The sequence below is a fragment of the Ochotona curzoniae genome, unplaced genomic scaffold (genome assembly GCF_017591425.1).
Source record: "Ochotona curzoniae isolate NIBS_2020 unplaced genomic scaffold, NIBS_Ocur_1.0 scaffold_2587, whole genome shotgun sequence".
Lineage (NCBI taxonomy): Eukaryota > Metazoa > Chordata > Mammalia > Lagomorpha > Ochotonidae > Ochotona > Ochotona curzoniae.
This window is the reverse complement of record NW_024467096.1, coordinates 18446401-18590579: the sequence shown is the minus strand read 5'-3', so window position 1 is coordinate 18590579 and position 144179 is coordinate 18446401. Positions and strand designations below refer to the sequence as shown.

Sequence of the window (144179 nt, the reverse complement as noted above, 5' to 3'; positions counted from 1 at the left end):
GTTTTTTCCTTCACTTAATCTGCTAGGCCTTTTTTTTTAAACTAATAAAGAAATGAGAAGAAATTTATTTGAAGAAATATAAAATAGGACTAAAACTAGATTTATTTTACTCTAAAATTTCTTTGGAACTGTCCAATATTTTTTTCTGGCTAGATCATATTTTAAGAAAACATTTACTACCTATCACATGGTATTTTCTTTCCGATGAAACATGTTGTGGTATTTTTTATTTACTAATTGAAACATTAGATTTTGACCATAGTTTTAGATGATAAAGAAAACAGAGAATTCTATTTTAGATGGGGCCAACCCAAGCAGTAGCTAACTAGGTAGGTAATGGTGAAATATCACAAGGAAGGTCTTCAATTATTCTAGAAGGTGCAGAACACTTGCTATAGGAAGGAGAAATCCTTTGATTAGGGTGTGATCAAATGATTTTAGCAGTAGGATCAGATCATGCTGGAATGGAGTTCTGAGTCCACGTTCTGGCTGAACCGGCTTGGTTCCATAACTGACCCAGTTGGGGACATGCAAAATTTTGCATTTGTTTCAAGTGGTAATGTGAAGTAATGCGATTATGGTGCATAGAATAAATTTTCATTTGTAGTATGATAAAGAAATGATACATATTGGTGAATAAAATCTGAACTTCTGACCTTTATTTACTCAATAAATAAAAATCTATTGGGATGATATTGTAATGGTGAGATGCCAAGGAAAATCAGAGTAATCCAGTGTGTTGCAGATTCAGAACAATTGTACTAGCATTCTCTCTCTGGGTCCTTGCTGAGAGCAAACTGTATTGCTGAGTTGTAGTTTGGGGTCCCGGATAGGAAAATCAGTATAGGAAGAAGGCATTTGAGTCCTGTGGGCTTTGCCAGGAAAGTTAGCCTATCTAGAAATGTAAATAGTGCCTTCCACTGTAAGTGAATTGCTGATTTCCTGGTTACAGGTGTGTTCTGGGAAAGTCTTTAGAAAAGTTGTTACTGCAAGGTGTCAACTGAGTTCATTTTGGTTGGAGAAATTTGCATATCAGTGCTAGCAGTGGAAAGAGGACCAATGAATAAGTCAAAGTTGAAAAACCATAATGTGTTATGGAATTTTGAGGATTTGCCCAGAATGCTTTGTGTTCTTTGAATATCCAGTTAGGATATCAGTGTTTCCATTGTGTGAATGTGTCCCTTAAGTTTGTGTGTTGGGAACATAACCTTCACAATTGGTGTTGATGGCATATGGAGACAGAGGTTTTAGGAGGTGCTAGGGGTTAGATGAGGTCATGAAGGTAGGGCCTCAGGATAGGATTAGTGAGCGTCTAAAAAGGAGAGTCTTGAGTTGGTTCACTCACCATGTGATGTCCTATATCAGATGCCAGCTCCTTGATACTGGACTTTTTGGTTTCCAGAAATGTGAGAAACTTTTCTTTTAAAAATAAATTATCCAGGATTCTCTTATAGCAGTGGTAAACACAGCAGGACTTTGAGAAATGCAGATGGATGCAGATGACAAAATTAGCACAGACCAAGTTAGATGAAAAGAAAAAAAGAAAGAAAGAAAAAGAAAGAAAGAAAGAAAGAAAAGGAATTCCACAGACAGAAAAATAGTAAAAAACTCAAATCTCAGAAGAAAGTCACATGTTCTGAAGAACGCCATACATTTTGTCTATGAAACTTTTCCTGTTATGATAGTAGATCCTTATACATAGGACTTACCACAAACCAGGTCAATGAGAGCCTTAACATACAGTAAATCCCAAATGGGTGTACACAAACTAGATGTACAGGTGTACAAGTTCAACTTTCCAGCTTTATGTTTTTCCAATGGACTCAGTTTTAGGTATGGGTTCAAAGCACTGTTCAGGTGTTGTTCAGAAAGGAAAAGAATCGGTCTTCAGAAATCAATGAATATTTAGTTACCAAATTGGTGCCCAGAGAGACATAGTCAGGTAAGCATTTTTTTTCCAGGCAAAAACAGCCAAATTTCCATGCATTCCTTTGACCACTAGCACTATTCAGAAATGGTTAAATCTTTGCTGAGTCTTCAAAGTTACAGGGTCACCAACATGAATAGTATTGATCAAGATCCTGTGTCATGAAAAGAAATTTAAAATTTAAAATTTGTAAACATTTGATCAGAAATGGGTTACTACGGAGTTTGCAACCCCCGTGGCCTGGTTACCTGGTTACTTGGTTACACAAAGTCTGTGTGTTCCTGTATATGCATGTGTGCTCATATGTGTACCAATGTGTACCAGTTCACATGTGGTTAATGACTGTATCAAGAGTACAAAGGTGAGGACATTGCCGGGTGGTCTTACAATAATTCAGAAAACTTGGTTGTTGGTTTATTGATGGAACGCTAAGAAGAAAGCTATTTTCCTGGGACATGGAAAAATATACCAAGTCTACATGTGGGAATCACCAAGTCACAGGTGTGGGACAAGAAGGACAGAGAACAGAAAGCAAGAAAGCTGTGACACTTTGAGTGTTAGCAGTGGGCCGCAGGGATTGGCACAGTGTCTGGGAGGTGAGAGGGCAGCCTTGAACAAGGAACGAAGCAGAGGATGGTGATGAAGACGGCCTTCTCTTGAGCCACCTTTGACTCCATTCAATTCTTTCTCTGGTCAGGGCTTGGCCAGGTGGCCACTAGCCCAGGAAACTCTATTAGCTCTAGTGCGCAGGTTTTGAGATCAAGCTTTGCAAGCAGAGCTTGAACAGCCTTGCTAGTAAATGTTCACTGAACACTGAATTGAAGGTTGGGACCATATTTTTGATGTGTTATAATTAATCCCATTCTTGAGCTACACACACACACACACACACTCCCTCCGCCCCTTTGCTCTCATGGATTTTTTTAAAATACATTCTTCTGGATGTTGAAAACTGAGTTCTTTAGAAAAATGCAAGTTTATAGATTCATTTATTAGTTTAATAAGTGTTTTGTCAGGTGCAAATATTTGCTGGGCACAGGGAGACAGGCGTGAGTGAGTTGAAGAGCCCACTTGGTCAAGTTTACAGTCTGGTGGGGAGAGTTAACTTTGCATTGCTCTCTTGCATCGGTCACACTGAGTCAGCCAGCTGAATCAAGCCGACCTGTTTGAGAGCCAAGCATCACCATGTGGAACGCTCAACTGGGAGTACCAGAGGAGAGCCCAGATTTGCTTCTGGCGGATGTCAGTCACAGACTTGCCAAATGTGTTGTCTTTCTAACGATAGGCTGGGTTTTCAGAAGCAGATGTCAGCGTTGATGAGCCCAGAGACTGTGGCTTGTTTATAGGAAAACATAAAAGTGACTTTATTCCTACATATTTCCCACATTCCATGCAATGATGTAGTCTTTTAATAACTAAAACATGAAATTATTTCCCTGCATACCTCACCTCACATAATAATAATAAAAAAAGGTTTGTTTAAACTTTTTTTCCCCTCTATTTTCATCTACTTTAAAGTCAGAGTAGGAAAGAAAGAGAAAGCTATATAACGAAAATGACGTTCCATTTGCTCTGCGTATTCCAGATGCCCGTGACGGCTCGTTACAGGCTGGGCTGAAGCCAGGAACTGGGAACTCCACCCAGGTCTCCCATGTAGATGGAAAGGACCCACGCATGTGAACTTTTATTCACTGCCTCCCAGCCTGTATAAGCAGGAAGCTGAATCAGAACCGGAGCAGCTGAGACCTGAACCCGCATGTGATGTGGGATGTGGGTATTGCAAGTAGTGGCTTAAAGTGCCGTGCCACAATGCCAACCATGTCACAAAAATTTCTAAGTCACTTTTATCACACTTCAACATTGCTTAGTGATAATGAGAATAATGTATTGAAAATTTAGTTTTTGAATAGAGTCATAAAAAATATATTGCAGTTTCTGTATCAAAAGAGATTTTTCTATTTCCAGCTCTAAAGCCACCCAATCCCTTAAAATATATACAGGCAGACCAGCCTATGCCCAGCTTTGTGTGAGTTAGAAAAAAGCTTACTTGCATCTGTACTCAGTTAAAAATCTATGCACTATTGTCATAATGACTTAGAATCATAAAGCAAATTTCAGTTCGGGTATGTTTAAGAAACAGATAACTTTCCAGCACCAGGGAGCCCTTGTTAGAAGGGATTTTAATTTAAAAGACCAACCTACTTTACCCTAATTGCTCCAGATTTTCCCTTTTTGTCCAGATCTGATTTATCTTCAAGGCCTCTAAATTTAGCATGCATTCTGGTGATCCTTTCTTTGCAATTTGAGCCATGTGAGCTTTTTGCATTCCTTGTGCTACTAATGGTTAACTGATGATATAACCTTAGCTTCTCCTTTAAATAGTTCTAAAGATAAAACAGAGGACCTCCTAGTACTACTACTATACATTTGTGACTAGCACGTCTATTTGTAAAACTTTTTTTTTCCCAAACTTATTTGTTTGAAAGAGGGGGAGAGAGAGAGAAAGTTGATATAAATCTGTTGGATCACATCCCATATGCTTGCAATATCCAGGGCAGGGCCTGACTGAAGCCAAGCGATGGTAACTCCCTTCAGGTCTTCTATTTAGTAGTCCATCACCTCTCAGGCACAATGGTAGGATGCTGGACTGGAAGCCAAGTTGGGACTCCAGCCCAGGCACTCTAGCACTCAATGCAGACACATCACATGATGGTTTAACCCACTGAAGAAGCATTTCTGATGATAGAAATGTATGGTAAGTGTTGGTAGACCAAATACTACATGAGGGGTTGAGGCAAATAGGTCTGCTGATTCTGTGTCCTATTTGTGCCACAGCCCGGGTGACCAGGTGTGGGTATGCTTCACTGCTTGGTGTTAACGCTGTTTTTTGGCACTGTAGGTTTGTAAATTGGGCCCCATCCATGGTTGTTAGTGTGTTTTAAGGATTGGCTTTTGGGGTAAGAAGAGTAATCAACTCCACCTAAGCAGAATGCATAATTCTGAGCCTCATTGAAAAGCCTCATTCCCCACCCCCCCAGGTCTATAACTTTATTCAGATATCTTTGGTCATCAGAAGAACATTTCTAGAGCATACAGAAGTCTTTTTAGTGGTAACATTATGTGGCCTTGAGATATTTCTTCATTTATGTGCATGTTTTATTTTTAATTTTTTTAAAAAAAGATTTATTTAATCTGAAAGACAGATTACACAGAGAAGAAACTGGGACATCTTCCACTGGTTCACTCTCCAGATGGCAATGATGCTTAGAGCTGTGCCACGCCAAGGCCGAGAGCTTCCTCTGGGTCTCCCATGTAGGTGTGAATCCCAAGGACCCAGGCCATCCTCTGATGTTTTCCTAACCCATAAGCAGGGAACTAGATCGGAAGTGGAGCAGCTAGGACATGAACTGATGCCCATATGAGATGCCAGCAACAGGTGAAGGATTAGCAGCCTATGTCACCATTTCAGTTTCATGCGCAAGATTCTGACCAAGTATTTTAACAACATACCCTAGATGTTGTTTAGTGGAAGGCCAAAAGCTCAGGAGACTTTTCTGGAAACCTCAGCTACACGTAATTAACGTGCACACACATACATGTTTACACACAATACACATACAGTTATGTATATATGTGCATGTGCTTGTACACAAATGCCAGACTACTATATACAATGACATTTAAAGACAACCCCAACAGTATGAAGATTTTTATAGATAGTTATCATGCCAGCATTTAACCTGGCAAAGCTTGGTTCAGCCTTGATAATAAACAAAGATGTGTTTTCAACCCCTAAGTATCACTTTGTTTTTAATGAGCACCTTGTAAATAATGCATTTCCCGATTCTCTCCTTCCAATTTGTTAACTTCCCTATTTCAACTAGTTAGTTTAATCTATTATATCTATTATAATTGTAGACTTATTGTTACTTTAGATGCCATTTTATTGTGCATTTTATTTTCTCCAGTTTTGGCTTCTATTGCATTGACTACATTTTCTTATTAATTGACAAAACACTTTAGATTATATTCTAGTATTTTAGAACTTAAAACCTTTTTTAAAAAATTAATTTATTATTGCAAAGGCAGAGTTACAGAGAGAGGAGAGACATGGAGAGATCTTCCATCCCTTGGTTCACTCCTCCAATGTCACCAGGAAATTCATCCCAGTCTGTGCGTGAGAGCAGAGACACAAGGTCACAGGCTCTCTGCTGCTTTTCCAGGCGTGTTAGCAGCCAGCTGGATTGGGCGTGAAGCAGCCAGGTCTCAAATCAAAGTCTATGTAGCATGCCAGCACCACAATACCCACTGTACTATAGTACTGATCCCATCTTAAACTTTCAAAGGATGTAATTATGGGCCTGGCATGATGGCTTAGTGGCAAAATACTTACCTTGCATGCACTGGGATCCCATATGGATGCCAGTTCATGTCCTAGATGCTCCACTTACTACCCAGCTCCCTGCTTGTGGCCTGGGAAAACAATAGAGGATGGCCAAAAGCCTTGGGACCCTGCACCTGCTTAGAAGACCTGAGAGAAGCTCCTGGCTTCAGATCATCTCAGCCTTTTAAATCTGCCTTTTATTAGAAAGGCAGAATTGCAGAGAGAAGGAGAGACACAGACAGGGAGAGGGAGAAAGATCTTCCATGTGTTCTCCCCCAAATGGCCGCAACGGCCGGAGCTGAACTTACCCAAATCCAGGAAGCAAAGCGCATCTTCTGTGTATCCCACATGGGTGCAAGGCCCCAGAGACTTGGGCCGTCTTCCACTCCTCCTTTCCCAGGCCATAAGTAGGGATCTGGATTAGAACCAGAGAAACTAGGGCACTAACTAGTGCCCATAAGAGATGCTGGCAATGCAGATGGAGGCATCAGCCTTCCACTTCAAAACTTTTATTCTATTTTACTCAATTTTATTTTACTTAGAGATTAATTTATTTCTATTGGAAAGGTAGATTTACAGAGAGGAGAAACAGTGAGAAAGATCTCCCATCAAAGTACTAACCAGGCCCAACCCTGCTTAGCTTCCAAGATCAGATGACATCAGGCGTGTTCAAGGTGGTATGGCCATAGACAAGAAAGATCTTCCATCCACTGGTTCACTCCTCAAGGAGCTGCAATGGCTGGAGCTGAGCTGTTCTGAAGCCAGAAGCTGGGAGCTGGGAGCTTCTTCTGGGTCTCCCAAGAACGTGCAGGGTCCCAAAGCTTATGCCCCCCTATGCTGCTTTCCCAGGCCATAAGCAGGGAGCTATAAGGGAAGTGAAGCAGCTGGGACATGAGCCAGAGCTCATATATGATCCTGGTACATGCTAGGCTGGGATTTAATCACTAGGCTGTTGTCCTGGGCACCATCCAAAACTTTTAACAGCAATAAAATTCATTTGTTTTTAAAATTCAAAAAGATAAATATTTTACTTGAAAGGCAAATAGAGAAGAGACAGAGAGCTATGGAGGCACAGATAGAGATCTGCAGAGCACGGGTTCACTCCCCAAATGGCTACAACAGCCAGAGCTCAGTGGATTCAGAGTCAGGAACCAGCAGCCTTTTCTGGGTCTCCCAAGTAGGTGCAGGGATCCAATCACATCTGCTGTCTTTTGTTGCTTTCCTAGGCGTGTTTGCAGGGAGTTGGATTGAAAGTGGAACATTGGACCCAGCATGGTAACCTGGCAGCTCACGTCCTCGCCTTGCGCGTGCCGGGATCCAATATGTGCACTGGTTCTAATCCTGGCAGCCCTGCTTCCCATCCAGCTCCCTGCTTATGGCCTGGAAAAGCAGTCGAGGACGGCCCAAAGTCTTGGGACCTCATGCCCATGTAGGAGACCAGGTACAGCTTCGGATCGGTGCAGCTCCAGCCATTGTGCTCACTTGGGGAGTGAATCATCTGACAGAGGATCTTCTCTATCCCTTGTCCTCTCTGTATATCTGCCTTTCCAATAAAAATAAATAAATGCATATATTTTTAAAGAAACTGAAGCATCTGGGACTTGAACTAGTGCCTGTATAGGATGGTTGATAGGACAGGCAAAGGTTTAACCTAACATGCTGGAGCACTGGCTCCCTAATTTACATTTTGAATCCTACTTGTTTCAACTGTAATATTTTCCTCTCATTTCCAGTAATCATTTCAATTCTATTAGCGTTTTTCAGTGATGATTTGTGAGTATTGTGATCGGAGTCCTTACCTGTCTTTCATTCTTGAATGATAGTTCAGTTGGCTATGGAGTTCTGCGATGACAGCTGTTTTCCCTTGTTACTTTGAACATAGTATTTAATGGGTTTCTGATATCTTTTGCTGCTGGTGTAGAGTCTGTGTATTTCTTTGTACGTAATATATTTATTTTCCCTGAGTACTTGAGATGTTTAATCTTTTGCAGATACCCTGCATTTAGACTTTGAACTGTTTTGGATGTAAATTTGGTTATGTATGAGAGATTCCCTGAAATTTCATAGAAAATGCATATTAGGAAAATAGCTTGTGTCAATTTCAATTTTTTTTTGCACCAAAATAAACTTATCTTTTGATTACATTTCCATGAAATTTTGAAATAATAGTTCAAATGTAAGTTTTTATTTAAAAGTGGTGAGCCAGAGAGAGAGAGAAAGATCTTCTACCTGCTGGTTCACTTCCCAAATGACCGTAATAGGTGGAGTGAGGGCTGAGCCAGGAGAAATTCAGAAGCCAGAAATTCCATTATGATTTCCCACACAGGCGGCCAAGGCCCAGGTACTTGGGCTATCCTCTGCCACCTTCTCAGGTGAAATATCAGGGAACTGGAACGGAAGCAGAGCAGTCAGGATTTCAACGGTCACTCCGATACGGATTGTCTGCATCTAAGACTGCCATTGTTGTTGTTGTTGCTGTTTTTAAGATTTATTTATTTTTATTGGAAAGGCGGATATACAGAGAGGAGGAGAGACAGAGAAGATCTTCCATCCAGTGGTTCACTCCCCATGTGGCCGCAATGGCTGGAGTTGAGCCAATCCGAAGCAAGGAGCCAGGAGCTCTTCCGGATCTGCCACACAGGTTACAGGATCCCAAGGCTTTGGGCGGTCCTCAACTGCTTTCCCAGGCCACTAGCAGGGATCTGGATGGGAAGTGGAACTGCCAGGATTAGAACCGGCACCCTTATGGGATCCCGGCATGGTCAAGCTGAGGACTTTAACCACTATGCTATAGCGCCAGGCCCCTAAGGCTGCAGTTCAACCCATTCTGTTATGACACTAATCTCTCAGTTTCTTTTTTTTTAAGGAACATATTCTCCAGACTTTAAAATGTAAGGCACATATTTTAGAAAAAAAACACGCTTGACTAGGGTAGAAGAAGAATTACACATTTAGGGCCAGGCATGGTAGCCTAGTGGCTAAAGTCCTTACCTTGCATGCACCAGAATCCCATATGGGTGCCGGTTCATATCCCAGAAGACCTGCTTCCCATCCAGCTCCCTGCTTGCGGCCTGGGAAAGCAGTTAAGGACGGCCCAAAGCCTTGGGACCCTGCACCCGTGTGGGAGACCTGGAAAGAAACTCCTGGATTTGGATCTGGTCAGCTCCAGCCATTGAGGCCGCTTGGGGAGTGAGTCAATGGACGGAAGATCTTGCTTTCTGTCTCTCCTCCTCTCTTTATATCTGACTTTCCGGTAAAAATAAAATAATCTTTTTTAAAAAAGTGGCCAGAGGAAAAGGACACATTGTTTATGAGAGAATGATGATAAACATAATAAAGTAATTATCTGAATTGCAAGGCTAGAGTTTCAGGCTGGATATTAAAACAAGGTCCACTTGCACAGAGTTTATATCACAAGTACTCTCGGAAAGTTTTCTTAAGATTTATTTTTATTAGAAAGTCAGACACACTCCCGAAGCAACCACAATGACCGGAGCTGTGCTTATCTGAATCCAGGAGCCAGGAGAGTCTAATTGTTCTCCCATGCAGGTGAAAGGTTCAAGGCCTTGAGTCATCCTCGACTGCTTTCCCAGGCAGCAAGCAGTGAGCTGCATGGCAAGCAGGGCACTGTGATTAGAACCGGTGCCCATATTGGATCTCAGCATGTGCAAGGCAGGGCTTTTACTCTGCCTCGCCCATCCATGAGCTTTTGAAGATCCTTTGGCATGTTCACCAGAGTTTCAGGGAAGTCTAGGTTGTAAGGGAAAGTTACTAAGAACAGATGCCAGGTGTACAGAGATAAGAGAGACCTGGGATAATAGACTTTAATGATTGTGATGGCAATTAATATAGAATGCTACAAGGTTCTAAATTTAGGCTGAGTGTCAAGGGGTTTAAGAGAGTCTTGTAGCTAATGTGAGCTTCAGCTTTCTTGGCACTAAAAATACTTTGCAGAATTGTCATGCGGATTATAAAAGTGTAAAAGACTTCCCAGGTTTTGATACTTAGAATGCATTTAGTAACTGGTGCTCACGAATATGATCATTATTGCCAGTTTTGGAGGCAGAGCCTGTGTGGACCCTGCGTGATCCCCAGGAGGTGGGTACTAGTTCACAATATCACATTGTCTTGATGAAGCCTGCACTGAGTACCGGACTATAAGATTTTCTGAAATGGGTTTCTATAAGGTGTGAATCTTAGGACATATCTTGCAGGTAAATGTGTTTCAAGTTTTGAGATTAGATACTGCAATTGGTGGAGACCAGCTTAGGGTTATGTGGCCATCTGCAAAAACAAATAGGGATCGAATAGTCCTGGATTTTTGAAAGTGGGTGAATGTTGTAGTTGGTGCAGTAGTGCAAAGTCCCACTGGGTCTTGAGGGCTCTGCTCACCCTAGTCTCCTCATAAACTCCACTGCTACGCATGTGGAATTGTGCAGTAAGTAAGGTTCTTCTCAGTTACACATTTATAGTATAAGAGCAGAAATGCCTGCCGGTGGGACGTAGGCAGGTAGATTAAAATTATATTCATTTGGTTCTTTACTCTCAAAATAGTTCCATGAATTACATGCATCTCGGAACAAACACTGATAGAAAGGAGTAGAGAATGTTTGATCTAGTCTTTACACTTATTAGCTGTGAATTATAGACTACATTGTGTCTCCTCCAAAATTTGCAGGCCCAATCCCCAATCTGCCTGCATTTGGGGACAGGGTTTGAATGTGTAATAAAAGTAAGTGAGGCCACTGAGATGCATCCTATTCCAAAATGACTGATCTTGAAGTGTTTGTGGCACAGCCAGTAAAGCCAGATTAAGCTGCTGCCTGCAATGACACCACCCAATATGAGTGCTGGTTTGAATCCCAGATACTCAACTGGTTTGAATCCAGCTCCCTGCTAGTGTACCTTGGAGATCAGCAGAAAATGGCTTAAGTACTTGGGCCCCTCACCCACATGGGAGATCCAGACAGAGTTTGAGACTCTTGGTTTCATGCTGTGCATCCCAACTGTTGGCAGCCATTTGGGAAGTGAACCAGAAGATAGTTAGAAGGCTCTCTGCTTTGCACTTCCTCTCCCTCTCCAACTCTGTGTTTCAAACATATAAAATCTTGGGAAATTACATTTACATAGATTCTCACTAGAATTGATGAGACACAACTGACGTAGTTGTGCAGATACATCACACGGTCTTTTGCTGATGGTTATATGACCTGAAAATTTTGCCTGCTCTACACCCATCTCTGCTGTCAGCTGCTAACTTCCCTTCTTCAGCCTCCACTTTATGGTGGCCTGCTAAAATACACATCAAAATTTCAGATGGCAGTCTGTGGAACTGACACAGGGTATGTGGGGATACTCTGCACCCCTCGTTGCTTCTTTTTATGCCTTAAATGATGAACCCTCTCAGTCATCACCTTGTTATACTCCTAACATCCACTTGTGGCCAAGACCTGTATTGTATCCTCTCCTCCCCACTCTGAAATCGGCCTTCTGGGAGGAATTTGGACCTTTCCTCTATCATCTTTTCCCCATCTTTACTGCCTTTCCTTTCCCCCTCCTCCTTATTCACCACCCAAGTAAGATTGGAAAATGTCTCTGACATCCCTGGTTTGAAACCACATTTAGTCATGTTTCATCAGCCTAAGCAATACGTACTGTATCTTCAGCTCTGCCCCTCTCTGCTCCCATCATCAGATGATGTAGCTATTTTTGTTTATTTATTTATTTTATCTTAGCTCAGATTTTATGAAGAGAAAAGAGCCATCACCAGAGTTCTTCAGATCTGCCAGCTCTCAAAGTTCTCTGTGGTTAAACTTGGACAGAGGCCATGTGAAGACACCGGTAGGCGTGCATGTGTGATCCCTCTGGATGGGCTTCTTTTCCTGTAGTTGTTTCTGCTTTTTAAAATTGAAGAAAGTTTAAGTAGGGACTCTCATTTGGTCAATCTTGCAATTCACTGGGGTCTGTCTAGTTTGGAATCTAATGACTGGATCAAAGAGAGTCTTAAAATCAGTGAGATATTGGTTGTAGAGCTGTCACTTCTCAGAGTCCACAGCAGAGATTAAGAACAAACTAGGTGAACAAGACAGATCCTGAAATTGGTGGCTCTCCATGATTTGGCTTCTTGAAAATTACTGTTTTTTTTTTTTCTTTGTTTGTTTGTTTTCACCTTCTGTTCACCACTGCTGCATGCAGATGTGTGGATGCACATTGAGGTGTAGAAACAACTTATGTTCTAAAAAGGAAAGAAAAGATAACAAAGGAGGCACATGGCAAGAAGCAGATCAAGACACAAGCAAAAGAGGATGTTTTCCTTGGGGTTGCCATAACAAATCCTATGGATTGTTGACTTTAAAAGAAAACAAACTTTGTGGTTCTGGAGGAACCAATCTCTGCAATCTCTGCAAGACTGAGATTAGTGTGCCAGCATAGTCTGGTTCTTGGTGAGGTCCTTAAGTGACCTTTCCTTGGTGAATGCATGAAGGGAGAGGGAAAGAAAAGTCTCTTGTATAAACATACACATGCATCTTTAAAAAGAAAGATTTTTCATTTGCTGGTTCACTGCTCAAGTGGTTGCAATGGCCAGGACTAGGCCAGGCTGAAGCTATAGAAGCTTGCAACTCCGTTTGGATATTCCATATGAACAGGGACTGAAGTATTTGGGCCATCTTTCATTGAGGCACCTTAGCAGGAAAGTGGAGCAGCAGTGGGGAGCTATGTCAGCAGATGTCAATCCTGTTGACATTGTAATCTCAGACTTGCAATCTCTAGCACTCAGAGAAAAAGGCTTTCTGTATTTTCAGCCTATGGTACTTCACCCTGAAAGACTTAGAAAATGAAAGCATTGTGTGAGCATGGGTATTTATTCCTCTCTGAATTTTCAATGTTTTAAATCTATAAAATGGGTATGATAATACATAAATGGTACTGTGATATAAAAATAAGAAAATTACTGATTTTGAATTAGGGAAGTAGGTGACAAAACAAATACTGAATCATGATGGTCTTTTGATTTTATTTACCTTTTCTAAAAGCCTGAGAGAAAAATATAGGTACATTCTAATTTAAAAAGACCAAAGACTCCAGTAAAAATTAACTGAATAAGAATTATTTATGGGAAGAATCCCAATAGTGTAATACCATCCCATGGAAAGATCTAAGGGAATTTGAAACATAACTGGATCCCTTCTTTCCAAATTTGAATTTGCATCAACTTTCTAGAGGCAAGTTATTGCATAAATTAGGACATACTGTATTCATTTAAACCTTAAGTTTTGATTTAATAAGAGATTTCAGGATGCTGAGAGCAGCCTAGTCCTACCATTGTTATTGTAATGCATGCATAGACGGCAGTTGATAATCAGAGCTGTGTTGGGCATTCCACTTTGCACCTCCTAGGGCACCAATTTTCAGAAACTGTTAGAATCCAATAGAAAAATCTCACCTAAGATTCGTCTGTGAGTTAAATTACAGGAGAAGCCATTATCATTCATTTTACTGGCACTATTGGTTCAGGTTATCAGCCAAGCACCTCTGGATGACAGGGAAGGATTTCACTGGCTTTGAGAATCAGCTGAAATGGTCAACCAGTGTATTCCATTGTCTTTCTAATCAAGAAATACTTCTTAACTGAACCAAAAGGATATGTTGAGCCCCTATTTGAAGTCCAGATTTTGTTTGCTACCTGTGGTCTCATGTGGAGACAGAAGAGTTGCAACGTAAAATCTAGTTAGGAAATATCAAATGCATTCCAACAATTAGAAATCAGTTAGATGTTAAGATAAATTAGATTAAATGAGAAGATAGTTTAGGGATTGGCAAGATATGAGTTTGAGAAAGTTGGTGAGGAGGAGGCCAGACTTGAACCAGGTATTAGAAGTGAGTAGCTTAAAGTCAAAGATACATAGGAGATGATATTGGGGTGGGTACAGGTTGAAGGGGAAAGTGTGTGTTTTCCTGTATGCACATGCCCAGGCACCACTTCCTTGGATTGCTGAGGGCAGAGAGCATGAATAAAGATAGTAAATTGAATAATGCACATGACCCTCGGGCTAAAGGGAGAAAAAATATTTCTTTTCAGTGCAAGGACTTGGAATCGGTTCTTTTCCTTTCTTTTTTGTGTTTTTCTTTTCTTTGGATTTATCTTATTTTTATTTGAAAGAGTTACAGAAAGGAGAGAGATGGGGAGCTTCAATCTGCTGGTTCACTCCCCAAATGGCCACAATAGCTGGAGCAGAGCTGATCCGAAGTCAAGAGCCAGTACCTCCTTCCAGGTCCCCCAAGTGAGAGCAGGTGCCCAAGAACTTGAGCCATCCCTTGCTGCCTTTCCAGGCTTTAAGCAGGGAGCTGGAGCAGAAGAGGAACAGCAGTGACAAAAAATAGTACCCAGATGAGATGCTGATGATGCAGATAGGGGCTTAGTTTAATGTACCACAGTGCTGACTCTAAGGAGCTGGTTATTTCTAACTTGTGAAAACAATGTAGAGTCAGTATCATGGCCACCATTCGGGAAATAAAGGAAGAAAGGTTTGGAGAACATGACTTCCACACTTTCCATTAACTGCAGATGCCTCTAAAATCTTCCCTTGACTGACCTGAACTGACCTGTCATGCTTTTATTGCAAATGAATGGAGCTCCTTGACTACTGCTGGAGCTAATGTCCCAGATGTGTTTTGTACTCCAGAGCTTCTCCAAGAGTTGGGCAGGAGTTAGAGATCATAGCACATATGCAGAGAGGAGATAGAATACTGCCTGTGTGCATGATGTCTGAGCAGATACCAGGTCCGCTCCACTGAGTGCCAGACCTCACCCTTCGACTCTTCACGTGAATCACATGACAGTCAGGAGGGCTGCAATGCTTCTCTGATGTCTTCTGCTTGGGCAAAGGGAGCAGAGACTAGAGAGCCTATCCAAAGCCACATCATTATGAAATAACATATCCAGGATTTGAACCCAGGCCTGGATAACGCCACAGCTTGGATCCTTTTCATTGAACATTGCAAATAATTCAAAATCACAAGTTTGTGTCTGCTCTCAAGTCTGAGCTCTGTTTGATTAGCCTGTGTTCAGAAACCAATTTCCACTGCTCCATAGTTAGAGGGCCTCCCCATAATTTCCTTGACTACATTTTACCTCTGCCCTCATCTATCTGACCTGAAGCATTAGATTCAGTGAGTGTATATGGAAATGGAACGTCACAGTGGTTTGGTTGCAATGTGCATCCCTCATCTTGTAGCTCTAACATCACCACAGGTGAATCTCAGGGTTTAATCTGAGAATGACCTTCCAGATTGGGCCTTCCTTTCCACCCACATTGTTACATTCTTTTGAATACCTTCACATGTGATCCTGCCATCCTACATGAATCTGGTCCTGACTCACACTTCCAACCTCTTTTTCTGGAGAAAGAAGCGACCAATAGCCAAGTGCTCTGGGAATGTGGCTGCCTGTCCATACGTCTGTACCACTGTGTCTAGAATATTGTTCCTTGGGCAACCTCTGCCTATATCCATTCTCCTTTGATTCGAATGCCATACTGGTGAAGTCCCTGGTAGCTAAGGGGAGCAGACCTTCCAGCTTTGCCTGGGTTACCACCCTCCTGGTGTGCTGCAGTTCCCTATTTGCACATCTGCCTCCTCCCACTGGACTTGGAAGACAGACATGGCTCCTTCTCACTGGTGCCTTCCCAGAGCCTCACACAAGGTTGTTGTGCAGTACTGGCTAGACCAACCGGTGACTAGAAGATTCTTTTCCAGGTATAAAATGCTTCTCTGCCTCTGTGGTTTAGTACAAAATGGTTAAAGTTCAAAGGGGGAAAAACTTTCGTAACCTGTTGGAATGTTCGGAGAAAAATTTTATAGCTTATAGCTTATTTCTGTTTTTTTTTTTTTTTATCTGCCATATGGCTTTCCATTCACGAACTGCTCTAGTGAGAATTACTTTTGCAGGTAATTTTCTAATGATTGTCTTGGGATAAACAAATTTATCAGACTTGTTTGGTTAATGTATTCAAGGAGGTTCACAGGGGAAAAGATTAATCATCTCAGAAGCAAGCTTGTGTCTGTCATTAGGCAGGAGGGTCGGAAGATGATCAGAGCTGAGCCAGGGGTTGCTATGACTGCGGATACCTTTCTCTCCCTTGGTGAGGTCAACAGCAGCTCCCAAGCTGATTGGCTAAAATTAAATTATCCTGCTGACCAACCGTGGGGAGTTAATTTCATCAGAAAGAGAAAAGTGGTGGGAAATCCCGCCGTGATGCTACAAAGGAATTTTCTTTAGAAACTGGCAGAGTCCACAGTTGCTTTCATTAGAATTAATATGTTCCATCTAATAAAATAATTTAAGGGAAGCAGACAATAGCATTCTTCTATTATTTTACATATTCATATCAGCTTTTTTTTTTATCAGTTTATCCTAAAGTCAACTTTCAGAGTTACAGTGGCCTTTATTTTCCTGTAATCTCTCCATTGCCAAAGACTGTCATCATGTGTTTACACAATTGGAGAGAGGCTTACTGTCAGCAATAAACATGGAGCTGGCGCAATGAGAGGTGTCTGCACACAGGGGATCGATGAGCACAGCAGCTTGACACCACATCTTTCTACCTTTGGATTGGGAGTGTAGGTGTAATTGAATTTGAATGGAATCCTGCCTTCCAAAGGATTCTTTTCCAGAGGTCCTATTTCGTCTACTCGCTGGCTGCCCACCTCACCTATGCTTTGTTCCAGGAATTAATCGCTGCTGACCTCGCTTATTACATTGATTCCTGTCCAGAAAAGATACAGAATTAGTTCATCTCAGAAACAAGAATGTCTCTTTGCAGGTTCTGCTGAGCTGTGAAACTAAATGGATGTGAAACACAAGCTGAAGGAAATCAGTCCAGGACTTGTTTGTGTCTTTGCGCTGCTATCTGGCCATGATAACCTAATGTGATTTTAAAAGACAAAAAGCAAAGCAAGCAAACAACAACAACAAACAGAAAAAGAGCAAGCAGTGATTGGGTTCTGTACCTATTCCTGTTTGTGTGAGTCCCAGACCAACATATTTAAAAATCAAATTAACCTATTAAGGAGCGTCAGGCTGAGTATTGGAAGAGCCCACGAGGAAGAACCCTATATATTGTTGTTTCCAAAAGACACATTGCAAGTTGAAGGAACAGCATGAACGTGTAACAGGCAGCAATGAACTCCGGGTAGTGTGCTGGGATGTAGCAGTAGCACAGCCCTCAAGATGTGGGAAGCAAAATCACTGTGGTTCCATCCACCTCACCTCAGCAAAGCCGCAACACTCTTTTATGCCACATAACACTCCCCTGATGTTAGTTATTATTCTTGTTATCACGTTGCAATTAATATGAGCAAATTGAGCCACAGAGGTTAACCCATCTAATTTTTGTCACTTAGAAACCCAGGACCAGAATTCAAAGCTATTTCTTCGAATAGCATTTTTTTTTTTGCATCAGTCTTTTCATACTTTACAGATTATCACTTGCAAATATTTCATATTTTGCTAATTTTTCACTCATTACATGTATTTTTTTAAAGGATTCATTTATTTATTTGAAAGAGTTACAGAGAGAAAGAAAGAGAAAATGGAAGGGAGATATGGAGATCTTCCATCCACTAATTCCCTCTCCAAATGGTCTCAATGGCGAGACCTGGGCTGATCTGAAGCCAGAAGCCTGGGGATTTGTTCAGGGCTCCCTTGTGGGTGCCAGGGCTCCAGTGCTTGTGCCAACTTCTGCTGTTTTCTGAAGTACATTAGCAAGGAGCGGGATTAGGAGTGGAACAGCTGGGAGTAGAACTGGTACCCATATGGGATGCTGGTGCCACAGGCAGTGGCTTTATCCAGTATGCCACAGTGCCAGTCACCTATTATATGTATTCAATAATGACTTTTGATAGCTGTATTATTTCACTATGTTATTGACCACCATTCCCTTAATATTCTATTATTGTTGAACTTAAATATTGTTTTTTAAAAATATAATTTTTATTTGAAATGCAGAATTACAGAGAGAAGTAAACAAAAAACTGTCTCCCACCTGTTTTTTAACTCCCCAAATGGCCACAACACCAGAGCTGAGCAGATCGGAGGCCAGGAGCCAGGAACTTCCTCTGGTTCTCTCACCTGGGTGCAGGGGTCCAAGGACTTCAGCAAGCTTTCACTGCTTTCCCAGGCTGTAAGCAGGGAATTGGATTGAAAGTAGAGCATCCAGGACACAAATGGGGGCCCATAAGGGATGCTGAAACCAGAGATGAAAGATTAGCCTGGAATATCAGGGCACAGACCCCTCTTGAATTTTGGAAACATTTTCCATGAAATTTTTTTTTCTGCCATACTTAGGCTATTTTTGTAGGGTTAATTTCTGTGAGTTGAAGATTGTTTGAAAAATTATCTTTTCAAATTTTTTTTCCAAGAATGAGGATATGCAGTTTACCATATTCCTCTCAGCACTGGGAAGACTCATCATGGTGCTAAATGACAAAACAACAAATCATTTAAATGATTCATAGGAACAGTGAACTTCCTATTTTATGTTTCCTTGAACCCTAGTTAAAATTGTTTCATTTATTTGTTAAAAATATACTTATTGAACAACTCTTGACCTTCGGATTTATTAGTGACAAAATAGGTAAGTGATGACATCTGCTTATTCTATTTAAAAAATTTTTTTTACTAAAAATATGTCTGAGTTGGAAGACACTTCAAAATATTCATGGAAATTAAGAGATAAGTTTATAATTTTAATAAAAGCATTTTTGAAGCCTACATATGTCTTTTCTGTAATAGGTACTTTTCAGGAACTTTATGAAGACCCTCCATCTACTTGTAGAGTTGTATAAATGTACAAGCAAATGTGCCTTCTATGGACAAAATTGATATGTGGAAGAACGTCCAGAGAGGAAAAAGATTGTAGGGAAGGAGACAGGTTTGGGAAACATTTCAATGGAAAAGCTGGATAAGTATCCACAACCTAACTATTGTAAGCAGTGACAATGAGTTACACAGAGCGTGTGATATTAGAGTGTTGAGTTTCGAGTGGAAGTTCCTTATAATGATGTTCAGAAGAGCTCCCATCCCAGGCCATTAAATTTGATGAAAAAAAAAAGTTTTGTAGGTTAGAAGGTAAAATACTCTCCTCCTCACATATTTCTTTTCCTGACTCTTAATCCTTTGCTGTTGAAGGGGTAGTGTTATAGTTCTTCACACTTACATGGGGTTTTCAAGGTAAATTGACATGGTTGTTATGGGAAATGTAGAATTGGAAATTTGATGGCGGAAGAATGCAGCTGAGACATCTTTGTTTTGTGGTCCCCGGGATGCTTGGGGAGGTCATCGTCCTCCCACTGGTGGTCACAGCACAAGCATGGCTGTCGCACAGACAAGAACGTTGGCTCCATCGAGACACAGTGTAACGGTGTCGCCTATGCTCCCACAGACTGCTATTCAAGACAAAAACAGTTTGCAAAACAGATGATTTGTTTATTTGGAAGTCGTACATGCTCAATGTTTAATTCAGCACCAGACTGTCACAAAGTGTGTTTTGGTTATTTATATGATTACTATTGTATTATCAAAATTTATTATCAAATGTGCTGAGGTTCGAGGTTTTTTTTTCCCCCTCATGTTCCAAAGGCACCTGAAGAGAAAAAGCAATAGCATCACCATGAAAGAGAAGGCAAGATCAAGGGGGAGCTATTTTTAGGAAGAGGCTGCTGTTCTGAAAGTGCAGAGGAGGAAGCAAGCAGTAAAACGAGGCTGATGTTGAGGGCAGAGGGGAGATCAGCAGTTAACTGTGTGTGAAGGAGCAGGTGGAAGGTCTTACACAGGGGCGAAGAGTTCGGTGGAAAAACTAAAGGCATGGAAGCAAGCCAGGTTACGTCAAGAAATGCAAGCCCGCCTCAATCTGATCCCCGTCCTGCTTTTAAAGGTATGAAAGGTGTGGAAGCCATGCTGACTGCCTACTGTGTGCCAGGCTGTGTGAGGACTTGCCAATGAGAACGAAGTTGCTCAATTGCTGCTGGGCAACAGAGAGCTGAAATCAACCTGATGGGTATGATGGGTTCATAGGCCTTGCCTTAACTTCCTTGTAAGTGATGGTTAGTAACTGGATTCCTGAACTCAGTTTGTTAACCTGCCCAAGGGGGTTATACCATTTTTGTTACGAGAAAAATAAATGAAACTGAAGGATTCCAAGAGTAGGGTCCTGGCCTGAAGACAAGGCAAGGTCTAAATAAGTTCTGTCTGTGCTGGGCACATTCCAGAAGGGAGAGTGTTATTCTTCCAGGTTCCTTTGAGACGCATGGCCTAGTTTTGTTACAACTGAGCAGGCATGGGCTGTGCTTGATGGGTTTGTGGGTATGCGAGTTAGTAAGGACCTGCAGAGAGGACTGGCAAGTGGTTTACACAGTGAATTTTGTCATGGTAAGTCCCGGGTCCTCCAGAGTGGCTGAGAGTGTGGGAATGTCAGCATTGTCACAGAGTCAGGACTGACAGCCACGCATGGTGCCCAAGGTCTGTTCTTTAGCCTGGTGCCTGGGCTGCTGCTCCCACAGCCAAAAACCAAGCCCCTTGTATGTGAGGTGTCATGATCTAAACACACCTGCAGCTTGCAGATCTTGACCACAGCTGATTCCACAGAAGCGTTAGCTGAAAATCGGAGGAATTAGGTAACTCTTCCCCCGCCGGCTCAGAGAAAGGTTGTTCTCTACTTCCTTATTTCTGTGTGTTATAGCCCATTCGATATTTCTAAATCTGCTTTGTTTTAGGCTCATTGGTCATCTGTTTGGATTATGACCTGTTCAAGAACAGGAACATAATTTTTGTTTTAATTGTCTTAGTGTTGAGTTGATCACGTATTTGTATGATTCCATAGGTACCGAAGAGAACATAGCTGAGTCTCTCCTGCTGTTACTCCTTCCCATTGGCATTCAAACGTCATTGTCTTCAGAAAGCCTGAGGGAAATGAAATTAAGAGATAAGCTTAGTGCAGTGGAAAAATTAAAATCTATACATGGCTTCCATATACATTTTCCATGAACTTTTTGAAGAGCTGGCATATACCTGAAGAGCTAACTTACACATGTGTTGTTTTCAACCTACATTGCAGACACATACTAGTACAGTATACGAACTGTCCAACAGTTTCTGTATTCCACTTAGCTATTATACACTGAGGATCTTTTTACACAGGATACTCTTTTATTTATTTATTTATTTATTTATTTTTTATTGGAAAGGCGGATATACAGAGAGGAGAGACAGAGAGGAAGATCTTCCGTCCGATGATTCACTCCCCAAGTGAGCGCAACGGGCCGATACTATGCCAATCCGAAGCCAGGAGCCTCTTCCGGGTCTCCCACGTGGGTGCAGGGTCCCAAAGCCTTGGGCCGTCCTCGACTGCTTTTCCGGGCCACAGGCAGGGAGCTGGAAGGGAAGCGGGGCTGCCGGGATAGAACCGGCGCCCATATGGGATCCCGGGCGTGCAAGGCGAGGACCTTTAACCACTTGTGCCACCGCGCCAGGCCCACACAGGATACTCTTATAATGAGAGTTCCCTTGGTCTTTTTTCATCGATCCATATTATTCCATTATGTTTAAGTCATAATTTTATTTGAACCGTCCTAAATTGATAAATATTTAGGCTGTTTTCAGTTTTGTGATAAATAACACCCAAAAGAATAATTCTTACGTATGCATGACTCTGCAGGTGTGTGTGTTAAAATTCCCAGAAGTAAACTTTTTGCACCAGGTGAATGTACACTTGCAATGTTGATAGACATTGTTACATTGCCTTCCATGCAGTGATAACTACACCAATAAAAATGACAGTGACTGTTGCCTTCTTCAAGAACCAAGTTGTGTCCTTCAATGGACACAGTTAGGAGGTAATTCTCTGTGAGTGAATATATCTGCTAAATCTGTTCCCTAGGGATTACCATGTGTGCTCCAGCACTGTTAGGGCGCATGCCTGATATGCCTGGCTTCCACTGTCCTATCTCCTCTGCAAGAAAGTAGAGACAGAGAGAGAAAGGAGAGAGCTTAGCGTCTTAAATGAGATTATCCTTCAGCTCAGGGATGAATTAGTAGTCAACTAATTAAAACATGCATATTGAGTAGAGAAAATTAAATATGTAATACACAGATTACTACCTGAATTAGTAAATACTGAATATTCTAAATATGCCTGTATATTAAAAGTATGTACTGAATGTAATCCATAGGGTCAGGAATTTCCCCTTCCACCCTCCTCAACTCCCCTCTTTCCATCAGTTTCTTCTATATTATTGCAATAGTATAGTCTTTCAAAAACAGTCACAAGTCCCACTATTTAAGTATATCTTGACATTGTAGGTATAGACAACAGCAGAAAGTCCTATTGTCAAGATATATTTAACAGTTTCATTGAGAATCCAGCTTTGATTTGGGAGTAGAGATGCATGCTGCAATGTATCTTCACTTCTTAATATGATAGTCTGTATTATACAGTTCTAGATGATCATATGTACATGCATGTTTACATATATATCTTTTGATCTTATATTTTGCATGAAGGTTATCTTATGTCAAAGAAAATGTATGATATTTGTCCTTTTGGGATTGATGTATTTCACTGAGCATAATGATCTCTAGTTGGGACAGTTTTGTTACAAATGGTAGAATTTCATTCTTTTTAATGGCTAAGTAATATTCCATAGAGTAGCTGTACCAGTTTCTTTATTCACTCCTCTTGTGATGGGCATTTGGCTTGTTTACATGTCTTTACTATTGTGGATTGCACTGCTGCAAATACAGGACTTCAGGCTACTTTCTTATATGCAGATTTAATTTCCTTTGGATATATTCCCAATAGTAGAATAACAGAGTCATATGGTAGATCAATTTTCACTTGTGTTAGTACTCTCCATACTAACTTCCGTAGTTGTACTAGCCTACACTCCCACCAACAGTGAAGGAGGGTATCTTTCTCCCCATATCCACACCGGCAGTTGTCATTAGTAGAGTTCTGAATGTAGGCCAATCTCACTGGAGTTAGGTAGAATCCCCATGTGGATTTGGGTTGTATTCCCCCGACAGATAGGCAGCCTGAGCATTGGGAATCCCTACCTATCTCTGGTTATTTAGTCATGGGGACAAACTTTGGGTTTTGAACCTTTTCATCTTTTTTGTGCCAGGTATGTGGCTCAGTGTGGATGCCATCATTTTGATTCATATTAGTGCTAATGAAGATGTAGAGGCAGTCTGATCTTTTTCCCCCATGTGGTCAATTGGGCAGTGAAAAGGGAACAGAGAAAACATGGGCCTGCTTCATCTGGCAGGACAAAGATGCCACTGCATGAGTCACCCTGGTCTCTAGGGTATTTGGCTTTGAGCTCTGCAGGTGAATTGGGCAGATTTATTTTATAGACCAAGGCCATAGCAATGGAATGCACAAGTAGTTGTATTTGAGTTGTGGTGGAGTTGATGATATGCTTGTGCTGATAGGGTAGTGATGAATCGCTTCCTTGGAGTGAGAGTGGCAGAAGTAACAGCTTCCAGGTAGGGCTGTGAGACTATTCCATACCACCTTGAAACAACTCTCCAGCCATGTTTTTTTTTTTTTTTTTTTTTTTTTTTTTTTTTTTTAGATAATTTGCTTTTGTGTAAAAATGAAATTGATTTTCAAAAGTCTTGTTTATTTGAAGTGCAGAGTTGAGAGAGAAAGAGGAATAAGAGAGTGCCTTCATCTGTTGCTTCACTTTCTAAATGTCTCCAGTGGCTAGCATTAAGTCAGGCTGAAACCAAGAGCCTCAAACTCCATCCAGGTCTCCCACATGGACAGCAGTGATCCAAACACCTGAGCCATTTTCTGCTGCTTTCCCAGGCATGTTAGCAGGAAGCTGATTCAGAAGCAGAGCAGCTGGGAAAAACCGGTGCCCAGGTGGAATGCCAAGATGCACAACTCCAGCCCAAGACATCTTTGCAAAAGTATTTTTTTTCCTTGATTCTTTAAAAGTTGATGAATGTTTCCCCAGACTGTGATGTAATTTGCTTGGATTTCAGTTGTGACTAGGCAAGTTGAGTTACCAAATATTTTCTTTTTTTTTCTTATTGTTAATAACATTGTATTATGTGATACAGTTTTATAGGTCCTGGGATTCCACCCACAACCCTCCCCCCCACCAAATATTTTCAATTAGAAATGTAACTGTTTCTATAAACTCTACATGACCTCATGCAATTTTGGTAATAGGATGATGAGTTTTCCTTGATATCATATAATAATAACCAAATTTCTCTCTATAGTGGTTTAAGTACATGTGAATGTATATACACACGTGGATATGTGTGTTTTATGTGACTTAACTGGTAGCTAGAATCTTTGCTGAAGTTGACAGCAGTGCCAGGGTAGGATTGAGTTGACTTATAGTTCAGATAGCCTGATTCTGAGTCCTGGCTTTTTACTATCTTTGACAAGTTATCAAGTTATCTAATGTTTCTGTCACTTGGCTGCTAAGTAGAAAGTTGGCTGATAGTGATGCTTTCAGTGGATTTTTTTTGAGGATGAACAAGTTAGCACATATTAAGTGCTCTAATCAGTATTTGGCATATAGTAGATACTTAATACATTATTAGTGATTTCCAGTGCTATTATCAGGTTACTGAATATGATATTGTGAATGCCTAAGAGATGAGAAATGCTGGTGTTTGTGACTCCTGAGTTGGGATTTTGTGTTGAGAATATGTGCAAACTCTTGCATGTGTCTTGAATTTTCCTAGGGGAACCTGTGGAGGGAGTTGACTGAGGGCACTACAGTTGTCAGCCAAAGGGGCTAAACCTGGCTCATGAAAATGACCATGCCCAGGAAGCCAAGTAGGTGTCCGCAGAGTGTGGCATGGAGGGGTCCACACTGGCGTGGACCGGGTCTCAGTGGGGCTGAGATTCTCAGTGAAACCTGCCTTGAGATGGCAGTTCTCAGGCCTGGAGAAACTCTGTAACTCACATTTCAGACAAAGGGCTGCTATCCATGTCTACAAGGACACTGTTTGCATTTACAGGAGAAAAAATTTACATAGCTACTTAAAACAAGATTTGTTTTATTTTTATTGGGACGTCAGATATACAGAGAGGTGGAAAGACAGAGAAGAAGATCTTTTGTGTGATGATTCACTCCCTGAGTGGTTGCAATGGCTGGAACTGCACTGATCTGAAGCCAGGAACCAGAAACCTCTTCCAGGTCTCCCACATGGGGAAAGGGTCCCAAGACTCTGGGCCGTCCTCGACTGCTTTCCCAGGCCACAAGCAAGGAGCTGGATGGGAAGTGGGGCTGCCAGGATTAGAACTGGTGTTCACATGGGATCCTGGCACTTGCAAGGCGATGACTTTAGCCACTAGGCTACCATGCCCGGTCCTATAGGTACTTCTAATTGTATGGTTACACATATATGCATATATAAACAATACATTATTTGCCTGTAAAGACGAAAACAAAGGCATAGGCAAAGATAATTGAAGCTTTCTACTTTATACCATTGTATAGTGTTTGAATTTTTAAAAATTATTTGAGGCCACTGAACTTATCTGGACAATAAGACGCTGGACTTTATGCTAGGTATGTGCTTGCAAGGAAGGAATCTCAACTGAACTTGAACTGTGGTTATGCAGCAAGGTGGAGGAATCCACCATGGGGGGAGGGGTATAGGAGGGGTGGGGGGAAACCCCAGTGCCTATAAAACTGTATCACATAATACAATGTTAATAACAATAAAAAAATTATTTATTCAGCTTTTCAAAAATGTAAAAGCTGAATTCTACACCATGGTTCTAGCCATTGAATTTACTAGAAAATGTGTGTTTGGGGGCCCAGTGCGGCAGCCTAGTAGCTAAAGTCTTCACCTTACATGCGCCAGGATCCCATGTGCTTGCCGGTTCTAATCCTGTCAGCTGTGCTTCCCATCCAGCTTGCTGCTTGTGGCCTGGGAAAGCGGTAGAGGACAGACCAAAGCCTTGGGACCCTGCACTTACTTGGAAGACCTGAAAAAGGCTCCTGGCTCCTGGCTTCAGATCATCTCAGCTTCAGCTGTTGCAGCCACTTGGGGAGTGAATCACTGGACAGAGGATCTTCCTCTCTGTCTCTCCTCTGCTCTGTATATCTGACTTTCCAATAAAAAAAAAAAATAAGTCTTTAAAAAAATGTGCATTTTGAAATATGTGTTAATGCAATTACTTAATTTCACACCACCTCCTGTTCCTTTTAACCTAAATTTTAATAAATTCAATGCATCAGGAAAGGATCTATACGCTTACTCCTTTTTTATTTCTTAGCAGAAATGTGCCTTTGAGAAGAAACCCTGTGTATATCTGCTTTATTTTTTGAAGATTTATTTATTTATTTATTTATTTATTTATTTATTTATCAAAGATTTATTTATTTTAATTGCAAAGGCATACTTACAGAGAGGAGAGACAGAGAGAAAGATCTTCCATTCACTGGTTCATTCTCCAAGTGGCCACTATGGCTGGAGCGGAGATAATTCAAAGCCAGGAACCAGGAGCTTCTATTGGGTCTCCTATGCAGGTGCCCAAGTCCCAAAATTTAAGCTGTCCTTGAGTGTTTTCCCAGATGTGAAGTGGGACAGTAGGGACACGGACCGGTACCTATGAGTGATCCCGGCAGATACAAGGTGAGGAATTAGCCACTAGGTTGCCGTGCCGGGACCTATGTGCTTAGCTCGCTCCCTCCCTAGTGTCCAGAGCCAGATGATGCTAGGAATGCTTCCCCTGCAGTAATAGATGGTTTCAGTGGCAAGAAGTAGGCTTCAGTGGAGACAGTGGTGAACTTGAATACTGTCTCTATTCCTTATGGGTGCCATTAATTTGGCTGCATTGAATATCTTTCTCTAAATTTTGGGAGTTTGTTTTGTGTTTTTTGTTTTAAAGCCTTGCTTATTTCTTTGAAGATCGGAGTTTAGAGAAAGAGAGCGAGAGAGAGAGAGATGTTTCATTTGCTGTTTCACTCCCCAAATGGTTGCAACAGCCAAGGCTGGTCCAGCTAAAGCCAGGAGATTGGGACTCCATCTAGTTTTGTCATGGATGGCAAAGATACGAGCACTTGGACCATTTGTGGTTATTTCCCCAGGTGAACTAACAGGAAACTGGATATAGAAGTGAGCAGCCAGGCCTTCAATTGGCTGTCATTTGAGAAGTGGGCACCGTAGGCAGTGGCTTAACCTGATATACTACAACATTTCTTGATGAAACTGACTTGGCTATTATGTACCTTGTGATTTCAAGTATTCAAATATCAAACTCTTGGATAACACAGCTTTCCTGTGACCTATCCCATTGGTGTCCCAGCTGGGTTCTGCTAGTGTCATGGTAGAGGTTGTCCATGCCTACCTGAGTCCTTTGTCTTACTATAATATTCAGGAATAATCCAGTCTTCTGCTTACTTGTTCCTGTTATATACTCAAAGTTGGTCTCTGTTCATTTCTTCAGCAGATTCTCTCTCTAAGGTACACTCAGCAGAATACGAAGAGTGTTCCTTGATCTTCATGTCAAAGTCTTTAGTGGCCACTGATTTTGAAAAGAGCTGTGTTCTCCTGGATTTTAGAGTCAGGACATGGTGACCAGGCTTTGGAGTTTGTATCTCCATGAGCCTGGGCTCAAGCTCACTCATCCAGGGGGCTGTAGCAGGTGCATGAGGGTAGGTCAATCTGTTCTGTTCTCTCTTCTTCCTACCCCAGTGCCCACTTACCTGGAGCAGATTTCTGCCCCCTTTGCAGTTCCTAGGATTTGGGTTTGATGTGATATACAACCAAGTGACACAAAATGTGTCTGTGCCTCACTGTTTACTTAGGCAACCCTGAGGACCTGTAACCGGGTGACATCTAAAGCTCTGGACCAACCTAAGACAAGGTAGAAGGTTCAGGTTCATGTGTGTGCCCTGATTTTAACGTGAGAAAATTTGTATATGGTTAATGGCTTAGTTGCTATGAAGAGACCAACTGTTTTTCAAAAAAGTTTTTCTCTAAAGATGAATCACATTCAAGGTGGAGGGAAGGCACAAACAGGGAGGGAAAAAAAAAAACCCAGACTCTCGTGGGCTAGATTTCCTCCAGATATTATTGCCACTTCTGTCTCCAGAGTGAATGTAACAGCTGGCAAGTATGGAGAAACTGGAGAAAGACCCTTTTTTTTTTTTGCCTTTAATCCGGTTTGCTGTGTTCCTGTGCCCATTTTACTGTAATTCTCAGTGGCCCCGGCGACAAAGGCTGTTGACTGATACATGCAATTACCTCCTCTAATATTGCTCTCAACTGTCAGCCCTTGACTGACGAAAGTGGATGAAGTTTAGTGAAGGTCTGGGAAAACAATCCTTCAGTAAAAGCCATTCCCATCTCCAGATCACTCCCTCCCTCAGACCTTTTTATGTGTTTTCTGGAAAGACAAGGTCTGGTGCCAGAAAGTTAAAAGTGCTGAACATGAGCGACACCACCATTCACCTCACAGAAAGTCTTCCAGGAGTGTGTGTGTGTGTGTGTGTGTGTGTGTGTGTGTGTGTTTAATTTGTGTTAGAAGTGAGGAAACTCAGTGTGGGTTTTTGGACAGGCTTCTCTCAAGAACAGGAAGAGCTGTTTGAGAAAGTTCAACCAGATTCTTGTTGGTTGCTCTCTCAGTTGACTTTTCTTTTCTCTTTCTTTCCCTCTTTCCCTCCTTCCCTCTTTCCCTCCTTCCTTCTTTCTTCCTTTCCTTTCCCTTCCTTCCTTCCTTCCTTCTTTCCTTCCTTCCTTCCTTCCTTGCTTCCTTCCCCTCTTTCTCTCTCTCTCTCTCTTTCTCTCTCCCCCTCGGCAAAAGAATAGTCTTGAATAAGTTCCACCTTCCAGATTCTTCCAGGGGTTGCTCCTCTCTGATGCCCAGATTCCTCAGGCAGACATGTACAGCAAGACTGGAATGAGTGAGCCATAGCTGGAAACTGTCTCCTATCCCCCAAGGAAGGGCTGCCCAGGGCACCCTGGCACCCAGGGAAGCTGGTAGGGAGAGTTGAAGCTACAGTATGACCCTGGCTATCACCAGGTGTCTAGATAGAGACCGTACCCAGCAACCCCTTCCCCACAGTCCAACACTTTAAAACACACGGTCCACACGGAATGAGGACCAGTGAGATCTGGAAGGTAATAATGGAAACTGGGGGGAAGATGTTTTTATATGGAATCAAGAGCTGTGTGGACTGGCCGTGTTCCCACAGCCCTGGAATACTACTAGTCATTTCGATTGTGAACTGCTGGCTGTGGTGCAGATGGAAGATGGTTCTTTATGAAGTCTGGGCAGCCCTTGGTCAAATGTTCTCACAGAGTCATTTAAGATGTGTGTGTGTGGGTGGGGGAGGAAGGAGGAATGGAGGGAGAGAGGGAGGCAATGATTGAGCTGATGGGGTTTGCAGTTTAATTTCCAAGCCTGCAGGGAGCTAGCTTAGGTGAGAAGGAAGTCTACTTCCTTATCAACAGGTAGGTAGCTTTTGCCTATCAGTTTTCCCCTGTGTTGGCATTCAATTTTCATAATACAATCTGCAATGCGATAAGACCTACACATTATTAACAGTAGCAATAGTGTGGCAAGGTTATTCCTCTGCAGTCGTATTAGAGAACAAAGGGCTGAGCTACTGATGGAGTGAAATTATCTAGGATTTCAGAACCAGGACACAGCACCTTCTTCCCTTTAAGTATCTGCAGACTCTTGATTGAAAAAAAAAAGCCTCCTCTCAGAGATAAGCTGTGTCCACCTCCACTCCACCCTTTTGATATGGGGACCATACGTCAGGTTCATACCTGTTTGTTTTCTGTAGGGACCACAGAGAATGTCAACTGAGGTCAGATAGGAACTGAGATCTGACTTAACATTTACTGCACGACTACCCCAGGCCAAGAAAGGCCCCGAAATCTGGCAGTGTGTAATACAAAAGAGGAAAAAACTCTTGGGCAATGACTCCCCCACTTAAGAAGACAGATCAAATTTTAGCATAAGGAATGAGGTGAGTGACGGCAGTCCATGGCAGAGGTATTCTAGTCTGCACAGGCCAGGAATGGCTTTATGAAAGGAGCAGGAGCTCCAGCTGAAATGGAAGATCTGTGTTTTCAACTCGGAAAATGGAATACAGATCCACTGGTTTTTAACTCTGGAAGGGAAAAAGGGCAGAAGAGTGTGTGTGTGTTTATATACCCACTCAGGATGTCAGAAGCGCTTAGTAAACCACAAACGTTTAGCTCTTTATGCATTTCCAAGGGACATGCTAGCATGCTCTAGATAGAGGGAGACAGACAAAGCAGTGGAAACTGGAGAAAATGAGAGTAGTGGTCTCAACCAAAACTGGTGTCTTCAACCTTAATCCTCTTTTCAACTATGTGATTTACAGGAAAACCCAAAGCCTACTGGACACTGTGCAAAAGACAATAGAAAAATAGAATGAGATGCAGTGCTTGCTTCAGGAAATAATGCTCTGATAATGTAGCCAGCCCCACAAATCAGGAATGGTGGGACTCATGATTACATGGCAGAGGACCAAGCAGAGGGTGGAGCTGAAAGACAGAGCCGATGGAGGCAGACTGCTTACAAGTAAGAAAGGCGACAACTGTCCTAACATACATTGAATCCAGAAGAGCTAAGAGAGGGCAGACAATTGGTACAGCAATTTAGATCCTATTTGGAGCAGTTATATCCCCTAGCAGAGTACCTGGCTTTGAATCCTGCTCCAGTTTAGATTCCAGCTTCCTGCGAATGCACACCCTGGGGCTGCGTAGCAGGTGAAAGCTCAAATATTTGGGTCTCTGTCACCCATTTGAGAGATTTACTTATTTACTTATTTGGAAAACAAAGTAGGGGCAAGAGAGACAGAGATTTTCCTTCTGTTATTTTATTACTCCAATGGCCAAAACAGTCAGGTCTGGTCCAGGCCCAAACTAGGAATCAGGAACTCTTTCTGGGACTCTTATGTGGGTAACTGAGGTTCATATACTTTGCCACCTTCTGCTGCCTTCTCTGGCACATTTATCAGGTGTGGTGTTAGAAGTAGAGCAACTGCGACTCGAACCAGCACTCTGATATAGGATGCAGGCATCACAGGCAGTGGCTTACTTTGCTATGTTACCATGCCTCATCTCTATCTTCCAATTACATTTTGAAAAATTGAAACAAACCGAAGTGTACAGGAAGTAGTCAGAATTAAGTGGAGACTGGTAAGGAAATGTTTTCCAGAGGAGACTTTGTTTCCAAAAACGAGACAAAGCATATTCTGGGAGGAAAGGAAGGCATGGCATTTCCTTTGGTCCTTTGGGAGGCCGTTGGTACAATGTCAAGAGCATGCATACTATTATCAGGCTGCTGTGGTTTGGAAGGTGGAACACATGGCAGGTGTGGTGACGGTCACATGGGAGTCTCTGGGAGTGGGAAAAAAGGCATGGGAAATGCGACCTTTTGTACAGCCTCTGAGAAGACAGGCCAGCAGAAATGAAGAATGTTGTCTTCAAGATAGAGATGAGTACATGGCGTAAGGCAACCATGGAGGAGCTCTGGAAACTTGGGGAGTGTAAGAGCTAAAGCAGTCTTAAAATAAAATGTGTGTTTGGTCACTGGACACTAGAAGAGGGGAAACCAATGTGACAAACTGTCACAAACTCAATTTGAAGACATCTAAAGTTTTGTTAGCTTTGAAAAATACTTATATTTCTGCGATCTGTTTGTTTTTCTAGAATCTCCTGAGGTGCACAGGGAGTGAACTGGCACATCTACATACCTGAATTTGACAAACACTTATCTACAGAGTTCAGGCTAAGACTGAGTTAAGAATCAAAAGCTTGCTTGAGTTTTATTGCCTTTAGGACTTAGAAATGATTTTCAATCTTGCTGCAATGTATGCATATTTAAAAAAAAGAACGATGTATTATGTCTAAATCCATTCTTTTTTTTAAAAATAGACTAGAAAAAATACTGTCATGTGAATCCAGAGTTTACCTATTAGGTTCTACAACTTTTACTTTTCTTGCTCTTGTTGGGGGAGGGTTGGTCATTTTTCAGTAAGAAGACCTGTGAATCATTTTTATGTTTTTAACTACAAGAATTTTGGATGGACACTATTTTTTTTAATTTTTCCATTCCTATTATGTATCAAGTGAAGTTGCCAGTTTCATGTCTTTTCAGGGGCATGGCAAGTGAGGGATTGTGTTTTCATTTCCTTTTTATAGATGAGGGAAATTAAAGAGCTTAAAAATTCAGTGTCTTACTTAAGGTTTAACATTTCTGAGTGGTAAACTGGTGTTTGAACTTGAGTGATTTTCACATGAAGATCAAGCATCACATTTTACAGATGAACCACCTGAAGTCTTGAGATTATTATCTCACTGTTTGCAGATCTTAGAGCCAAGGGTTTCTGCAATGGGGATTAGCACGCTTTATATAACGCTGGGTTGTCTCTGAGGATGGAGTAGTCTCTGATTTTTCTTTTCCTTTCCCAAGGCATCCTGCAATACAGTCCCAGCTCCATTTTCCAAGACACAAACACCTATCTGTGGTTCTCCATGAGCTGCAGACAATCATTTCAGACTCTGTTCATTTGCATCTCTAAAATCTCTTTGGCATGAACCAAACACCCCAGCCAAATGGAAAACCTACTATTCCTTGTCATGCACAAGGTGCATGCTTTTCTATTTATATTGTTGTTTACCATTTCTCACTTATGGGCATCTCCTCTTCCTGCCAGACTCAGGTGTTGAAATACTACTTGTTTTGCAGATCCATTGCAAAAGCTACTTTATGAAGTTTGTGCAGTCCCAGAGTTGTGTAGGTTGTGTCAGTTGTACCAAGGGATAAAGGATAGGGTGGAGCAAGAAAGGAGGGAAGAAAGTGGGTGGACCCAAGGCAGCTGATTTGAAACTAGGAGACGGGGGTAGTCGTAGGTGACCCCAAAGTTGACCATTAGTCCCAGGAGTCGTGGCTTATTGGAATGCTTACCATGTCTTGGAATGGTACAGTTCTGTTGTATCCTTAAGCCTCACAGTAAATCCTCAGATTGCTGCAGTGGGGACTTGAGCACAGCTCGAAGTCAAAAAGCGTGTGCTTTCCTTCACTGTTATGGTGTCTCAAAAAAAAAGCCTTCTTCAAAATGAGGAACCAAGAAGATGAAGTGAACTGGGGTCACTGGCTGAGACAGTGCAGCGAGGGATCCTGGAGCTGGAAGAGTTGAGAGGCACAACCCGAGTGAGGATGCCTGGAGGCTGTGGCCTTTGTCCCTGGAACCTTGAGTACAACCAGAAGCAGCTCAGGACACTCAGCCTCCATGTGGACAACAAGAATGATGCTGTCTTGATGCTTCTCTCACAGTTTGCATTGACATTCTTTGGGTCATAGGGCGATGGGTTGTTGCAAGCTCCCTGGAGGAGCTAATCATGAAAGCAGACACTGTGCGTGTTTTTAAAGTAAGAGACACGAGGTATTTTTGCCAAACCATCACATACGTGGTATAAACAGATGAATGCCTCAGTCTACTGATGTATTAGTGTCCAGACAGAGGAGAGGAGCAAGGTGGGGGAAGCTTTTGACACATAAGGCTGTGTATACATTTGGGGAACAAAGCCTGGAAGGGCATGGGTGGACTGTTTGGAGCCATGCCCCTAACTGAGTCAAGAGCAGGTGGTGAGAGGAAGTTACAGTGGAGAGGCTGCTTGAAGCCGGGCACAGCTGGGCAAGCCACCTGCTTGGCTGCTCTGGCTCCAGCCAGGCTGGCCCCTGCACTCTGCTGCTGGAGCGCTAGGCAGGTGCTTGTTTCTGGCACCCCGGTCCAGAGTCAGGATGCTCCTCCTTACTCAAGTGGTGGATTTTCTTATCTGCCAGGGCGTGTTAGGTGGAGGTTCTGTGAGCCCTCAAGAGCTGTGGGGAAGAACCCAGCATCAACTCAGCAGTGTCTTTCTTTGCTGCTGTGTCTGCCCTGTGCTGATGGGCCTTCCTCTGAGAAGAATGAGGTGGAGTAGCATTGGTGTAGCATCCATAGTCAGGCAGTGCTGATGGACAGTAAGGGTTCCAGACTAACTTGGGTAGGGAGAAGAGGGTCATTTCTTTATTTGCTTTCAAATGATGATCAGGGCTGCTTATTTCCCTGGCAGCCAGCATGCTGCCTCCTCTCTGGTTGCTGGGATGTGCCTACCAGGCTATGCAATTTCTCTGCATGTTTCCCTTTTTCCACTTACTTATTTGTTTTTTAGCTCCATATTAACCCTTCAGGATTTTGTCTCACAAGATGAGTAGGATGTTTGAATTATGCTATTTAAATGAGTCCTCTCAAGCCCTCGTGTAATTATTCATCCCCTGTCATATTAACGTGGTCTACATTTCCAAAAGTGTGTCTTGGGCCTAAAAGGGGAGTTGCTGAAAGGACTGAATTCTCAGTGGTTTGGCATTTTCATCACAGGGTGTGTTCTTTTCTGCACAGCTGGGCAGATGTGGACTTTTACTCTGCCACTCACCAAGGCTACCAGAAGAAGCTACATGTATTTGCAGAAGGAAGTTGAGCTGCTTTTCTCTCTCTCTCTCTCTCTCTCTGTGTGTGTGTGTGTGTGTGTGTGTGTGTGTGTGTGTGTGTGTGTGTGTGTGTTTTCTGTGTATGGGAAGCAGGAAGTGTGGTGCAAGAGAGCTATAGTCTGGTAGTGGCTCCACAACTTCATAGTATGGTAGCTGCAGCTGAAATGATTCAGATTTTGAATCTGCTGTTGGAAATCTCTGTGTTTCACTTCTTTGGGTGGGGAGGGAATGGGGGGTTGAGTTGTGATTGTTCTGAACACTAAGCCACCACTGCTGTTCTTGGCCTGTGCCTCAGTATTTCTTCCTGTTGGAGCTAGACTGAAGGATGGGAATCTGCCACTACTACGAATGTGGGGCTTATTTTCTTTCATTGTTTATTGAGTACCATTTGGTTGTCAGACACAAACCATCTACAAAGTCACTTATCCAAGACCACAAAGGTCTTGGTGGTTGTTTATTTTGATTCAGACTGCTAATTTATTTTTTTTAAAGATTTATTTATTTTTATTGCAAAGTCAGATATACAGAGAGGAGGAGAGACAGAGAGGAAGATCTTCCATCCATTGGTTCACTCCCCAAGTGATCGCAAATGCCTGTGCTGCACTAACCCAAAGTCAGGAGCCAGGAACTTCCTCCGGGTCTCCCACATAGGTGCATGGTCCCAAGGCTTTGGGGTGTCCTTGACTTCTTTCCCAGGCCACAAGCAGGAAGTTGGATGGGAAGTGGAGCTGCTGGGATTAGAACCAGTGCCCATATGGGATGCTGGCACTTTCAAAGCAAGGACTTTAGCCACTAGACAACTGCACTGGACCTCAGACTGCTAATTTAGACTGGGAATTTCAGTCATTGTCCACTGGGCAAGGTTTACATTGAGATGAACAGGAATGCAACTTTCCCAGTTAAGGGTGAACAGCATCTCCAATGTGGAAGATAATATCAGGTGCCGTGTCATCCAGCAGATATTGATTGTGTGCCCATGGTATATGTGTAAGGGTTCCAACTGGACAAGAACAGGCCACTGGGGCTCTTGCTCAGAGGTTCAGTCCAAGGATGTTCAGTCCAAGGTGGTTGACAGGCCTGTAGATGGTTACAATAGAAAGGCATGCAGGAAAAGCTGTGGAAAATTAGAACAGTAGAGCTTGCCTAAGGAGGTAGGGCATGGTTTTAAAGCAGAAGAAGTGGAGTTTCTGCAACCTTAAGGATGAATAGTGTTTTTCAAGGTGGCCATTTGGATGCAAGCAAAGACTATGGAGGCAAGAGCCCTGCATGTGGCTGCAGTCATGGAGGCGAGGTGGTTGGTTCTTTTCATACAGTAAATGTGCTAGTTATGTACCCAGCCACAAAGAACAGAAACCTGCAGCTCAGCCAGCTTCAACATGGCCCACATGATGATCTGTGCTCAAAGATGTGGCATGTCCAAGATAACTAAATTTAATGGCTCAATTCTAACATTCTAGATATGGGTTCTTTTCCACTTCTCTGCTCTTTCATCCTGATGAAGAGTTCTTGGAGTTTTTTTTTTCTAGTAAATATTTAATTGGCTCCATCAACATCTTCCAGGACTTGTTTTCCTGGAAAGGAGGCAGAATTGAAATACCCAGTAGGGTGGGGGAAGGGGAGGATCATGAGGTTTGGGAGGGGTCACTGAGGAAGGTCCCAGAGTTCTTTATCCAACTCCACTCACTAATGTCCATGTAAAAATAAGGGCTGGGCTGTCGGAATGTCACGTGGAGCACAGGAGCCCAGGTGGAGGGGACAGGAGGCCCTGGCCTGTACTTGTGCCTGCCGAGAGGACAGAGGGCTGATAAAGGGCGGGGAATGGCAAAGTCAAGTTTTTAAATCCATGACATGGGAAGAAATGGATGAGTCCCTCTCTGTATCTTTCTAGTAGTTAGCAATCTCTCCCCAAGTGGTCTTCTCGCACTTCCTATCTTCCTCATCGTGTGGTTCACACCCAAGGACTGAATTCTGAAGTTCTGGCTTCTGGGATTACCTTCTGTCCCCTTGTCCCATTGCCCCTGCCCCTCTGGGTGCTCTGATTTGAGGGGTTTTGGCAGTTTCCAGCTTTTCCACAACAGGAGAAACTTGGCTCAGATTGTCCAAGAAGTGTGTGACCCAAAGTAGAGACCAGGTAAGTCCTGCAGATATTGTCTGGTTGTGTAAACTAAAGGTGTCTGAGATGACCACTGGGGATTGACACAAGCCGTGAGAAAAGGAAATGTGGGAGGAAATGTGCGAATCCATGACAGGAACTGTTCTTCAGGGAAATTTCAAACTACTTCAGGGGATGAGGAGGAGCTAGGTGGGAAAGACTCTGTGCAGACAGAGCTGGAGTCATCAGAACCCCATCAACCTTTAGCTTTAATTAGGAAGGAAGGGAGGGAGGAAGGAAAGAGGAAGAGGAGGAAGGAAGGAAGGAAGGAAGGAAGGAAGGAAGGAAGGAAGGAAGGAAGGAAGGAAGGAAGGAAAATCTCTTACCCCTTTGTTGTCTTGGAATCAGGAGAAGAAAAGGTCCAAGAACTCTTCCTTCCTTCCTTCCTTCCTTCCTTCCTTCCTTCCTTCCTTCCTTCCTTCCTTCCTTCCTTCCTTCCCTCCCTCCCTCCCTCCCTCCTCTATTTGCATTTTTTCTTTTTGTCTGTTGTGTTTTTTTTTTTATCTGCAAGGAAATCAATTGAAGCAGTCTTCCATTGAGTTAATTTCCACACCTCAGTGGTCAATCACATGCCCAACCTTAAATCATTCACTGGCAAGGGGAATGCAACCACTATGTCTGGCTCAGACCAATCTTGATCCCCTTGCAGAATGGTGGGTCCAATCCTTCTGAAGTACAAGGCCAGGTAGGGGAAATGTGTACAAAACAGGAAGTGGGAGAAGTAGGACTAACAGTGGTTGACTTGGCAAACAACATCGTTTGCTACAGTAGGTGATGGAAAATTATTGCAGACTACTGAGCAGGTGTTGGCATGATTCATCTTTTGTGTTAAAGAAAAGAAATGTGAGCATGGTAAAGTTCAATTTTGCAGATAGTCAAATTGAGAACAAATGGAATAGTACTATGAGAAGATAGGTAATCACTATTTATAAGGAATGCAGTTAAAATTATCCGAGTTGTATTTCTCTGCTTTATGGGAAGGAACAGAATTTGAAGGGCAGGATGGTGGATAGTGTGAAGTAGAGACTTTCTATTTATGTTTGCCAAGAACTCCTTTTACACAGTTATGGCAAGCAGCCTCTTGGAAAAGTACAGATGATGCACTCCACTCAGAGGGGCTAGTGCAGAATCTTAGCATGTTGGAATTGAAAGTGGCCTCTAAGTCATCTAGTTCAAGATTTCTATTTTACAATAGTGGAAACTGGGACACAGACAAGCAAAGTGACATGCTACTCTGAGCTGGAACCCTACCCTTAGATTTTTTTTCCTTAGTCTTAGCTCATCCTTGTTCATTATGGGTTTCTCAGGCCAGTTTTTGTGCGTAGAATTAGAAGTGCTAAAAAATATCCATTAGCTTTGGTCCTATGCTTCTCTTATCCTAGGCAACAATACTAATTTTTTTTTAATTAAGGCTTTGGTTGCTATAAAAATGCAAACAACACTAGTAAGTGTAATGTTTTAGAGTCTTATAAATTATTTGGGTCTTAACTATGTTTTTTTTTTTTTGTTTGTTTTGCTTCAAGTAGGTTTTGGTGGGAAACGATGGTGACACACACCCTTAGGGCATTTAGAACACAGAGGAAGCTCTTTTTTGTTGCTTTTTTTTTTTTTCAAGAGATTTTGAAAATAAGTAGTTATTTGCTTTTTATTTTAAATTTTATGCTACAATTCTATAGAGTCTGGGATGTCCCTAACACCTCCCCAAATCCCCTCCAACCAACCAGTTTACCCCATATGACCTTCATAAGCAGTCATAACTCCATCATTCAGCTATTAAGTGTGTCCTGACATTGCTTGTACAGACAACAGCAAACAGTCCAGCATCCTATTGTCAAGATATATCCAACAGTTTCATTGGGAGTGAATCTTCAATTTGGAAGTAGAGATACCTACTGCATTGTATCTTCACGTCTGGATATGATAGTCTCTATTATGCCATCACTATACTTCCCATTAAATGAGAAACCATGAAAAAAAATCAACAACAGGAATGAAGTTAAACCAAAAAAATTTACAGCACCACGGAATTAAGTAACTGAACAACCAATGTGTTGATGAAGAAATGAAAAAGAAAACACAAAAGCTTCTTGGGCAAAATGATGCTACTGTGTGATCTGAGAGTCAATGAAGAATTTGATCAAAGAAACTATTTGGAAGATATGAAAATAAAAACAAAAATATCAAAGCCCATGGATTGCAGCAAAAACAGTATGGATAAGGCTATTGAGCTTACAGTTTTCATGAAGGTTGCCTTATATCAGAGAGAACATTTGAAATTTATCCTCTTGGGACTGACTTATTTCACTGAGCATAATGGTTTCTATTTGGGACCCAGTTGCAAATGGTATAATTTCATTCTTTTTAATGGCTGAGTGGTAATCCATGGAGTAGATGTACTATGCTTTCTTTATCCACTCCTCTCTTGATGAGCATCTGGGTTGTTTCCATGTTTTTACTATTGTAGATTGTTCAGCTGCAAATATAGGATTACAGATCCTTTTCTCATATGCAGATTTCATTTCCTTTGGTTATATTCCCAGAAGTGGGATAGTGGTTAGATAGCAGGTTTATTTGCAGTTCTCTAAGCATTCTCCATACTGATTTCCACAGTGGTTATACTAGCTTACACTCCACCCAGAAGAGAAAGAGGGTACCTTTCTCCCCACATCCATGCCAGCAGATGTTGTTAGTAGAGTTCTGAATGTAGAACTACTTCACTGGAGGTAGGTGGAACCTCAATTTGATTTTCATTTGTATTTCCCTGATGGTTAGGAGCATCTTTTCATATGTCTATTAGCCATTTGAATCTGTTCTTTTGAAAAATGTTCATTTCCTTTGCTTATTTCTTCACAGGTAGGTTGGGTGGTTTGTCTGTCTGTCTGCCTGACTATCTATCTATCTATCTATCTATCTATCTATCTATCTATCTATCTATCTATCTATCCATCTATCTATTTCTGTCCCTGGGTTTCTGAAGCTCTTTGTATATACTGGATATTAGTTCCCTTGTAGTAGTTATCCATTGTTTAGTGTGCAAAGATTTTCTCCCATTCCATTGGTTGCTTCTTTACTTTGTTAATTGTTTTTTTCTGCTGTACAGAAGCTTTTTAATTTGATGTAGTTCCATTTGTTTATTTTGGCTTTTATTGCCTGTGCTTTTAGTATCTTTTCCCAGAAGCTGTTTCCAGTTTTTATAACTTGGAAAGTGCTTCCTATGTTTTCCATTAATAGTTTGATGGTTTCTAGGTATAGATTTAGATCCTTGGTCAATTTAGAGCTAATTTTTTTGTGACAGGTGCAAGTCTTGCTTCTTACCTCTGCAGGCTACTATCCAATTATCCCAACAGCATTTGTTGAAGAGTCCACATTTTTTCCCTGGGTTATTTTCAGTTTTCTTGTCAAAGATTAGTTTGTCATACGTATGTGGGCTCCCTTCTGGTGTTTCTATTCTGTTCCATTGATCTTCTCTGTTTCTTTACCAGTACCAGACTGTTTCTGATTACCTGTAGTATGTCTTGAGGTCTGGAATTGTGATTGCTCCAGCTTGATATTCTTCATGATAGCTTTGGCTGTTCATGGTTTCTAGTGTTTCCATATGAACTTTCATGTCTTCTATATCTGAGAAGAATGTTGTTGGAATTTTGATTGGAATGTGTTGAATCTGTATATTACTTTTGGTAATATGGACATTTTGGTGATGTCAATCCTGCCAATCCAGGAACATGGTAAGTTTCTCTATTTTTCAATGTCTTCAAATTTTAAAATGTTTTATAGTTTTTATCACAGAAGTATTCTACATATTTAGTTTGTTTAATTCTTAGATATTTAAGATTCCTCTCCACGATTTTAAAAGGGATTGTACTTACAAACTATTTCTCAGCCATGAAATTATTTGTGTGCACTAGCACCATAAATTTGTGTTAATTAATTTTGTATCCTGCTGCCCTGCCACAGTCTCCTTTGAGTTCCAACAATCTCGTGACTGAGTCTTTTGGTTCTCCTAAGTGGAAAATCATGTCATCTGCAACTAGGGATAATTTCAATTTCTTATGTCCAATTTGAATTCCTTTAATTGTTTCTTGCCTAATAGCTCTGGCTAGGACTTCCAATACTCTATTGAAGAGTAGTGGTGACAGTGGACATTCTTGTCTAATTCCAGATTTTAGTGGAAAATCTCCCAATATTTCCCAACTTACTATAATGCTGGCTTTGGATTTTTCATATATTTGCTTTAATTGTATTATAGAATGTTCCTTCTATTCCTATTTTGCTTAAGGTTTTCAACATGGAGTGATGTTGGATTTTATCAAATGCCTTCTCTACACTTATTGAGATGGTCATATGGTTTTTATTTTTCAATTTGTTGCTGTGATATATCACATTTATTGATTTGTGTATGTTGAACCATCTTCGCATGCCTGGGACGAATCTCACCTTGTCTGAGTGAATGATCTGCCTGATACACTGTTGGATCCTGTTGTTTTGTTGAGGATCTTTGTGCCTATGTTCATCAAGGGTATTGATCTGTAGTTCTCTTTTCCTGTTGTGTCTCTAGCTGGCTTTGGTATTAAGGCAATAATAGCTAAATAGAAAGAGTTTGGACTGATTATCTCCCTTTCTATTGTTTGTAAAAGCTTGTGGAATTGGGGTAAATTCCTCCTGAAGTGCTTGGTAGAATTCAGCAGTGATGCCATCTGGTCCAGGGCTTTTCCTTGTTGTGAGGGCTTTAATTACCAATTCAATCTCAGTCCATATTATGGCCTATTTAGATTATTAATTGCTTCGTGATTCAATTTTGGTGGATTGTATGTGTTTAAAAATCTATCCATTTCTTCTTGGTCTTTGGATTTTTTGGTATATAGCTGCTTGTAATGGTTCCCAAGAGATCTCTGTATGTCCAAGATATCTGTTGTTATATTTCTTTTGTCATCTCTGATCTCTAATGCTATTGATGTATATCTTCTCCTTTTTTTATTAGATGGGCTAGTATTCCTTTCTTTGTATGTAGTCTCTTGTGCTACTCTATCTGGTATCAGGCCTGGGATCTAGAGCTAAGTTGCCACCATAGACTCCCTCTGCAGCCCTAGCCACTGACTCACCACCCTCTACCTCTTGTGATCCATTGCTGTGGCACCAGTGATGTCTATGCAACCTTTCTGTCACCTCCAGTTTGACCAGTGCCTTGGATTAGAAAGATATCAGCTGTCTTAAATAACTGGGTTGTCAGTGGCACTGACCTTGCTGACACACCTGCTGGCAGTTAGGTCTGAGGGTTACCCAAAACCTGTTTTTGGTTGAGCCTATAGAATGTCACATTGGAACTGTTTTCTCTGGGAGACCAGTGCAATGCACTAAGCTGGAAGTGATTTTTACTCCCAGTTTAGCACTCGTACAGCTTGTTGTTGTCCCTCCAGTCCCACAGTATCTGGTTCTGTAAAAATGCATCTGATCACTCCTGTTTTAGCACATGTGTAGCTCACCATTGCTCCTCCAACCCCCTTGCCCCACTGTGCAAAATGGCACCTGACAGGACACTGATGATCTAAGGCTGTTGGCTGTCAGATCTGGGGACCACACAGACCCACCATGTGTGGAACCTATAGGACATGAAGTTGGTGCTGCTTTCCCTGTGGGATCAACACAGTGCACTGAGCTAGAAACAAGCTCGTTCTATGCTGTCCCTTCAATTCCACACTCTCTGTTCCACTACACAAAATGGCACCCTATCTGGCCCTAGTCAGAGCCTGGGCTGTGAGATCCACCCTGGGTTCCTGCACTGCTTCTTGGAGTCTGCAGCTTCTTCTCTGCTTGTGGTTGAGTCAAACAAATCAGCAGGACAGGAAGTTCTTTGCCTGTATTTGCCTCTCGAGCTCCCAGTGAACTCCTGTTCTCACCTGTCTGCCGTGGGTGCTCTGGTTGCTGCTGGATTTCTGGCTTCCACAGAAACTTGAATCACTGGAGTTTGGATCACTGTTCGCAGGGTGCTGCTGGGTTATCTGGTCACTGTAACACTGCTCCAATGTCGCCACTGCTTCCCTGTGTCCAGGGGTCTCCAGGTACCCCGCTGCTGACTATCTGAGCTCTATCTTTTCTGGAAATCTGTTCCTTGTGCTTCACCCTGTATAATGATTCTCTGTCATCTCAAACCTGTCTGCATGCTGTACCACCATTTTTGCCTCTATCCGCAGAGGATGTTTGGAGATGAGATGTGGCAGAGTGGCAGACTGAAGGCTAGTAACTTTAATGAGGACTTCTTGTGAAACCCAGCCAAATAAGACACCAAAGAAGAGCTGTGGTGACTGAGACACTAATGAGTGACAATTGCTGTGCAAAGTGAGGTAGAGCTTGAGATTCATTTTCCTTAGCAATCTAAACATCAACTCGGACTAACCCATCATACTCTAACCTCCACTCATTCAATGTGCCTGTGCCTGTCATTTTCCTGCCTCCTCCCAAAACATATTTCTTGCCTAAAGGTGTTATTTATCAATATTGGAAATTCACCTTTGGAGATATATCAGTATCTTTGACAGCACCAAATTTAAAATAAAACAGATTTAGTTGAAATAATGAATTATTTTGAAAATTAAGCTCTTACTAATAAAGTATTATGGGCAAATCACTAGGTTTACCTAATGGCTGACATTTAAATTCCATTTTCTAGTTTCCTTTGAAAATATCACTAAAGTATATTAGTTTGTTCTTTCAGTGCTATGCCAAGTTTTATAAGCTGTTAGTTTTAGCCAAAAAAGGTTGAAAAAGATTGAAACAAATATGCAACATGAGGGCAACCTTGGATATTGTGAAAGTTAATCTGTTTTATAAAATACATAACAAAAGGAGAAAACTAGATATTGTCTCAGTGTCTATACATCTATGTATTTCATGCTTTTTATACTTGGAGATATCTATAGTAGAGTTCATAGGAAGTTGTTCACATGGGCTACTGTGTTGGTCAGTGCTGATGTGGGTGGAAGAGACAAGTTGGGGAAAGCTCATACAGCTGCAAGGAAAAGGAGAGCGAGATGAACAGGTTTGTGTATGATGACATGTAAATTTACCGCTATGCGTTTATATACACTCGCACACACACAGATGATTGAATAAAAACACTTCACAAAAGTGATCTAAGAAATAAGAGAATGAAAGTGACTTTAATCCTTGTCTACATACAAAATTATAATGTTGGCTAGATTGGATGATCCATAAGAGTCCTTAGGCTGAAATTTTGCAATTTACTATATTGAAAGTGCTAAACTGTGACTGGGAAAGCTGCTGTACTTGAGTTTATAGTTTGTCTTTATTTGCTTGTTATTTAGTTTTTCATATCTGGCATTGTTTCACCATCTTTCTAAAAATCAGTAACAGATGAATTATAATTGAAGATATTTCTTTTTTTGTAACTTTATTTTATTTTCACTTTTTTTAATTATGTAAGTTTTATTTTTCATAATTTTTACTTATTTGATTTGGATGCCAAGGGTCAAGGGTTGGAGGAAAGTGGGTGAGATCACTGTTTTGACATTCTCTCTTTTCCTGCCTGTGTCGGGCAAGTGGGTAGAGACAACGGGAGAAGCCATACCTAGCCTCCCAACCATCCCAGGGTCCCTGATGTGGGGCATGCTCCAAGGGTTTTGATAGTTCAACAGTTCTGTATTGCTGTTGATCCTGCCAGTCCAATTACGATGAAATCTCTCCAGACTCCACTGGCTGACATAGTCCACCTTGGAGTCTCCAATTGCCCAGGTATTCACTGGCTAATGCTTGGCTGGGGGTAGTGGATTGATTTGTTCTGTCCCCCATCATCTGTTATGGTACCAAGTATCCTCTGCAAACTCCAGTGTACTGCCAAATCCTCCATGTGCATCTGGATATGCAGTCCCCTGCTCCATCTGAGCCACTGAGGAGGTTCAACTCTGACACATGCCTTCCAAGTCAGACCATGAAATCTGCAATTTCCTCCATGGAGTTCTGAGTTCAGTGGTTCAGTAAGGGGGATTCCCAAAGACACTTCATCTGAGGTGATCCCAGATCTCATTCTTGTGTTTGCTTGCCAATACAGGGTCTGGTACAGTCCATTGTACAAATTGGCCTACGCGCACAATGTTAGTTGCAATTACTGGGTCACTGTTTGCAGCCCTGTCTTCTATGCAAACAAATGAGTGCTGGAGTCCAGCCCAATCCTGCTCACCATACACTCAGCCCCCATGCAAACCAGTGGGAGCTGAAGCCTGGTTGGAGCAACCTGCAATAACCCCCACTATGCCCTCCCTATGACCTGGTTCCCCTGCAGCATCTGTTAGCTGAAGCTGTGGCAAAGCCCAACCAATTCTCACTCCCTCTGGCTTATGCATGACCAGTAGGTATACTCCACCTGGCCTGGCTTGTTGCTGATTTAGCTTACATGCAGGCCAACAAGTATTGTAGCCTTGCCTGGCCTGGTTTGTCCCTAGTCCCAGCTCTCACGCTGACCGGTGGGAATACTGGTTCAGCAGGGGAGATCCCTGCAGCTCCTCTACCAGGTTCTACACCCTCTCCCCCAGGTCTCATGTATGCTGGTTGGGTGCTGCAGCCCAGTCTGGCATGGCCCATATCACCTTGGCATTTGTCAGTCAGTGCGGTAGCCTGGCTGGGCCCAGTCTATTCCCAGTTCCAGTTCAGGCTGGTGGGTACTATAGCCTAGCCCAACCCAGCCAACACCCAATCCGAGCCCTAATGTGCACTGGCTGGTATTGTGGTCCAACCTGGCATGATTCATACACCATACTGACTTTAAGATTTGCCAGCAGGTGATATGAACTGGCCCAGCCTGGCTTGCACCAGACCTGAGCCAAAGGTAAACCCAGGGGTACCTCATCTTGGCCTGGTCTTGGCTGCTCCGTTTCTTGGTTCTTGTGCTCACCTGTAGGGACTGTGTCTTGACAGAGGAGTTCCGCAAGCTCCTCCAGCAGAACCTCTCCAAATGCCAAATCTCGCACACACTGATAGATCCTTGGGCTAGCCCTACTTAGTCTACCTCCTGTTCTACCACGAACAGTGGCCTTTCCTGACTGGCCTTCAACCCATTCTGGTTCTTACTGTTGTGTGCTACAGCCCAGCCAAGACTGGTCCATACCCAGACACAGCTCACACATGACTCAGCAAGTTCAGAGACCTAGCCTGCCCATCCTACACCCATCCTGGTTCTTAGGAGCTCCAATGGGTGCTGGAGTCTAGCTCAGTCCAGTGCGCCCCAGATTTAGTCCACACCTGTGCCAAGGGAGACTATATCCATGTCCACCAGACCACAGCCCCCATTCTGGCCTCTTACCAGTGGGACTTACAACCCAGCCAGGGCATCCCTTTAGTTTCTCAACCAGGCATGATCCCAGCCACAGATCTCGCACATGCCAGTGGTTGCTCTGACCCACCTTGGCATAGCTCCTCCCATGTCTTGGCCTTGGCCTTAGATACTGCAGCCTGACCTGGCCCAGCCAAACCCCAATCCCAACTCTAGATGGTGGGTGCTGCAACCTGGCCCTACTCAATCTGCTTTCATCCCTGGCTCATGCAAACACCAGTAGGTGTAGCAGCCTAGCCTGGCATGACCTGCACTTAATCCTGGTTTCTGCACTTGCCAGTGGGCTATAGCTTGTTCAGCACTGCCTGGTCCAGTCCCCTTCCAAAACCAACTCACACACTTGCTAACAGATGGAGCTACCCTGCTCAGTCTGCCCAACATCTAAGGCTGGACCATGTGTTCATCAGCGGGAGCTATGACCCACTAGGGGAGTTTCCCAGGTTCCCTCACTTGGGCCACTCCCAGACCCAAATCTCACACATACCAGTGTGTGCTTGGTCTTTACCTGACATGTCCTGCCTTATCCGTTCTGACCTTTGTATGAGCTGGTGCAGCCCAGCCTGCCCCACAATCTGGTTTGGGGTGCTCATGCTGATGCTACAGCCTGTACCTGCCCCACTTGTTCCCAGCCCCAGTACCATCAGTGAGCATCAGTGAGTTCTATGGTCACACCTAACTCAGTCCATCACCATTCCAACTCTTAAGCTAACCAGAGAATGTGTAGATCAATAGGGTTGGACCCACATATCCCCAACAGAATCTACCTCCGGAACTGGTTTTCTTACATGCTGGTTGGTGTCATGACCCAGTCTAATGTGACCCATCCCCTGATCCAACACTCACTGTCAGGTTTTGGGATCCAGCCTTGCTAGACAGGCCCCCAGCCTTAGCTTTTGTGTGCTGGCATGTAGTAGTCAGTCATGTTCCATGCTAACAAGCCCAACCCAGGACTTCTATGTAGGTTGGTGCATCAGTCTGACCCATAAAGATCTTCGGGTCTCTCCCCTCCAAACCAGGTCTCAGCCCCCTTGTTTACCTGCAAGTACAGAAGACTTGTCATTGGGTGTCCCTCAGGATTCATTCCTCACCTACACATACAGTGGCCTTATCCATAGATGTCCCTAGGCATACCCTCAAGATCCCAGAGCTCTCTGCAGGCAGCCAGCAAACAAAACCCAACCCTGCTGGCACTCTGGACACACACAAGTCCAGGAACCTCCCCAGTTTAGCAGCAGTGGAGCTGCAGGGTAGCTAGGATCCCCAGCATGAAGACTGGGCTGGCATGGGTACCCCCAAGCCACAGCAACATGGCTGAGGTGAAGATATTTCTTGTATATGTACTTAATATGCAGTGATGATTTTATTTCAAAATTGTGTCCAATTTAATCTAAAAATGAGAATTTGATCCCTTTCAAGAAAATCCTGACATATTTATGATCTAAATGAACTCAATATTGTTATGAGCTAGTATCATTTATTTTATTTATCAAAAAATTGTGTTTCAAATACACAGAGACATGTTCCATCTGCTGCTTTAATCTCCAAATGTCCAAAATAGACCGACTTGGCCAAGCAGAAATCATGATACAAAAACTCCATGCATGTCTCCCACATATCTGTGGCAGACACCCAAACACTTGAGCCATCACCTGCTACCTCCAAGGGTGTGCATTAGCAGGAAATTGGATGGAAAGCAGAAATAAGACTCAACCTCAGGCACTCTAATTCAGGATGCAGGTGTCTTAACTTCCCTGTCAAGCACCTGACCCTCAGCTGATATTTTTAATTGAAATCTTGTATGTCTCTTTCAAACACTGTGCCTAATGAATTGTAACTGCTTCCGGGGTGAGTCAGCACATCGCCTTGTCACATTTACTTATGGAGAGGCTAAACACATTTATTTATAGCATGTCCTGCTGACAGGCACAGCACAGATTACTTTCCAACAAATAGAGAAGGTCAGTTGGACTTATTAATCGCTTAGCTTAGACATTTTATGGCCATTTCATAGATCAGAAAACCAAGTACCAGAAGGATTAAGAGATTTACTCAAGGTTGAATTAACTGAGCCAGCTTTTAAATTCTGAGATCCTCGATTCCATAAACCAGTTTTTGGTGCTGTTGTGCACTCTAACACCATACACAATCTAGGCTACTTTAAAAAAAAAGAAAACTGGAGTTTTTCTTACTTTGAAGACCTTCCATTCTTCTGACTCCTCTCCCCCAAGTTCTCCTGAAATGTGAAAGAGGAAGAACATGAGGATAAAAGTCAGGGACAGTCTCCCTATGAATGATTGATCTTTCTGGAATACTTCAGTCAGGGTTAATTCAACTCAGAAACCAATACCTCCTACCACTCAGAGAGTTTTCAGAAAATTCTGGCCTTTTTCAGGTTGTCTCACTACTCCCATGTTTGAGCGGAGAGGAGTAGATCTCCAAAGTGTGCAGAGTGTTCAATAATGGGAATAAAACAAAGGCGGGGGATCTTGATGTGATCAGACTAAACTTGTTTCCCAAGTCTAGGCACCCCAAGGGTAAGCTTCCCTTTGTCAAGTAGCAAGAACTAGTGAAGCTTTTGGTTAAAGGAATGTTTACAATAATCTCCTTGGCCTACAATAAGACGAAAACAAGGCAGTGTGGATCTTTTTTGCCAGCACTTTAAACCCCCATGTTTGTTGGGTTTATTTTTCTCCGATACATACCCCTTCAAACTAACTGCTCTTTGAGTTGCTTAAGGGCGATAAATCCAGGGTGCCTATTTGACATTTTAAGTCATTAATTGTTGTGTAGGCGTCATCAACTGCTTTAGCAGAAAGCTTTGATTTGCTTCTCACATATGTAAGATTTGAAAAAAAAAGACCTTTTAAATGGCACAAAACAGCAAGAGAACTAATTTTTCTTACTTCTTTTTGGCTCAAAAAGGAAACCTAAGCCAGATTTTGATTCCTTCATGTTTGATTGAAAACCTTGGGATAGCCTATCCATATATTCTGAGCACGATCAATTGGAAGAAAGCAGGAGAAGACTATGTGGCAAAATAAAACACATAGCAGGAGGCCAAATAACATTTTCATTTTTATTGCAGAATAACTTTAGGGTAAGCTACTCCTTAACATATTGTGATCTATGCATGATACTATATATAGTATATATCACCTTTTACAGTCACATTATTTCATTTTGCCTATTGCTGCTCACAGAATGGATTAGCAATTTGAAATAGATGTTAAAATCTTGGGTTTCTAGCTAAATTACATTTGACAGAGGTGAATACAAATTAAACTTAAGATCAGAGCAGTGTGTAGTTGTTTTGAGTATCTGACACCCACCATCTGCCCATTTTATGCTGAAAATAACTTAGCTCTTCAATAATTACTAGTTCAGAAGTATTTGAAGAATAGGAGGAAGGTGACCTAAGAGATGTCAAAGGGCAACATCAGAAATAACAGTCAAAAGTGGTTATAAAATGTAAATAAACACGGTTAAACTGACCATGTTCCAGGCTTCAGGTTATTTTCTTCAGTTTTTGATTGGATAATTAAGAGATCCCAAAGGCATCGTTATTGTCTTTACCCAAGGAATTGTCAGTCATCCTGGGAGTAGAATTGGGGCAGCATGATCTGCTGTTCTCTGGTTAGTAAATATGCACTTAACAGCTACTAAGATACCACTAAGCCTTTAACAGTCACCAAGGACTGGAAATAGTAACCTTTATATTCTTAAGTTCAAGAAAAGTTAACAGCTAATTTTAAAGGTGGAGAAAAATAGCTCAGAAGTGTTCACATTCTTTCCTTAATGGTGGGACAACTGACACCAAAATTTTTGCAAATAGTCCCCTCATTTCTCAGTTTTGAGCTCAATCACATACAAGCATGGGATACCAGAGCCTTTGCATGAATTCCTTAATCCTGTCTCTGAAGTTGCTTAATTAGTATGGATTCTAAATTATGGGCTGTGGCAAAAAATGTATTTCCTATTTTTTAAATTGAGATTACAATCCACACACAATAAAAGCCACCCTTCTAAAATGTATAATTTTGTGGTTTTTAGTCTATTTGCAAAGTTGTGCCACCATCACCACCATGTAATTTTAGCATATTTTCATTACTCTGAAGAAAATAAACCATTAACAGTGACTGCCAATTACCCGATACCCCCACTCAACCCCGCTGCCCTCAAGGCCTGGCAGTAGCAAATTCCCTTTGTTTGTGTGGATTTGCCCATCCTGGACACTCCTGCCCTTTCAGATGAACTAAGTCACACTGACTACTGTGATTCCTGCTCTTTGTCCCCGGGCCTTTGCACTTCTCTAGGATGCACTGTTTCTGCACTGAAAGGCTGCTAGGTGCAAATATTTGTATAAGCAATTATTTTAAAGTTTTTGAGATCACATTTTCAATTTACATTAGTCAAAGGTTTAAGGCTTCACTAAATAAGGAGTCAAACAGACAAAAACACAAAAAGACCACAATCCATCAGGAACACAGGCATAAACCGTAAGCAAAAATGCATCAAAAGATGCCAACTTAACCCATATGCTGTAAATTCTAGAAAGCCATAGATCATTAAAACTACAGTAGTACATGACTCCTAACAGGGACACAAAGCCAAGGTTCGCCAGCCTTTCCAACATGTTTGACACACTGTGGTCCCCACCTTAGGCATCGTAACAATCCCCACCTTGGGTGCACAATTCTGTGCTCAGAACTTGAGTAATGTTTGTGTTGGTGCTCTTTACGACCTCTGTGGTAGATGACTGCCTGTATTTTTTTAAAGTACTAAAAGAAGTTTAACCTCACTATTGATTTTAGACATGCAAATTTAAAAAGACCTTTTCTGAAAATACCAGCTAGCATTTTCAAAGTGAAAATACTCAAATCTTTGGCAGCTTTATTGAAGTTTATAGGTGAAAATTTGAATTTTTACAATTGTTTGAATTCAGTCTGTCAAAAAATTTCTGTCTCCTAAGCCTATTGCAGGAATCTAGTGTAAGTAAATAATCCAAAGGAAAAGAAGTTTTATATACAAAGGCGCTCACTATAGTATTATTTTCAGTGCCAAGTATTATTTAAATGCCTAAGAATTGATGAATAAATGGTATAGCATGATAGGTATTCCCAAATAGAACATTATGCAATCATTAAAAACAGTAACTGTAGAGAACTCAAAATTGTTTTTTTTTTTTAAAGAATTATTTGTAGGCTTAATAGCTGGAATATTACTACCTACAGTTTTATGGGCAATGTGTGTCACATGGTAAATGTATAGTTGATTGAATTACTGAACAGCACATCCTGAATGGTGTGTAATTCATCCCCGGAAGTTACAAGATTGATTTAAAAAAATGCTGCAATTGAAACAACATGGTTCAAATAGACAAAATGTTATGATCAGGAAATGCCAATTGCATAGAAGATCATGAGAGTTCTGGAAAACTTCACATTATTAATGCTATATTCACATAAAGGACATTTTAAGAATGGTTGCAATTGTGACAATATAAATTACCTCAAGATTAGCATTATTCACAAGACAATGTAAACTAATAGAAACTAAAATTTAACGATTAAAAAAATACTTACCAATCCAAGTTTTCCAGATGGGTAACAGGAACCTAATTACTTGAGCCATCACTGCTGCCTCCCAGGAAGTCCATTAGTAGGAAGTTGGAATCGAGAGCTGGCCCTGGGCATGGGACCCAGACAATCTGATATGGTATGTGGGCATTGTAACTGCTAGACCAAATGGCCACCCCCAAAGTAAAGCACTTTGATGATTTAAAACTGTACTCAAAAGAAAGTAGCCACATGGAGGAAAGGGGACAAAGTTGTGCAAGCTTCGGAGTCGAGCTGGTTACCATGACTGACAGCGCCAATTGTGAGTGAGATCCATGGTGTGTTGTGTAGCAATTCCGTAACTACTTGGATTAGGGCTTTGTCTGCCACACCATTAGCCCCATTCTGTATGTACCTAATATTCTATGGAAGGACCTAGTAACCATGGAGGTTTTCAGAGTCAAACTCTTATGGTCCACATTTGAGCTCCACCACCTAATAAGCTCACTTAATTTGTAACACTGGAATAACTTCATTTTCCACCTCCCAGAGCTGTAAAGCCCAATGCTTGGCACACAAATTGCTCAATGCACTTTTAATTTTCATTGCATTTTCTTTGAGAAGTAAAGTGAGGCTTGCATAGATTAAGGGACAAATTTAAGCCTAAACATGTTTATTTTTATTTTTTTTTTCAGGCACAGCAATTTTTTATTATGACAGTTTTACAAACTATAGAGAAGTTGAGTGAGTGATAGATATAATGAGCACTCATAGTCTTAGCATGTGGATTTGAGAGTCATTTGATAAGTCAAAAGTAAAGGCATAAAAGAAAGAATCTTGACTGAATTTGAAATATAATACAGCAACAAGGTGGAGGAATCCACCATGGGGGGAGGGCCTGGGGATGGGTTGGGGGAATCCCAGAGCCTATGAAACCGCGTCACAAAATGCAACATAATTAATAAAAAAAAATAAAGGCATAGAGCTACTTATCAGCATAGTACTGCCTCCGGATTCTGTATCTGAGGTTTGTTTTTGTAATCCCTTTGTACATTGTGGGTGTATTTGTTTCTGAAATTTTCACAAGAAATCTTCATGTTTTCATTTTGTCCTTTGAAGCAAATAAGTGGCCATTCAGTATCAGTGGGAGACCCTTTCTTAAAAAAGAAAGTGATCAATGATTTAATTTTTATTGAGATATATAGTAAAGATATTGAGAAATATCTGTGTATAATATGATGCTCTGTTTTTAAAATAAATCTTGAATGTATACATCAAATAATACTTCACCTTTATATATTGTCTTCCTTCCCAAGAGCTCAAAATTTTATAATTTATTTCTTCATTGATGAAAATAACTCTATGATGAAAATAGGAAGAGGTTGTTAGAATTTAGTGATTAACCTTCTAATGGGTAGATGTCATTTAAAAATTTTTGTTTGGGAGTTGAGAGAGTATATTTTATTGTCTCTTTCCAAGAATTGTGAAGACTATAAAATCTATTGAAACATAAATAAGTACAAATTAATGGTGCATGTATCCCCTTTTTCTTTTTCTTTTTTTTTTTTTATTACATTGCATCATGCGACACAGTTTTACAGGCACTGGGATTCCCCCCTCCCCTCCCCAAAGCCTGCTTCCCCCCCTACCCCATGGTGGACTCCTCCATCCCGCCGCATTACCACAGGTCAAATTCAGTTAAGATTCCTCCTTGCAAGCATCTACAAAGCATAGAGTCCAGCATCTTATTGTGCAGATAAGTTCAACATGTTTCATGGGGAGACCGTCTCTGGTCTGAAGGTACAGCCGAAAGAGTATCATCCCAATCAATTAAAAGCCCCGACATTACATCAGTAACAATTTATAACGTACTGGAATTAGTTGACATGAACCAGCATGTTCAAAGAGAGAGAGAAAACAACAACAACAAAAAAAAGAGTACAAGTTCTGAACCACATTTTGTGACTTCTACATTGACATTACCATTATTAGTTTATATACAGCTGGGTTCTATACACCTTAAAATGGCTATAGATTACTATTCAGCTGTCTCATGTCTATTTTAATTTTAGTATTTAGCAGTTCATATTGTTGAAGCATGATTTTGCAGAACCTGGCTGTTTTTTGGGTAGTCTAGCTCTATAACTGTAACAAGACATATATCAACAGTTTAGGTGAACAGTTTTAGGAGGGGTGTGCAGAGAAATCCTCAATACCCTAGTGAGGAGCAACCAATCTTCGTGTCCCACCCAGTGAGTTATAAGTGCATCCCCACTGCCCATTTCCTATTTCTAAGCTTTCCTTGCTGTTCTCCATCTATTCTAGGTTTTTTTGTTTGTTTATTTGTTGGTTTGTTTTGAGGGGTTTCTGGAGCGATCCTGATGGTCATTATGAGAGAGAGTGGGGACCCAAAGTCAGAACCAGGCAAGAACCAGAGAAAGCTCCTCTCCCTAGTCCCGAAGGAAGTTTACTGTTTTTAAACATGTTTATTTTTAAAACCCGAAAATGTCCCACAGTTCTTTGTCAAGTATATTTCTATGTTTCTGCATTTCTGTATTTCTGTGTTTCAATCAGATTGAAAAAAATCCTGTGGTCGTACTTTTTTGGCTTTGTAAACAGGATACTTTATAAAAGTTGTACATTTTCAAAGTCACCACTCCAATAAAGATACCCATTCAATTACGAGATCTTTAAAAATGTTTAACACTGTACAGATACATTCACAATATAATTTGCTGCTTAAAAGACTCCAATAAAGTTTACCTACAACAGAATTTATAGCTGCCTACAATCGTTTGTATACTGATATTGTTTCTATTTTGTTTTAAGAAATATCATTAATAAAAGTGCATGATTTATACTATTCCCACTGTAGCAACAAACAGATTTATAAAATGCCTTTTAGGCACTTATTGAGACAAATATTTAAATAAGTATTCTATGACATAAGAATAATAATGTCTTGGTGGCAAAATATTTTGTTAGCCATAAGACCACTGAAAAGTTTCCAAGAAATTAAAATTCTGATGATCCCACAAAATAAATAGAACAGCAACAGTATCTGGATATTCCTTAAACATAAACTGTGAAGATTCCATTCAGGTTAATCAGGCCTGATAAGAAATGACTTGTTAACTAATTGACACTACTGAGCCAACTTTGATTTTTTTTTTGTTTGTGTATTTAAAAGATTCACCATGAAGTACACAATAAAAATTAACAATTATATCTAACTTATATACAACTCAAAGAGCCAACTCTTACCATGGAACTAACTTCTAAAAATAAGCTATAGAAGTACTATGAGAGCACATAAAGCTTCAAGAAAGACTAAAAGCATCTACCCATGTTGCACAGATCAAAATGCAAACGAAAACACTTTAGTTCATTTGTGTCAAGCTGGTATTATGACTACGGACACATGTATGTAGACCATAAAACATGTGTTGACACTGTTTCTACTAAGACCGTGCTTCCTAGCCCCAAGTGCCAGAAAGAAAATGAAATCTGAATTTGAAAACTATCTTGTTTTTTTCTTACATTTTATGATACAGTTCCATATTCCCTTATCCCCTCCTCAATTCCCTCCCCCCTCCTAGTTCCTCTATATCATTACTAACATATAGTTCTTCATACTCAGTCATAATTGCAGGCATAAACAATGGCAGAGTCCAGAATTCTATTGTCAAGATATAGTAAACAGTTTCTTTGTAAGTCTATCTTTGTCTGGAAGCAGAAATGAATACCACACTGCATCCTCACATCTGAATGTTAGTCTCCATTTCACAGCTACTGTACATCCCCTTAAATGAAAAGTAAAGATACAAAATCAATAATAGAAAAAGAAATTTACAATGCCATGAAGTTAAATGACATGTTACTAGATATGACAGTCTCCATTACACAGCTACTATACATCCCCTTAAATGAAGAGCCACAAAACAAAATCAGCATCCAGGAGAAAAAAGAAATTAACAACTCCAAGAAGTTAACCAACATGCTATTAAATGACTAACGTGTAGCTGAAGAAATGAAAATCAAAGACCTTCTTGCAGAAAATGATGCCACTGCATGATCTGTGAGTCATTTGTAGGGCAGGTTTGATAGAGGCAAATTCTTTTAGTTTTTCTTTACTGTGGAAGAATTTTATTTCATTTTCAAAGATGAAAGAAAGCTTTACTGGATATGTTATCCTAGACTAACAATTTTTTGCTTTTAGAATCTGGAATATGTCACTCCATTCTCTTCTAGCCTGTAGAGTTTCCTGTGAGAGATCTCCTGTGAGTTTAATTGGCATTCCTTTATATATCAATTGATTTTTTTCACGTGCACATTTAAGGATCTTTTCCTTATGTTCAATTGAAGAGAGCTTGATAATCATGTGCCTTGGTGAAGATCACTTTTGATCAAGCCTGTTGGGAGGTCTATGACCCTCCTGGATGTTGTTTCCCAATTCTTTCTCCAGATTAGGGAAATTTTCCTTGATTATTTCATTAAATACATTTGCAAACTCAGCTTCTCTTTCCACACCTTCTGGGACTCCCATAACTCTGATATTTGGCCTCTTCACAGTGTCTTTCAATTCTTGAATACTTTTTTTGGCCTGATCCAGCTCTGCTTCCAGCTTTTTGTTTGCTTCCCCCTGGTGACAGAAAATATCTTCTGATTCTGAGATTTTTTCTTCTGCTGCTTCATTCTATTTTGGAGACTCTCCATTGTACTTTTAATTTGCTCTACTGTGTTCTTAATTTCTGATATATCAGCCCTGATTTGCTTTACAGCTTCCTTAAATTCTTTGAACTCTTGTATGAGCTTCTAATTTTTTATCAGAAGCTTTAAAATGAGTTTTATGGATTCTGTGTCCCCCATTTTCTCAATGTCTTCCTCAGTGAACTCTGAGGTTAGCAATCGGTTTTGCTCCTTTGCAGGGGAATTTTTGGTAATATTCATTGTGCCTTTATCTCTTCTTTTGCTCTTGATCATTGTACTTCTGGTTAGCAGAGTCTTCTCCTTGGGGCAGATTTCTAAGCTGTGTCACCCACAGGTCCACAGTCTGATTTTACTTATTGCAGTTGGTACACACCGTTTTGCTTGCAGCCACTTGTGCCACAACCTCCAGCAAGCTCCAGGTTTGGGTTCTTCTGTCAGATTTCCACTGTGGTCTCCACAGCCCCAGATCCTGGCTCACCACTCTTTACCTCCTGTGATACCGTGCTGAGGCTTCACCGTTGTCTCTGCAACCTTTCTCCCACTTCCAGTTAGAGCAGGTCCCAGGATTAGAGAGATACTAGGTATCCTATATAATTAGGTTGTTGGTGGTCTTGTCGGAACCTGTTGGACATTAGGTCTGGGTGCCACACGGATCTATTTTGACTCATATGATGCCACAGTCAGTATTATTTTCCTGCGGGACCAGTGCAATCCATGGACCTCAGCAAGTTCTCGGGAGCTCAGCACATGCGCAGTTCACTGTTGTCCCTGCAATCCTAAAGCTATTGCGCAAAATGGCGCCTGACATACCACCACTACAGTTCTTGATCTGCTGGTCATCAGATCCAAGGGCTACCGAGACCTGCACCGGGTGGAACCCGTAGATTGCCACGTCGTTGCAATTCACCGAGTCAGAAATGAGCTGCTCCCAGCTCAGTGCATGCTCCGACCTTTCCCTTGCCCTTTCCACCTTATGCAAAATGGTACCCAATTCAGCTCTAGGGGGCTGACTGGGCTATGAAATCCACCCTGTTCTCGCACTGCCCATCTGAGATCTGCTGCTCTGTCTCTGCTCCTGGTTAAATCAAATGGGCCAGCAGGATGGACAGTTCTTTGTCTGGGTTCCCCTCCCAAGCTCCCATTGAAAGTCCCTTCCCACCTGGTTGCTGGTAGAGTTCTGGCTGCTGATGGAGTTCAGATTGCAGTTAGCTGAAAGCTGCTGGAGTATCAGTCACTGCAACATCACACTGCTGTGCTTGCTGCTTTCCTGTGTCTGTCAGTCTCCAGGTACCCCTCTGCTGTTGTTCTGTCCTTTTCTATTTCCTGAAATATGTCCTCTCTGCTTCATTCTGATTAAATGTTTTTCCGTCCGTTTAAACGTGTCCTTACCCTATTCTGCCATCTTGATTCTCCCGAAAACTATCTTGTTTTTAAGTGGAAAAACAAACCCAACACTCCTCTTTGCAAAACAGAATGAGTGTTGAAAGGTTCAGAGTCAAAAATCTCTTCAGTTATTCGCCAATGTGATAAACACAAAAGCTTTCTCTCAGGTGGTCTAATCAAAAGATATGAGGCTTCTACACTGGTTAAATTCTTTCTGCTGTCTGCCTTACACCTGATACAGTCTTACAGGTTGATACCCTATGGCACCATGCCCATAGTCACTGCCACCCACTTGACCCTTAGAGAGCACCAAAGTTCTGAACAGCAACGTCTTAACCAGAAAGGCTTGATTCAGCCTCTGAAGCAGTTTTCTTCAGGGGATGCAAATACTAAAGGGTTCTTTAAGTCGTCATCCATAGGATTCCACACATGTAAGACTACCAGCAGTCCATCACATTATTCACTCACCAAAAGTTACAAAACAAAATAATTATCACAGTGTAGGTGATAAAGCTGATGCTAAGTAATTCACAGAGAAGATAGACTACAATTGCATCAACTCAAAGGAACAAATAGGAAAATGCCACTGAATGCCTGATTGGGCAGATTTTCTTGGTCTCTTCATTGCTTCCTCTTCCTCATCAAACACCATCATTACTGCCACAGGGTGACATCCCAATTTCATGTCTGGAGAAATGTTTCACAGACTACCCCCTGACTGCATCCATTTCACATTGTGCTACTTCTTCATTGCATGTCAACTTCTGGTGCATGTTCTGTGGGACACATTCTTACCATGGTATAACATCTGGCCTGATACTTTGGTTCATGTGTAAACACAGTAACGATAGGCATGCTCTATGAACTGAGATGGCTAGCAAAGTAAATATATCCCATTAAACTGAAGCTAAGTGCATCCCAGAATAACTTCCTCTTAATTGGATCTCAAAAATACTTCTTCAAGATGAGCTGACACAGGAAGTGTGACAGAAGGGAGATCAGAATGGGTAGAGACCAGAGTATGAACTCCTTGAAATGAAAATGTCTTCATTTTTTCCAGATTTCCTACAGCACATCACATGTGAACCTATTGCCAGGGTCACCCACAGTCTGAAGGCCTATGCAGGTGCAAGGGCCAGGAGCTCAAGCTTCATGAGCATCATGACCAATGTAATCATCATGACCAAATATCCAAGGTAAATGTGGATAGTAACCTCATTGTGGATTCAATGCTGAAATGTGATGGTTACAGCACAGTTTAAAGGCGCATATAAATGATACATACGGCAAAACTTGTGTGCCTAGTTTAATGAAAGCAGACTGTCAAAAATGGCTATTTTTAATAGTACAGTGAAAACATTTTGTTGTATGTATGAAGAAGCAGTACATGTGGTGTATATTTTTCAGAGAATTTAAGAGGTTGCAGTGCATCATTTGTTTCCGGGTTGTGGGAGGTGACTGACCATCACAGCCTGTGGTTGAGCTCTTATCTTCCATCCTATTGGTCCACACAGAGCCTCTCTTCCCCTGTGGCCCTTGAGGGACTGGGCTATACACATCTTCAGTGCTTCAGCTGCCAGTGCTCAGTTGCTGTCTCTTAGCCACACCTTGATTACCAGAAGCAGTCATGATGTCCCACTCTCTTTGCCTTTTTATCTCCCTGAGTCTCTGCTAATCCACAGCTTTACCTTAACTCCTTCACTTTTGACTCCTCTCAGAGGAGAAATTAACTCAAAGCTGTTAGAGGCGGAAGAACTGTAAGTTGTAGCAGAGAAGTAGGCTGTCAAATCAAAGGAGAACGGAAGGTGTTCTAATTTTGGCTACTCCAAACACATTAAACCACTTATTGAAGTTTTCTTGGTACTTGAATATTACATGGCCTCATGGCCTTCTCTCCAGGTACCCAAAGATTAATCAGCTCTGAAGGACGGTTGACAGTCAGAGACAACCAAACAAGAAATAGGACACCCCAAATCTGAGGACAATCACTGTGAGAACAGGACATAACAGCATATCTGAATTTTCTAAGGTCACAGAATAGATGTTTCTATTCAGGAATTCTTTGGCAGCAAAAGAAAAAAGGCTGTATGTACTGAGTGGGAGAGGAGGATACAGAGGATGAGTTTCTTTGCGTACATTCGTGGGGGACATATACGGATGCTGGGAATAAGGTGTCTATAGTAGTTCTTTGAGGGAGCCAATCACTGCCTCCAACATGAAGGCTTTGGAAAGGGATCAGAGGAAGGTTTTAACTTACTTGTTAGTGACCAAATGGCAGTTAATTATGGCATTTCTTGCAGCTAGGATGGTAGCTTCAAAGACTAAATTTTATTTTACTGAAACACATCAGAAAGAGCCTTATCTTTTTGTTATTATCTGTAAGTCTTACACATACTTGATACTGGTAACATGAAACCATTTGAACAGAAGTCCTCTGACTTCAGCCCTTAATAGATTAACAGAGGAGATACTTGCAGTGACTTTTGGTATCTGGCAAGAGATCCATACACATTCTCATCCCCTCATGCCTACTGGAGAAAACACATCAAGCAGATGTGTTGCTGGAAAACCAGGACTGGGAACCTGTGTGCTCATAGGCATGGAAGCTGTGGGTTGCTCAGGGAAGGAGAATTGGGATGTGCAATAGAAGAGACCACTGAGGGAGTATGTTATAGGTAAGAAATGACTTCTTGAAGACTTTAACCAATGAGGCTACTACATATGAAGGTAAATTAGTGGACTGAGACCCAGTGGTTTGAAGGAGTGAAACTGGAGGGCCTTTCTGGGTCAGAACAATGCACTTACCCACGTGCAAGACTTCAGCTGGGCTAGTTGGCATTGACTGCTGCCCCACCAACACAAATAAAATCTAGGGCCACTAGTGCCTGCTTGGCAGGGCTATGCTACTATATGCACCAGTGAGTGTCAGGGCAGGAGATGGGCCATGTTAAGTTAGGTCATGACACTAACCAGCATGTGGTAGAACTGAGTGTGGGGGCATGTTCTGTGAATGATATGGGCTCATCCCTGTGGGACTACAGTATCATGGATTTGCTTGAGGGCTGGGGGTGGTGACAGACTGAACAAAGCATGACCATGAAACTCACCAACACTTATGAGAACTGGGGTTGGGAACAGACTGAGTTAGTCCAGGCTGCAGTACCTGCAAGCACACACAAAATTAAATATGGGACAGCCAGGCTACAACATTCATGAGTACACACAAAGGCTGAGACTGGGTGGTATACCATGCTGATAAGGGCTAGCACCTGCATATGTGAGATCTGAGTCTGGGAGTGGGCCTGGAGGGAGACTTTAGGAACATTCCCAAGTGGGCTGTAGCTCTTACCGGTGAACACAAGAGTAAGCAGTGGGTGTCGACCAGGCTGGGCAAGGCTGTTCCACTTGTCTACAGGTGTGTGGGATAGCTCTTGGAGTGGAGTAGGCAGAACTAGGCCAAAATATAGCACATTAACATGGCAGGACCTAGGGTGGTATGCAGGTCAGGTCAGGCTGCAGCATCCAATGGTAAGGGCCAAGACGGGGGTTAGGCCTGTCAGGCTGGATTCGTGCAACCACCTACATGTGCAAAATCTGTGACTGGCAGTGGACCTGGTAGGATAACTAAGGGGACTCCTTTGCTGGACTGAGGTTCTCACCAGTGTGAGTGAGAGAGCTGAGAATGGGAGTGAAGCGGGCTAGTCATGACTGCAACAACCCTTAGCATATGTGTGAACTGAGTCTGGGCTGTGCCAGACTGAACTAAGTTCCAGCACCTGCTGATGCTCATGAGAGTCAGAGTGGGTGTAGAATGGGCTGGGCTGCCACAGGGGGAGGGCAAGAGGAAGGGAAGGGGGGAAATCAGAGCCTATGAAATGTTGTTATAAAATTAAATGCAATAAAAAAATGAATGGGCCGGGCTGGATCATGACATCTGCTGAGCTACATAAGAGCCAGGTCTAGGGGGTGGACCATGCAGGACTGGGCTAGGCTGCAGCATCCCCAGCATGTACTGGGTAGGACTGGGGGCAGGCTGGGCAGAGACAGGCTGTAGCACCTGCTGGCAAATACCAAAGTAAGATGGGTCATGCTAGATTAGGCTGTGGCACCCACCTGCACATGTAAGACCCCAGGCCAAGAAAAAACCTGGTGGTGGGACCTGAGGGAGCTCCCTTGATGGACCACTACTCCCACTGGTGAGCATGAGAGCTAGGACTAAGGGCAGACCAGGATGGGCAGGATTGCAACAACCATTGTGTGCGTGAGAGTCAGGATTTGGGGGAGGGCCATGCTAAGACAAACTGCATTCATGTGCACATTCAGAAGCCAGGATAAATGCCAACTGGCTTTGCCACAGAATCCATGGACAGATGTTGGAACAGGGTGTCAGTCATGTCAAACTGGATCACAATAACCCTTGGGAAGTGGAAGATCTGGGACTAGGAGTGTGACTTGTAGAAAAACTGTGGGAATTCCTCTGCTGAGATGCAACTCCCACTTATATGCATGAGAACCAGGGCTGGGGGTGGACCAGGCTGGACAAGGCAGCAGCATATGTCAGCATAGGTATGGAATAGGTTGTGGGGTAGGGTGGGGTGTGGTGGGATGGGCTGAGCTAAGCTGCAACATCCGTAGATGTATACAAGAGCCTGATTGGGACACAGCATCGACACATAATATTTTGCTACACATACTGGGGCTGGAGGAAGGCCTGGTGGAGGTTATTGGGGGTCACCTCAAGTAGGCTGCAGTTCTTGCTAATGTGTACAAGGACTAGGTCTGTAGCATACTGGGTTGGGCTGGATCACAGCACCTGTCAATTTGCATAGGATATGTGGTTAATGACAGGCCTGACCAGACAGCTACAATCATTAGTATGTACATAGTCCAGTATAGGTGACAGACTGAACTGCATCCTGCATCCTCTATGGCACATGCAAGAGTCAAATCTGGGGTTATCTCTGGTTTCTTGAAGGACTCTCCAATCAGATCACTGGACTCAAATCTCAGGCCACAGGGAAAAGACTGGGACTCCTTGAGTGCTAATGCCTATGCAGTAGATGGCATGCCCAGGTGCATATAGGGGGCACATGACAACGAGCTCAATTAGGCCTACAGAGGACATCAAGGGCCACATAAAAAGACAGAGGCAGGCTGTCAGATCCTCAGTCCAGGCGCTAACAACTTCACATCCAGAGAGAAGTTCAGCGCCCAAGCCATTTTCAGCTACCATGGATACCAATGCAGAGGACATCAAGGGCCACATAAAAAGACAGAGGCAGGACAGGTTGGACAACTCCTTTGGTGAAGCATTGACAGCAAGTATCTGGGTTAGTGGATGAACTAGGGTGAACTCTGAGTGAATGGACGTTGAATGGATTTTCTCAACCTTGAAGCAATGAAACCAACAGCATCTCACAACTATCAAAACCACTCAAGCAATGTACCCTCAGAATATTTTTCACTACATTGGGATTGCTAAGATGACATCAGGTGGACATCCCCCATCCCTGTGTACTGATATGGTTTGGCAGTGGAGAGGAGCCTCTTCCCCTTCCCTTGTTCCACCCACCCACCCACCACCCCAGCATAAGAGAAAAGGAAAGAAAAGGAAAATTGAAATCATTTGTCCCACTCACCTTCCCCCATACCTTGACCCGTCCCACCATAATCAGTGGTCTTCATGGGCATGCATCCTTGTCAACTATGGAAACAGCTCCAAGAGTAAAATTAAATGAAAAAAAAAAAAGAAGTCTTGAGACTATTTAGTATCATTTACTCTGTATCACCAAAGGTTGATTTGTTTGCCCTAAGAAATGCAAAATAATTATTAAGAAAAAAAGGTAGCAAAATATTTATGTAGCTTTATCCTCTCCTTATATCCCTTCTCTGATTTTGGAAATAAAATTATCAGCACCCAAAATCAGGCATATAAAATATGCATTATAAAATAAATATCCAATATTATATAAGAAAACAAAAATCCAGCAAGTCGGAGAGCCTATGCCATGCTTGTTCTTAGGGGAACAATCATTCACTCAGCGAAGTGTGCATCTTCAGACTTCAGGGTGATGAGCATGCCTCCTCCCAGCCAGGCAGGCAGATATTTTCTTTTCTTTTCTATTCTTTAAAAAATATTAATTTTTGTGTGAAAGGCAGATATACAGGGGAAGGAGATAGAGAAAAATTACTTCCATCTGCTGCTCACTCCCCAAGTGACCACAATGGGAGTGGAAAGCTGGAGCCAAAAGTCTCCCACATGGTGCAGGGCCCCAAGGCTTTGGGCCATCCTCTATCGCTTTCCTGGGCCACAAGTAGGAGCTGGGTGGGAATCGGAGTAGCCACAACATGAACTGTTACCCTTGTGGGACCCTGGCATGTGCAAGGTGAGGATTTAACCACTGAGCCATCGTGCCAAGCCCAGGCAGGCATGTTCTTTCTGTGTACTTACTCACACCACTGTACACACCCATATTCAGCATGCATACTGCATATGCCCACTGGGAGCATTTTACGTGATGCCAAAGCTTATTTGATAAACTCAATTAGAAATGACACATGGTCAGGCTTTTATGCAGTGGTTAAGACAACCATTGAGATGCCTTCATCTTGTGTCAGAGACCTGGAGTCAAGTCCTGGCTCTGTTTTGGATCTACCTTCCTGCTAATGTGCACCCTGAAAGGAAGTAGATGGTGGTTCAAGTACTAGAGTCTCTACCACCCACATGAGAGACCTGGAATGGGTTCTGGGTTGCTGACTTTGGCTTGACACAACTCCAGCTGTTATGGATGCTTGGGAAGTGAACCAGGAGATAAAAGAGCTCTTTTTGTCAAATAAAAATATATTTTAATGTCATCATTACCATGTACCAGCTATGTACAGAAGGAAGCAGGTGTCTCTGTGTGCGTGTGTGTTGGGGGTGTTATTCATGGTATCCTGCATTGGAATCTAGCCTTCACTATTAACTCCTATACTGATCCCAAGTTCAGAAAGAATGTCAAATATGATGTTGACTGTTCTAGGGCACAGTAGGCATTCAGCTAATTTGTTTTTAATGATCTTCTACCTCACATGCAGTTCTTCTTATAAAAACACCTTTGGTAGAGGATTAAACTTGATCCCAAAACACTACCTGAACTGAAATAAGTTTAGTTACTCAAACTTGATCCATTTGGCTATGAAGGCAGCAGAAGGAAGTCAGTAATGGGGAGGGGGTAACGATGAAAGGAATGAAGAAATTGGACACGGACCTTACTATCTGTATTATGAATTGAACTTTGGATTACAATATGTGACACATTAACACCACAAATTGTGTTTGGAGGGTTGTTTAAATGTATAGTGCAGGGAAAAGTAAAATGATAAATTACAAAGATCATGGCCCATGGAGAGAGGGGGATGGTAATGGAAACTCTGAGCTCAAAAGGTAAAATAACTTTGCTGGACCCTTCATTTCCCATCCTGAAATTTGCCACTAAGTTCTGGCTTTTCAATGAATCATCCTTTTTCTTTCATAGTTTTAATTACTAAGCTGTTTTTTCAGTCTCCTCAATGTTAGACTTATGATCCAGCAAGGAAAGGCAGCTACAACTGTCAGACAGCTGTGAAGAGAGAATCCAGTTTTTACTGCATGTCAAATCAGCCAGATGCAGTGGTATCCAGAAAATTCAAGTATGTGTGTATCTTAGGATGTCTGACGCATTAATTCAGATGTAATGACACAGGCATCCCGCATTAGAATTCTGGTTCATTCCTGGCTGCTCCAGTTTCAATCCAGTTTCCTAGTAATCTGTTTGGGAAGGGAGAGGGTTATGGACCACGCATTTGAGCCTCAGCAACCCATGTGAGAGACCAAGACTGTCTTCCTGTCTCTTATCCTTTTCCTTGGACCAGGCCTGGAGGTTGGAGCCATTTAATAGTGAACCAATGTATGGAAGACCTCTCTCTCCCTCTGCCTTTCAAATAAAATAAATGTCAACACAAAATGTAAGTATCAGTAAGAAACACTGAGTTGACTACTCTTTAAATGACTCAGGGGAAGGAAAAAGCACAAGAGAAATATACAGGAAGGTGACATACCTGGATTCCCAAGGGCTTTTCTTGTCACATGTTACCTCATTGCTTCCTTCGATTTTTAGAAATCTGTTCATCAGAAGAAAGTGGTAACCAGGGGAGACGTGGTTGTCAGGGATTTTGTCCAACCAGGTTGTCTGGTGTGATTTATCACGGTTAAAGCCTCTAGATTTCGCTTTTTCAAGTTGAGACAAAGCCTCCACTGCAAAGCGGGTGAAGTTGTTACACATCATCCAGATGGGCTCAGCCTTGGCCAGAAGGGAGTGTTAGTTACAGCCAAGCCTTGGCATTCTCACTGGAACTTGAAACCATTGGAGTTCGAATATATGCCGTGAGTCAAACTTGGACCCTCTGGCTAATTTAATAACAACACTTTAAAAATATCACTGATAGTCATAAATCCATCATCCTGCTATTTAAATATATCCTGACACTGTAGGGGTGGACAATGGGAGAGCCTCCAATATCCTATCGTCAAGGTTATTTAACAGTTTCATTGGGAATCCATCTCTGATTTGGGAGTAGAGGTGTGTACAGTGTTGTATCGTCACACACTGTACATGATATTCTCTATACACAGTTACTAAACATCCCCTTATGACTGTTTAGGAAGGACTATACTATTATAATAATATACAGGAAATTAGTAGGGGGAAGGGGAATTGAGAACAGGAGGAAAGGGAAATCCCAAAGCCTATGGAACTGTATCACAAAATAATAATTTTTTATAAAATTAAAAAACATATCACAAAACAGAACACATAATTGCTCTGAAGAGAGAAACAGGGATAGGCCATGAGAGAATCCAAGTCATTGGTTGCGTCATTCTGCCTTAAATGAAGGCCCAGGGAATGTTTTGGGGTGAGGGGTAGATTCCAGAAGAGCTGGGGCAAAGTGTCACCAGACTTGTTATTGACCAAGTCAGAACCTTTGTACTTATAGGCCTTTGAACTTCAATAACCCCCATCAAACCAAACCTAGAAACAAGGTCTTCTGGAGGGAGTGGTGGGTAGAAGTTGGGGTGGGGAGGGAGATATCTGATTAAGTGGTACTAAGTTATAGTTAGGAGGGAGAAGTTCTGATATTCCATTGTACAGTAAGCTAAAAATGCATAATGATCATGTACTATGTATTTTTCTTTTAAAAAGGAGGATTTTGATTGCTCTCACCATAAGAAAATAATGAACAAGGGTATGCTTATCGTGTTGAACATTGCACAGTGTATGCATATCACATGCATACAACTTTTATGTACCTATAGAAGAAAAGAAAAATTTAAAGCCATCTGATTCAATGCTTTATTATTTATCTGTTTGAAAGTCAGACACAAACATCCACATATACACACATGGAGAAAAAGTCTTCTCTTCTCAGGTTTACTCCCCAAATGTCTCCAATAGTCAGAGCTGGACGAGGCTGAAGATAAGATTCAGGTCACCTGTGTGAGTGGCAAGGAAGATTCTCCCAGCGTGTACAATAGCAGAAAGCTGGATCACACATGAAGGAGCTGTGACTACCGTTAGGGATATGGGTGTCCCAAATGACAACACGTATCCACTCCTGCTTCAATATTTTAATTAGCAGCAGCAGCAGTAGCAGCATGAAAAACAGTAACTTAAAATGGCAAAACTTATGACCAGTATCTTTGGTGTTTGGCTGTATTTGGAAAATGAAGAACTTTAACTTCACCTTTCCATTTTATTCCGTTGTATATTGAGAAGCCTTGGTTATAAGTCTTGCACACATTCAGCAAACTTGTACTACTATAATCTGACATTTAGAAAAGTTGGAGAAATTTTTCCTTTTTCTGAAGAAGGAAACATACTTAAATCCAATTTTTTATGGTTATAACTAGAACTATTCTAGTTACCCAAAGATTTAGTAATGATTTCCTTGAGAAGGCACAAGGATTGCTAAGGGCAAGGGGCATGTGGTAAAAGAACTAGGATTTTTTTCTCGCTTCTGGATCCATGAGGGGGCTTTAAAATGTTTGTGAAAGGGTCACAAAGTCACTGTGTGGGCCAGAGCCATCCCATGTACTTGGTTTCTGTGCTGGCTGGTTTACTTCCAGTTCAGCTTCTTGCTAATCTGGGAGGTCACAGATGATGATGGAATATCCTTATCTTGCTGTCACTCCACCTTTTACAAGTCTGTGAAAAAGTTTCAGAGATAATGTTCATTTTCCATGAAATATTTGTAGTTCCTACACATGAACATTAAAACAAAAGCATCCATCCATCCACCCACCCATCCATCAATTCATCATTCCATCCGTCTACATTATGCATTTTCCGTAGTCACTACATATTGAAAGAGGCTTCTGGGAAATTTGGAATGGAAAACATAATTGACAAATAAGTTCTGTCATGCTCCAGATGCTTGTAGCCATGCAGGGGACGTGCTTTTCCAATCGTACTCTCTATTTCTAGAGAGAGCTGTTTGGAAGCTAATTAGGACAATGCCAGCAAATGAGTCTAGAGTTTGCTGGAAGGAGGTAGTATTGAAACTCAAAGCATGATCCTATTGAGTAATTCTGCTAATCTGGGGTCTATGTAACTCCTTTGATTAAAGTTTCCCATACAGAGAAACACAAACATCAAATCCCAGTGCCTGTAAAATTCCAGTGCCCACTTATTGCTCAATACTCATTAGTTGGAGACCTTTGATGTTTTTCATTTACAGAGTTTCTAATCTTTCTGAGAAATAGATGAAGCTCTTGTTCTTTTACCGTTTACATTTAGTGCCTTAATTTCCTTTAGTCCACCTTTACCTCCCCTCTTCCTTCCCACTTTGCAGATCTCCCAGGTGTCTGGTCAGACCTGTCAGGTGGGTCTCTAGCTGTCATTTGGGAAGCTGATGGTCTTACCTGGGCATGGCTGATTGCACAAAGCGGAACAGGGGTTAGTTTGAATTGCAGGTGTGAGCAATCAGTGTAGATCAACACTAATCCATCAGCTATTAGAACCACCAAACTGCTGCAGACACTGCAGAAAGTGCCAAATGCTGAGTATGACTATGTCTGTGTGTGTAGTCAGTGTTTTCCAGCATCCAGCGATTTCACATTTGCAGAATGTGGTCCTCGTGACTGTGACAATGACATTTCTTTGTTGAGGTTTCATTCTGTCCATGGTTACACAACAAATCATAGTGAAAGGAGACCAGCAAGAAACTGATCACATCTTCAAGTAGAAGAGGTACACTAACGTATAACATAGTCAAGAGCCTAAGCTCTACAGCACTCGGGGTTCAAATATGCTTTCTACACTGTCTGGTGTTAAGTAAACTTATTGTCACTGAGCTTTCTTTCCTCATCTATGAAATAGAAATAATGCCTATTTTGAGGGGCTGCCATCTCTGCCACATAGGAGGTGTTACATGCATATTCATAGTAGATATTTTGACTACTGTTATTAGAAAGTGACACATGTAAGTGATGTGAGGCAGGACAATCAGAAGTCACCTACCCCAGTACTGGTGGTGGTGGCGAGGAGCAAAGCTCTAAGGATAGACTGTAAGAACCTGAAGCCTTGAAAACTCAGAGAGGAGCGGAAGGTGACAGCATTAACAAAGGCTCAGCAATGGGTCTGTGTGGATTGATGTAACAATTTGGAGATAAAGGTATAGTTAACTCAGTTTGTACAGTACTGTGCTCCTTTAGGAATTTGTCTTATCAAAATAAATTTTAAGATATGGATGCCTCCGCAGTGATGTACACAAAGTTCTGTTATAACCTGATCACTATAATGTACCCATCACACAAAAAGTCAGGGCAGGCACACGGTCCTTCTTGCCGGTAAGTTTGAATGACTCAATGAACATTCTTTAGTCAAAGTATATTACGAGGAACCTCTACGCCCAGAAATGTTTGCCTTTGGTTAATTTTAATAATGTAAGTGTGAGGAGGGGCCTGTAAAACATGAGGAGGTTGTCTCTAGGATCTTTTGGGGACATTTATGCTATTTCAAAATGCCGATGATGAAGCTGATGGCAGCTGGAGCCAGGTGACCGAAGAGCAGAGCTAGTTGTGCACACTGCCGGGTTGGAGCCAGGAACCTCTGCAGGCCCTAGTGAAGAGAACACAGGGAGAGTCCTCTCTCATTTCTGGGCCCACCTGTCACACTTACAAAAGTAGTGTCACACAGACTATCAGAAAAAAAAAATTGTCTTAATTCTTTTTCTTAAGCAGTGAAAGTCCCTCAAACCAGTAAGTTTCAAAATGCATGAAATAAAAGTAGACGGGAGGAGGATCCCACCAAAGCTTGGGGCACCCTGCTTCTTGCCCTCCCCACATCCTCTGGAGGCCCCATTGAGGGGCAGGGCCGCTGAGATCTTTCATACTCTCGACACTTCACAATCCTGAAAGAGCCAAAATGAATGTGACAGCAGAGGGTTTGGAGTTTTCATCTTTCCTGCTAACTTGACTGACAAGTTTAGAAAATGAACTCATCTCTATGGGCCTGTCTCCTAGCAGATTGTATGATATTTGCTTATATGATGGTTTTTCTTCACAAGGGAGATTCCATTTAATATGCCAGAGCTTTAATGCCCAGCACCCTAGAGGAAGGGCATTGAAATAAATCTGATGTGCCTGTGAGATGTTTGGATTCAGATAGGAAGCTGTCTGTGCTGGCAGGGATACTGAAGCGTCTGCAGCAAAGTCATGCCTAGCATAGGAACAGAGGTGAAGACACTTGAAGGGATTTTTCTCCACCTCAGATGAGGACCCCCCAGAGCTGATGGACATTGGTCTGTTGATGATTCTCTGTCTGTGATGACCTCTCTATGTGAGAGTACCTATGGGCACCCAGAAGGGCAATTCTATGATGTAGAGAAGGAAATGGAACATCAGTCAAAAGCTATTGACATCCTAACTCTTCAAACACATCCAGGGCATTCCCACGACTGTTAGAGCAGTTAGTACCACGCTGGAGAAGAGAACAGCTTAAGGCAAGGGCTTTACGAGCCTGCTTGCGCTGTTGGTGGAGTAAACCTAGCAGACCTTGAGTGACAAAAGTCAAATTCTTGACTGTCTCTAACACTATCAAAAACGCAGGCTACATTCCCAGCAGGAGGATTATGCATAACCCACAGAATCAATGCATCACAGACTTAGAAACCATACCCTATGTTCAATCACCAACTGCTGTCTTAGCCATGTGGAAGTTAGAATGCTCCATTTCATTGGGACAGCTGCACAGCTGCTTTCATGAACCATTCCAACATCACCTTTGTGGCTATAGAGTCCTGTGGCAGCAACGGGGAAGGGGTGTGATGTTACCCCTTTGCCTCAGAAATATCATGTTTTCAACCAGCAGATATCATCCAGGAAGATTTAAAGAAAAGTCCTGGTAGGTTCGTCAGTAATTCCATGAAAGCCATACTTGAAGCTGTACACTAATTTCAAATTCTACACTGATCGTTATTTATTAGAATTAGAACTTAAATTGTGAATTAGAATTACTATAGTAATATTTTGATGCACCTAAAGATACAGGATTATACACATTTATTTATTTGAAAAGCAATTACAGCAGAAGAACTAAAGGAAGAGTGATCCTCCATCCACTGGTTCACTCCCCAAATGCCCATGGCTGCAACAGACAGGGCTGGGACAGATCAAAGCCAGAAGATTCTACTACATCAAGGTTGTCCATTTGAATGGAAGGGGCTCAAACACTTGAGGCATCATCTGTTGCTTTCCTAGGTACATTAGCAGGGATCTAGGATTCAAAGTGGTGTCTAATGTCTCAGGTGGCAGCTCAACCCACTAAGTCACAATGCTGGTCCACAAGTTAAACTATGCATAATGGCTCTACCAGAAAGAGTATTTATTTTATTCTTGCTAAATATTATTTTTATAAGGGTTATTCCCATTTAAATCTTGAACCTTTGGACAGTTCTTTAGTGCCTCTAATCTCTGATGTCTTTAGTAAACTTGTTCAAAAAATTTTTTTAGATTTTTTTTTTTTATTGGGAAGTTAGATATACAAAGAAGAGGAGAGACTGAGAGGAAGATCTTCCATCCACTGATTCACTCCCCAAGTGACTGCAATGACCAGAGCTGAGATGATCTGAAGCCTGAAGCCTCTTCCAGGTCTCCCACATGGGTGCAGGGTCTCAAGGCTTTGGGCTGTCCTCCCCTGCTTTCCCAGGCCACAAGCAGGGAGCTGGATGGGAAGCAGGGCTGAAAGGATTAGAACTGGTGCCCGTATGGGATCCTGGCACATGCAAGGCAAGGATTTTGGCCACTAGGCTACTCCGTGGGGCCTTAGTAAACTTGTTTAGTGACACTTAACTTGCATGGTGGTGATGAGAGATAGGGGAGTTATATGTATTTGCCTTTCTACCATAGCTAATGGTCCATAGGAAGCAATAGTAACTTTATTAATGTTATTTTAATAAACTTTTATGAATTTTTTATTTTATGGATTTGCTAAGTCATATTGCTGAAGATCAGTTGTGTCAGATTCACTTATTTTAGATTTTGTAGAAAAATTATCCTGCCTAGGAATGGAGAGTAGAGAAACTGTCTCCATACCAAGAATATGTACGGGCAGTGGCTCATGCTAACTACTCAATGATATACTGAAATTGCTCATAAAAAAATACAAAATTTACTTTGTTTGAAAGCTGGGCCATGCAGCTGCCTTGGGAGAGGGGCACTCATGGCGGACCTCCAGGACCCCCACATTGGAGGCTTTTCTAACCATCTCAGGTATGTACAGCTGAGCACACTGGCTCCCTGGGGTTAGGGGGAGGGATACTCAGAGGGGGCTTCCGGGACCACCCCATCCTGGAGGTTATTTTTTGTTTTGACCTGCATGGGTGCCTGTAGCCAAGCTGCATGGTTGCCTTAGGAGAGGGGCGCTTACGGTGGGCCTTCAACACTCCCTGCTTGGAAGCTTTTCTATCTAGCCCAGGTTAGGAATTACAGCTGAGGGACTTTCATAGACAAGTCCATGACATGTGCATATATATAAGGGACTGATACCAAATTGATTTGGAGGGGAGAACAAGGGTGAGAGAAGTGAGTCTGATAACAGAATCTGTGGGGGAAATGTGGGCTCACCTCTGTGGAACTTTGATTTCTGTTGGTTTGCCCAAGAACAGCCAATGGGGACAGGCCTTGCTGAGGAGCTAAGAGAACACCCCAGCTGGGTGAGGACTAGAGTAGGATTGGGAGCAACAGGCTTGGCTGAACATGGCTACACTCTGCCCCGGCATGGTGTGCACTGGGACTGTGGAGCATCAGATTGGGCTAAACTCCAGCCCCCACTGGTACTTGTGAGAGCCAGGTTGGGTGCAGAACAGGCCAGGCTGGGTCTTGACTCCCACTGAACTATGTAAAAGCTGTGACTAGGTGCAGACCAGGCATTGCTGGGCTGCAACAACCAACAAGAACCAGAATGGGTGTGGCTGGTTGAGCAAGGCTACTCTTCTTGCCAGAGCAGGATGTGGACAAAGTCAACCTGGGCTGACGATCCATTGGTGTGCACGAAAACTGCCCCCACTGGGAGGAGACTCGATGGAGAAGCTTGGGAAACTCCTTCATTGGAAAGTAATCCCTGCAGATGAGTACAAGAAGAAAGGCAAGAAGCAGTTCACATAATGCCTGCTGGCATACATGTGGGTTAGGTCTAGGGACAGACATAACACCCACTGGCAGATCTGAGAACCAATTCAGGGGGCAGGAGGAGACATATTGGGCCACAACACTAGCAAATTCTCATTAGGACCAGGACAGCAATCAGACTGGGCTGTGACAGGCTGCAGCACCCACCAACAGGAGCTGGAACAGGGGGCAGACTAGACTAGGCCAGGCTGTGCAATAAGATTGTGGACACTGAGGTGAGGCAGATCATGCCAGCCTAGTTCCAGTGGGGGCCAAGTTCATGAGTCCCAGGGATGGGGATCTGAAAGGGCTCAGGTAGCTTGGCTCAGGTACTAGAGTCTACCCGTGTGGTAGGACCAGGTTCCTGAGCTTCAGGGATGGGGGAACCGGTGGGGCTTGGGTCCTCATGCCCAGATTCTGAGGCCTGCCTTTTAGGTGGGTGTTGGGTTTGTGAGCCCCAAGGGGTGGGATCTGATGGGACCCAGGTTGCCTAGCCCACGTCCTGGGCCCATCTATTAGGTGGATTAAGGGTTCATGAGCCCCAAGGGTGAGGGATCCAACGGGATTTGGGTCAGCTGGCCTATGTCCCAGGACTTGCCTAGTAGATGGGTGTTGGGTTTGTGAGCCCCAGGGGTGGGGGATCCTGTGATGCTTGGGATACCTGGCCTATGTCATTGGACTTGCCTGCAAGAACATGCCCTATTTAATGAAAAAGGTGGAACAGTGTACACAGGCCATGTTGTAAATGGAGATTATGGCAGCTCATTTGATGCTATAGCGAAAAACAGAACTAATTGGACAACAACCCCAAACAAACAATGACAGCAAAAAAAAAAACAAAAAAAAAAAACCTTGGTGAATGGAGCCAATGGACATTGGGAGGGGAGGGTGACATCATCCTTGGATTGGTGAAATTAGCAGCATTTCAGAACTATCCAAACCCCTTGGACAGAACCCTAGTAATATGTACCCATTGAGACTCTGAGTTGATATGGGGTGATGGTTCCTCATCCCTGGGTACTAGGACATGTGGAAAGTCATGAGTGGTTTCCCCTTTGTCTCTCCTCTTCCCCCCAGAAACAACAAGAAGAAATAGCAAATTTGGAAGCAATGGGTACCCCCAATTTTCCCTAAACCTCAATCCTTCCCACCCTGATCTACTATGTGATTATTATAAAAAATAAAATTTATATTAAAAAAAGCAGAAAAAAGAAAGGCAGAAAGACAGAAAAATCTTCCATCCACTGGAAGATCTCACCAGCTGAACTCTGACCAGTCAGAAGCCTGGAACTCTGAGACTCCCATATGAATGGTGGAGATACAAATACTTGATTGCTATCAGGGGAAGCCTAGAATGTGTATTTGCAGGAACTCAAACCAGGCACTCCCATATGGGATACAAGCAACCCATGAGTCTACTTAGCTGCAGGATCAAATGCCTACCCTATGTTGAGACTCTTAAGAAGAAAGCAAAAATTCACTACAAATCTTAAAGTAACAAATATTAAATAAATGATGATAATAAATAGTTGAAGATGCCCTTGGGTAATTGTTCTGCCTTTTTTTTAATGGAGTCACCTCCAATATAGTTGGGGAATAATATTAAATAAACACATTGGCAAAGTGATATAGTGAAGTGACCCTCTGGCCTTGTTAGCCCAGTATTAACGTGGACAAAGCTTGCGTGGATAATTCTACCCAGGAAGGAGCATTTGACCCCTTTACTGGCTTTCGTGTTTTTCTTGTGTGGAAAAAAAAATGACTCTGAAGAAAATTGCTAGGCATTTCTTTCCCTGGGTGCATATATATATATATATATATATTTTTTTGAGCTAAACTGTAAGTCCTTACTTAAATGGCTAACAATTAAGGAATTTTTGTGGTTTATTTCCTGATCTAACTGCTTACTCCTGAAGAAAGCAATTCTGACAAGCCTGAGTTAACCTGGATCTTACCAAAACTATAAAGCCAAAAACATCTCTAAAAGATTTAAAAAGAAAAATGTGGCTTGAATTTTTTAATAATAAAATACTCCTTAAAGTTGTTTTTCCTAGATCACATAGACTTTATCAGCCAGTCCCTCTTCTATACTGAGTTTGTTGGAAATAAGCCATTTTCTTATGTATTTTCTTTGTATTGTATTGACACTGGAGACCTGTAGCTAGGACAGAAGGACAGTGGTCAAAACCAGGATGATAGTTTTATTTACAATACATTAAAACTTTGAATTTATGAAACCCTTTATATGAAAGAGTTCAACTCTGTTTTTACAAATCTGGCTTCATTTCTTGGTAAGCACTAGTTGAATATGGATTTAAATTGTAATTCTTTTTCAAGCATCTCTATAAGGAAAAAAGTAAGTTTAAATTCCATTTTCTTTAGCTAATGGAGTGTTAAGCCTTTGATTGCAAACTGAAATGAAGATACGCCGTTGTAAAAATTAGGGGGAAAGGGCCCGGCGCGGTGGCACAGTGGTTAAAGTCCTCGCCTTGCACGTCCCGGGATCCCATATGGGCGCCGGTTCTAATCCTGGCAGCCCCGCTTCCCTTCCAGCTCCCTGCCTGTGGCCCGGGAAAGCAGTCGAGGACAGCCCAAAGCTTTGGGAACCTGCACCCGCGTGGGAGACCCAGAAGAGGCTCCTGGCTTCGGACCAGCATAGCATCGGCCGTTGCGCTCACTTGGGGAGTGAATCATTGGACGGAAGATCTTCCTCTCTGTCTCTCCTCTCTGTATATCCGCCTTTCCAATAAAAATAAATCTTTTAAAAAAATTTTTTTAAATTAGGGGGAAAAATAAGAAGTCAGGAGAGAGAAGGGAAGATGGGGAATGTGCAAGAGGTAGGGTTGGGTGGGAAGCAAAGCACAAAAAAAAAGAAAAAGAAAAAAAATCCATTTTCCAGAGAAGAGACTCAGAGATGTCACATGCCCTGTCAAGAGAGAAAATTGCCTCCTGTCTCCTCCTGTCTCCTCCTGCCTGTTGGTTAATCCTGCCAGTGCTGAAGGGAGGTGAGGCAGAGTCAGCAGCTCAAGCATGCCCCTAGGGACTGGATACTTTCAGGTCTCTGTTTGCCATCTCTGCTGTTGATTTGCCTGGAGGAGACCTTACCAAGTGCGCAGAAATGACTGTTGATACTTCCTGGGGCTGTTGATCGCTGGGTTGGCTCAGCACATGAACAAGTGGCCATCTTTACTTCAATATCCACCACAGACGGTTGTAGTGGTTTAGTGGTGGCTTAGGAAGATAAACCAACCATGCCCATTGGCCATGAGAATGCAAAGTGCCCATTGGTCTAGGGAGAGCCCCACACTCCACATCTAAAGGTTTCCTCCAGAACACATGAACCAAGACTAGGGCAAGAGCAATGTCCCGAGTGTGACTGCCGGCAGAACAGTCCAAACTGAAACACAAAAATGAGCTTCTCATTAGTAACCAATCTGTACAGCCATGCTTGGGCAAACACAGATGAACGTGGAAATGGGATGAGAACAGATGGATAGAGATTCAGAGTGTGGGGTTTTTAAATAGAAAATGATAAAGTTGAAAAAACAAGTTGAACATTGTATCCTGACAGTGATAACAGCACTTTACATGGCACGTGTTTTCTATTTTCACAGCACTTTCACTTACATAAGGCTTTTGAATCCTCTTGTGAGCTAGGAAGGGGTAAAAATACTGACTCAGCAGATAAAATGAAAGTCCAGAGGAATTACTGAGTCAACGACAGAGCCCAGATGATGATTCAGGCTTCTGTGGTATACTTTACTTTTCACTATATAATCATTTGTGATGTAAATTGTTATATAAACTACATCAAAGAAAGATCCTCAGTATTTGAAGGTTTTCCTAATTTGTTTACAGAATATTTTATTGAATGCTTGCTATGTACTAGGCATTATGTTAGGTGTTGAGGCTCAAAGAGTTTATTAAGAGGTATTACCACATAAGCCAAATCATGACTCATCACCTAAACAAAAGCACAGAGTAATACAATATTCACCTAGTCTTCAGGGCAGTGGAAGGGAGCTAAGAGAGGCTCATGGAACAGACAGTGTCTCAGTTCAAATCTGGGTAAGCCGGGTAAGAGTAGGGAGAGAGCAAGCCTTTCCGACAGAAGGAGCAGCAGTACAAAGGTGCTGGGGTGAGAGCAGGGCCGGAAGAACAAACAGAACAGAGATAACATGTGGCTGGGATACCACGTGCTGGATGTTGAGTGGTGGAGATGAAGGATGTTGGAAGACTTGGCTGTGATTGCAGTACAAAGTGTCTTTTGTTTTATCCAGAAGGGATAAGGAGGGGGAAGACATGGGAAAATTTGAGTGGCTGCTCTGCTTCCAGAATGGAAGCTAGGTGAGGGTAGGAAGGAAATAGAACAGGAAGCCTAGGATGACTGCCTCAGTCACTGACAAGTGAGTTAATGACATCTTGAATTTAGGCCAGCATCATTGGGAGGAAAGAAGTGTTTGCATTTTTAAGTCATTAAAGTATTATTTTATTAACAGTAGAACATTTTAAGACATTAAAACATTTGACTTCAAAGAAATTATAAGTGATGCATGTTCACATCAATCAGTTTTATCTCTTCCTACAAGGTTCATTTTAAATATTTCCCCCACACTGGATTTACTTTCTCAACAGGCACTTATTGAGCACTTAATAAAACCAAACATTTTTAATACAATTCAGGTATTGCTGAACTGATCAGTTTAGGTTGCTTATTTTAGGCCAGGCATAAAGGCAGTCAGTTTCAACCCCATTTGATTTCACACAGAGTTGTTCTGAACTACAGTGAATATAAGGGAGTCCCAACATACTCTGCCTTTGAGCATCTTTCTGCTTTGTAACCTCATTTTATTTTCCACCTGGTTTCTGAGGGAAAGGCAAAGAGGTGTATTGATAAAAATCACCATTTTTGATAGAACTGTAAAAATCATTACAGAAATCAATCTCAACACATTTTGTAGTAATTGCTCACATTTCAAAATTAAGACAGTTCTGCATGCTGCAGATACAAATGGGGAAAAGTGCTTAGTTTCCCCAGGCAATGAAAAGGATTTAGGCAAGCATATACTACCTGTTTATTAGTGAAGCTAGATGCTTTAGAACAAGCCACTTGTTTTTGAAATTAGAAGTCTACACTACCTCTTGATCAGTAGGTATCAGCAACTCTTTGTCATTGTTAGGCGGTTGCAGCACTTTACGGCTCTGGCTGATAAAGGCAATTTTCATTTAGTCTTCATACGTATTATCAGTTATGTTAAATGAATATACTGGAACTATTTACATGTGTCCTTCATAGTTGCTGTATGCTAAGGAAAATGGTTATAATTGTTCTCATTGGTTCTGCTTTTCCATGCTTCTGTAATGAAATTCTTTCTCTTTTGGTTTTGTTTTGGGAATGCTTTAATGAAAACAGGGCTCATAATATTTTGGAATGTTCACCAGCACTGAATAGCACCTTCTAATTCATTAGTCATGTTTTATTAGAAAATTCCTCTGTGTTATTTTACTTGTTTCTGAGTACATGTAAACCAGATTAAAAAGTAAGACAGGGCAAGCCAGTCAATTTTCCGTAACTGACAAGTGGCTAAAGCAAAAGCAGCATACACATACACACACGCTCACACAGAATGTCCTTGAGATTTAAAAGAGTTTAGATCTCTACTTAGTATTGCTCATAGTTCCATTCGCAGGTAAAGTACAAAAACATAAACCATTTCTTTTGCTGTCTAAATATTATTCAATTGGAATCCAATTCTTGATAAACCAAGCAGGATAATTTGTTTCCAAGACATATGTTTTTAAAAAACCGAAAGTATTTTATCCCACCCGAGACTGAATAAACACCTTATTACTCTAGTATGTAAAATACTCACTTGCTGTAGATAACCTGATTAATCTTCCAAGCTGATTCGGTACTTTAAATTTTGCTATGACACTCTAAGCTGCCCGACATTCTCTCGAATTGATTTATACAGAATAATGCCTCATTTACTTAGTGCAATTACAGGAATGAGGTGTTTCCAAAAAACCAGATTTTTGCAAATAGCTAAAGTACAAATCTTTCCATTGTTTTCACCCTGAGTACTATTCATTATCCAGGGCTCAAGTCAACATTGCCTTTTCTAAAAATCCATCTCTATTCTCTCTGCCAGCCCCAGTTCCTTTCTTGTATCATTATGCCTTTGTGTGCTGTGAGCTTCTGGCTTAGCTACTTTGCCTTCAGTGGACTCCTTTCTTCCTGCTGTACCCCAGCTAGCTCTCTGAGAGTCACCGTCATGGTCCCCTGGGGACTTTTACTACCCCAGTCCAAATTTCATAGAGAGTAGGTTGATTTTCACCAGACACTTGAAGCCATTTTCAAATAATATTTGCACTTCTCCTTAACAGTTCATAAATAATAATTATTATAATCATCAAAATGTGTGACGAATTAAATATATCCTGATGAGACTCAGGTTTGTAGACCCTCCAAATTTGTGTCTGAGGGTCTCTCTGTCCACAGCAAAGCTGCTCCTGTTCCCCTTCGCAAGTTCCTGGGATGTGGTGGCGATTTCATGCTAGTTCTCTAGAGCCCTGAACAATTTGTGGAGTCCTGTGAGAGTTGGTTTTTAAACAAATTTTTGTTTGTCAGGTCAATCACTAACCTTTCTACCCAGTATGTAAGTCATCTGGTTCCAGCACACATTACAGCATCTTTTTAGCTGATTTCATTACTGTTTGTTTCTCAGTGTTCACTTACTGATTTCCTTTAATGATTAAAAAATTGCCTCTCAAACAAATTCTAGACTCAATTTTATTCTGAATGTCTAGCTGAATAGTAAATGTTATATGTATATATGTAGGTACATGGGTATACACACATATATGTAGATATATCACATTTTCTTTATTCATTTATCTGATGACAGACACCTTGGTTGATTTCCTATTGTTCCTATGTTTATATAGATATAAACATCGTGGACCAGGTACACAATGTATGCTTGATACAAACAGTTCATGTGGATATATACCCCAAAAGGGAATGATTGGATTGTATAGCAGATCTATTTCTAGTTTTCAAAGAAATCTCCATTATTGTTCTCATAGAGGCTGCATTAAACTTTTCCCCCGCATCCTGGCCAGAATTTGTCTTTCGCTGACTTTTAGAAAATGTCCATTCTGAGGCTGAGGTGGTATCTCACTGTTACATTCATTTGCATTTCACTGATGGCTAATGATGTTGAGCATTTTCCCATGTATTTATTGGGCCTTCCTCTATCTATATCTATCTATCTATTTATCTATCTATCCATCTCTCTCTACCTCCTTCCTTTCTTCCTTCCTTCCTTATGAATTGTCTATTCAGGTCCTTTGCAGAATTTTTACTTTCAATCATCTTAGGATGAGATTTCTTTATCCAATTCCTTTAAATTCTCCCATTTTTTCAGTAGTCTTTATTTTAGTGCCTCACGACTCTTCAGCGCCGCTCTCAGAGGACATGCCTCCCTCCCACAGGTAACCTATTGCTTCACATAATTCTCAGTGGAAACAAATTCTCTATTTACTGCCAGAGTCTATCCCTTCAAAAGTTTGATTGTTCCTATAGTCTGTTTTCTCTGAGCCAAAAATTCAAGTTTTAAATCTTATTCTTAGAGTCTATAGCTATTTTCTAATGTTTTCTCCTAATTGATGCTTCCTTTTAAGATGTATGCGCATTAGAGCAGAATTGCCAAAAATCTGATCTATGGACCACTGGCATCAGAATCATACCTACTTAGTATTTACTGTAAAGGGAAAATGTCTCACAATTGCACTCCATGTTTTCATGGTCCAGGTTCACTTGGCATTAAAATAAAGGTAAAGGCAGTAATATTATGAGTATTCTACTACATTTAGATTATGATGCATTATGAATCCCTGTTTTTTTCTTACCTATTCAGAATCAGCCTGTTTCAATATGTATGTGGAATTAAATATATCTATAGAGGCTAAGCAATCTTTTTTCAATTACTTTTGAGGGATTTTGCTTTTCCAGTCCCAACTTTGGTCTCCCTTGTATCCATATTTTCTAACACAGTTAGTGCATTTAGTCTCATGACTTTAGATAATATCTGCAAGCATATGGAATCCAAACCTATAATTCTAACCCGATCTCTTATCTGGATTCAGACCTATACATTTAGTTAACCAGTTTTCATCCTCATTTGGATGTCTAGTGGACATATTAGATGACTAAAGTATGAATGTTATTTTCCATGTCAACAACCCAATATCATCCTTCCGGTCTTCTCCATACCCACGAATGTCATCACATTCATTCATTTACCCAAGCCAAATGCCTCGGCATCTTCAGATTTCTTTCTTCCTTCATTCCCTGAATGCAGTTGGTGAGCAAGTCCTGTAGGCACATTACCAAACATATGGTCTGAATCTGACCACTATCCACTCCTTTCACTGCCACCACGCTGGACCAAACCACCAGTATTGCTTGACTAGTTCCTGTCTCCTACTTTGCATGCCTGTCTTCCAGCCAGCAACAAAACAACTTTTGATAATGTAAGATTGTGCCACTACACTGCCCAAGACGCCCAGCCAAACTTAGAACTAAACCTAAGGTCCCCCACATTTCAACCTTTCTTTTCCATCAACACTTTCAGGTCTCAGCTCACATATCTCCTTGTCTGAGAGGGCTTTTCTAGCTACATTGCCACCCTTCTGTCACTCTCTATTTCAAGATCTCTTCAAAACATGTACACTACCTGGCATTTTATTGCACTCTCATTTTATGGATCTGTCATCTGTATTTTTTAGATCCATGTTATTTTACTGGAAGCATAGCTTCTTATTCATGACTGTCCATTCACAACGTAAAGAAACCCACCACAGGGTTAGCTGTTGAAGGCAAGCATTTAATCCGAATTTCTTTTTCCATGAAATACTTCAGTTAAGGCAAGACAGAAAACTTGAAAAAAAAAATTTTGGAAATTTTTCCATGGCTTAAAGTGACAATCATTCAGCTCAGCTTTGGGTGATCATTACAATACCTACTATTAGTCCTTTATTGTTGGAAAATGCTTTTGCACATCTGATCAGTTTTATTCTCTTATTGAGACTCCACTCTTTGCATTAGCTGAGTGCTCCGATAGTTTCTTAGTTGGGCTCTCCACCAACGTAACCCTCATTCTAAATTATAATACTACCAGAATTGTTTTTGTTATTCAGTATCACTATGAGTCTGGATATATTGTCCATAGAATTTCCTGTAAGGCTTTTCTTGGTCTTATTTTCCAATTTATAAATTAGGCATACTTGAACATGGTTAGTCATGTTTTTAATTTTGGTCAATGAGAAAATGTTACATTGGATATCAGGGATATTAAAAGCTCCATTTTCTTAGCTTGACGTTGTCAGCCATGCTTATGTAGGCAGTTGAATATATTATTTCAAGAATTTAGTATATGCATTAAATATGATAGAGTTCACCAGGAAATGTAAAAATAGAACAAAATACAACACTTTGCTCGCAGATTGGAGGTGAGGTGATTGGTATGTTAATTAAAGGTGACCCCAGCACTCTTAATATTAACCTCCTGATTTTCTCCAGTGTTTCAGGTGGAAAAAAATTATTCTTTAATATTCGTAAGAATGAGATTGGATAAAGGACACAAATGAAGTCCAGACCAAGTACAAAAACATGAGCTCCTTCTCCTGGCTGCTCAACTAATGCAGACTTCGTCTGAGGAGGAGATAACTATCTCAACAGCCATTCCATTGCTCAGACTTCAAATTATAGTAATTATGACAATTTGTGCCAATAGCCATGAGGTGGGATTTTTGATGTGGTTAAAAATAACATCTGTAAAACCCAATAAAAATTACATTTTGCTAATTTTCTGATAAGATACTGTTTTAACTATACTATGTCTTCTGCTGCTGCCAGTTTTCAATTAGAGCATTCCTTTAAAATTTTTTTAACCCATTTTGTCTCCTGGATCCAATTCCATCCTCAGCAGTGCATTTGTTTTAATTCTCTTAATTAATTGTTTTGTGTGAATTTTGCCTTTCAAACGGATATCAATCTTTGAGACTTTATTAATGTGCTGATTGCTAAATCTTGATACAAAAGGACCAATCACACAACTCAGCTTGTTCTTTTTGGTTTAGAAAACAGAGCTCCCATAGTGGCCTGCTCAGCCAAGTCAGTGTAGAAAAAGACAATGATGCAGCGAATGATGGGGCTCCCCTAAAGGGTTGGTTCTGCAGTTCTGCTCAGTTTGGAAACTGCTAGCTCACCCCAGATGCGCAGCCATTGGTGACAGTTCACAAAGCAATTCCCCTAAGTGCATTTAGCAGTGCCCACATGTCTTTCTATGCATTATTGTCCTAAACCCCTTTTCCTCCCTCAGTGAATATTTAAGGGAAAAACTATGTATCTTCCCATTATTTTTTACCTATAGATGATAACATGGAGGGTCACAGAGCTCAAGAGGACCATTCAACTCCCTCACCGAGTGAATACCCAAGGCAGGGCTGGTACAGCCACCTTCTCCCACTCACCTTTTAGTTACATTGCATGACTTCTAAGCCAGTGGCTAACTCCCACCACTGGCTCCTCAGAAATCATTCTCTTTTCTTTATTCTCATCCTTCTGTCTACTTGCCCCCTGGAAACAAGGAAAATAAATGCTTCATCATGCAGCAGCCCTTTTACAGTAACTACTACACTCCTTCTGCAGGTACAGGCTACAGGGTAAGTGCTGTGGTACAGCAAGTAAAACTACTTCTGGACAGCCACTTCCCATACCAAAGTGCTAGTTCAATTTTCAGCTACTTCATGCATCTGATCTAGCTTCCTACTGACGCAAACCCAGGCAGGCAGCAGGCCTCTGTCACCTGGAGATTTGGCTGGAGTTCCAGGTTCCTGTCTTTGACCCTGGTCCAGCTCTGGTCGTGGTGGGTAGTTGAGGAGTGCATTGCTGGATGGAAGATTTCTTTCTCTTTCTCTCCCTTTCTCTCTCTCCGTCTCCTCTCTGCCACTCCATATTCCAAGTCAGCCAATCAACCTGCCACTTAGAAAAAAGATTATGGACTATTCTTGGTGATCTGATTATTTGCATTCACCAAACAACACATCCCCACTAAGTTGACACTAGTTGCTCACATTAGTTCTTAGATTCAGTATTTCCCCTCAGTTCCTATCTTCACTGCTCCACTCTGGCCGTTATCATCCCCCTCTGCTTAAGTAGTTACTAGGTGAAATGGGAAATGGTTTATTTATGCACCCATTCACTAATTGTTGCAGGCATTGTAGCTAGCAAGACAGGCACAATTCCTGCCCTCATGGATTTACATGATCTTTTGTTATGTTCTAAGAGGAACAATGACATTTTTTTCACTTGCTCTGGTACCTCTGTCTCTTCACCTGAAATATTTATACATCATCATCTCATGACAAAGACAAGATTTTATCTCACTATCACGATCCTAAGTCACAGCTAAATTCTTTCATATGTATTATTTCCTGAAATATTAGCCCAGTTATTTAAAATAGCCCAGTTATTTAAAAAAAACAATGTAACAATATCCCAGTTATCTTTAAAATATAAATCGGATTCCATAGCAATTTAAACAATACTTAATTATTTGTTTGAAAGCCAGAGTTGTAGAGAGAGGGAGAGAAAGTGAGATCTTTCATCTGCTGGTTCACTACTCCAATGGCTGCAGTGGCCCAGCTTTGGCTGTTATGAAACCAGGAACCGGGAGTTTGTTTCAGGGTTCCAACAGGGCACAGCACAGGGTATCTTCTGGTGCTTTCACAGGCCATTAGCAGGAAGATGGATCAGAAGTGGAGCAACTTGGACTTGAACCTGTGCCCATACGGGATTCTGGTGCTGCAGGAGGTGGCTCTACCTGTCACATCACACTGTTAGTTCCCATGGCAGCATTTTTTGTCCTCTAGAGTTGGCATTCTGTTTGGTAAACAGGCATGTGCATTACGCTCAGCCCTTGTCAATTTACATATACCCTTTCATGTGATAGTCTTCTTGCTGATATTTATCTTTGAGACATTTTATTGCTTTGCCAATATTAATCAATTTCAAACTCTTGAGGACTTGGCTTAAAAATTTCACATTTAAGAGCAATACATGTAGTGTGCAAAGATATTCTCCCACTCCATTGGTTGCTTCTTCACTTTGTTGCCCCCTTTACTGTGCAGAAGCTTCTCAGCTTAATGAAGTTCCATTTGTTTATTTTGGCTTCGATATCTGTACTTTTTGTGACCTTCCTTTTTTAAAGTTTTTTTTTTTTTCCTTCCATTGGAAAGTCAGATTTACAGAGAGGAGATACAAAAAGGTCTTTCATCCACTGATTCACTCCCCAAGTGGCTGCAATGGTCAGAGTTGAGCCAGTTTGAAACAAGATTGGTGCAGGGTCCCAAGGCTTTGGATCATCCTTGACTGCGTTCCCAGGTGACAAGCAGGAACTGAAAGGGAAGTGCCCGTATGAGAACCCAGCATATGCAAGGTGAGGAGACTTGCCACTAGGCTATGGTGCCTGGTCCAGTGACTTTTCTAAGTTTTTCCCCATTCCCATATAGTGGAGAGTGCTTCCCCTGTTTTTCTCTAATAGTCTGAGAGTTTGGAGGTGCAGATTTAGATCATTGATCCATTTAGAGCTGACTTTTGTAGAGGGTGACAGGTGAGGGTTTTGCTTCTTACCTTTCTAGGTTGATCCAATTGTCCCAACAGCATTTGTTGAAGAGACCAGGCGTTGTCCCTGGATTACTTTCAGTTTTCTTGTCAAAGATTATTTGTCTATATATATGTAGGTTCCCTTCTGGGGTTTCTATTCTGTTGCATTGATCTTCTCTGTTTCTGTACCAGTACCAGACTGTTTTGATGACCACTGTCCTGTTGCATGTCTTGAGGTCTAGAATTGTGATTCTTCCAGCTTGATTTTTATTCTTCGGGACAGCTTTGGATGTTCATGGTCTCTTGTGTTTCCACATGAACTTTCATGTCTTCTTTTCTATGTCTGAGAAGAATGTTGTTGGGATTTTGATTGATCACAAACCTGGAGCCTTGAAACAGCAGAAAGTTATGCTCTTACATTCCTCAGGGTCAGAGTCCCAGAGCAGAAATCAAGGTGTCAGTAGAACCACTTTTCTCTGGGTGTTCTAACAGGAAATGTGTTGCTCACCTGTCCAACTTCTGATGATTGCCAGCACTCCTTGGCTTGTGATTGCATCACTCCTGTCTTCAACGCCAGCATATTTAAATCGCTTTTTGCCCTATCCTCGTCAGTTTTTGCATGTCAGTACAAAACGATAATAATCTCTTCTAAGAATATGATGTGATTGCAGTTAGGGCCATGCTCCATTTTGTTGCATGCTCCAAAATCCACAGAGGGAATCCAGGTTTAATGGCACTCAGGTTCCAGCACCCTGAAAGCAAGGAACCATGTCCATTTTGCTTGTCAGCATGATTCTCTTAGCCACAGCTCCAGCTTCACAAGCTGCATCTTCTTCCAAATAAAATAAATCACCATGTCAGTGTTTTTGGTCTTGTGGGAGAAGGCCACTTTTCAACCTGACATTCATTTTATTTTATTTTGTCATTTAAAAAAATTAAATGTTTTAAAATTGAATAACTTTAGATTCAAATAAACCTTCCCAAAACAGCATACAGTATACCCACTTGTCCTTCACTGAGGTCTTCTAGAATATATTTTAAAATGTTTTATTTTTAATAAATTTAATTTCAAGATTTTAGGTATCAGTAAGTTTGGGTATAATGTGTAATTCTAGAATAAAATATATTGATAAAAACCTATGCTATTTTTTCAAATTCAAAATGACATCCCATTGATTTACTTTTCTAAAGCGAGAAGGAAGGGGACACTGTGTCCGATTGGAAGAGTAACAGATCTTTCCCAGTGAGGGCTCACCCAGTTCCAGGTGGAGCAATATCTGCAAAAACCATGACTGCCAAAGAAGGGGAAGAGTTCTAGTAGTTCTGATGAGATCATGCTTAGAGTTAATATACAAGATTGTCTATAACTTTCCACATAGATCATCCCAAATCTAATTAGGACAGGCTTGCAAGGAGCCAGTGCTGTGGTATGGAAGGCTCAGCTGGTATTCCATGTGACTGTCGATTCAAGTCCTGGCTACTTCATGTCTGATCCAGTCCCTGCTAATATGCCGGAGAAGGCAGTGGAAAGGGTCCTGAGGGCTTGAGTCCCTGCACCGACATGGGAACTTTAGGCTTCTGGCTATGGTTTGGTTCAACTCTGTCTGTTGCGGCCATTTATGCAATGAATCAGAGGACTGAAGATTCTTTCTCTCTCTAGCTCTGTGTGTGTGTGTCTGTCTTTCTCTGTCATTTCAATTTTAAAATGAGTAAAATATATATTTTAAAAAGAAAGGCTCAGGGCCTAGTGGCTAAAGTCCTCGCCTTGCACGTATGGGATGCCATAAGGGCACTGGTTCTATTCCCGGTCGCCCTGTTCACATTCAGCTGCCTGCCTGTGGTCTGGGAAAGCAGTCAAGGATGGCCCAGAGTCTTGGGTCCCTGCACCTGTGTGGGAGACCTGGAAGAGCCTCCTGGCTCCTGGCTTCGAATCGGTGCAGCTCCAACCAATGTACGAAAGATATTCCTCTCTGTCTCTCTTCCTTTCTGCATATCTGACTTTACAATAAAAAATAAATAAATCTTTAAAAAAAGAATGGTTTAGTAAAATAGAATATTGTTATCAGAAGCTAAAATATAAAGTAACCGGTTTTAATATTATGCGTGAGTATGCATCAAGAAAAGAACCTAGTTTCAATGCCTCACTAGTCCTATGCTGTATCTATAAACTCTACATTGAATATATTGGATTAATATTATTAAAAATTATACAGTGTGATTTGAGCTAAGCCCTAGATGATGTCAATATATCTACATAGTTCAGGTGAGTTGGTCTCAATTCCATTCCACTTCAGACACTTGCCCAAGTGGACAATTAGTTATACTTTCACATTCACATTTATTTCTGATGTTTATCATCATATATGGATTTGACAACAGAAGTTTGTGGACTTATTTAATTAATGGATTCAAGAAAATAGGTGATAAAATTCTTTCTGAAGATGACAATTTGGAGGTGATAATATTTTAACTTCTATATGAATGACTATGCTGATGCTACGGACAATGAAGCTGATACTCCTAGTAGGAGTACAGGTGACAGAATAATGTCTTTTCCACTGGGCCATCTGGAGAAGGCCACTGGTGGAATAACATTGTAAATACTGCATAGAGGGTAATGACAACAACAAAGATTCTGTTTACATTTGAGATATCAGAGTTCCTCAGGCCACCATCTTAAATTGGTGCTTTCTCAAAGGCATTGGGCCAATTACTTAGATTCTTAACCTCTGTTTCTCAATTGGCAAAATGGAAACTGATGTAGTATGATTAATTTATTCCCTAATAGGGTTGTTTATATTAATTAAATACAGTTAAGAGCCTCATTGCAGGTTACTTTGACTAGGATGCAGCTTCCACTAGTTTATGTGAAGGCCGAGTGAATGGTGGACAGGACTGGCTGAACTCCAACGTCCATTGGTTTGTATGGAAGACAGGCTGGAGACAGAACAGACCCAGCAATTGTAACTACCAGTGTGTGCGTAGGCTGATTTGGGTGACAGACTGTGTCGGATCCCCGTCTGGGCATCAGATGAAGTTTCTTCGGGAATCCCCACAACTGAATTGCTGGACTCAAAACTCAGTTATGGAGAGAATTGCAGGTTCCATGGTCTGGCCGTGGAGTGCATGTGTCAGAGCTGGACCTCCTCACTGGCTTAGACAGAGCAGTGGACAGCGTGTCCAGATGCACATGGAGGAATATAGAAGTACATCGGAGTCTGCAGAGGACACATGGTACCATAATAGAGGATGGAGGACAGAACACATTGATTAACTTCCCCAAGCAACTGTTGCCAGCGAATATCCAGGCAAACAGAAACTCTAAGTTGGGCTCTGTCAGCCAGTGGATTGTGGAGAGATTTCATCATGACTGGAGAGGCAGTATCGACAGCAATTCAGAACTGTTGAACTATCAAAACCATTTGAGCAAGACCTTCGGAGCATGCCCCACATTGGGGCCCCGGGCTGGCTGGGAGATTGAGTGTGACAACTCCCCTTATCTCCCCCCTTCCTCCAGATACAGGAAGGAAAAAAAGAGAATGTGAAAACAATGGCCTCACCCACTTTCCTTTAGCCCTTGACCCTTTGCACCCTAATGAACTATGTAAAATTATCAAAAATAAAATAAAATAAACAGAGCTTCAAAGATGAACAGTCCCATCTGCTAAGTCATGACTACCCATGGAACATTGGAAGAGGGTAACTGCTTACTTAGCAAACAACCAAACTTTATACACAGAAATAGGAAATTTGTGGAAGGGGTTACAATTTCAGAAGGAGAAACCTGAGAAACTAACCCTACCAAGGAACAAATTAGTTATGCCTGAGCCTTGATTTACATTGTTGAAACTCCCTTCTGAAACGTGTGTTTAAAGACTTGGTAACACTGGTACCACTTGGTAACATTCCACCTTGCCATAACAACATCTCTTCCCAAGTTCTAGCTACCTTGACTCATTCTAGAAAGTATCGATTATTTCCAGTTACTCTTTTTCAGTATGCTCACATCCACCCACAAATAACACACACATTGCTATTGTAAGTAAGGTAGAACATTCTGCTTTTCATTTGAATTGTTCAAAGCAAAGCAAACACATTCCTGGAACATGAATGGCTATTGCTTTGAGCCAATGAATACTTAGGGATATTAATTTACTTCCTATAATATTCTTTAACAAGTTCAAAAATAAACATATGGAACAAGGGCATAAAATGTCAAACTCTGAGCTTAAGCTTGCACTGAGACTGTGTTCTGCCATTGACCGTATCAATACCTAAGTTATTAGATCATATTTCTGCCATGATCATTGGAATTTCTCTTTAATTTTATAGCAATCTGTAAGTGCCAAGCCAACATACTTTGGTGATATTTATTGGACTGGCATAATTGTTCCACAAGCATATATAAAAAAGAACATGGAAAGGACAGATTGTCTTCAAAGTTCTTCGTGATGCTTTGAGCTATCTCACTCAGGGTATCATTTTGGGAGCCTTCTTTAACATTCTAACAATTCACAGATAATACGTAATCCCATTTGGTTTTGAAATAGTTCATAAACTTTGCTTAAATTTCTCCATTTTAATAAAATTTTTATGAAATGAAGTTTAAGGCAGCTCTTTTATTAGAAAATACTTTTGTCATATAATGGTTCTTCAAAATTGAAGAACTTACCTGGGATGAAATATGGGAAAACACAAATTTGAATTAATGCTCATTCAAAAAGAACCATTGAAATATGTGATGTTCATATCTAAGAAATACCACAGTAAAATGAAAGACATAAAATTTCGAGTTAAAAAATTTGAGTTTTAGATCCTCACCTTGGCATTTTTGCTTAGTGAAATAATTTTTACAAATCACTTGACCTCAGTATTCTTACCTATGTGAATACCTTCATCACAGGCTTATTATCAGGATCAAATGCCCAATGCTTATGGAAGAACACCTGGCATCTGGTGGGTGCCACATACATTTTACTTATCCTTTTGTTCAATAGAGTCCAGTTGAGATTCCTAAGGGCTGGTACTTGCCTTATTTCTGTTTCTGAGAATAATTCATTTGTGAGTAATTTCCACAGCTATGCAGTGGTTCTAGGTTTCTTAGGCCATGAGTCATACCACTCTTAAGAGCTAACTTTTTTTTAAAGAATTTAATCTGAAGTCCGTTGTGGGGGGGATTGGGGAAGAAGGTTAGAAACTGATGATGTAAGTGGGAGATTTTACTGTCTATAAAAAACCTCAGCCTTCAGAATATTGAATTAAGGATATACTCTTGATAGCTGAAATTTAACAACTTAAAATTTTGTAAGCTTTAATTTATGTGTCCATGAACTTGTCATGTTCAGGCTCCAGTTACTATTTCCATGAATAAAACATCAGTCCCTCAGGCAAATGACAAGGAAATCTTCATGTAACCTTAAAAAAGAGAGAAAGGAATGGGGAAGTGCCTAAAACCTAACAGAGGAATAAGCCTTCTCAGAATCCAAGCCCAGATAAATATTTGCAGAGGAATGGTATCTTCAGGTGTGGGATGGAAAATAGGCCCGTTTCAGGCTGCACTTTCTGGCAGGGCCTTGTGTTGACTTTATCACCTTGGGATTGCCAGGGTTTCAGGCGCCCTTCAACTTGCTTCATCATTCTCAGGCACACACCGTTTCCCCCAGGGGCTGGACAAGAGACCGCAGGCCCAGGCCTGTGAGCCGCTCCCAGGAACATCCCAGGCCCAGCCCTCAGTTGCCTATTCCCCTTCCTTGGACCCCAGCCTTCAACAACAGCGCCCCTCCCCCCCAGCCACGCCACTCTCTGTTACACAACATTTTAGCTATATCTATTTAACATCCCTGAAATCAGCATTTTCTGCACAATAGATAAATATCTCAGAATTCTAGTTTCCTCTTTTCAGTTTTGTGGTAGAGCTACACATGTTTGCATTAACTGTGAGGTAAAACAAGACCTTGGGCAGTTAACAAGTTTTCAAAAATCATGGGGGTAGGCATTTGGTTTAATGATTAGGATGCCCAAATTGTGCTTGGTTTAAGTACTTGATTTGAATCCCATCTTTGGCCTGATTCCAGCTCCCTGCTAATAAGACCCCAGGGGGCAGTGGTGATGGTTCAAGTTTGGTTCCCATCACCTCTGTGGGAAGTCTGGATTTAGTTCTTGACTCCTGGCTTGTCCCTGGTATCCTCAGCTTCTTGCCAGTATTTGTGGTGTGAACCAGTGGGTAAGTGCTCTCTTTTTCGCTCTCTGATTTTCTGCCTCTAAAATTAAATACATATATGCACACACTTAATTTGGATTGTGGACTACAGAATACACTAAAATAAGTATAGGCCTTTAGCAGCTTGATGAACACAAATCTTCAAAATGTTCAGTTCATTCATAAAGCAGATGGAAAGACCATCTTTGTGGTAACTGAACACTGGTGAAGGCGGACCCTGCCAAGGCTGGCCTCCATGATGATTGTCATGTAAAACAGAGTTGGATATTAGAGGCTGTTTCTAAGAACAAGTGCTCAGAGCCCCCACCACCAGTGGCTCCACCCTTATACCTGATGCAGTAAATGCTCTCAGTCAACTTGAAAATATTACCATGCTGCCACATGAAATAAAAACACCAGCAATGCTGTTTTGTCCAAATGGAAACCATTTATTGTTTATAATAATTTTTAAAAACCTGGACAGTTTTTAGGAAATGGAAGTGGAAATGGATTTGCTCACTTCTTACAAACCATTGCTTTATGAGAATGATTATATCACATGTTGCTTCTTTTCCTTAGGTAAACAATTCTAGGCATACTGTGATCATTATCCTAAACTAATATGACACATCATTTTGTGTTACTCATTTTGCGTGCACTTTTATATGTTTTGTTTTATTAAGAAGTTTTTTTAATATATTTATTTGAAAGGCAGGAAGATGGTCAACCCATGAGTTTACTCCCCTAATGTCTACAACAGCCACGCTAGAGCAGGCCGAAACCAGAACTTGTACATGCATGGTGGGGACACCAGTCCTTGAGCCATCATCTCCTGCTCCCAGGGTCAGTGCTGACAAGAAGTGGGAATCAGGAGCTGGAGATAGGAACAGAATCTGTGTACTTTATTGCAGGGTAAAGCTGTCTTAGTCACAAGGCCCACATTTTATCTCATTTTTATTTTTTTAAGGACTTACTTATTTTTATTGGAAAGACAGATTCACACAGATAAGAAGAGACAGATCTTCCAAAAGCAGCTTTACTCCCCAAAGGGCTCTAACAGCCAGAGTTAAGCTGATCTGAAGTCAGGAGTCAAGAACTTCTTCTGGGTATCCTACATGGGCGCAGAGTCCCTACGCTTTGGGCTATCCATCACTGCTTTCTGAAGCCACAAGCAGGGAACTGGATAGGAAGTTGGGGAGCAATGGGGACATGCACTGGCCCCCATATGGGCTCAAGCTATTGCCAAGGCACCCGAAAGTTCGCATTTTAAGTAAGCAACTACTGGGGCTGGTGCCATGGTATGGTGGGTTAATCTGATTGTTTGCAACACCAGCATCCCACATCAGAAAGGTGATTTGAGTCCTTTGTGCTCCACTTCTGAGCCAGTATCCTGCTAGTACACCTGGAAAGCCAATGGAAGATGACCCAAGTACTTGGGCTCCAGTCAGCTATGTGAGAGACTTGATCGGAGTTTCTGAGTTTTTACTTTTTCTGTCCCAGCCTATTCCAGTAGTGGCTATTGCAGCCATGTAGGGAGTTGGCCAAAAAACTAAAGATCCCTACCCTTCACTCCTTCCTGCTCTCTAAGTCTGTCTTTCAAATAAATACATAGATCTTAACAACAGCAACAACAACAACAACAAAAACCCAGCAAAGAATTCAGTATGATGTTCATACTAGTAACCAGCTTATTACTCAGAGCAGAGGCTGGTATAAAAATCCAACTTTAAAATAAGTGTTTTGAATCTTGCAAAAACATTCACCCAAACTTGCCCAAATCAGGTCTTAATAAGCCTGCCTGTGGTTTCTTGGGCAAATTGTGAACTTTTCTCCAAAGTGGAAAGAATTAAATGAAAAGATAATGTCTGAAAAGTTCTGGGCATATAAAGAAATACTAAAGAAACCAAGGCAATTATAACATCACTTAAGACCTCCAGATGACACAGAAATTAGAGAGAGAAGTAGAAGACCACAGTGACTGTGTGGAGCCATGGTGCACTGTGGAGCTTCTTGTACCACTAGGAGGATCTCCAGCTGTTGGACTCAGATTGCCCTGACAGAAACAATCCACAGCACTTCTCAAGGGCATTGGCCTCAACTAGAAACCAGCAGGAACTTTCAAGTTTTACCCACGAATGTGTGAAGTTCTGGGGCTTTAACCCAGAGGTTCCCCCAAACTTCATCATCAGCTTTAACTTGAAACTTCCCTGCAGGCTTACAAACACACTCTGAGTCTCCTGGGATGCTGTCATCAGTTTCTAGATTTGCTTCCTTATCCTGACTCTGTATTTCATCACCCTTGAGATGTGACAGCTGTGGCTTGCACTGGATTCCCAAGATGTGGACTGATTCTGAAATGGTGCTTTAGAAGAAGACAGAGTTTGCTGTGATTGGGTTTCTATGTAGCAGCTTCGCTGTGAGGCAGATGGCTCGAAGGTGCTTGAGGTAGCAAGGCAACGAAAACACCAGAGCAATTTGAAGCTGACCCAAGCTTCAGATCTCAATGAGCACCAGTTCAGCAATTAGCAACTTGAAGCTGACCTACAGGACTTGGCTGTACTGTCTGAGCACCAGGCCCCCACCCATCACACCACACTTGGCTGACACTCCGAAAGCAGTCATACGTTTTCCTTTGTGCCCATCTCAGGAAACAGGGAACGCTAGAGCTTCAGGTTCAATGTGCCAAGATCTTACTTAATTTGATCTAAAAAATCCAGATGTCCCTAACAGCCTCTTTTTGGCAAATAGCTGCAAAACATTCTTCTCTATGGGCAGTGTATATTAGATGGTGGGGGCTGTTTGGGGAGCAGAGATTACAAAAGAAAAAGGAAGGTCCGAATGGAGAGCAGGGCTGGCAGGAACCTACAGCAGGAGAAGTGGAGCAATGCTCAAGGAGGAGAGACAAGTTTCAGCTCTCTCAGTACAGATATTAGCATCCCGGTTATGGTCAAGGTGACCTTGAGGACAAGCTGGAAGGGGTGGTCTTTCATTTCCATGCCTGAACTTCGGTGCCTTTTTCTCCAGCTTCACTTCCTCCACCACTCTTTGTAGTTCCTTTTTGGCTCTATAAGATACTCCCAAGATATCCATCAAACGGTTACTACTAAGAAAACAGTAAGGAGAAGGATAATTTTTTAAAAAGATACTATACACTTTTGATAACATGCTTATTACCTCAAGCATCTACTACTTTTGAGATTTTAAAAAATATTCATCTATTTATTTTTATTGGAAAGGCATATTTCCAATAAAGAAAGAGACAGAGAGAAAGAGCCATCCACTGGTTCATTCCGCAAGTGGCTGCAATGGCTGGAGCTGCCAATCCGGAGCCAGGAACCAGGAGCTTCTCCCATGTGGTGGAGGGTACTAAAGCTTTTGGCCATTTTCTACTTCTTTTCCAGGCCACAAAAAGGGAGCTGGATGTAAAGTGGAGCAGTCAAGACATGAACCAGTGCCCATATGGTTCTTGATGTAAGCAAAAAAAGATTTAGCCACTGAACCATCACGGGCCCTACTTTTGAAAATTTTGTTTTAAACAAAGGTAATAAAATGTTTTACTTTGTTTTCCTTTTCCCTGTCCTAAACATTCTGGCTCAAAAATTATTTTTTTCCTTGCATCCCATCCTGATCAAAATTTCCATTTCCCAAATATTTGAAAATACTTTTCAGCTACACAGTGGGGTGTGTGTGTGTGTGTGTAGTGCTTGCAAATGACATAGGCTCAATATCCATTTTCTTCTGACCAGAAGGCACTGCAAGGCCGCAGTGACCACTTGCGTATCACTGCTGATGCATGGAGGCCCCTCACTGCAGAGGCTTGCTTCTCTGTTTTCACCTAAAGTCAAAACTGAGCAAACACTATAACTACAGGACTCCCAAATCTTGGAAAAATCATCCGTGATTGTCCATTGCATTTTCTCCTAGTTTTGTTGGAGATGGTAATGATGGGATGAGCGCTATGGAGAGATATGCTTCCAACAACGTAGATATCATGTAATTCTTTTTTCTCAAAGATGCAGGTAGGCCCAAGAAAAATTTGCAGTTTCTGACTATTCATATCTAATACACAAACTACATGACTTTATACTCTACAGATGGATGAGCCCCAGCAATGAGTTTCTGACTGCTATTCCATTTTCCATGGGGCATCACGAAAAAGAGGCTTTTCCAGGACATGTTACTTTTACCACACCAAGCACCACATCTCTAGACTCAAATTCTCATTTGAGAGGAAAAATCTGTATTGCCTTTAAAAAATAGCAGATGGAACAACAACAACAAAAAAATCAAGTTGTAACCTTCACCTGAACCAGCTCCTCCTTCTCCTTTTCCTTTAATTTTTTTTTTTTTCTGTAGAAGAAAAAGAATTCATCTGCCTGTGTTACCACATGGCTGGCATGGTTGTCTCACGCAAGCACCAAAAAAGATATGAAGCTAAATCAACAGACCCTGACTTCGGCTCTCCCAAGTATAAACTAGCCACTGGAAGCTCAAGCTGAAAACACAGGGTGAGTATATGAAAGAGACAAGCCACAGCTTGCAAGAAAGAAAATGTTTGCAGACAACTCCAGCATTACAGGTTTATCTAAGGTGTGGTCTCTGGTAAGCCTCAGTAATTACGCAGGATACCACAGCTGGTGGCTGAAAAATAAAGCACTTACAGACTTAACCCTTTCACAGACCACTTCTCACTCAGTTTCTTAGAGGAAATGGCACCATAGCCAGGTTTAGATTACACTGGAAGAATTGTTTGTATTGTAATTGAAGTTGCTTTTGATTGCTGCTGCTACTATGGACCAGAGGGATTTCCTAACTGTGGCCTTTGATTTGTTCTGACATTTAGGTGGGTGAACATATAGGACTTCCTTTGGTAACGCATTGTTGTCTAAGATCCTACACCGTTTTCAGGGTTTGTGGCTTAGAAATGATGTGGCTTAGGAAGGGAAATAAGCTAAAGATGACATTAAAGGGTGAGTAGGATGTAGAATCCAGGGACATCCTGTGTACGATGGAGCAAGAGAACTTGGCACTTGGTGTTTCCTTTGAATCCCTGTGACCCTCCTGCCCCTCCTCCACCTGTCTCTTGGCATTCTCCAAGTTTCTACTTATCCCTCCTTCAGATTCAGGGGCCTCTCCCAGGGCTACTCTCCCAGAACACAACCTCAGTGTCTCCACGAACAATAATCTTCTTCATGACCTTGTACGTTCCTTCGGTGATGTTCCCACAGCATCTATATTTGTGTGATGATTTGATTATCATCAGTTTCTTAAGAATAAAGATAATATCTGAGATGAATTTTTTGTTAAAATCAAATTTAATAAACTTTTTGAAAGAATAATGTTAGATTGATAGGAAAACTAAAAATACGATACTGATAGGTTCTGTACATATATTCCCCATCCTGTTTTCTCCATGTGAACATCTTGCATTACTTGGAGTGGCATGTTTGTCACAACTAAGGAGCCAGTGTTCTTTGCTGGTAACTTCCTTTGGCTTTCACCCCTGTACAGTGAGGACACATCTGACATCTTCAGGCTTTTCTGTTCTGAGGCAGTTTCTCAGAAGTTCCTTGTGTTTCGATGACTTTGACAGTTTTTAGAGGTATGGGGAGACATTTTGTAGAAAGTCCATCAATTTGGGTTTGTCTGGCAATTTCTCATTGTTACACTGGAGTTTGTGCATGTCTACATTTTAACATTAATATTTTATAACATATGATATCTGATTATATATTACACACCATGGTATATGATATAGCTATTTGATACATTACATACAAAATAGCTATTCTATATCATATTGTATATCATGGTATACAACATTATACATTATACAACATTAATATTTGCATTATATTTATACATTAATGTCAATGTTGTACAATACATAATATTATAAATAATGTATTGTATAGTATGTATACATTGCATATCAATATATTATGTTATTATGACATATATAATATGTTAATATGTAAAAGCCTATATATAATTAAAATATGTTAATATCTAACATTGAAACCTAATATATAGCATATATTGCATTAATATCTTAATATTTAATAATATCCAACACATAGATAATATGTATTATTATATTAGCTAACATATTAAATGTGATACAATATAATAGAATATACTATATTCCATATATTATATATGTATCATTTTATCTATCTAATTATCAGTTTATAGCTACCTGGGTTGATTCCATACTTTAGCCATTGTGAATTATGCTGCTATAAATATGGGGGTACAGATAATTTTCTCATATGTTGCTTTCATTTTGTTGGGATAAATTCCCAGAAGTGAAATGGCTAGGTCATATGCTAGTTCTGTTTTCAGACATCTAAGGAAGCTCCATATTGTCCTCCATAATAGTGGTACTAGATTATATTTCCATCATTCTATTCAGCCATAACAAAAATGAAACTATCTACTGCAACTAAATGGATCTAGTTGGAAACCATTATGCTTAGTGAAATAAGCAAGTTCCCAAAAGACAAATGTCATATGTTTTCCCTGAATCTATGTTAACTAATACGTGGATCTAAAAAAATGTAATCTCTATGAGTGAAATTAATATCCTGGGATTTAATTTTTTTCTATACTCTTGAAACATAGTGGGTCTTTTTCTTTCTTTTATACTTGCTATGTGTTGATATCTCTTTACCTGTTGGAGTATTAAGTTTATAATTGCGAAAGGAAATGAAAATATGCCATTATAAAATTAAAGAAAAGGGGCTATAAAAAAAGAGGAGGTGGGTGAAATGGGAGCTGTTGCTTTGCCTCTCAATGTGTTTCATGGAATGTGTGAAATTTACTCCTTTATATCAACTAAGAAGAAGAAAAAAAGAAGTGCCTGATGTATTTATTCTTTTTCAAGTTACTCTGACCAGATTACATGCTCCACTCTTTGTAACTAAATTACTGAGCACACCTCACACTCAGGGTCTTCCTTGGAAGGGAGAGAATCTACATAAACTGTTCATGGGTTTTCTGTATTAGACATTTTTCTCTTCTTCCCCATTAATTTATTTACTTATGTTTATAGCATCATGAACTCACTGTTCACTTATACCTTGGGTTGCAACCCAATCCTATGTCATTTGTTTTGGTGCTGAAATTGTTCCAGCCTCCACAGTGATTCCTGGTGTCAGTGACATGCCCCTTACCATTTTTTGTTTGTTTTTTAATGGAACATAAGAATTACCAAGAGAGAGCAAAAGAGGCAGAGATTGTCCATCCTCTAGTTCATTTCCCAGATGGCTGCAATGGCCAGAACTGGGCCAGTCTGAAGCTGGAATCCGGGAGCTTTTTACAGGTCTCCCACATGGGTGCCGAGGCAAAAGCCTTGGGACATCCTCTTCTGCTTTCCCAGGACATCAGCAGGGAGCTGGATCAGAAATGGAGCATCTTGGACATGAATAGGCTTCCATATGGGATGCCAGTATTGCAGGAAGAGGACGAGCTTGCTATTTCACTGTGCTAGCCCCAACGATCTCCTTATTCCTTTGTCTTTCAATTATTTTTCTTTTTTAAAAAAGGCATAGCAGGTCTATCTTGCATATTTTCCGCCCATCCTTTAAATACATTATTTCTCCAAGGAGCTCTGGCTCCCTTTACTGAATGTGGTATTGGAAATCAAGAGTTACACACTCTTGTTCTCATTGCTGTCACTGCTCTAGGCCCTTTCAGTAGATAGAGCAAGGAAATATGCACCTGAGGAATATATATCTCCATATCATGTTCTCGATCTATCTCCCTGTGTTTGCATCAGCTGAAACGTGAATTCACAGCATATTTATGAATCTAACTCAGTATTTCATGGTTCATTCTAGACTTCTCTGAGGGATTATGTATAATCCACTCCAACTGAACAGAACCCAGTTGCCATTAGGCACTATCTGCTTACTTATTTGTTCAATCTTAGTTGGTATGTATAGTAACTTCCGAAATATTATCCTATACTTCCACAAGAAAATGTACCAACTAGAGTACAGTAAGTACCCCCAGAGTTCTGTTTATCTTTAGTCGTAGAGTCTCCAGTCAAAACATCATTTTTCAAAGCTACATAGATGGGCATCCTCCCTTTCTGAGTTATTCACTTTTATTCTTCCCAGAATATAGAGCATATCATCAACAAATAAATATTTTTTATGAGAGTAAGAAAATGACATGCAGATTCATGAAGGATCCCATAGGTTTTTACTTGTCAGCTTTTCCTGAATGCTATCTTGACAACTAATACCCACTACAGTTCAGCTTTACACGCTCTTATCTGCTTTCCCTAATTAAGTTTACCAAGAAAAATTCCCATCACCCAACACATTAGAGAACTGAATGATATGCAAGGGTATCCCAAAAGTTTGTGGGAAAATGAAATTCAGGGATACCATTATTTTGGAAGAAAAATATTTTGAAACTCACTTGGAGATCCATTGTATTAAGATTTCTCTTGGTATCTCCTACTATCAAGTATGCCAACTCTTCAAGTTGGATGCCAAATTAGTTATCTGCTACTTCTTGGTGTCTATCAATACAAATTATCGTGAGCTAGTTCTAAGGGGCTGTAGAGAATGTTATAACCACAAAAATGATTGAAATAAAATCTACCAATTGTTTAATACTTCTTGCTAAGAGTTTTGCTGACTTGTCAAACTGCTACAGTATGTTCCATAAATTGATCTCTCATTTATAAAATTCTTTCCTTAGGGTAGGCATTGAAACTGCAGTTAAGATGAAGCTTTGGATTCTTGCCATATCAGACTGTGTAGTTTGAGTCTTGTATCTTCCACTGCCAATCTAAGCTTCCTATTGATAGTTCTCTCCCTGGGAGGCAACAGATGATGACTCAAGCACTTGGCCCCTGCCACTGACATGGGAATCACGGACTGAGTTTTGAGCGCCCAGCTTTGACTTGGCCGAGCTATGGCTCCGTGGGTGTTTTGGAAGCGACCCAGCCTACAGAAAAATCTCTGTTTCTTTTAATAGCAACTAAAATGAAACTAAATAATAAAATCAGAAAGATCAATTTATTTCAAAACTCTTTCTCATGTACAATTTTATTTAATCTTCCCAATACTCTGAAATAAGAAATTGAAGTTCACAATGTGTCAGATCAAACAGAGAAAGGTAGGGATTCTTCTCTTGGCCACTATGTCTTCATGCTCAGAAGGTAAGCAGAAGTATCTGGAATTAACAGAAATAAGGATGGAGTGTCAGTATTTAATGAAGTTAAACAAGACAGCCAACACCGTAAGATGCCCTTCTCCGACACATGCTAATTCACACATTGACCTCTGAGGAAATTTCTATTGATGGAAAACAGGAAGTGTGAATTTGTGAAGAGCAAATACAATAAAATATGTGCCATCAGTGGCACATGTGGCAATGATCAGAAGAGAAACAAATGCTGAGATGAGTGTTTGGCTCTGTGATCAACAGTTTGGGAAAATTGCAATTCGTATTGGAGTGCCTGAGTTGGAGTTTCAGCTCTAGTTTCAACTCCAACATCCTGCTAATACACATCCTTAGTAGGCAATAGATGATGGCTCAAGTAGCTGTGTCCCTGTAGCCACATGGGAGACAAAAATGGAGTTCCTAGCTTCCGGCTTTGGCCAGACCCAACCTAAGCTGTTATGGAATCTGGGAAATGAACTGGTCAATAAGCTCTCTCTCTCTCTCTCTGCCTTTCAAACAATAACTAAGAAATGAAGACAAATAACAGACCTATATAACTCATATTTTAGATTTTTATTCTTTTAAAATTGGAAATGCAGACCCACAAAGAGAAGGAGAGACATTGAACAAGATCTTCTGTCTGCTGATTCACTCCCCAAGTGGCCTCAACAGTCAGAGGTGAGACAACCTGAAGCCAGGAGTCAGAAGCTTCCTCTGGGTCTCTCATGTAGGTGCAGGGTCCCAAGGCTTGGGGTCATCCTCAACCACTTTCCCAGGTCACAAGCAGGGAGGAGGAAGAGAAGCAGAGCAGCTGGGACATGAACTGGCACCCATATGGGTTCCCAGCGAATGCAAGGTAAGGATTTCAGCCATTAGGCCACCATGCCGGGCCCATAACTTATTAAAAAAATACTCTTTATCCATTACTATCAGAAACTCTCAAGAATAAGCCTGCACAATTTTGCCAGCTATTCTTCAAAAGCAAACAGGAGAGCACAAGCTGGTAACCCTGAAGATACCCACTGGAGAACGTTGCCCTAAAAAAAGGGTAACGTGAGGAGGAAAGTAGGAAAACCATGTGATCTCACAAGGACTTTCCTTTTAAGGCCTGTTACATGTGTTATTATATCAGAATTGAAGGACAGTGACGGGAGTCACTGGTGGGAGTAATCTGATTGGCACCTGCATATTCAAATATATGCAATGGTGATTAGCTTGCCTTTTGCAGACAAGTTTATGTTTGGTATGACATTGTTGAAAATATTTATCTTGCTGATATGAAAGGCTAAGTTACAGAAAGAGAGGGAGAGGGAAAGATCTTCCTCAAGCTAGTTCACTTCGCATATGGCTGAAACAGCTTGGACTAGGATAGGTCACATTCAGGACCCTGGCACACCATCAGGGTCTTCTAGATTGGTGGCAGCAACTCAGCACTTTGGAACATTCTCTACTGCTTTTTTTTGACAATCTTTACATAGTTAATTGGGGTAAAAAGGTTTAAGGGCTATAGGGAAGTAGGTAAGACTATTATTTCCATATTGTTTCCTTCATGTCTAAAGGGAGGTATTAAGGGAGAAGGCCCACCTAATTTCTCACCCCCCCCACCAGGTCCCGCATGTAGGGCATGCTCCGAGGTTCTTGCTCAAGTGGTTTTGATAGTTGACCAGTTATGAATCGCTGCCAGTCTTGCCACTCCAAGCACTTCTCTGCTGCTTTTCTCAGACACAATACCAGGAAGCCAGAGCAGAAACAGAGCGGCCAGGAATCCGACTCATGTTTGTATGGGATGCCCGTGTTGTAGGCTTAACACACTGTATCGCAACATTGGGCTCTGTTATTGTGTTTAGTGAATGAGTATGGATTTGTTCAGACTTCCTGTATGTAAAAACTCACGTAGTTTTGACGGGAATATGCTATCCTTAAAAGCCCAAAGTGCAATTAAAATTGTGTCTCACCAACTCTCATAACAACTTTAATCTACTCTGACTCTTATTATAGTCTCGAGAGAAATTTATCTTGTTTCGTACTGAAACAATTTAGTATAAATTTTAACATGAGGTTTAACTTAACAGCTACTGTGATCTTGACAAAGTTTTGGCAGCTGACCCTGACAAAGGTAAGCTGTCTCATTTCTTAAGTAGCTTCTGTGGGCTTTCTTTTCTTTTTATGTACTAGAGGACGTTACAGTGGAAAAAAAAAAGCAGGAATAATGTTGAGTGCACATGTGTTCTCACGCATATTTACTCGGCACACACAGCCAAGCATCTTTGGTAGGAGGCAGGGAGGTTGAAGAGGTGAAGAAAGGAGAAATGGGAGAAAAGCTGGAGAGCTGTCATGTCCCTCTGAGACTTAAAGTTAGTTACTGTGTAACAAAGAACCTCAGTGCTTGTGGCTTCAGACATCAAACATTTATCATCTTAGCTTCTGTAAGTCACAAGGTCAAGAGCAGCCTGGCTGGGGCTTCTGGCTCAGGTCTCTCAGGTTGTAACTAAGGTATTGACCAAGGCTGCAGTCATCTGACAGTGTGACTGTGGTTGGAGAACTGGTTTCCAAGAAAGCTTATTTACATGGCTGATGTTAGCATGGGCTGGTAGCAGGAGGCCTTAGTGCGTGCCACATGAGCCACAGGTCTGCTTGAGAGTCCTCATGACATAGTTTGTTTCTCCCAGTATGCATGACCTAAGAAGGGGAGCCAAAAGCGTCAGTGGCTTTTATATGATCTAATCTTGAATGTCACACTCATTATTCTGTATTCTTCCATTGACTTGATGTGGCAATACTAGTCAGAGTGGGAGGAGATCACACAAGGCAATGAATATTGAGACCCATAGTCTGTCTCCACGGTGTTATAAGCCTTCCTTGACATTGTGGATGTGCAAACTAAACATGGAGGCACATAGAAGTATCAGAAATCATTCAAGATATCATTATAAATTTATTATGGAGAAAATACCAGAGGATTTGTCACATTACAGGATGCAGGAAATGGTGGTTAATTAGACAGATGTGGGCCTGCCTTGGTGAATCTTCCCTTCTTGTAGAAGCAAGATCATAACTGGTGAAAGAATAACCAGTCAGTATTTACAAACTGTGTTAAGTTTATAGGCAAGAAAACAAAAGCAGGGTCCTTTCACAGAAGTAGCTGAGCCTCTGGCTCCACAGCTCCCAGCTACCACATTCCCAGACTCGAAGTTTTCCTAAACATAGACAAAGCCATGAAGAGCCCAGGATTAGCACAATTAGGCATATTGTTCTTGTTTCTATTTTACATCTTTACAGAGCCAGCTGAAGACTGGGTCAAGGAGATTAGAAGATGGAAAATAGAAATTTGGCTTCACAATGGGCTTCCATACCTACTTCCTCAGGACCAAGCCTTTTACCCACACATTAAAACACATGTTCAGAACTCACAGAATTGTTAGATACAGGGCAAGTCTATCAGCAAAGCTGGCTTCTGAGTGGTTTTTGAGTTGACTTTTAAAGTCAAGTTATTATTTTAATTATTTCACTATTATTGGATCATAGTCAAAGAAATAGTTATTTGCTCTAAGCCTCACTGACTAAACATCAACCTAAGTTGATGGATATAGACTTCGATTTGAGGTGGCGGAATGTGGTTGGGGAGACTAGAAAAAGCAAAGTATGTCCAGTAAGTCTGGGCTCTGAATCCTTTCATCTGAAGTCTCAAAGAAGTGTCCTTTGCATGAGAAGGCTTTGCAAACATATCATTGAAAGCAGAAGTCACTTCTGGATTCTCCATGAATACGTTTTTGTCCTACCCCATTCACCCCGCCTATAACAGAGCAAGACACATGATAATATAATACAATACTCAAGCAGATGGCAAAAGGAAGATTTCAAGCCCCAAAGAAGCTTTTAACAGAAACTTAAAAACACACAAAATCCCCCAAGCAATTTTATTTTAAATATGTTTTTCATGTTAATCTTAAACATAATAGATGATCCAAATCAAAGGAACACACTGGAAAAAAATCACTATAAAGCACAATATGACAAGGTGCTTATTGGCCAAGAAACATGCCTGACAAATTGCTTCAGGATCACACTGGATGAAGCCTCATTGTCGTTACTAGCTGCACAACTTTGCCTCATGCCCCTGATCCAGCCCACTACCAACCACCAATATCTGCAAACAGGTGTAGTACTACAGATCACCTGAAGTGTACACTTATGACAAGAATATTGTGGTTGTGGTGTGAATACTGATGTTAAACAGACCCAAAACTCATCTTTGCTGCATCTCATCTTTGGAAGATTCATTTTCCAACAGGAATGTAAAAAGCATATACTTTCTGCACATTGAAGAGGCAATAAGGTGACTAATTTAATTCTACCCACAATTTCTACATGTCACAGAGTCAATTTTGGCCTATGGGCAGGTGGATTCTATATCTAATTTCTACCATATCATTAATACTCTTCCCACACAGATTACATTGTTTTAAGAAAAATTTTAACAGGTAAGGAATTATAGTATAGCCTCAAATTTGTATTGTTTAGGGTTATGGTCAGGGAATTGCATTGATTTTTATGTATCTGAACAATCATAAAAATACTGCTAGTGGATGACTATAGTTAGTGCTGAAGTTAAGTTGTTAAGAGTCCTAATTAGGTAAAATGTGTTTAAGTTATCTAATGTACAATTTGAGAAGTCATTTTAGCCACATGACTATCTTCTTCTGAACCATTGTGTTGGAGCAGGTACTCTTCAACGACATTAATGAAAGAATCTGTATTATTTGAAATTCAGCTGAAATGATCTGGGAACAGCTGAACTGATTGAAAGAGGCAGTGGGCACTTTAAGTTTAGTGTAAATTATCAATGTGGTTTAGACAAATTAAAGATCTTTTTAACTCTCAGTGCTTGATATGAAAAGCATCCAGACTGATACAATAGGTCACACTTAAATGATTCTCTCCTTAAGAATTAAACTGTCTTTGCACCATGCATTGGTGGCAGAGGATAATAAGATGCAGCTCCCCTAACCTAATCTTTCTTACAGGAACTGACCAGGTAAAAGAATGGAATTACTGTGCATGGTAAAGGAAAAATACAAAAATAATTTGACCTGTTAAAAGAATCAATTTTTCTGTGTACTGGAGCAAGACGCTAACAAGCATGACAGTGAGCTTTTCGGCTATTGAATCGCTGTAAAGATTTTGCTTCAGCAAGGACGACCGCCACAAGCTGGTTTCACTCACGGGGGAAGATTCAGCTTGGAGCTGAATTCATTAAGAATTTTAGACAGGATATGATTGTAACTGTTGGAGTCTGGGATTACTTACGAGGTAGGTGTGTGTGCGTGTGCGTGCGTAGTGGGGAGTATTTGGGTGTCGAAGATTTGACCCCCCCCCGAAAGAAACAATATTATTTCTGTCTGAAACTGTCAACCACCACTGATCCCTCTTCCGTGGCTCAATTCTTCTCATTTTTAGTAAGAGGCCACTTTGGTAACATGGAGAGGGCAGAGGGCTAAATGAGGGCTGAAACATTTGATTTCTTCGGAGTGCAGTGGTATTTCAGTTGAGTGAAGGCAGTGTGAGGGCTGAAGTTGCAATGGGGTTCTGTTTCTACAATGAGATTTTCTGGTGAATGGAATTTTAAGATCTTTATAAGTCTGAAATTATTTCATCACAATCACATGATATTAGCTTTACATTTGCATTGCCCATGTGAACCACTGCTATTTATTGCTTATTTCTTTTTAAATTTAGTGCCTGAAACAACCAAAAGTAAGAATGGTTATTGCCAATATAGAAATTGACCAACTAAGGCTGCAAGAGGTAAAACAAGGCTAAGTGTACAACCTGGTAAGTGGACAAGTGAGAATTTGAAGCCAGGGCTATCCGATTCAAAGGAGCTTTTCTGATTCTCCTAACCACTGTGCGATCGGGATTCTGCTTGATCTTAGATGTCCATAGTAAAGTGTAGGATGCCCAGAGGAGGGAAGGAACTGCTTTCATGCCATGATACTCTTCAATTTGGATAGTCAGCACACCTCAGTTCGTTCTGTGTTTTGAAATTCTGACCACAAATCCACTTTGGAAGACACAGAATAAAATATTTTAAATTGGAATTGTCATATCACTTTCTATGCTTGGTTAACGCATTTACAGGGCATACAATATATTGATAATACACTCCTAGAAGTTTACACAGTAGCTTCAGGGGAATGCCTGGTGGAAAAGATACTGAATATCTGCTTTAATTTATTTTTCTGTTAAATGACATAAGTATTATAAGCACCATGTAAAACTACAGTATGGGAACAAGTGAGGGATCTTTGTTCAGTCCCAGCTACTCTCTAAGACCTCTTGGCAAGTTCATTTGTCCCCTTGGATCTATTAATCACTGTTAAGGTAGGTTTAAACGATGGTGTGTGAGTGAAATAAGGTAATATGTAAATATCCGCAAAGTCGAAAATGTACTCAAACAGAAATGGCTAGAGCTACACATTGGCTGAGGCATCTGTGCTCTAACTGCTATGTTCAGCATTCCCACATTGTTCCCTCTTGTTAGTCTGCTCTCTGAGCCCTATTTATCTGTGTTCCATCCTCAAGTGGAACACCCTGGGAAGGGGCTCAACCCCAATGCTCTCAAGTTGATTAGTAATATTCCATCTGGAAAATAATCTACATTGTCCTGTTAAACACATAGTTTCAATCCAACAGGTTCAAATAGACCCAAACGCAGCTTGCAAGCTAAAAAAAAAACAAATCAATATATAAAATGGAAGTATATAAAAAAATCTGTCACATGAAGGATGAGTGCCACAAAACATGACATCTGAAACATAAGTGAACGAGATTGAGGCCCAGAGCATCAGCATGACATTTGTTCTGAGACGTGTAGACTCCATGGCAAAAGTCTAATCAAGGCCAGTGAGTTTTTGCTAAGTCTTAAAGAGAAAAAGATAAAAGGAGTGAAAGTGGGAACAGAGGAACCAAAAGAGGGCTAAAGAGAGGAAAAGGGAAAGATGACAGCACAAATGCTGCGAGTCACATGCTTTCAGGTAGTTTGAACACGGGCAATGTGTTAAATCTAAGTTGGCAGCTAAAGAGGCATCACAATGCATTCAAGTGCCTTCACTTTCAGCTGTGTGAGCTTCGTGGCTGGAAAAGGAAATGAACCAGTATTATTGTCATTTGTAATCAGTCAGCTGTTAGAGACCAGCATAAATCTATGAAAATAGACTGGATTTGCTTAAAAGCAAATGGTTTTTATTAGGGGTTTATTTTTCTCATGTCAGGAATATGAAATTATACCATAAAAGGAAGTGGTAGAAACCTACATCTTTCAAAGCCTTAGGGATGTATGCACGTGTTCCCACATGCTCAGCAGTTACTGAAAGTGTGATTCTCATCTTACCTGCTAATCCAATACTTGGAACTATTCAACAAGGAGCTTAGCTTTCCCCTCCATTCTGATTTCTGAGCAAGTTCAGAGAACACAAAACAAGCTCAAATATTTGTATCTTTAGAATTCATTTTATGATCAACAGCATCTTATGTAACTTATCAATTGTGGCTTCAGCTACAGAAGCAACCATTTCCAAGTAATGTGCATTTGCTGACTTAAGATTTCTCTGAAGAGAGCTCAAGACATATGTAATGAATTTATAGATTCAAGCTGTACTCATTTTCAGAGGCTCTTTAATGTCTGATGGGGAAACAGATTTTTCTGTGGAATAACAGGGAGAGTTCTGAGAATTAAGAGCAAAACAACTTTCGACCTGCATGTTTCCTGATCAATTCCGTCAGTCTCCTTTTGCTGTCGTCTCACACCGTCTTCCACTTGGACTGTAGAAGGCAGGTATTCAGGAGAGCAGTTAAGGCCCTGCTTAAGATGCCCATATCCTGTATTGAACTACTTGGGTTCCCATCCTGGAACTGCTTCCAAACCAATTTCTTCCTAGTATGCACTTTGAGAGGCAACAGGTTCAAGGCCTTGAGTCCCCTTCCTCTACTGCAGGAGAGCCAGGATTACATTCCCAGCTCCTGCTTCTGTCCTACTCATGGCCACCTGTGTGGACATTAGGGGAGTGAATGAGTGAAGAGATTTCTGCTATCTCCATCCCTCCTCAAATAAATAAAACAAATAAAGAAGTTTTTCTATATTTCCTATCTTGAACAGTAGGTGGGGAGAAAGATAAATTTCCATTGACACAAAGTATTTCAAGGTGGAAGCTGATCTTTAAAAGTTCATGGCACTCTTCTCAAAGTTTAGAAGTATTAAAATATAAGATGCAGTTTGTTGCTTTTTAAAATTTATTATTTTTGTCAGAAGCATAGAGACACACAGGAAGAAACAGACGAACAGAACCCTCCTACCCCTCTCCCCATCAACTGGTCTCTCCACGGCTGGGTGGGGGCCTGGGTCCGAAGTTAGAAATACAATTCGTCTCTTCTCTGTGAGTGGCAGAAACCCAGTTACTGAACCATTTACCACAACCTCCAGGAATGCATTGGGGGAAAACTGCAGTCAGCAACCTGAGCCACTGTTCAGACGCTCAGTAATCTTAATCATTAGGCTAAACATCCGTTCCTGATTTTAGCTACTCCTAAAACATAGCAAGAAATTAAGCCATTAAACTTCATTTAACATTGTTTCTATAATTATACAAATATAAAACATGGTACACGCACATTATCTGTATAACACTTATGTTGATATCTTTTATATATATAGCAAACTTTACTTTCAAAGTTCCAATTGTCCTTTCATTGCCAATATTCCAGGTAATGTTTGACAGGTCCCGGCAGCCATGCTGCTCCATAGGTGCTGATTTCCTGGGTCTATAGCACCGTGTGGAGCAGAGGATCTGCTGATACCAAGTGAGGCTGGCCCCGGGAGGACACGCTGCTTCAGTTCTTACAGCACCCTTCTGACGGGAAGAGGAACTGTCTGCTGAGAAACCCCCAAGGCATCAATAATACTGCAAGGTGTTGGCTATGCTTTCTTCATATTCAAAATTTCTGCATCCTTGCATTTGTATTGCCAAATTTCTGAATTCCAGTGAGTCGCGTGTGTTCGACAGTCTGCACTCCTGTGACACTAAAGAAAAAGGAAAAATAGTCTGCCTGTTGTCTTGAGCCAAAAACTGTCCAAAGTGGGCATTTTAGTTTGCTTCTATTACCAGGAGTAGCTGGTGACAGGACCATATTTTTTGCATATCATTTCTTTAAAATATAAAATAAAGATGGTCATTTCTGCTTATCAGAGGGCTTTGTCATGGAAACCTGCTATAAAAATAGGCCACAGCCACTGAGGATCAATCTTTCCGAATGGATGTGCTGCAAACACTGTTGGTTCAGGATGAAGCATTCACCCAGTTTAGTGATTATCTAGCATTATCTCAGTGGATAATGATTTTAATACTTCATAGCACTCATTATGGTATTAGTGGTTTCATATTAATAAGATATTAGCTTTGTTATTCAGCTGATCTAATGCATGAAAGTTAAAAAAAAATCAATCTTAAGACCTTTGTTACCAAATAGGAATTTTGTTTATATATTGTTAATATCAAAATGACATTTTGGGGGCTGAAACAATTATTTGAACTTTGAGTGATTTTCCCTGTTCTTACTGCTAGCTTATCATGTCCTCTGAACTCTGTGACTGCCATACTTTGTACTTGGTTATAATTGATTTAGGGGAAAAATGTTATTTATTGTCTTATTTTCACTTCTTACTTAGTTTATTCAAAATGATTTGATCTTAAGGCTTATCTGTGTGGGTGAATTAAAAAATGTACTATAGATCAAAAGCAATATTCTAGAGAGCGTTTTCCTGTATTTGAGACCTGGTGGCTTTCAAAGCTTATATATTGACAGAAAGTAACATCACTCACCGTGTCCTCACAATGACTCATTAACATATCAGCATTTATTGTCAAGGTTTCTGAGAGGTCTGGGGATGTGGATGAGGACTTTTACTGTAGAAACCAGGAGAAATTTCTTGGGGAAATTTATGGGTTCAAGAAGTTCTAGAATAGGGCCCAGCATGGTGGCCTAGTGGCTAAAGTCCTCCTCTTGCATGCACTGGGATTTCATATGGGCACCAGTTCTAATCCCGGTGGCCCAGCTTCACATCCAGCTCCTTGCTTGTGGCTTGGGAAAGCAGTAGGGATAGGTCAAAGCCTTGGAACCCTGCACCGATGTGGGAGACTCAAAAGAAGCTCCTGGCTCCTGGCTTCAGATTGGCTTAGCTCCAGCCATTGCAGCCAGTTGGGGAGAGAATCAGCTGATAGAAGCTCTTCCTCTCCATCTCTCCTCCTCTCTGTATATCTGCCTTTCCAATAAAAATAAATAAATGTTAAAAAAAAGAAGTTCTAGAATTGTGATATTAATTCCCAACCGAAGAAACTGAAATTTGTGTATAAATTTGAGAGAAAATTTAAAAGATTACTCTAAGAATTCAGTTATAATCTCTAAGGCATCATTATAACTGAAGATTGTCGTGACTTGTTGAGAACAAATATCTAACAAGGGTATTCTGTGAGTTGATTCTGAGCTAGAAGTTAAGAGTTAGGATGCTATTAGAAATACTACACTTGATCTTAGCCAAAAGACCAAGAAGTGATACCATCAGGAATAAAACACAGTTTCTGCCCCAAGGAGCTCTTTATTCATAAAGTTACTTATCCAATCTTACAGTTTTAAGCATGATTTGTCAGTATAAATACTAACAGCAGATTCTATGATCTTAAAATAAGTATAAAATAAATAATTTGAATGGCAGAAAGTCAAATATAGAAATAATATTGTTAATAACATTCTCAAATTATGAAGGCTTGTGTAGGGACATATTACATCCTGTTATTTCTCGTATTACTGGGATACGAACAACTGACATGTTTTACAAAACTTGCAGAAGTATATCCTAAACATTTATGATTCAGTTAGGCTAAATTCAGTCACTTTGATGTCCCCTTTCTTAATTTACCCATTTTTCCCAGTAACAATGAAAAAAAAAATGCTCTTTCAGAAATTTGATTCTGTTTCAAGTGAGTCACGATAGAGCTTAAGTGACCTTATAAAAAGGATTTATTTCTGTTTTCAGTGCATTTTTGGCAACTGAACCAAGGGCTCTGAAAATGTAGAATGAGCAATAAATTTAAAAAGCTATGCAAGTGTAAGGGGATACTACCAACTTAAAATTATGCTTTTCAACTTTCTGTGTATGGGGAATTTTTTATTTTTAAGATATTCTGTTTTAAAATTTTTTAAAAATATTTTTGTATATTTAAGAAGTAGTGTGATAGTCACATAGATAGCTGATAGATAGATAGATAGATAGATAGATAGATAGATAGATAGATAGATAGATAGATAGATAGACAGGTGATAAAGATATGAAAAGCTTCCGGCCACGGATTCATTCTTCAAATGCCCACAACAGCTGTAGCTAGGTGGGCTGAAGCCAGAATCTATGAACCCAACACAGGTTTCCCATGTGGGTGACAGGAATCTGATTACTCGAACCATCAACTGCTACCCCTCATGGTTTGCTTTAGTAGGAAGCTACAGTCAGGAGCCAAAACCGGAGATCAAACTGATGTGTGAAATATGTGTCTTAACCCTTGGACCTACCCCTTTTGGGGGACTTATTGCATGTAAATGACAAAATTGCTGTTGATCTTGGTGGTTTTATCAAAGAAAATAAAACAGCTGTCTTTCATCTTGAACTTTATGGAAACCCAAGTAATGACTTGAAACTTAGCTTGGGAAATATGTGAGAATGGGAGATACAGCCTGATACTGTGTGGAAAGAATTGCTGTCACGGAAGCTTTACAAAAGAGGAAGAAGAATTCCAAATATATCAAGTAGCTCTTGATATTTATTAAATGTATTGTAGATATAGCTCTATATTAAAGTAAAGAAAAATAATTGATATTTAATGTTTTTGTAGCATTTTTTCTGGTTTTCTCAGTGTAGTCACTGAAGATATTATAAAGATGATACTGATTCAAGAGCATTTATGTACCCCAAGGTGAGCACCAGAATGAATACAATTCATTTCTTTTGCAAGTTTAAAGTTACACATATCAGACGTTGACCTTTGGACCTTTTGCCACTAGACACAAGGGATCTTTGAGATGAACTGATGGCACTCAGTACTTCAAAGAATGCTGGGCCAACAGAAGTGTACCGAGTGTTCCAGTGGCTAGCAGACCGGACAATAAAATGTGACAAATCTGCGTAAGTTGTGGAGTTCATAACTCAACTTCATTTTTGTTTTTCATGTAGCCTGTCATTTTTTCCAGATTTTTTTAAAGCAAAGAAATACTGTTTTTTTCCGTTATAAAAGGTATGCATGTGTTTGAGTGTGAGGGCGCTCCACAATAATCAGGGTTGAACGAGACTGAAGTCAGCAGATGAGGGGATGCTCAATCCAGCCTCCCATGTAAGTGACAAGAACTTCCTGCGCCATTACTGTTGCATACTAAGGTGCACCTTAGCAGGAAGCTGCAACTAGAAGTGCAGCCAGGATTCACACCCACGGGACCCCATGTATGGGATGTGGATAGCCCAAGCAATGTCTTCACTGCCAAATCAAATGCCTGTCTTCTTTTCCTCAGAATTTAGTGAGAACTTGACACACAAAAAAAGACCCATACACGTCAATAACATTGACTCCTTCAGTGATCTCAACACTCTTTCACCTCTTTCTTTCACACGCAGGCACACACACACACATCTGCCTGATAATTCCTAGGAGCCAGAGATCTCACCAAAGTGCCTGTCTTTGACACCAGAGTAAATAACATATTTGAATAGCACCCTTCCACTACAAATGTGACAAAACGTACCTTTGCAAATGTTATAACTGCCACCATCAATGGTGCTTGTACAAGGTTTTCTGTGCATCACAGAAAAATATAAAGCTACTTGTTCAAAGTCTATAGCAGTATCCAATTTCTCCTTAGTTTGAAATAATCATACCAAGCTTGAAAATTAAACATATGTAGATTCATGTCTAGTTTTCCATTTTTATAAGAAGCAGAAACATCTGAAAGAATGATGTAGACACTACATGCATGAACAAATATCCTCGTTTTCTTGTAGCTACTTTTCAAATGAGTCTTACACATTAGGTGTAATAAACATGTAAGTGAGCTCTGAGAACTAAAAATGAGGTTGCCCTTTGCTGTTGGAAATCAGTGATGATAATACGGGAATTATGCCACAGAAGGGATCATTCCAGTAAGCAACCGTGGATGTCGAATTCCCATCCACTTGCAACCTGAGCTCAATAGCTCGGAAAATAGCAAACCAGTAATTGTGCGAATCCAATCAGAGAACAAAATCACAGAATATTTCAGCAAGTAAGAAAATGGAGTTGTGAATATCAGCCTTGTTTATTTCCCATTACCACAGCTGGAGGTAAGAAAAGAACATGGTTTAGTATAATATAGTCAGGTAGGAATTATCACATACACTAAGGTTGAAAATTTTAGAGAAATATGAGGCAAAGAAAGCACAGAACCTTCATGGAACACATTTTGATGTGACCCCCTTGTCCCCTGACCCATTGAGAAATCACACCTAGTTTAAAAATAAAATTACTTTGAAATTTACAACAGACCCTGCCCATTTTCCCCAAAATAAATTATTAGTGTATCTTGATGAATCAATACTATTTCTTAAAGATTGTTTTTTTCATACTATATGCTTTACTGCTAAGCTTTGCAAAATTCTCAAGTATCTGGTTTGCTATTAGCCATCATCAATAGTTGATTTTGGAAAGAATATCTTTATATCACTGCACATGCATCTTGGAAGGTTTGTGTAACAATCACTGTGTATCATTCACAGATGCTGACATGAGATAGTCCATGTCAGACGGCTTCCAGGGTTGGTGTTTGTAAGGACATCTGCCAGAGAGTGGGCTCCCTGGAAATGTCAGCTCGTGTCTCCTCCCTGGACAGACGGAGCCTATGGAGTTTACTTCTTTGCCAGTCTTCCTTAAAGCCTGTCCCCATCTCCTCCCCTTTCTTATTTCTTCAGCTGAAATGATCTTTGTGACGATCACATTGATGTTCAACTAATATTTTTTTCTTATTTGTTTCTTATTTGATAAAGCAAACTTCCATCTATCTATAATTAACAGCCACTAGAAGCCAGTTCATAAGATTCTTTAAACTCTGAATCAGTCTGAAACCAAGTGTTTGTCTATCACTAGAAATAAAACAGTAAGGATAACAATAGGAGAAATAATAGGGTCATATAAAGATGCCAGTGAACATTTAGGACAGAGACAAAATTCACCTTGTAAAAATCTTAGCAAAAGTGCTAGGCCAGAGAGTTCCCTCACTAGCAGATGGTGCCAGAGTCAGGGGTCTAGCAACAAAGTTCACGGGGCTCCCTCGGGGACACCTCCTCACCGAGGCAAAGGCTTCCAAACTCCTGCGAGCAGTCATCCTCAGGCCACGCGGCTCGGGCAAGGGCACGGTGTGCCAGAGGATGGCCCATAACTTTGGCTTACAGCACCTTTTCAGCGGCCACTTCTTGTGGGAGAACATCAAGGCCAGCACGGAAGTTGGTGATATGGTCAAGCATATCAGGAGAAAGGCCTTGTGGTCTCAGATCATGTCATCACACACCTGATGCTCCAGAAACTGGAGAGCAGGAATGGCCAGCATTGCCTTCTGGAAGGTTTTCTGAGGACACTAGGATTGGCTGAAGCCCTAGACAAAATTTGTGACCTGGATTTAGTGATCACTTTGAACATTCTGTTTGAGGCACTGAAATATCGACTCAACTGTTGTGGGATTCATTCTCCCAGTGAAAGAGTGTATAATCTGGACTTCAACCCACCTCATGTACATGGAATTGATGACATCATTGTTAAACCACTAATCCAACAAGACCATCATACACCCGAAGCAATTGCTGCCCAGCTAAGATGGTATAAGGATGCTGCAAAGCAGTCATTGAGATATACAAGAGCAGGAGAGTGCTCCACCGGTTTTCAGAGATGGAGACTAATAAAATCTGGCCTTGTGTTGACACACTTTTCTCAAACAAGATCGCACCTATTCAGTCCAGAGAAGCATACTGAACCTGCTCAATGGAAGATCCAGGAAGATGTGTTCATTCATTCAGTTGTGTGTAGTTTTGGTGCTGCGTCCACCTTCGAAGCTAGCTGTGTTAGTTTGCAGCATCTTTGCTAGTTTACATGGTGAAGTGATAGGAAAACTAATTGAGTAAGAAGAGCTCACAAAGAGGCCCTCCTGCCTTTAAGAAGGCTCACCTACATGTGTCTAAAGTGTTTCCCTCCACATGTGGCCAGCCCTTCCCAAGGAAGAAAGTGTAGGCTGGAATTGAAGCAGTGTATAACCTGAGCTCCAGCTGACGTCTGCCGGCCATCTTGCTACCACAGCAGCCTTCTTTTACCCACAATGGCAGTACTTCCTGGTTTTCCCCATACGCCATGGCTATTGAGACACATATGTGACACGTCCCAGGCTTGGTCTCAGCTACAGTGGCATGTGCTATCCTAGTGACAATGGATTTGAACCTGCTGCTCTCGGTGGGGGATTCTCTGTCCACAAGTTGTTTTCCTGAGTAAAAGTGATTCTGTCTTCTCTGCACCTGTGCTCGAAAGAATCTTTGCTTTTTGGAACTTCTGGATTAGAACAAATTGATTTCTACTTTTTTAAAGACAGTTTTTATTTTAAAACTTTTATTTACTCTCACGATGGCTAATGAAGAAGTGTGAGTATAGAGAGTGATTGCTCTTATCATTTTATAATTTCTGTAAGAACTGAGCTGCGCAAAGGGTCTCCCTCAAACTGCTGCGTGGCCACAAGAGCTCAGATTGCTCCTTTTACTATGAAACAATCATACACCTAAAACTCTTCAAGGAATCCTAAGAAAACAGGGGTGGAGGAGGAAAAAGCCACCTTTGTAAAGTTGGAAAGATATCAGTATAGAAATAATCAAACCATATGAAATTACTGAACTAATAGCATAAGTAGACTTTCTATTTGTGAAATATGTTTTGAAAATGCTGCTAAATATTGATGCTGATGATGCTTTTATATCTGAGAGACTGGAACGCATGAATGGTTGGTGAAGGGAATTGAGCTTTGGGGATGAGGAAAACAATTGCGCTAGCCATGCCTGGACAATTATGAGAAAGCAAAATCTTCAGGTCTTTTTTTTCCTCCACCAACTCCCCAGTGCAAAGATGCATTGCATGGGGAGGCCAAAAACCTAGAAATGTTCATAGTAATATTCTGTCATTTTATAATATGAATAAAACAAGATTTGCCTGGTTTGTAGAAAAAAAAATTCGCGAAAATGCTGCAAACCTACTTCATATGTTTTATCAGAGTTCCAGGAATCATGAATCGATGGTGGTAAAGACCAGAAAAACAGATAAACGAGTGCTGGCATCCAAGAATGGCTTTTTGTGGTTTAATTATAACCCTCCTATTCCAGAGGATGTAATTCAGCACAACAAGATTATCTAGAACTCAGTGGAGGGCCCAGCATGGTGGCCTAACGGCTAAAGTCCTCGCCTTAAACACACTAGGATCCCATATGTGTGCAAGTTCTAAATCACAGCAGCCCCAATTCCCATCCAGCTCCCTGCTTGTGAAATGAGAAACCAGTCGGGGATGGCCCAACACCTTGGGACCCTGCACCCGCGTGGGAGACCCAGAAGAAGCTCCTGGCTTTGGATAGGCTCAGCTCCAGCTGTTGTGATCACTTGGGGAGTGAATAATCAGACAGAAGATCTTTCTCTCTGTTATCTCTCTTTTCTGTATATCTAACTTTGCAATGAAAATAAATAAATCTTTTTAAAAAAAAACATATTAAAGGGTCTGTTCCTTAAAAAAGAATTCAGTGGATAACAATAAATGTAAATGGGGAAGGTATAGAATAACATAAACATACAACCATGTCAATATCATGAAACAGGAACCCGGTCAGGAAGTTGAATTCAGCCTGTTATAAAATGTATATAAAATGTACCATAGAGTAGGTGGCTTACAATTAATAGAAATGTGCTGCTCACAGTTCTAAAACCTGGCAAGTCCAAGATCTTGGTGCCAACATGATCAAGTCCTGGTGTCCTTTTTCAGATTCCAAGCTTCTTGCATTTTCATGTTTTACAAAGAGGGTGACAGAGCTCTCTCTCTGTGATCTCCTTTCAAGAGCAGTTCCAGCCCAGTGGCAATTTCACAGTCATCCACTGACTTCCACTTCAGCCCGGGAAACTGACTAGAGTTGGAGCCACTGCTGGTCTTGAAGCAGGCAAGTCACCTTGCTGCCTTTTCCTCCGATACTCCTGCAGAGCAGCATACTCTGCAGCACCTTCTTTAAGACAAGTGAGAACAGCCCTTGTCACTGGTGATGTTGCTTGAGGGAGAACATTGCAAACCATACAAACTTTGAGTCCAGCCTAAAACAATAGCAGGGCAGCAGGATGCCCATCTAAAATTGTGAACTGAGAGCAAATTGCTAGCTTCCTACACCTCCTCCTACCCCTTCCATCCCCTCCCCCAGCAAGCAAGGGATACTGGTGGGAGAGGGGCAGGGGAGAAGGCGAGAGAACAGGGAGGAAGCGCCGTGTTTTTTTTAAGATTTATTTATTTTCATTGCAAAGGCAGATATACAGAGAGGAAGAGAGACAGAGAGGAAGATCTTCCATCCAATGATTCACTCCCCAAGTGGCCACAACAGCCAGAGCTGAGCCAATCCAAAGCCAGGATCCAGGAGCCTCCTCTGGGTCTTCCAGGTGGGTGCAGGGTCCCAAGGTGTTGGGCAGTCCTCAGCTGCTTTCCCAGGCCACAAGCAGGGAGCAGATGGAAAGCAGGGCTGCCGGGATTAGAACTGGCACCCAAATGGGATCTGGATACACGCAAAGTGAGGACCTTAGCCACTAAGTTACTGCTCCAGGCCGAGGCAGTACCATCTTAACAAGGTGAACACAGGCTGCCACAGCTTGCATTCATTACCACAGATCTTATCTGAGAATAATCCAGGGCCCCTGCTGACTTCCAGTCTGGCTGCTGTGTTGACAGGGCCAGGGTACCCACTTACACCTGTAAAGCACTCTTCTTCATTCTGTATCACTAGCACCACCTGTATTCAAATTGCTAAAGTGGAGCACCAGTAGGAAATCTCTGGGAACACCTCAGGTCTCCATGGACAGAGCGCAGGGCTGAAAGTGGATCCTTGGCTTCCTTTGACTACGGGAGCCTTACACACTATCACTGGGATAGCTGGGATTGCATGACAGGGCGTGGAGTGCATTTGTCTCTGGGAAATTGCTGTGTCTGCTTTCAGAGCTTCGGGAGTTCCCTGAATGCTCGGGGTAGACCACTGCGCAGGGTTCTGTACTCACACTGAGGCCTGCCCACCATGTGTGCTCTCTCAACACTGAGAACCTCGGCAGAAAGGAGGCGAGCCGGTCAGCGCACCAACAGTTGTGGTTATACCCTTTCACCTCTGACAATAGAAGAGCTCTATCACACCCAACACTGATGTCACCTTATACCACACCAGGGCTCTGATTGGGGTTCCCTGGTTCAATATAGCACACATCTTTGAATATCCACTGGAGGAACAAGCAATCCACTCAACCACAAAGCTGTTTTTCAAATATAAAAGTCATTGGGGAGGGGGGAGAGAAGGGCCTCCCAAAGTACTAAAAAATATGTACAGGAACAAGAGGAAATGAACACACACAGAAAATATTACTCCCACAAAGGAACATAGCGACATTCAATATTAGAATGTGACGATGAAGAGACTGATGATGTATTTGAAGAGGAATTGTGAATGTGTGAAGAGGAATTCAAACAAATTATAAGATTCATCAAAAACAGTCAGAAGCAAATTCATCAGCTGGGGAAATCCATACATATTATGAATAATTTTTTTCTATAACATAGAGATATTAAAAAGAAGCCAAACTGAAATATTTGAAATGAAGAAAACAATATGCCAAATAAAAACACACAGTAAGAAAGGAAGGCTGAAAATCACGTTTCATGTTTATAGGATACTATCAAATGACCTAGTATATGTGTCTTAGGAGTCCCCCCAGATGCAGAGACAATAGCTTAAAAGGCCTATTTGGAAAAACAACAGAAATGTTTTCTAATTTGGAGAAAGAAAGTGGCATTTAAATACTGGAAGCACATGAAACTCCTAATAATCATGGCCAGGAGGGATCTTCAGCACCACACATTATAATCAAACTCTAAACAATAAAACATAAAGATTATAAAATGTATATGAGAGAAATGCCAGATTATCTTCAGAGCATCTCCAATTAAACTGCTAGCTGGTTTCTCATCAGAAACTCTGCAGGCCAGGAGAGAATGGAGAGACATATTTAAGTCTTAGCAGAAAAAATAAAACTGCTAACCCAAAATATAGTACTCTGAAAAGCCCTCATTTATAAATGAAAGTGAATTAGAGACCTTCAAACACAGATATTGGCAAAATTTGACATCACTGCCCAGCTTTACAAATGATGTTTAAGATGTGCTGCACCCAGAAATAGAGAATGGTAGTCATTATGAAAGAATATGAAGCCAGAAAATATGCTAATAAAAGTACAAAAGAGAACCCAGCACAGTAACCTAGCAGCTAAATCCTCACCTTACGTGCTCTGGAATCCCTTATGGGTGCCAGTTCTAATCCCAGCAGCCCTGTTTCCCATCCAGCTCCCTGCTTGCGGCCTGGGAAAGCAGTTGGGGATGTCCCAAAGCCTTGGTACCCTGCACCCATGTGGGAGACCTGGAAGAGGTTCTGAGCTTCTGCCTTTGGATCAGCACAGCTCTGGCCCTTGTGGCTACTTGGGAAGTGAATCATCGGACAGACCTTCCTGTCTCTCTCTTCTCTGTATACCTGTCTTCCCAATAACAACAAATAAAATCTCTTAAAAAAAAATACAGGGGGCCCGGCGCGGTGGCGCAAGTGGTTAAGTCCTCGCCTTGCACGCCCGGGATCCCATATGGGCGCCGGTTCTAGTCCCGGCAGCCCCGCTTCCCTTCCAGCTCCCTGCCTGTGGCCTGGGAAAGCAGTCGAGGACGGCCCAAGGCTTTGGGACCCTGCACCCGCGTGGGAGACCCAGAAGAGGCTCCTGGCTTCGGATCGGCATAGTATCGACCCGTTGCGCTCACTTGGGGAGTGAATCATCGGACGGAAGATCTTCCTCTCTGTCTCTCCTCTCTGTATATCCACCTTTCCAATAAAAAATAATAAAAATAAATCTTTAAAAAAAAAAAAATACAGGGCCCAGCACGGTGGCGCAAGTGGTTAAGGTCCTCGCCTTGCACGCCCCGGGATCCCATATGGGCGCTGGTTCGAATCCCCGCAGCCCCGCTTCCCATCCAGCTCCCTGCTTGTGGCCTGGGAAAGCAGTCGAGGACAGCCCAAAGCTTTGGGAACTGCACCCGTGCGGGAGACCCAGAAGAGGCTCCTGGCTTCGGATTGGCATAGCACCGGCCGTTGCGCTCACTTGGGGAGTGAAACATTAGACGGAAGATCTTCCTCTCTGTCTCTCCTCTCTGTATATCTGCCTTTCCAATAAAAATAAAAATAAATCTTAAAAAAAAAATAAAAAATAAAAAGTACAAAGGAAAATCAAATTAAGTAATAGTAATGCTTATGGGAAAATGACAAGATCAAGTCATCATTTATCAATAATAACCATGAGCCTAAATGGCCTAAATTCTCCAATTACAAGATACTAGATGGAGTAGAAGAATCAAAATGGTGGAATAAGGTAAGGACACCTATAAGCAGATGGAAAATCATTAGCCTAGGTGAAGCAGAGAGGGCATATTCCAGGAAATAGGAAAGGCCAATGGCAGAGGGGCACCTGGAAGAACATGGAAAAGCCGCAGAGACAACAGTGTGGTGTTACAGTGACCAGATACCCCAGCTGCATTCAGCGAGTGGAGATCTGAGCTCCACCAGCAGCCAGAGATCCATTAGTACACAGGAGGGAACAAGAGTGCATTGGGAGTTCAACAGGTAAACCCAGGCAAACAACTGCCCGTCCTGGTGATTTGTTTGATTCATCCAGGAGCAGAGACACAGCAGCAGACTTCAAAGAGGCAGTATAGAAAGAGAGTGGATTTCACAGCCCACACCCTCACCAGAGCTACACTGGGTGCCCTTTTATGTAGGGAGGCAAAGGCTATGGCACAGGACTGCACACACACACACACACACACACACACACACACACACACACTGATTGGGGAGCAAACTCATGTCTGCCTCAGTGAATTGCAACAATGTTACATCCCATAGGTTTTACCCAAAGTAGGTCCCTGTAGCCCCCAGACATAATGGCAACAGATCCAGAACTCCACCAGTGGTACATCACCTGTCATTTTATACAATGTGGCAAAGACTATGAGACTAGAGGGACAACAGTGAATTGTACATGTGCTGAGATGGGAACGAACTCATTTCCAGTTTAGTGCATTTCATTGGTCCCATGGGGAAAATAGTACTGGCTTTGGCATCCTATGAATCCCTCCCCAAACCTAAACATCAGACCTAAACATCAGCAGATTCTGGCAAGATCAGCACCACCAACAACCTAGTTATTTAGGACACCTGCTGTCTCCCTAACCCTGGAAATTGCTCAAGCCGAAAGTGGGAGAAAGGTTGTACAGACAATGGTACAGCCTCCACATGGGATCACAGGAGGTGGAGAGTGGTTAGTCAGGAGCTGGGGCTTCAGAAGCTGAGGTAGAAGCCTAACACAAGAGCCCAGGCTTGAAATTTGCTGGAGGGAGTTGCACAACTGATTGCAAGCAAAGAACCAGGCAATAAACACAATAAGTGAAATCAAACTGTAGACCTGTGGGTGGCACAGCTTAGAAATCAACCCTGAGCAGAAAAATCTGCTAACCAAAAGTATAGTGACCAAGAGCAAAAGAAGAGCCAGAGACCCAGTAATTACTGAAGACAACCCTGCAACGGAGCAAAAGCCTTTGCCAACTTCAATGTCTACTGAGGAATACATCAAGAAAACGGGGGATGCAGAATTCAGAAAACTCATTGTAAAGCTTATCAACAATGAGAAGCATATATAGTAGTTGAAGGAATTTAAGGAATATGTCATACAGGAAATAGCCACTCTGAAACAAAATCAAACAAAATTATTGAAAATGAAAGATGCAGTAGAGCAAATTAAAAATTCAGTGGAAAGTCTTAATAATAGAAAGAATGAGGCAGAAGAAAGAATCTCAGAATTGGAAGCTATTTCTAGTCAGAGTGTGGAAACAATCAAAAAGGTGGAAACAGAGCTGGGTCAAGCTAAAAAATGTATTAAAGAATTAAGAGACAGTATTAAAAATCCAAATAAATGTAAGAGTTGTTAGAGTTCTAGTAAGTGCAGAAAAAGAAGCTGGGTTTAAAAATGTACTTAATGAAATAATAAATGAAAACATCCCTAATCTGGTAAAAAAAAAATAATTGTGAAACAACATTCAGGGGGCAAAATCCCAACAGAGTTGACAAAAAGCAATTTTCATTATACCACATGATAATCAAGCTCTTTTCAGTAAAACATAAGGAAAAGATTTTTAAATGTGCACATGAAAATAACCAATTGACATGTAGAGGAATGGCAATTAGAGTCACAGCTGACCTCTCACAGGGAACTTTACAGGCCAGAAGAGAATGGAACGATATATTCCAGATTCTAACAGCCAAAAAATCATCGGCCCAGAATAACACAGCCAGCAAAGCTTTCCTTTCTTTTTGAAATGAAATAAAAATCTTCCATGGGCAAAAAAAAAAAAAACAACCCTCCAAGAATATACCTCTTCCAGATATGCCCTATAAATGATATTTTCAGATATTCTCTTGAGAGAGAGAAGCAATTGCACCCGCCAAAATCACAGACACATGTGAAGAACAACCCAGTAAAATAACAACACAAGGCTAAAACAATGAACAACCCATTGCTAAAATAACAGGACCAAATTACCACCTATTCATATTAACTCTGAATATAAATGGCTTAAACTCATCAATGAGATGTCATAGATTAGTAAACTGGATTTAAAAAAAAAAGCAAAAAATACCAAAACACCAATCTACCTGTTGCCTACAGGAGACACATTTAACCAACAAAGATCAGCAGAAACTACATCTCACGGATTTTGATGTATTTGTTTCTATTTTCATTTCTTCAAAACACTTTTTTTCTCATTAAATTCTTCACTGACTCATAAGTCACATAGTAGCATCATTTTCTTCAAGAATTTTCTTCATTCTTTTTCATTTCTTCAGCAACACATTAGTCATTCAACAGAATGCTATTTAACTTCATGACATTGTAAATTTCTATTTTTCTTCCTGCTGTTGATATTGGTTTGTGGCTTTTCACTTAAGGGAATATAAAGTAACTGTATAATGGAGACTGTCATATCCAGATACAAGGATACAATGCATATGCAAGAGAAGACCTGGATAAGATGGCTTCACTGGACAATTCTATCAAACATTTTAAGATCTTACTCAATTCTGCACAAGCTACTTCAAAAAGTTGAAAGGAAGGCAATCCTTCCAAACTCTTTCTATGAAGTTAACATCACCTTAATACACAAAGTAAAGACACAACAGAGAGAACTATAGACTCATATCCCTGATGAATATAGATGCAAATATTCTCAATGAAATATTAGTCAACAGAAATCAACAGACAGATAATTAATCAAGACAAAGTATGATTTGTCCCTAGCATGCAGGGATGGTTTAAGAAATACAAACAAGTGTGAAATACTGCATCAATAAATTGAGGGAGAAATATTTAAAATGATCATCTTAATAGATGTGGAAAAGGCATTTGAAAAAAAAAATCCAACACTATTTCAAGCTTAAATCCCTAAACAAGACAGTCACAGAAGGTACATTTTACAATACAATCAATGTAATATACAAAACCCAATGTCATCATTATATTATATGAGGAAAGAATGAAAGCCCTTCCACTAAGATAAAGAAAACAATGATGTTTACTTCCACCACTGATAATCAATATAGTATTGGAAGTCCTCTTTTGAGCTATTGGGCAAGAAAAAGAAACTAAAGAAATTCAAATCATAAACGAGCAATTAAAGTTATCCCTGCTCGCAGATGACATGATTGCATACGGAGGAGAATCACAAACTCAATGAAGAGAGTAAAGAAATTCAGAAGAGAGTTTGGCAGGGAATCAAAATTAATAAATTTTGAATAATGGTACAAAATTAATAAATACAAATCAATGACTCTATTATATACAAATAATTTTATTGCTGAGAAAGAACTTGAAAGTGCAGTCCCCTTTAAAATAGCAAAGAAGATATTAAATACCTTAAAATCAACCTAACCAAAGTTGTGGAAGATCTCTATGATGAAAATTACAAAACATTTTAAAAATAAATAGAAGATATTAAAATAGAAAAAGACTAATTTCTTGAATTGGCAGGATCAACATCACTAAAATGCTCATATTGCTGAGAGTCACACACAGATTCAAGGCAATCCCAATCAAAATCCAAAAACATCCTTCTCATAAGTAGAAAAGATGAGACAAAAATTCACCTGGCAACACAAGAAACCACAAATAACCAAAGCTATCCTGAAGAATAAAAATCAAACTGGAGGAATCACAATTCCAGACTTCACGACATACTACAGGACAGCGATCATCACAACCATCATGCTGATCCAGAAACAGAGAAGATCAATGGAACAAAATGGAACTCCCATAATGGAGTCCACACATGTACACACAACTAATCTTTGACAAAAGAGCTGAAAATAATCCAGGGTAAAACTTTGGTCTCTTCAGCAAATGCTGAATGGACAATTAGATAGCAGCATTCAGAAGTAAGAATGGATGTTACATTGTACAAAAATCAGCTGTAAATGGATCAAGGACCTAAATCTGCACCCCAGAAACCATCAGATTATTAGAGGAAAACAGGAGGAAAACTCTACAAGATACAGGAATGGGGAAAGACCTGTTAGAAAAGTCACCAAAAGCACAGGGAGTGAAATCCAAAATTAAAAAAAAATTACACTATATCAAACTAATAAATTTTTGTACAGCAAAGGAAACTATCAACAAAGTGAATAAGCAACCAACAGAAGGAAAGACAATCTTTGCACACTACACAGCTGGTAGGGGATTAGTATCCAGGATTTAAAAAGAACTTCAGGAACTTAATGAGAGCAAAACAGACAATCTTATAAAGAAATTGGCAAAGGAAATGAAGACTTTTTTTTTCCATAGAACAAAATCCAGTTTCCCTAGCTATCAGGGAAGTCCAAATAAAAACCACATTGAGGTTCCATCTAACTCAAGTGAGACTGGCCTCCATTCGGAACTCTAGTAACAACTCCTGCTGATGTGGAAGTGGGTAGAAAGTTATCCTACTCCACTGTTGGAGGGAGTGTAGGCCAGTGTAGCCACAATGGAAATCAGTAAAAAGAGTGCTAGGACAACTGAAAATTGACCCAATGTATGACTCAGCTACCCTATATCTGGCAATATATCCAAAGAAAATGAAATCTGCATGTAAGAATGTGACCTGGATTCCTATATTAACAGCAGCACAATCCATGACAGCAAAGACACACAAACAACCCAAATTCCTGACAAAAGAAGAGTGAATAAAGAAACTGTAGCATGTCAACTCTGTGGAATACTACTTGGCCATTAAAAATAATGCAATTCCATGAGACAGCTGAATAGTACCCTATAGCCATTTTAAGGTGTATAGCAGCCGCTTGTGTATAAACTAAAATTGAAAAGTCAATGAAGTAGTCACAGGATGTGATTAAGAACTTGCATTTTTAACATATTTGTTACTCAATACCATGTCAATTAATTCCATAATGTTGTAATTTGTTGTTGATGTTATGTTGTGGATTTTAATTGATTGGGATGATATTCTGTCAGCTCTGTTATTAGTCCAGAGATGGTTTCCCCAAGAAACTATTGAATTTATCTGAACAATAAGATGCTGGACTCTGTGCTTGCAATGAAAGAATCTTGACTGAATTTGAACTGTAATACTGCACCAAGGTGGAGGAATCCACCATGGGGGAGGACTTGGGGAGGGGTTGGGGGAATCCCAGAGCCTATGAAACTGTGTCACATAATGTAATGTAATTAATTAAAAAAAAATGAAATTCTACCATTTGCAACCTAATAATCCCAGTTATGCTCAGTTAATCCCAAAAGGACAAATATCATATGCTGTTTCTGATATAAGGCAGTCTTCATGCAAAATATAACATCAATAGATATATAGAAGGTGTACACATACCTTCATCTAGAAGAACTATATAGTGGAGACTAGTGTACAAGGAGGTAAAGACGCATTACACTATGAATCTCTACTATAGAATAAAAGAAGGGCTCCCAATGAAAGTGTTAAATATATCTTGACACTAGAATGCTGGACTTTCTACCATTATCTATACCTACAATATCATGATCCTCTTAATAGCAGAATGATAGACTTGTGACTGTTGCTGAAGGACTATGCTATTGTAATAATACAGGGAAAATCAGGGGGAAGGAGAAATAGGGAAATGAAGGGGAGACCCCTTAGCCTATGGAATTGTATCATGAGAAATAAAAACTTTTTAAAAAGAGAATTAAAAGTGGAAAAAAGAAAAATTAAATTAATTGCAAAAAAGAGCACAAGAAAAACCAATAATGTCTTCCTTAGGGGCTCTAATTTGTGACCTCATCACTTCGCAAATGCCCCACTTGTTAACACCACCTGTGAGTTTTGGCGGTATACATTTAATCTGTTGCATAATAATATTACTCATCCCATTCCCATTCAAATCTGTCTCCTTGACCACACTAGCAACATTTTGTCTAGAATTCTGCATGTTGATTTCTCATAATTTCAATCTTCCCCAGAACACATGGACATAATTGAGCTAAGTCCTTCACCATTTCTGAAGTGATCACATTTACTCCACTGTCAAGCAATGAGGTCCCCTCTCGGGCCTCAGACTTTTCAACAAAATCATTTTAATGTCCATATTTCCATCAACAATTTCTTCAGAAGCAGCAAGGTTTGGTATGTTTTTCAAAATTCTTCCAGGCTCTACTCAGAACACACTCCCACTTCCACATTTTTACGTAGTTGTGATGGGGACTGACATATAAAATGCTTCACCCTGGGGAGATTATATAACAGAAATGTGATGATCCAGCTGTGGGCAAGGTTAGCTTCTTTGTGGCTGCCCTCTGTGATCTGCACGTGGCTTCCTTCTTGCTGCCTCTGTCCGTGGTCTTTCCTCTGGGTGTGAACATTTTGGACCTCCTATAGTCCTAACCTCCCCTTCTTTGAAGGACACCAGCCAGGCTGGATGAGACTGGTGCTAATAATTACATTTTGAATTTATTAGTTGTTTAAAGACTTGTCACCCAGTATAGTCACATGCTAAGGTACTCAGGACTTCAACGCATAAATTGGGAGAAATACAATTCAGACTGTAATGTGAGATTTCGGAGAAATTTAGTTCTAAGTTTCTTGCCTTAAAATGGATAGCTTCACAACTAGCTCATGTGTCTATGAATAGGAAATAGAATGACTTCTAAGGAGAACACCAACCTTCTTGATCCTAAGACTTGATAGGGATTTGTCTTGGGAATAAACACAATCTGAAGGGCTGGCTCAGTGAACAGAAGTTGGAGCAAATTGGGGTAGTGCTACTAAGAGTATATTTGCTTGAGAAAACTCTCCCCAAATCCCTGTGGTGTTTGGGTGTGTTCAGGGAAACTGAAGCCAGAGAAAAATGGATTGTAATTAGATGCAGATGTGATCTTTTTCAACTAATACTCTCAAAAATGAGCTAGAGGCCTAAAAACAAAGTAAATCCCAGCAAGAGAGGGACAGAGAGGTTCTTGGGGGAACAAGGCTCGATGGCACCTAGGGGATCCTCTGGCACAGGCAACTCAGCTTTTCAAGAATTATCAGAACGATGAACCTCAGAGGACTGACTGAGACCAGAGACTCAGCTCAGAGAACTAAGCAAGATGTCCAAGCAAGGACTTTCTGTTGACAGAGGTTCCACCGCAGTTAAGACTGCAGTTCTGCAGACTGGAGAGCAAGTAGCTGTAACCTGAAATCAAAGCAAAATTGTCTATGAAAGGCAAGGAAAAGCATCACTTTTATTTAGGAAAACCTGTGTGTGTGTGCGTGTGCATGTGTGTGTGTGTAAGGTGGGGGCAAAGGAGAGGGAAAAATATAGAAATTGATTAACTGATTGGTTTAGATCATTCTTCAAATAACGAGAGTCAATGTGTTCATTGGCAGGTTACTGTGAGGCTGAGTATTACCCCCATTAGGAATACTCCTAAATGACATCACAGGAACTGTGCTAAGAGTCCATTAAGTTTAGCTACCCGAGCATGCAAAATGCATATTCGTTCATTGGAGTCTCACTAAAGTTTTTAATGGTTGCTAGGCAAAGCTGTGCTCACAGCAACCTACATTTAAAGAGAATGAATTCAGAAGAATCACATGACTTGTTTATGATGATCATGTTGATGGCAGGATGGTACCAGGTCATCCAAGGTCAGCTCCGATGTATATATACTGCACCCAGCTGCAGTTTTCTAGCCATAGTGTCACCTCTGTCACACATGAGGCTATTGGAAGAAAATCAGCTCCCGTTAGCCCCTGAACCTTCTACCCACACACATTTTCTGGTACTTGGTAACAATACCTACTGACCCTAAGCGAGGGACATTTTGGAGAAGAGCCAGAAAGTTAGTTCCTAATAAACTTTTGCTTCATCATGGTGACTACACTGGAAAACAAAGGAAACGAATCATGATATTTTTTTTTCCTGTTAAAAAGCAAAAGAAGTGTGGAGAGGCTGATTCAGCTATCTTAAAATAAAGCACAAATGCATAGTATTATGGGATCTTTCAAATTCTGTGGTCTTTTTTTTTTTCAGCTTCCAAAATGATAAAGTTTACTTAAAAGGTGAGGAAATCACGGATTCATGAGCCATGTATGTGCACAGATGGAGTAGATCAGGAAGAGCAAGCTGGGAGAGAGAATTTCTATGTCCTATCCTCTGTATCTGTAGAAAAGGGAGTTATTCTCTCAGTTGCCAGGCTTTTTGTGAGGTTGGAAATGGGAGTGGCTACATGATACCACCCCCAGGTTCCAGGTAAAGGAGTCATTTGATTGACAGGTTGATGGATAAGATTGCATAGGGCAGGGGAGGTATTACCCTAAGCTAGCTACCCACCTATTCCATATCATTCCCGTTTCAGTGATTTCTCTTAATCTTAAGAGTTGTTGAAGGAAGCAGATTCATCATATCTTCTATAAATATGTATGTTGGAAGCATGTTAGTAAAAATTCGCCTATCTTTACCTTGATTTGTTCCTCTGCTTTGCTCAGCCGTCAGCAAAGGATGTGACTTATAACTAGAATTATTTTGTAAACAAAAGTGACCGTAGCTACAGAAGTTACTTCTTATGACAGCATGCAGTCCTTTTCCTCCAAACACTCAGTAAACTATTTGTATTAAAGCTCCTCTGCCCAGATCGCTAGAGTCTTGTATTTCTTTAATAATTTTCTATGGTGAGGCCACTGGTAGCACAACCTTATGATTTAAAGCGACTTTATCATAACTTCATTGTTATGTCTGAATAATCTCAGGCTCAGAATAGCTGATGCGTGACAGCCATTCCCACAACCTCCTGAGCAGCTTCCATGTTTTCTGCCGTATCTGCTAGTGTGTTTCCCTTGCTGAAATGCTGTCTTCTTGGTACCCTTTGTGGTGAGTGACAGTCTCTTCCAAAGCTTCCAGGACTGTCCAAAGTAGGTCTCATAACTCTTTACATCATACTTAATGGGGATTTCTTTGCAGTCAACTGGCATCTTTCTTTCCAGATTTTTGTATTTGCATGTAACACAAGGAAAACATATTTGGAGTTTGTGTAGATATTAACTGGTTGGTCTTTTTCCAACTGCAAGGCTCTAGACAGAATGGTAAGTTCAGCCTTTTTGGCTGAAGTATTATTTGGCAATGCGCAGCTGTATCATCACATAATCTGCTTTCCTAACTCCTTCCTCCATGTATCTACTGCCCTAAGTAAACCACTCAACCTGTGAATTCTTTAGAATTTCATCTCATAAATCAGAATTTCTACAATACACACATTAAAGTTAGTTAACTCTTCAGTACCCTCAGGTGTCAACAGGGCTGCTGGGCTCAGGACTTGGTGCACTTTGGTGGCGCAAATGGTTAAGTCCTCGCCTTGCACGCCCGGGATCCCATGTGGGCGCCGGTTCTATTCCCGGCAGCCCCGCTTCCCATCCAGCTCCTTGCCTGTGGCCCGGGAAAGCAGTCGAGGATGGCCCAAAGCTTTGGGAACCTGCACCCGCGTGGCAGACCCGGAAGAGGCTCCTGGCTTCGGATCAGCATAGTATCAGCCGCTGCGCTCACTTGGGGAGTGAATCATTGGATGGAAGATCTTCCTCTCAGTCTCTCCTCTCTGTATATCCGCCTTTCCAATAAAAAAATAATAAAAACAAATCTTTTTTAAAAAAAGAGTTATCTTAGGTGAGTTTGATATTTTGTAACACATGCTCCTGTTAGACATTGATCTTCTTTAGTTTCTAAAACTCTGCACCTGGTATTAAGTTTTTACATGGTTTTCCTAAAGTCAGCTTCAAGGTTTCCTCTACCAAGAATACTATAGCAACAACAGCCCTTATGCATGCAGACCACCCTGCAGCCACTGAATCTAGCTGTTTAGAAACATGGGCCACTGGTCATGGAAGTGAACCCAGCTTTTGAGTCAGTACTCCTAGATCTATCGCTGTTTCGCTGCTGTAAACAAGTGAATGGGTCATTCAGGTTAGGGACTCATAGGGCTGGAGATTCTGTTATTAGCCTTTTAATTCTTTGGAAACCTTTTTGTAGCACTCCTGTACAGTAAAATGAGTCTGTCAGGACCCTTTAAAATCTCATGCAATGGTTTAGGTGTTAACCAAATCCCAGAATCCATGTCCTAGAAAACCCTGCCACTTCCATCTATGATGACAGTATAGAAAAAATATATATATTCTGTTTTCAGATAGAACTTCTCTGATGAAAAAAGTTTAATGTCAAGTCACAAAGAAATAATATTAAAAGTACTGTGTAAATAAGTACTATTATCAGAAGTCATTGAAACTCAATCATAAGTATCTTACGCTTTAGCAGAGGGGAAAAAATAATCCAGACTTTTAAGCTATTGATTTAGTCAAGACTCAGATAAAGTCATTCCCACTTAAAAGATCTGTAGAGATAAGAAATAATGAAATCATCCAGCGTGTCAAACACAGAGCATAGATTAGATTAATATAAATATATTTAATTCTACAAAGAATTAGCCTCAGGTTCTGTTATTCCTATTGCAGGGCTGGTGTTTCAACATTTAATGGAGATTTAACACACCAGGAATGAAATCAAATATCTGGATGAGTAATATGCCATCTGCAATTTGCCTATTCTTGTTTGAGTGAATGAAAATTACTACGTTCATTATAGACAATTCTAACGACACTGAAACTATTGAAATTGTGTATACATCATTTAAATTGTAATTTTATTTTCCTTTGCATTCATCTACAAAATCATGACACACTAAAATGGTACATGAAAGAGTCTAAGACCCTGTTCAATTTGATTTCAGGAGTTCTTCACTTCTTCAGGCCCTCTTGCCTGAGTACCAAAAGAAATCAGATGATTTGCTTAGATGGGGTAATTCATGGAATAATTCATGTAGTAGAGGGAGTATTCGCAAGTGTCAGATCAGAAGTATTGGTGCAGGATCCTGGTACTTGCACTGGCAAGAAGCTCTCATCATTCTGAAGCATTAAGGGGGCAAGTGGAAGGTTAATTCCAGGAATTCAGGGAGTTGTGGTTATAACTGGAGCCTGTGCACATAATCCAGGCAGCCCAGGCAGTAGGAAGCACTCCACATCAGCAATTCATGCATGCATCTTTAAAACGTGTGAGTTAAATGTGTAAAATCCAAAAATAGACTTGAAAATCGCAAGGATTTCCATCCTCAAAGAGTTGGAAAGCAAATATGCGCACAAACGTCAATGGCGTAATTTTGTTCATTTCCTTCACAGCTGAATGTATTCACTCATTTAAGCATCTCATGGAGGTGAAGATTGCCTCTCTTTGATATATCTAACTATTTCTATCTTTTTGTCAATTGGATCACAGCTAAAATTCTGGAAATCTTGTCACTGCCATCAACAGTTTTACGTTTCTGTTTTCAGATATCTGAATGTGATTGCTAGTGCAAATATTTGAATCTAAAAATATCCACATAATGAAACTTGTTAAGTAAAGATGTTCATGCTGCAGAAACTCAGTTGGCACTTGCTAGGTAATATTGCCACTTAGAAATAGTCATTATCTATTGCTTCGGGGACACAGAAACGTCCAAATTTAGCATAGGGTCATTGTACAGTGGTGAGGGCTATCAATTGCACAAACATTAGTAAACTTAAGGATAATTAATATCTACTTTGTCAATTTTATAGCAAATTAGAAATGAGAAGTAACAGTTGATAGCTTGATCTTAGGGCCGAAAGAGAGGCACTGCAAAAATCAAACAGAAAAATAGTAAAATGATCATCAGTCTAGGATTATTGTGTGGAGACACATTTCTTTATAGAGCTGAACTAATCCTGAAAGTTCTAACAATTAGTTTACATAAATAAATTTTTGCTATGCCAAGGTAGTGGTTCTTTTTCTTTTATTGGCTTGGAGCTATGAAATGGTGAAAGTTTGCTTCTCAGAAAAATTTGTGTAAGTAGAGGAAGAGAGAGTAAGATGGGAGGGAATTTCTAGAACTTCTAACCACATTTCTTACAGTATTGCTTCTTTCTGGCAAATTGGCTTTTTACATGTCAGATATTCCAAACTAAAGAGAATGCAGGAAGAATGTATTAATTTGGGCCACACCTACAGTATTGTGATAACTGCCTCTGCAGCCTTTTCACAATTCATCTTCCGGAGATGCTGAAATGGGCCATGGCAGGTGCATTTCTGATGCAGAAATCAGCATAAATCACATACTAATATTCCCATTTCATTCCCCACCACTTCACTGCAGACCAATGAAAACTACCAGTACATTGCTCACATTTACTTCTGTGTGTCTTTTCCTGATGTTAATTCAGCGGTATATCTTTTTTAACAATGGTTTTATTGTTTATTTTTAATTACTTGAAACACAGGTACCAAAACAAAGATCCTCTACCTACTGGTTCATTCTCCAAATCCCCACTACAGTTGGGACTGGCCAAAGCCAGGAGTTGATAACACAGTCCAAATTTCCCACATTAATAGTAGGGATCTAGGTACTTCAGCCATCACCTGCTGCCTCCCAGGGTTGAAGTAGCAGGGATTTGGATTCGGAAATGTGTAGGACTCAAACTCCGGCATTCCACCTGACAGCGTCTTAATTGCTGTGTCAAACACCTGTCAGTCCCCTGTGTAACTTTTATAAGATATTCTAAATTATAGAGAATTTCAAATGTATGTGATTATATAAAAATAGGCAGAATCTATATTTAACCCAAAGGTATCTATTGCCCAATTTTGATAGTTGTATCAATAGTTGATAGCTGGTTAATAAGCAATATTATTTTATTCCAACCCTATGCAATTCTGCTTCTCCCAAGGTGATTTTGTATCATGCCCCAGAAATTGCATCACTCTATCGTAAGATTTTTAAAATCCTAACTACATGCCATTATCACTCTAAAATGGCAATTGAGTCTTAATGTGACTTATTGCATATTTATTCCCAAATGTCTCATAAGTATAATTTTTAAAGTTTCATATTTATGAATTAAAAATATTGCCCACACATTCTAGTTGGTTGATGCATCTTTTATGTCTCTTTATCTATAGGTTTCCTTTGTGTATTTTTTAAGCGTCCCTGGAATGTCTTTGCTAAAGAAACCAGGTTGTTTCTCCTACAAGGTTTTTGACTGTTAGGATGTTGCTGATTGTGTCCTTTGTACTTGATGCAGAATAGGAGTTGTGTCTTGAAACTGGAAACAATTCGGTTTAAATTTGTTGTTGTTTTGTTTTGTTTTTGTTTTAGCAAGGATACTTCAGAGACGGTGTACGCTTCTTTCACGAGGCTCATAACATCCAGTTGCCTTTTATTCTGCGATGTTAACACATCACAAATCACTGCTTGGATTTCATTAATTGAGATTGCAAAGTGGAATTCTGGTTCTCTTATTCTTTCCTCGCTTATTAGTTGAACTATTTCTAGGGAGAAGGATATGTCCTCATTCGATTCATTGGTAGTTCAGTTTGCTTCTAGGAGTCAGTGCTTCTCAATGCTTCACCCTTTCAGGGCTTCCTGAACTGCGCAGGCTGCTGCCCTTCCCCCGATTACTTGTTCACATCAGAGGGATGTCATATTTATTTTGTTCATAACAATTATTTTTTAAACTTTGCAATATAATTGATCCCTTCTCCATGACACTTAGCAAAGTGTATGCTCAGTTTTGAGATGGGCCAAATGATACATGAAAAATAGTTGCTGGGACCTCATTGAATATCCCAAAGTTCAACTTCCTATCTGAAACCAGGACGAATCATTTGGTTAAAGAAGGAGATTAGTTATCACGTGAGACCAGAAAGGGGCATATTTGATTGTTTTAATGAGTTTTGTATTTATCACTGCTTTGAGGAACATGTTGTCAATATAATAAGAGTATCAGCTTAGACACCTAAAAACAGTGCCGGAATAAGTAAAAAAAAATTATGCTTGCCAGAAACCTACTGGTACTTTTATTGGAAATGGGATTCTGACTTCTAGTTAGACTTTACAAACGACTGTGAAAAGCAGCTGTTGTTCTTGTTCCAATTCCTTCAGCATTGCCCATATACCAGGTACTGATCAGCTTGAGCATTCTAGCCCGTTGTTCTGAATGGTGATTTCCTTTATATCTTGGCCAGGGAATGGAGTGTTTGAATTTAAAACTCATGCGTAGGTCATTCTAAATATTAATTCAAATCTTAGTACTTGACTATATTATGATTTGTTATAAATTTGCTTTTTTATGTTGAATCAATATCAGAAATATCTGAAACCTGAAGAGACTATTTTTTTGCCATTGTTCACACCGCAACTTCTTTTCTTCATATTTCTGTCTGTATTTTTGTGTATGCATATGCCTTTTTAACAAAGCTTTTTTCTTATTCTTTCCATTGTGCTTATTTTAAGGAATCATAACTAGTGTCAGATCCATAAAGTTTACTCAGAACAGATACCATTTATATAAATCTCTTAAAAACCCACAGTTCTCAGATAAATACATTTTACCTGCTAAGAGCAAAGATATTTGAGTTTTGTAAAGTTATTTTTCACACAGAATAAATGCTCAAGAAATATGTATTGATTGACTCCAATTTAGCATCCTATCGATTTTTTGCTATAACATTTGGAGCAACTATAACTGCAGAAGTGTCATAATAGACATTCAGTTTTCAAGCAAACAATTCCCTCTATCTCTTACTCTCTCCACCAACTCCTGCCCACCCTGCCCATTCCCACAATCTGCCAATCTAAATTCTACCTTTCTTTCTTAATAAAAGATACACACTTAGGAAGAGGATGAAGAAAAAAAAATGACTAAATGTCATTTAAGTCCTTTCCCACCTCTACTGTCATCTTGGTATTTTGTTAAGTGTTACTACTTTTCACTTTAAAAAGGTTTACCAACAGTATTCATCTACCGGCCAGCAGGTAGAATTTGCCCACCCCCTAACCTTTAGGTCATTCCAATCATGTTATTTCTCCCATAATGCTAGACGTAATGGAGTAGGCAGGAAGCGAAAGTAGAAGTTCTATAGCTTTGCTAGCCTGCCTTTTGTTTGCTTGTCTCTAACCACCTCAAACTACTTCCTTCTCATCTTTATAACAATAGGGCAAAATGGCTCCATCTAAATGGTCCTAAAGCCAGCCAGACTTCTGTAACCTATTATTATGACCTTTCTCTCATCAGTAATTGTTCAGCAATTTGTGCCTAAAGACGACTTATGGGCTACAGTGCTCATGTAAGATATGGGAGGGAAAGTAGCTTGGGGGATAGCTCTGACAATTATCACGTACCAGGTTCTCACAGGTCACCTAAATACAGGAGGCTTAAAATACTTTAAAATATTTGAATAGTGAAGTGATGAGCACATTGTTAGAATGATCCCTTAATTTCCTTTTAATGAGGATCCACTCATGTCCTCTGATCTCAGCTTTGTATTTATTGTGAAGTTGTCTTTTTGGTAAGAAAGCCAAGTAAGAGGTTTTGTGTATGTTTGGTAGAATATGAAAAACAGACATTCGAAAAAATAAACAAAAAAAAAAAAAGGAAAAGAAGAAAAGAAGCAAAAGAAAAGAAAGAGAAGCTGGAGAAGGGAGCACCAACATGGGGACACACACTGACGATCTTCAGTTGGCTGCAAATCACCCATTGTCCTTCGCACATGTGTGGTGAGAGTATGAGGCATACACCAGAGAGCAGCAGGCACAGCACTTACAAAAGAGAAACCTACAGAAAAACGATTTCTTCCTTAATTTTATCTTTCCAAATGCCTCTTCTGCATTCCCTACTCCCACAACTGCCTTATTAACATTGTTTTCTCTCAAAGTCAAAATTTCAGCAATCATTAAGCCTGGGGCTGTTTTATAAACCCAGGGGATACTCAATAATTGTAATTAATGATAGTGATGACATATACTGTGGATTGTTGTGCTTTTCACCAATCCACAATCTGATTGGAGTCATAGAGACTTTAAACACTCAACATTAGTAATAACAACAGGCCAATAAAAAACTAATTTGGTTTCATGACTTTGGACACCTAAGAAAATTGCCACATAGTAGTGAAACTTGTAAAGCCCCTGGTAGGATAAGGTGAGTATGACTGATGAACAGATGGGCAGTCAGCACAAATATCCTCCAATATCCACTTCTGGAGAAGTTTGGGACCATTCCTTGGTTTGACAATGCAGACTCTGTCATCATTTCCCCAGTCCCTAGTATTCTTTGCAAACTCCTCTTAACTTATTCATTCGTCTTTTGTTGCTTATACATATCTTCCACACTATTCCCCCACCCACTGCCACCAGCAATCAACAGTCAGTGCATAAGGCAAAAGAAACTAGGAAGTTCACTTTGACTCAATAATGACATGTTCACCACTGACTGCTGACATGAGCTCTGGGTGCTTCAGGGATACTCAAAGTGATAACATGGCGACTCCTCCACTGGTAGGAGGAGTATTGGTAACTGGTAATTATGTATTTTACATTTATCTTTGGTGTACGTTGTCTTTTTTACGTAGTTGCTAGTGATACATCAAGGAATCAATCCATAGTTAAGAAGCGTGATAAGATTATAGGTAATAACCATGATGAAACTCAAGAAATAATGACATGAATATGCTTGATCCAAAATAACTAATCATTGTTTTCACGTGACCCAGAAACAATTTACATTGCAGCAGTAACTAGCAGGGACAATCGTCCTTGCTCTGATTGCAGCGAGTTTTATACTCACTTTACTCTTTCTTCTCACAGAGATAGAAGGAGCACAGATTATTTACACTTTGTAAGCTAAACACCAATTTTTACTAATTAGGTTCAGCTATGACGGCATCATGATTTCTGTGAATGTAATTATATCATAGCTCCTCCAAGGTCTTTAGATAGGTAGAAGTGCTTTATTTAGGAATTTCTAATCTAGCAACATCCACAGAGAGGATTCAAACCACTCTTCAGATGTGAAGATTTCACACTCTTCATACACAGCACTGAGAGGTTTTGTCAGTTATTTACGCCATCATATCCAATGAAATGCAAAAACAACGCAATTAGGGAAAGTGCTACTAAGATGAGGTGATCAAAAGTTTTGAAAATAGTTAAACATGTGGGGATGAAATGGTGACTGTTGCATGGAGACATGAAATGATTCTTTGTGCAGATAAACTGTTTTACAGGAAAGAGAGTGAAGCACCCAAATGCAGCATGTTATACAAATAGTAGCCATCAGAGAGCCTACAATTACATACAAGGGGTCAACCTTCTGAGCAGGTGCCTGCATATTGCTTTTTTTCTAAAAAACAAGTAATTGTTAATAGTGTATCATATCATCCTCAATGCTTTCATATTTATTTATTGTACATAATCTATACTATAATTATCTTTAGTTGCTATCTCAGGAAAATATATTTAAGGCAGTAACATATTTCAAAGAACTCACTTGAAATTTTTTGGAAGGGTGGCAATATCTTGTCAGATGGCAATGTAGTCCACAAAGGGTTTATATGAGGAGTATTACATATGCCATTTTCTTGTTGTTCCCGCATGCTCATATGATAAATATTTTCCTTGACCCATGGCCTCTTACAGGAAAAATGGTAGAAATCACATACCTGTTTGATTGGGTTGATATTGATGGAAAAATAGTCTGGAAATGCACCGAACTGGGCACACGCACTGCAACACACTGCAGGGTGCCAAAGCTGGAGACAAAAGGGCACCACTGGCCATACCTTCACTTTGTGCACTGTCTCCTCTTCCCTTGGGACAGTTAGACCAAAGAAGAATGCAGATATTAAACGTTTATAAATATTCATTCCTGCTTAAAGTAAAAAATTCTGGTTACAAAGTTTTTCTAGAAGACCCCAAATGGGTCGTCTTTTGCACCCTAAAAAAGTATGCACATCTGATTGAGAATCTGTGACCTAGAAGATCAACAGTAATGTCAGACATCCATTAGCTTGAGATTCATTCTGAAGGAGGCTAAGCTTGTTCAAGAAATTAAAGGCTATCATAGTGATAAAACCTTTCATGAGTCTTTATTCCAGAGGTTCAAAGCTTATTTGAATTTGAGCAACATCAAAGTGTTCACATATTGAATAATAAAGCCACTACAGGATTTCATATAACGCAAACCAGGGAGAGGTGACACCAGCCTCAATATATTTTGATATATTTAGACTAAAAATTTCAAACAGCAAGTATCAATGAATAACAGCACATGACCGGTTTTAAAGTATTGAGGACAAATTTAACTTCCTTTCTCACATCACATATTCCATATCTAATAATATGGCCAGCAGCAGCAGACCCTGAACTGACTGATTCTCGTTTTGTTTTTTTTTTTTTAAGTTCTTACATGATGTGTAAAATACATAAGGAATCTTCTAGGGAATGCTGATGAGCTGGTGAGCTGATGATTCTTAAGAGAGTCAAATTCTACATGAAAGTAGGAACCCAGAGCCAAGGGCCAAACACCCTGAACGTTTCCACACTGCCCTGGTGCTGGTTGTGCCACAGTGATGTTCAGTTCCAGTGCTCACAGTTGGCAGGAGGTGAAACATAGCAGCAAGTCGGGGTGGGAGGAGAAGAGGGCAGTTTCATTGGAGCTTTGACATGAAGTCCAAATCCCAAAGGGCCTTACCCTCCAAATCAAGGTGAAAGAAAGCACCCTGACTTCCCAAGGGAAGTAATAAAAATGGCCTTTTAAAAATCTTGATGGTAGGGAAAGTAAAAATATTAGGTATTTCTAGTCATTAATGAATTCGAATCCAGTCATATAGCCCCCAAAATATACTGCATTGGAAAGCAGAACATTTAAAGATACTAACTAGATTTTAAAAGGTACTAAGTGACCCTTGCCATGTATCTAGCAAACGAAAGCACAGATGTCTGGAGAAATCCACTTAAAACCCAAACCCAAATAATTTCCATAGATTTAAGTCCAATAACATAGCTCAAAGTGAAAAAAAAACTCAGCTGTGAAAATAAAATATCATAAATGAGAACTAATGGACTCAGAGACTTGAAAAAGCTTCGAATTTAGTTCGAAGCACTTTTATGTTGTGGGCTAAGGAGTTGATCAGTGCTCATTAGAATGGGCGGGAACAGGAACTGGGCTTGTGGCTAAAAACACCGGGACTAATTGGACTCATCTGTATCCAATATCCTGCTAAATGAGGATGTGGGGGGAAGAGTATACAAGGAGAGGTGAAGGAGAGACTTCACAGAGACTTCTACCATCACTGGTCTCCTGTTGGTGCTTCATCCCTAGACCCTCTCCCTGTTCAAGTTATTGGCTCTGCTGGCCAGAGCACTTTTACTCACACATTTTTTTTTTTATTTCACAAAATGTGAAATAAACATGCATATTTAAAGGGAATAAAAGAAGAAACATAGCCAGGGTTATGGTCCAAGAAATTAAAAATTTTTAAACAAATATTAAGAACGAGCTACAGCAATTGTAATGACAACTCAGTAGATGGGATTCTACCATATTAGCTTTGGGTGAAGACTGAATAATGAACATCACACACATATCATGTAGAATGTGTCACATAGATATGTAACAATAATGACTCATTAAGAAACGTGCAAGCTGCACCTCAGAGGGAAGAAGCGTATGGGAGAAGCCGTATATTAAGAAACGATGGCTGAAATGTTCCCAGAAATTGTGAGAACAGATTTCTTAGACATAGAAATTTCAAAGAATTTTAAGGATAATGATTACATTTCAATTCCTAGTTAGACCCACTTTAGTGAAATTGCAGGCCAATGAAGACGACGGGGGATTTCAAACACAGCTGCACGTGTAGGGGAATAATAATTAGATGTAGGCCGTTTTTTTCAGATGCAATAAGGAAAACTAGAAAATGGAGGATACCTTTATGGTGTTGAGAAAATCTAGTATTTTCTGTTTTATTTTTTATTTTGTTTTTTAATTTGAGAAGTGAAAAGACAGAGCAGCAGAAAAATTTCCATCTGCTGGTTCACTTCCAAAATGCCCACGATGGTCAGGCTGGCACGGAGCACATCTGGGAGGCAAACACACCGTCCAGGTCTTCCATGTGGGTGGCAGAGGCCCATCTCCTTGAGTCCTCATCCGCTAATTCCCAGGGTGTGCTTCAGCAAGCAGGTGGGCCTGCAAACAAGAACAGTGTTGAAATCGGGCACTCAGCCAGTGTGTTCACCATGAGACCAAACTTTTGCTCCAGAAACTGAATCTATGTAAACCATATCAGAATTTTAAAAGTGGCATCTATGAAACATACATGAATTTTGTGCTAAGACCTACAAATGAGGAATTTCAGTTGATTTCGAAACCTGGGCACAAAAGATATAACCCTGCAAAGCAATCAAGTTTGCTTTATCCTAGGCTTTGAAAATAAAGTAATTATAAAGCTGATTAGTGTAATTTTTGTGTTAACAAACTATACAAAATTTATATTATCTTAATAGGCACAGAAAAATAAATTTTATAAAATTTGTGATAAAAATTCTTGGCAAAGAAGACAAAGGAGAAAACTTTCTATACCTGGAAGAATGTTTGCTTTAGAAACTATCCTATAAGAACTATCATACTTTATGCTGAATTGATATCTTTCCCTTTAAAAATCAATGATAACGGGAAGAGGCATACTCACTTTTGCTTCTATTAAGTTACACTGGAAATTACCACTTGTCTGATAAAAAAAAGGAAAATATGAAGCAAAACTCTTCTTGTTTACAATCTACTAGAACTCTCAGAAGAATCTATAACTTAAAAATAGATTTTTGAAGATACAGAAACATGGCAATTTATAAATAGTTAACTATTAATTCTAAAATAATTTACACTTGCATCAGAAAATACAAATAAACTAAAAAAAACATCTCCTTGACCAGATAAAGAGGATGTAAGTTACCTCAAAGGCATAGAGAAATGTACTAAAATCATGTGTAGCAAAACTGAAAGCTTCAAAGATGTCATTTCTCCCTAAATTGACTTCCACATTCTGATATGTATTAATACTTTTTAAAACGATGATTCACTTTTTAGAAGAGAGACAGAGAATCAGAAAGATATCTTTCACCTGTTGATTCATTCTCCAAATGCCTTCAAGAGCTTGGGCAACAGGAATCAGCCCTGGTCAGGAGAGCCACAGGAACCCAGGATAATGAGATAACAGACACACAATACAACAAAACTACAAAATTCAAAAAAGAAAACCTGTAGTTCCAAGGAAGATGGTAGAATTCACTGCACAATATTTACAAAGGGTAATATTATATAACAATTAAAATAAGTGAGCTATAATATGAATTCCAAAACAAATATTGAGGGTGCACGTTAAGATACCTGTATCGTGCATTGGAGTGCTTGGGTTTGATTCCCACCTCTGGTTAGTGACTCCAGCTCACTGCAAGTGCAGAGCTGTGAAGCAGCAGGTGTGGCCATGCACACTGGACACCTAGAATAAATTCACTGCTCCTAGTTTTGGTCATCTTGGACATTTGGTGAGCGAACCAGCACACTGGAACTCTCTCTTTC

General features: G+C 40.8%; 1 pseudogene; it reads left to right on the top strand.

Annotated features, from left to right (window-relative positions):
* The first annotated feature begins 58269 nt into the window (after positions 1-58269).
* Positions 58270-116830, top strand: LOC121171115 (annotated as a pseudogene).
* The last annotated feature ends 27349 nt before the right edge of the window (positions 116831-144179 follow it).